This window comes from Ornithodoros turicata, chromosome 9 (assembly GCF_037126465.1).
Source record: "Ornithodoros turicata isolate Travis chromosome 9, ASM3712646v1, whole genome shotgun sequence".
Classification (NCBI taxonomy): domain Eukaryota; kingdom Metazoa; phylum Arthropoda; class Arachnida; order Ixodida; family Argasidae; genus Ornithodoros; species Ornithodoros turicata.
In genome coordinates, this window is record NC_088209.1 from 15,031,772 (window position 1) to 15,145,483 (window position 113,712).

General features: G+C 47.3%; 3 protein-coding genes and 1 long non-coding RNA gene across 4 annotated transcripts; 3 read left to right on the top strand and 1 right to left on the bottom strand.

Annotated features, from left to right (window-relative positions):
* The first annotated feature begins 6,238 nt into the window (after positions 1 to 6,238).
* Positions 6,239 to 90,271, top strand: LOC135368170 (uncharacterized). The gene is made up of 32 exons (XM_064601293.1): positions 6,239 to 6,303; positions 18,082 to 18,176; positions 28,773 to 28,898; positions 30,755 to 30,839; positions 31,308 to 31,337; positions 33,733 to 33,890; positions 38,796 to 39,128; positions 40,148 to 40,358; positions 49,446 to 49,594; positions 51,097 to 51,186; positions 53,002 to 53,121; positions 56,859 to 57,002; positions 57,426 to 57,543; positions 57,721 to 57,869; positions 57,948 to 58,136; positions 60,640 to 60,858; positions 61,743 to 62,021; positions 66,243 to 66,435; positions 68,891 to 68,950; positions 69,829 to 69,980; positions 72,797 to 72,907; positions 72,967 to 73,094; positions 74,373 to 74,519; positions 78,580 to 78,671; positions 80,407 to 80,791; positions 81,169 to 81,336; positions 85,182 to 85,306; positions 85,398 to 85,669; positions 87,296 to 87,365; positions 88,802 to 89,001; positions 89,082 to 89,200; positions 90,027 to 90,271. Exons 1-32 carry the CDS (start codon positions 6,272 to 6,274, stop codon positions 90,168 to 90,170), a joined length of 4,893 nt encoding a protein of 1,630 aa, XP_064457363.1. The 5' UTR covers positions 6,239 to 6,271; the 3' UTR covers positions 90,171 to 90,271.
* Positions 90,272 to 105,610: 15,339 nt separating this feature from the next.
* On the bottom strand, positions 105,611 to 107,627 carry LOC135369353 (large ribosomal subunit protein eL8-like). Its single transcript, XM_064602946.1, has 6 exons — positions 107,504 to 107,627; positions 107,286 to 107,406; positions 106,983 to 107,132; positions 106,581 to 106,801; positions 106,000 to 106,130; positions 105,611 to 105,820 (listed from the first exon to the last, which is right to left on the bottom strand). The coding sequence occupies exons 1-6, from the start codon at positions 107,516 to 107,518 to the stop codon at positions 105,646 to 105,648; spliced, it is 813 nt and encodes a 270-aa protein (XP_064459016.1). The 5' UTR covers positions 107,519 to 107,627; the 3' UTR covers positions 105,611 to 105,645.
* Positions 107,628 to 107,820: 193 nt separating this feature from the next.
* On the top strand, positions 107,821 to 109,111 carry LOC135369354 (mediator of RNA polymerase II transcription subunit 22-like). The gene is made up of 3 exons (XM_064602947.1): positions 107,821 to 107,908; positions 107,995 to 108,205; positions 108,413 to 109,111. Exons 2-3 carry the CDS (start codon positions 107,996 to 107,998, stop codon positions 108,629 to 108,631), a joined length of 429 nt encoding a protein of 142 aa, XP_064459017.1. The 5' UTR covers positions 107,821 to 107,908; position 107,995; the 3' UTR covers positions 108,632 to 109,111.
* Positions 109,112 to 111,323: 2,212 nt separating this feature from the next.
* On the top strand, positions 111,324 to 112,620 carry LOC135369355 (uncharacterized). The gene is made up of 3 exons (XR_010415089.1): positions 111,324 to 111,526; positions 111,596 to 111,706; positions 111,895 to 112,620. It is a non-coding gene; the product is annotated as an uncharacterized LOC135369355 (long non-coding RNA).
* The last annotated feature ends 1,092 nt before the right edge of the window (positions 112,621 to 113,712 follow it).

The following is a 113,712-nucleotide window of genomic DNA, read 5'->3' on the forward strand; positions in this document are numbered from 1 at the left end:
AGATCCGGGTCAATCTGATGAAGCAAGGATGACCGCCTGTCGACTTGTACCTTGATTTGCCGTGTCCTGCATGTTATACAGGTGCACTGCGTTGAGAATAGGAGCACGTGTAGTAAAGTCAAGTATATTCAATTCTAGGAACCCTTGCAGAAACGCATTAAAATTGACACACGTAATTCGGCCTTCGAGTTGTATCATTTCCTCTTAAATGTCATGTACAATGTGGGTCTTCACTCGATCACGCGGGTCGATTACGTGTGGTGAATACTTGACCTATATACTGGGAAATGCAGGTGCATCTCTTGGCACTGTTATTACAGAGTGCGGCGTATTTCGTCATAACTGAAGGAGCAATACAAGAATTCTTCGAACAGTTCCTTCGTCTTCTTAGACATTATAGCATCACGTTTTGACATTTCATGAAGCAGGCCCGCAATACTGATATTTACAGGGCGCGTCACCAAAACTGGCGAGAACTTTATTAAATTTTCGAACACATACGTTTGACCGGTTTCTATCGGAAATAAATTGTAAATTAACCACTAGAACCTCTACTTCTCGGAATATGTAGTGTGAGTACAATACCACACGCGGTGTGTGTGGTGGTGGGGGGGGGGGGGGGGGGGGGGGGAGAGAGAAACGATGTTTTCCCAGTGTTTCTCGTTTGTATGACAATTCGCTTTATGGCCAACATCGGGTGGAACGGACTTGGTCATATTAGAGAGTTAGACTGTGTATCTATGGGGTCCACTCAAAGGTGGTGGTGTATCAGTAATTAGTGCAGCCGTCAGTTAACTTTCAGAATTAATTAATTAATTTATACAGATATGTTGGCTCAGCTAGAATAATCACGGACACAACCGTTCTGGTTGGTAGCCAGAGCCGAACTGGCTGGGCTGCAGTTTAATATCGCGCGCTGCGATTCCGGGTGCGCTGCCGATGGAGGTAGTGGTGCGGCTACAGCTGCCCCCCTTCTAGGGAGTCGCCGTAAAGCGACGACTGGTGGCTAGGCGCTTGGACCATGTTACATGTGGACGGGAAGGGTTCGAATGGGCTGGCGACGGGCCTCCAGGCTAACTGGTGGGAAGCGGGGCGGAGGGACCAAGCGATGCGACGGCCGGCAAGGTGGAGGCGTCGATGAAGGCAGGTTTTAGACGGTGGAGGGAAACGGTGTCTTCCCTGCCGTTGACGAGAAGCGTGAAGTAGGCTGGGGTTCTCCGTATGACGGGATAGGGCCCGGAGTAAGGTGGCTGCAACGGTTTTTTTACACCGTCGCAGCGGACGAAGACGTGCGAGCAGCGGTCAAGGTCGGGGTGTTGGAAGGCATTGGAGACGCGACTGGAACGGGGAGGGGTTGGGCGGAGAGCGTCCATGGTGTGCCGGAGCCGGGACAAGTAGTCGGCGGGAGCCAGGAGCGGAAGGGTAGGCGAGGCTTCAAGGAGGTCAGCGGGAAGGCGTAGGGGGCACCATAAACAAGATCTCCAGTGGTGCAGCCGAGGTCGGGCTTGAAGGATGTTCGGATGCCCAGCAGTACGAGAGGCAGGGCTTCTGGCCAGGGAGTGTGCTGGGCGGCGCGGAGGGCGACCTTCAGCAGCCGATGGAGTCGCTCAACGAGGCTGTTGGATGCGGGAATGCTTCGTACCAAGAGTCCGCATGAGGTTGGTAAAAAGGGCTGACTCGAACTGAGGACCTCTGTCAGTGGTGATGACAGAGGGTACCCCGAAGCGTGATATCCACGCACTGATGAGCGCTTGGACGATGGTGGGGGTGGTAGCATCGGTGATGGGGACGGTTCCGGCCAGCGCGTGTATCGGTCGACGATGGTGAGAATGTACCGGAAACCGCTGGCCAATGGTAGGGGGCTAACGAGGTCTATGTATGTGGTCGAAGCGGCTCGACGGGAGTGGGAAAGCAGAAGGAGCAAGGTGAGTGTGACGATGGACCTTGTTCCGCTGGCAAGATAGGCAGGTCTGGACCCAGCGTTTGATGTCCCTCTTCATGTGGGGCCAGACATAACGCTGGGTAATGAGCCGCTGAGTAGCGAGGATGCCTGGATGGCAAAGGCCGTGGAACGAGGCGAAGACGGCACGTCGAAGGGGAACGGGCACAAAAGGACGAGGGCGGCCCTGCGACGTGTCGCAGGCGACAGCCGTCGTGGTACCAGGGAGGTGGATGTCCTCGATCTTCAAGGAAGTTGAGGTTGAAGCTCTGTAAATGAAATAGAAATTACCCCAGCATCCATGACTAACGCCCCCTTGTTCATTTATAATACTGCTGAAATGTCAGATGCAATTAGGAGAGCAGGCCGAAGCACGCTATCTGATTGTAACACAAGATGCAAGTTGGGAGCAGTGGCCGAAGCCCACTGTATGATTGTAACGCAAGATGCAAGTTGCACTGGCCGAAGCAAGTTATGGGATGTCACGGCAACTCACCTCGTGGCATTCTACATTCTTCATGGCATGGCAGCTGCCACACACCTAAACATGTTGACCACTCACTTTCGGCATATCTTTGGGCATGTGAGAATGACACAACAAAATAAGGCTAAATGTACTCCATGGAACAATTTATTGAACGCAGTGACCATGTACATGTGACTAGAAAATATATGAAAATCCCACGAACTCTCCAGGCTCAGGAGAACGTTTCACTGTGCTCCCCAGATTTATCCAGTGCCAGTCACAATCTTATATCCCTATCGTATATCCCTAGGGATCGTATATCCCTAACTGCAATAGAATAAAAGAGAGACCACACGTGCAACCAGACTGCGTTGCAACGCCAAAAAATACCACAGAAGCCGGATGAGACACGCGTTTACAACGAACGCATCAATCCTCCTAACCAGCGCTTTCCATTGGTGCTTGAACCAATCACATCTCTGATCAGGGTTACTACAATCTACTGCACTCACCTTATTTTATTTGACGGGAATAGCAGGAAACGCAGGAACTTCGCAGTCCTGGCCGTCCAGCGTTGGGCTGTGACCGAACACAAATAGCGAAATGGACATCACCCGCACGGTGTCAAGATGACAATGACAGGGAGGGTTTGGTGGGGGGAAAGGAGGAAAGAGAAAAAAAAAAGACGCGGGAAGGGTTACCAGAGAGAAAGGGAGAGCGGTTGGAGAAGAGAGGATGAGGCAATGAGCGGAGTACGGGGGGGGGGGGGGGGGTGAAGGAAGGCGGCGGCCGTCAGCTGTGATAGCGGTGTGCGCCTTCGATAGGGTGCGATCGGAAATGGTACACGACATAGAAATCATAAGGAAAGACGAAAAACTTTCATCCCTTGTCGCCTGTCCGTGGTACGAATTAACGTGTTCACCGGGGCTCAAGAAGATTCCTTCAAATGATATGTCGAAGAATCCGGTAACTGCCTATAGGCTTCACATTTCTTAGAGTTCGACAAATGTTGGATCTTTCGACAATTGCTAACAACAATCTTCAAACAAGACAGCGTCAACCGAACACATGCGAGAAAAACATCTTGAAATTTCCGTCCTTAAAACCGGTGTCCAAATACGTCTTTTAGATGCGACACGAAACAGTTTTCGAAACGTCGTAAATTAGGATAGCTCTTATAGTGGTATTACTATGCTGTTTTTTAAACGTTATATCAACACGTCTTATAAACGTACTGTTAATTACGTCTTCCAAATGTCTCGATAACGTCTCGAACGTCTTCTATCCCAGTTTAGCCAAAATAAAACGTTTTCTAGACTTTTTCTGCTACTAGGGTTGTTCGTGTTCATTTCTTGTGTGTTTTCTTCTTAGTGCAGCCTCACAATGTGAGGCCTGTAATGCGTATACCGTCGGCGGTTGAGCCGCCTGTGACTTATGGCTAGTCGGCCTTTAGCGTTCTCCATGACACTGCCTCCTGGCGTGTCACGGGTAGGTTTCCTCCTTCCACTAGTGAAGACTCTAGGAACAGTTGTGAACAGCATGTGTCACCTTTGAGGTGGGGCATGCGACTTGATAGTGAAGTCGATGGCTGACTGTAACTTGACCGGTAATTTTGTGTTCTCTTTGCTTTGTTTGGGTAAGTATTCGCTTGTTCGTGTTCATTTCTTGTGTTTTTTTCTTAGTGCAGCCTCACAATGTGAGGCCTGTAAAGTGTATACCGTCGGCGGTTGAGCCGCCTTTGACTTATGGCTAGCCGGCCTTTAGCGTTCTCCATGACACTGCCTCCTGGCGCGTCACGGGTAGGTTTCCTCCTTCCACTAGTGAAGACTCTAGGAACAGTTGTGAACAGCATGTGTCACCTTTGTGGTGGGGTATGCGACTTGATAGTGAAGTCGAGGGCTGCCTGTAACTTGACCGGTAATTTTGTGTTCTCTTTGCTTTGTTTGGGTAAGTATTCGCTTGTTCGTGTTCATTTCTTGTGTTTTTTTCTTAGTGCAGCCTCACAATGTGAGGCCTGTAAAGTGTATACCGTCGACGGTTGAGCCGCCTTTGACTTATCGCTAGCCGGCCTTTAGCGTTCTCCGTGACACTGCGTCCTGGCGTGTCACGGGTAGGTTTCCTCCTTTCACTAGTGAAGACACTAGAAACCAAAAGACACAAAGCCCGCAACACCGCGACGCCACCTAGAGAAGCAACAGCCTCATTCAGGGTCATCCCAAACAGAGATAAGTGGTGGTTTTCGTTGCTGGTCAAGCTACAGTGCAGGAGGTTTTTTGTTGCTGTTTCATCTAATGGCTTGACTAGAGAAATAGTAGAGGCCTATGCTATCAGCAAGATGGGCGGTAAGTGCGTCAGTCAGGCGTCCGTGGCCTTATCGGAGAATGAGATTTTCTTGCTTGATAGCAGCGCATGGAAACCACTTACCTGTTTGGGATGACCCTGAATCAGGCTGTTGCTTCTGTAGGTGGCGTCGCGGTGTTGCGGGCTTTGTGTCTTTTGGTTTATTAAAATGAGTTGTGAGTTGCGCTTGTGTTGTCCTCTTCTTGTTCTTCTCGTCCTTGTTTTTTTTTTTTTTTTTTTTTGTGCGCATTCAACCATGTAGTATGTACACCAACTAGCCCAACGTCGTTTGTTACTGTTTCTCTGTCTATTCTTTATAAATTGGGCATAGGCTTTTACAACGGAGTTCAGTGGTATGCTTGCTGTACGCCATTTCCCAGCACTTTTTGGTGCAGTGAAAGATTATGTGCTGTGAACTGCATGGTTCTTTACACCTATGAAGTGTAGAGGCGAGGGGGTAAGAGGAATAATGAAGGAGCAAGATAATCGCCGCAATCTGATAATGATTTTCACAAAATCGTACACTGATTAGCGCAACAGGCGTAAACCTATTCGAACCGATTAACCGCTATTTTGGTCGCGGTGAACCCGAACTTGAACGAGATCGATAACCTTGAACCGGAACTTGAACCGAACCTCTAGAAATATCGGTTTCGAGCCCTGCTTTGCATCCGTCGCTAATCTTCTTCGGCACTCATATAAGGCTGGATTTTGTGGGCTTTTGCGGGCTCCCTGCTTCTCATTGCGGTTTCCTTCGAATTTGATCATAATTTAGTTCCATATACGCCGACAGTCTGGCAAAACTTTGATATTTCGACGTTGCAAACTTATAAAGTGTGTGTTGAAATGTTGAAACCGATATCGCTTGAAGTCCTGGTAGAACCTTTCGAGTGCTTCTCCGACGACACACCGATCATGCGCTTGCGAGATGGGCTGCCGCGAGGTTGCTTACTTTTCTATTGTTGTCTCCTTCGCACGTAGCTCGGCCGTAGCACGTCGGCCGGCGCAACATCCTTGTTGGCTAGAGTCGTACTCTATAGGTTCATTACCCGTATACAGTTATCCCGTCGTGAAACTGAGCATAATTTCGTTGCACCGTAAAGTTCGATCTGGCTGCCAGACCGAACCTACGGACATTTTCACGGTCAAAAAATAATAATAATAATAATAATAATAACAATAAAGAAAAACAAACAACAGCAGTGCGTTCGGAAAGCTATTTTCGACGTACCATCTGGCTACCGTCTCGGTAAACGAAGGAAAACAGCACGGTGGTGGACGGAACTCGCTTCAATGTTAGGAGCAATTAAACCCTCTAACATCGCACTTCTCTTGTATGGCGCTACAAAGTAGGATATGAGCTTGTTGAAACTTCCCAGTCGGGCTTTCTTCACTGATGACGGATTCCGGAAGGAGAGACATCCTTTTCGGTTATCGCTTCTCGAGCGAGGAACCTGCGAAAGCTGTCATATCCGTTGCAGTTTTTGTTGGACTTCACCGTGTATATAGTGCTCTCCGGATTAGTGATGCCTTTTCTGGTTGATCCGTATCATCGGAGGTAAGTGGGATTTACAATTGCGTATTTGGGGAGTGGCGTTTTCGGGCTAGACCCCGATTCCGCCCTCCCTCCCCCCGAACGAACCGCCGATTCGGGTTAAGCCAGATTTCTCCCCGAGTTCTGGTCACTATGAAATCCACAAGTGACGTTTCCACTGAGGACGAACAAACGTGGCCACATGCAACACATGGAAGAATGGATCACTTACGGTCCCAGAAGTACACCAATGTGTGTCAGCACTGTCTATGCCTTTGGAAAGTAACGCTTGTAAGTCATCCCTCCCTCCCCTGAAAAAAGAGAGAGAAGGCAAAAAATAGAAACACCCGGTAACACCCGAACGCACAATTATTTATTTATTTATTTATTTATTATGTAAATACCTCAAATTACCCGGATGGGGCGTTACATGAGGGAGGGAGTTACAGAACAAAAAGGAAAAGAACGAGATAAACAACAAACAAGGAAAAAGAAAAACGCGCGCATATTTATAGCTAGACACACTCATTAATAACAAGCAAGATTAACGCGTATATACATCACACTGCTAGGCACACTGATAAACAAAGAACAAGATAAACGCGATATTTGCAGCTAGACACACACGTAAAAGGATGGATGAACACATACACTCTTAAAAATGAACTTCACCGCATAGCACGCTCCTAGCCAACCATTATCTCGAACGATATCGTTATCTGCCCTGATTTGTTGAAAACAGGGGGCGTACGCCTTTTCTGTGACAATTATGAACAGCATAAGTGTCACAGAAATGGCGTACGCCCCTCGTTTTCAACAAATCAGGGCAGATAACGATATCATTCGAGTTGATGGTTGGCTAGGAGCGTGCTATGCGGCGAAGTTCATTTTTAAGAGTGTAGATACCTAGAGTGAGACATAATGAATAGTTGAATACACGTAAAATAATGTGCATGAACAGTAACTTAAATCTGGAGAAAAGTGCAAAAGTTTGCAAGCACGTTTGAAAGCAGTTATATCATGAGTGATGTCTAGCGACAATGGAAGACTGTTCCATTCGGTGGTGCCATCGAGGGAAAAAAAAAAATGGCACGATTTCTCCCCGAATAAGATATTTAAATGCCGGATCGGATTAAATGCCGGATTAAATGCCGGATTAAATGCAGCCGGATTAAATGCCCCCGAATCGGAGAACGGTATCTAACCCGAAAAATTCACTCCCTATGTATTTTCCAGTTCAATGACGCATTTAAGCGGAGACTGCTGAGAGCGAGAGCGAGGTTTTAAAGGTACTATAAAGCAGTCGAAGTGCAACCTCATGTTTTGTGTGCCCCGAATTGTGTACGTCTCCGGGAGTAAAATGCCGCAAAATATTCTCACGCAGACGTTATAGCTCCCGAAAAAATGCAAATTTAAATCTACTGGCAACACTGTGGCGAAGCGGACCATGGAGGTAAGAAACTAAGGAGAGGGCTATAAGATCGGAGGGCCGTGGGACCCCTCTAGTGGTCGCTCCTGGCAATACCACGCCCATCTAGTTGCCCGGTCACGTGATCCCCACATGTTCCGGCGTTATGGCGGTCTGCTCGGAGGATTGGAAGTTTAGCAAACCTCATCTTCAACAAACGTCTTACCTTCAAGGAGTCCATTCGCACAATACTTTGAAGGTTATGGGTTGTTTCAACATTTGCCGCGTGATAAATCACAACAAAAGTTGAGCAAAACAGAAGAGAAGGCAGGCAATGTCACGATGACGTACGTACGTCTTCTAGCGATTTAGTGATCCATTGCTTCCACACTGAGATGATCTATCTTGTGTTTCAACGGGTGTAATAACTTCTAAGATGTTATGAAAGCGGAAACAAGTTATTCGGCCGCAGCTCGTCTCTGTATTCAGGTAAGATACGCCGCGGACATGGAGGACGCCATGTTTTATGACGTCTTGCCGTGACGTTTATGGGTCACGTGTGTGGGCAACTAACCACAATGCCATGCGCGGGTCACAGCACGCTCGCTTGCATTGGGAGAGGCGCTTAGGGCATCTCCTTAGTTTCTTACCTCCATGAAGCGGACCGACGAAACGCCAACTCCGCCAAGTACGGCGGCGAAAATGTCTCATGCGCACGACTCTGGGCCAAACAGAGCGACGTACGATAGCAGCGCCACGGTGCTGAAACAAGGCCCAGGTATAGCCGTTTAGCTACTGAGTGCAAGATTCGGCTTTTGTTTATTTTCTTTCGCACAAATTACATTTTCTCAAAAGGTAGTATTTGCAAATCCCAACAGGAAAGCCATATGTTTATCGGTCTCCTTGTTTACAGGGTTGCTTGACAAATTGAGGACTTCTTCCCACCAGGCGTCGCCACGACATTCTTGACTGCTTTTTTATTTACCAATTAGAAATACATAGAGTAAACTCCTGCGCATATTACTTGTTGTGCTGAACCTTTGAGTCTAGCACTCTCACGTCATGCTGATTGCATAAGTTCGACCTCGACTGCTTTATAGTACCTTTAAGCGGAGAGCGTGCTGAAAGAGTGGCAACTTGTCACTTTGCCTTTTCTTGAGTAACCAAGTTGCAGGTAACGACATGCTTCTTTTCGAAAACGGGATTTTTACAGCAACCTCCACTCTGGAGGACTGCGAGTGGAAGGTTGGAGACAAATGATAAGGGCTGGCTCATAACGTTACGTATTGTTGAGGAAATTGTCAATTGAGTAAGTAAGGCAACGGGGAAGGAGGAAAAATATTTCGGGAGGGGTTCTATGGGAACCTTACATAAGGGAGGAGGACTTTACATTTATTTCCATTTTTGTCCAAAAGCACCTGCCGCAGGTACGGTTTCGGGTGTTGGAACCCGCAACCCCCCCCCCCCCCCCTCGGCTTCGCTACTGAGGTAAGGCTATAGGGGGTATAGTGAAATCCCGCAGCCTCATAAGCACCTACCTATAAAGAAGGGTTGACAGATAACGACTCACTAATTATTATCACCGCGTGCGTAACGGAAAACGATGAAGAATACTGAGACTCTCCGCAAGCGAATACTGATAAAAACCAGGGATAATTGCTCTGAAGGCAATAGTGTGGGCAGGTTGGTACATCACGATTGGGAAAAAAAAAACAGCATCTAACAACTCGCAAGGGAATATCTCGCTAGAAAAGACTACACTTGTGCATTGTTTGGCAAGCAAATAAATCGCTTTATTTACATCAATCATCAATGTTAGGACCTGATGCAAATATAAATATAAACAAGAATCCACCTTACAAACTATTCCTATATATATAAATGCAGATAGACTCTTTTTGTACCTTATCACAGTACAGCTTCAAGATTAACGGACTGTACAGGATCAGCAATTTTAAAATATCTCAAGTGGGGACTCATATAAAGCTTCGATAATAGACCGGACAATCAGGGCTCCAAAGATAAAATAGTTCAGAAAAATCAGAATAATTTGTTGCCATTGTGATGTGTACTACTATGTACACTTCATGAATGTTACCTCATTGCATTGCCGTCATAGTGTGAGCACTAGAACAGGCAGCTTTCCAGGTCGCTCTTTTCGTGTTTTTCCGTGATGCTTATTTATTTTTTTTTATTATTTTTTTATTTTTTCATTAGCAAACATGACCACGGTGAAACACAAGCAGCAGAGCACAGGCTGAGACAGCTACAACACAACTGCTTGCTCGCAAATGATATATTTATTAGCAGACTCTGGAAAGTACACACACACACACACATGTTGCTAACAAATGGCAATTTAGCCAACAGAATCACAAACAAGAAGATAGTGTTATAGACTTTCTCCGCCTCTCCTCATTCTATTTCACAGGCAGCCGTAGTATCACGCTGAGTCGTCCTCTTTCGAAATAATGCATCTCGGACAGAAGTAAGTCCAACAGTGGACAGCTTAGACATGCACCTATCTTGGATTTCTCTGACCACTTGTTGTTTAAACGCAGCCTTGACCTCGGTGTTCTGGAAATTTAGGGAGCATCCAGAGTCCCTATACAATGTGTTGCCAAGTTTCTCAGGGCCATCAAAAGTCTGTCCTTTGCTGCCTGTGTTTCACTATGGCTCTCGGATGCAGACTACACCATTTCAGCACAGTAACAAAACACAGATTTGTAAATAGCATCTGTTGATTGCACTGTACACGCACCCCCATATAAAGAACCATGGGGGATACTACATCTTGTGTGATGTCGTCAGTAACACAAGACAGCTAGATTTGAAACCACTCTTACTTCGTTGTAGTAGCTTTTGTGTGCAGCTACGCCTGCTACCTAATTCCTGTCCATCAGATAATTTAAATCATATGTTTCATCCGAGCGTGTGTCCTTAGGGTTGCTCACCACTGCGAAAAAAATAAATTAATTTAATGACGAGAAATGGAAAGTCATGTTTACTTTACAATGAATTTGCACAACAGAGAGAAGATGGTTGAGAACATCTGAATTTTAATGAGAAGAGACTTTCAACGGGAGAAGGCCGCACTTCTTGAGGTCTAACAAGAAGTTTAAAGAAAAATATATATAACACACGTTGTAAGGTAGTGAGCAAGAAGAGCTAGGTTTGTTACAAACATACAAATAAAGATACAAACATATATGATACAATAAAAAATGGTGTACTACTCCATCAAATTCAAACAGATACGGGATGAGTTGTGTTGCATAACACATGAAGGACCACGGCGGCCAGGTCACTATTTGGCACAAAAGGCACTCACGGGAGACACATTCAGGGAAACATATGTTTGTAAATCAAACGTCGCCATTCCAGTACTGGACAACTGTTTCGGCCTTCTTGGGTCTCATCAGCAGTACGCAGGGAGGCAACATTTGAGCGGATTGCGTCAGAAGGTCACGTGACACGTGATTCCCCCTGTCAGGGTGAGGTAACTCACCACTGAAAGCCCAGTGCAAAGTCAGTGAAGCATACCAGGGAAAAAAATTGCCGAAGCTCTTTGACTGCACTAGGTTACTATAGCTGCACGTATAGCATACGAGGTAAATTTACCCAGGTAGCGAAAGCGAGGAAAAAAAAACCAAATCTGTCCCGGCAACCCTGTCATCTCCGTGACTCGAGCGATTCTGGGTGTTGGTGGCACAGGTACGGTCGTAAACAAAAAATATTTACGACGCGCGCATGGGTCTTGTGTAAAGTAATAGTTTATTCAAAATTCAAGTATAGGAAAATCTATCTGCTGCACCACTAGTACACATATACGAAATCATCTACCACCTGGGTACGTTTCCGTATCCTGCTCCACTGCGCATGTGTAGCAGTACGCTCGCTTGTCCGTGCCACGACCTACTCTATACTAGAGACCTGGACAGCTGGCGATCCCCTATGGGAGAGACGGGTCACGGGTTAGTTACGTTAGTGACCGCTGCAAGCGCCACATAGCATTATTGGGGAGAGGGAATCACCCTTGCCACCGCCTTTAGTCTGCTACGCAGGGATACACAGGCTGTTGCTAAGCACGCGCTATTATCTCTCTTATGCTGCTTCGTCGTTGTCAACACAGCCTACCATACATCGCCGCGGTTTCGACAAGTCACGTGGTAACGAATAGTGCGAGCTGGCGCCAAATCCCATAGCCAAGCGGCGATTGCCAGAACTACTACCCCGGTGCTGGGAGCATTGCGGATGTCCAGGTCTCTAGTATAGTAGTAGGTCATGGTCCGTGCATTCTTTTATCCGTGCCGTGTACCCGTGCATTCTAATGCGGAGTTCGTACACTTTTTGGATTAAACAGGAAGCGACGTTCACATTTCGAAGCTGTAGGCCAAGATTAACACGTGTGAACAGATGAGTGCTATGCATCCCGTGTTGCTGGCCCCGAGAAAAAAAAAAGTTTGTTTGTTTGTTTGTTTGTTAAGTTTCGTCATGGCAAGACCGGCCATGATAGCGTGAGTGCTAGCGAATCAGCTGTGCACCAACGATGCCATGTTTTTTGCAACGGACCCATTATGACCACTCGTTGAAGAAATACAAACAGCTAATCACTATACGTGTACGTGTAGGTCTAGGTTAGGAATGGACATTAAGTGAAACTTCCTGTTTGTTTGTGGTTATCACGTACCCTTCGTCAAAACCTGTGATAACTCTATGTATTTCGAACTGATATGTGTCATTAAACCTGATGTGATTTATTCTTCTCTGTTCTCGTCTGGTATTGCTGTCCTGGGTGACTAGCATTGTTCGGTAAGGAAAAGGGGAAGGGTATACAGCGCAAACGAAGTACGCGAATGCAAACGTGCCATGGCTAATTATGCACTACTTATTATTCATGCTGCTGACGTCATGTGTGACGTCATTTATTTACAAGAGTAGTAGTCCGCGCAACGGATGGATGGCGCTGACAGTCTCTATCATGGCGCCATCTGAAGACGCAGGGCCCTATGGGAGTTTCGCTACCTGTTTATATATACCTTGTAGCATATGCTTGTAAGTCCAACGTCGCCATGCCAGTACTGGACAGCTGTTTCGACCCTCTTGTGCCTCATCAGCAGTACGCAGGCAGGCAACCTTTGAGCAGATGGCGTCAGGAGGTCACGTAACACGTGATTCCTCCCGTCAGGGTAAGCTAACCCACCACTGAAAGCCCAGTGCAAAGCCAGTGAAATATTCTAGGCAAAAAATAGCCGGAGTTCTTTGACTGCACGTCTAGCATATGTTTGTAAGTCAAACGTCGCCACGCCAGTACAGTACAGTTGTTTGGGAAAAATGTATTCAGTGGGTGGCGTAATTACAGGTGGTACGAAGACATGGCTTTTAAAACTACTGTGGTAATGAACTTGTGTGAGCTTGCTAATGAACTTGGTAGACCGAAACTACTACTATAGCAAAAAAATCAATAAGTCGCAAGAAAGCCACGTTTAAATGTGACTTCTCATATTGGAACTTTTTTTTTGTAATTCTTTGCGTGCTACTAGCTGTATGACATTGTTCTACTCCATTCAACAGGTAGCCCTATCTTTTCGGTAGCCCTTTCTAAAGGTGGCTACGGGGCTCTTCCATCTTCTGTAGCCTGAGGGCCGGAGTTGCTGTCGGAGAGCACGTGGTGTCTCTATACAAAGCAAGTGCGAACTAATTCAGTCGTAATAACGATAAACGATGCTTTATTGCAACTTCCACACACACAATCGGGGGAAGTGCTTGACAAGGGCATACCCCTTTACCCCTTGATCGTCGCGACGGCATGCAGCAAATGAACAAGATAATCTATTTAGTACGAAATATGGAACGCTATTTGACATAAGAATAGACCTTTAAAACACAACTATGACAGAATACTACAATGGCATTGTCTACAAAATAGCGAGAAAGTGGGAGGAGAGGTCGTTGATATGCACCTTCTGGGTAAGAAAACTGTTTAAACCGTACGGAAGGGTGTAAGACAGGGACTGATGGCCGTAGTGAGTCCTAAACCTGGGTATTGTCCATTTGTCACAGTGACGAGTACGCTGCGACAAGTGTCGTAACGCAAACAAGGATAACATAACATTATTATTTTGTGTGTGGCAACTAGAAAAGACTTGAACATATGATAGTTGTAAATACTTGTTATCTTCATTACCTTGAGAGTAGTAAACAAAGGCTGTGTCTTTGTGCATCGTAAGGCACATCGGCTTTTATACGAACCGCCCGTTTCTGTAGGGTCAATAAACAAGTTATGGCTCTCAAACTTCCAGTGCCCCAGACAATAAATGGCAATTGCGCGAGACAGAGTCGAGCCACATGGCTTTTTTGCTCTGATTTCCAACACCGTGTGAAATAAATTTATCTGTCTGTCTGTCTGTCTGTCTGTCTGTCTGTCTATCTATCTATCTATCTATCTATCTATCTATCTATCTATCTATCTATCTATCTATCTATCTATCTATCTATCTATCTATCTGTCTGTCTGTCTGTCTCTCTGTCTGTCTGTCTGTCTGTCTGTCTGTCTGTCTGTCTGTCTATCTATCTATCTATCTATCTATCTATCTATCTATCTATCTATCTATCTATCTATCTATCTATCTATCTATCTATCTATCTATCTATCTATCTGTCTATCTGTCTGTCCGTCTGTCTGTCTGTCTGTCTGTCTGTCTGTCTGCCTGTCTGTCTGTCTGTCTGTCAATCAATCAATCAATCAATCAATCATCAGAAGAAATTAGTGAATTGTATACAAGTGATTTCACCCTCAAAGCCAAGACATGACGCAGACGGTTCAAAAGTCCTATCGATATTGATATATTGAGCTTTACATGGGATATGTGGCACTCCCTGGATAGGTCGGAGGGAAAATACACACCAAGCACCTTAACAAGCTTTACCATTTCAATCAGATCATGGCCCAGATTTCTACCGACTAAGTTAGTTACTACTTTGTTTCTTGTTGTTGTTGTTTTTTTGCTTATATAATACAACTTTCGTTTTGTTAGTATTTATAACTAAATGTTTAATTGTTACCCAGTGACTTATCGCCTGAAGGACGGCGCTTGCCCTACGAGTTACTCCTTCAAATGTGGCACCAGCGAAAAATATAGCAGTATCACCTGCATAAATAAAAAAAAAAACATAGCGTGGGATGCCATATTAAGAATATCGTCAATGTACAGGTTAAACAACAGGGGCCCTAGGATGCTGCCCTGCGGAACACCGGTCAGGATTTTCAGAGCGATATCCCTCTATTGAATCATATTGCTCGCATGACATAACAACCACATTCTGCGCAGTATTACGACATTGACTTTCAGACGATGCAACTCTTGGGATGAAGCCTTTTCTTTTCTTTCCGTGGTGGAGTAGGAACGCGAATGAATACAGGAAAGCGACTAAAGACGTGACCTCATTTGTGTGTACCACTAATACAAAGAAGCCACCCGTGACCTTCGTGAAAGGGGGTGGGAGAAATATGTTTATTGAGAAAAAAAAACAAGGAAAAGTTAGTCAGGCAAAGGCCGACTTGCTATTCCTTTCGTAAAGAGGAACGGAAAAGGAAAGGGGACGAAAAGATAGGAAGAAAACGACAAAGAGGAAGGAAAACGAAAAAAAAGAGAGAAAACGAAAAAAGAAAGAAACGAAAAAAAAGAAAGAAACGAAAAAAAAGGAAAGAAACGAAAAAAAGGAAAGAAACGAAAAAGAGGAAAGAAAACGAAAAAAAGAGAGAAAACGAAAGAAAGGGAAAAAACGAAAAAAGGAAAAAACAAAAAAAGAAAAAAGAAAGAAACAAAAAAAGGAAAGAGAACGAAATACACACACACATACACACAGACAGATACACAAAAGGGCCTTAGAAGCTGGTCGAGAGACCGGTTGCACGGAGGGGGGGGGGGAATATGTTTATTAAGAAAAAGAAAGGAAAGGTCAGCCAGACGAAGGTCGGCTTGCTATTCCAAACAAAAAAGGCAAAAGAAGGGGAAGGAAAGAAAAGGGGACGAAAAGAAAAATAAGAAAAGAAAAGCTCACGGAGAAAGCTCAAGAGGGCAGTCGTAACCGCCCCCTGATTCGTGAAGGCATATGGCTTTGTGAAACGGCGACGTTCTCCGCCCGCGCTGTTTCGGTTTCACTATGTCAACCAACATCATGATTACGTCACAGTGACGTTTCTTCCGTAGAAGTCTATTACGGGCCCCTGGAATGAGTCCCGCCCTGGTCCCCCTCCTCGATTCCCCTGGTGCTAGCAGCTGTCCAGCCTTGTGTCGGGCGTGCCCCTGAAGAGGCCCCGTGCTCCGTCCCCGGCCGATACCTCCTCTCGCCAGCCCTGTTGATGATACGACCATAGCCGTTCTCCATCAAAGAACGGCACGAAATGTACTCCGTCAATCCTAACAGAGTTACTCCGCAAAAGAAATAAGAAATTGGCTCTGTATATGGTGAAGACAACCACTTAGTCTGCTACCAATTTCTGCCATATTGAAGCCAACGCGCAGCTCACGATGCACTGACAAAGGGGTAGCCATACACTTAGCTACGAACTACACTTTCGAATTGAGTAAATAAACAGCAGATGAGCTCTTAAAAAGTCGATGAACTCGGAACACAGCATTCACGCACGGTGAGCGTGGGCTTCAAAATGGATGGCATTGCGGCGTTCGCTTCTGCAAATGGCGACTCCACCCTATACACAGAGTGAACTGTCAGTCACGCAGCCTTTGAGAATTTTTTATGCAGCGCCAGCAGGTACCGCTTATAGCGTTTTAATAGTTTCAGTGTCGACACAAAGTTTTGGTGTCGAACATGAAGTCGAACTAGCGCCCTGCACGAGCCCCTGCACCGTCCCGCGCTTTTATTTTTCTGTGTGTTCCTGGCAGGCCGAGCCCTGGTCGACAAAATATGCCAGCACCGCGGGCTGACATATGTTTGCGAGAGTGTGACTCGGCCGCGTCACGCAGCTCACTCCACACAATGCAGGGCTATCAATTCATGCGGTCATTATTGTGAAGGGCCTCATTGTTCCATTTCCCGTCTCACCATCAGCACCGGGGGAGAGTATCGCCGAGGACAATGAAATTCCCCATTTATCATCCTCAAAATAAAGTTGTTGTTCATCACGTGCTTGCGTCATTCCTGTGCATATATTTGCAAAAACAAGCCGATGACTTTGCATTATGCGTATGATTCGACCCTCAAGAACCGTGTCAAAACCACTTCACATTGCTCCTGACACGCCAGATATTTCACAATCACGATCGCAACGCTTGAAGAGAGGGGTGGGGATTGTGAGAAGGAGTTTGTCGACAGCATCCTCTAGCTCCACAAAAACTTGTAGCGTAAAGGACTGCTTATATATACCCCGGCGTAACTTCGATGACCGAGCACGCGCATCGAGGAACCTGGCGTTGGCTACCGGCGGAGTGTTCGTACTGGAGCAACAGAGAACGAGCACGCTGCACGAGCTAAAGCTGTCTGCCGTTCGAGTATAAGAAAGCCTTTTACGCGCTTGCTCGCGTGCGTTCTCGGAGTTAATTCGGTCTCGTGCTGTTATCGTGTCCGTTACCGTTACCGAGTATCCGCACGAGCGGCTTTATCTGGCGAGATGTCGGCAAAGGAGAGCGAGGAGAAAAGCACCCGCCAACGAGATATTGCGCGGAAGAAATGCCAAGCGCGTCGGAACGACGTCCGAAGCGACGATGGAGAAGTTCCTCAAAAACGGGACGAAGGACGGCGCTGAACGCAGCGCAGCTAGCAGACACAGTTTCTCTCCGGAGAAATTCTGTGGAACCCGCTCAAGATCTCTCGGCGGCAGGTGAATGCACGAGAAGATGTGACGTTGCTCACGTGCACCGAATGAACTATGACGCCGCTCCTGTCGCCTTCGCGCCTGCGCCGAGATCTCGCCTGAAAAAATCGCTCGTGCGGATACCCGGTTGAGCCAGTTCTTGTATGTTTGTAGCCTCGCCTTTTCTGCTGATCAATGTATTCGTAAATTTGTTTGATAAGTGCTAGAAACGCGGAAGTCACGACTAGGCCGGGATCTATTCGCTGAGTCAACGGGCCGGACTGCTATCTCCTCAGTGGACCACCGGTCCGGGCCGCGTAAAAAGAGGAAGCCCTGGGACGGGGCATGGTCTTTTTCGAATGGGCACGGGTTCGGGTCGGCCACGAAAAGCCCGGCCTGTGCAGAGCCTGTGCAGAAAGCCCGGCCTGTGCAACTTCGGCTCTAAGTTGGACACCACCACAGTGCAAATGCTCCTGAAATGTTCGTGCTAAGCAAATAAAAAATAAGCACGATTACAATGACAACGAAACGTTGCCTGCAGAAATCAAATTTCCTGTTCTATTCTCTTTCTTTTCAGCAGCATGCCAAGATTACTATCCTACTGGTGTGCCATTGCCGGGATCGCAGCCTTTTGCTTCTCTACAAGGTTCATGTCGAGGGCCCAAGAAGACGGTAAGCGATTAGGCTTCCACTTGAATACCGGTTGCTTCTGGAGCTGGTAACGCGGACAAGGAAGAGATAAACGCACAAACAAAACGAACAACACACAACGTTTCACTAACGTTATCCGTTTGTTCTTGCAACAAGTACTCTCGAAGAAGCCATGAAGGCTCCCAAAAATTTGAGTGGAGATTTAGCTGTAAATACGAGAGAAACGTGTTAGGATCCACACACACGTCAGCGGCAGGGACGGCGACCGATAACGGCAAGGCAACGTGCCGCGGTCGCTTGTCGCCGTTGTTGACACTCTCTCTTTTCCCGCCGTGGTCGCCTAAATTCCCGAACAATACCGGTTGTTTATTATCATATCTTGTTCCCTTCCTTCTCTTCCATGGCTATGCACGGCACGCGCCGGCACTTTTCATGCGCAAACACACATTGGTCGATGGTGAGTGGGCGCGGTCACGGCACGGCATAAGTTTCCCCGATGAGGGCCCAGAAGTCGGCCCAGGACGCACATTTCCCCAGGGCGTCAGTCGTGACGTTGCCCACATACGTGAGGCCGACAACGGCAAGCCCTTTCACCACCACCACCACCACCACCACCACCCTATGAGCTCGTGCACCTCGCCGCATCCCCATCCTTCGGCCTCCTCTGTCCTCCATCCGTCCGTCCTTCCTTTGTGTTTTGTTTTGCTATGCGTTTTCTTTTTTTTTCTTTGCTATAGTCGTGACGACGCCCACTTCTGTGTGGCCAACAACGGCGAGCCTATCCTGCCGTCACCCCCCCCCCCCCCCCGCACGGCATAAGTTGAGCATGTCTCAACTTTCTTTTGCCGTGCCGCGGAGGCTGCATCACAACGGCGAGGAAACGGCGTGATTTGCCGTGCCGTCCACGGTCGCCGTCCGCTGTTGCCGTATGTGTGAACCAGCTTTTAAGCGTCTTTTCCGGTGCATACTTGACTTGACGGTATGCACTTCCGGTCCAAACCCAAATTCCCGTTGTCCACTTCCGGTCTAACCTGACTTCTGGTTGTCCACCTCCTGTCTATACTTGACTTCCGGTTCGACACTTTCGATTACTCTTTGTAAGTCCATTTAATGATCCTTTAGTTAGCCCCAATTACTTTCAATTACCCTTTCATTACTGAAGGTAGGTTACATGAGGTAACCTCGAATTTCTTTTGGTTCACTTTAATTACGTTTACTTTCTTTAATTTCTCTCAATTCCCCTTTAATTGACGTTAATTACGTTTAATTTAATTTAATTACCTCCGGCAACCTTACTTTCAGTAATCTTTCATTTCATTTAATCTGTCTCTTAATTACATATATTTTACATTCATTAGCTTTATAATCAACTTTATTGCTTTAATTGCCTTTAATTACCTCTAATTAGCTTCAATTACTATTACCTCTTACTTCCCTTCGACTACTTCAACTTCAAATTATTTGCCTCCATTTACATTTACCCTCTTATACCCCCTTACGCTTGTCCACCTACACCGCTGTTGTGATTTAGGCTTCGCCATCTCATACGTATAGACGCATACACTTTTTGCATTTTGACACTCCTAATGCTAACGCATTAAAAGAATTTCATTTTTTGGCCACAGTATAGACGACCCCTGTTGTCATCATGTATTTCTCTCTCTCTCTCTTTACAAACATCTGACGTCACGACAAGACCTGGTTCGAGTTAGTGTGCTGTGGTGAGCAAGCAGCGGGAAAAACGCGTCGGCTGATAGGCTGATAAAGCTGAGAGTGCCCACTAGCATCCTTTGCACGGCGGCGTTACATAGTGAATGACGTAGAGGCACAGGTCGTCAATTGCGCGGCAGGTAACGTGTGCCCTTGCGCAAAAAAGATAATCCTGAGTGACGAGTGTGGACACACCCCGAGCGATGTTCACGTCACCATGTCACGCCGTGACGCCAAGAGTCCGCCACAACTAGTGCCACGCTGTGTCCACGGCGGACGAATTTTCAGCGGAAATTGAGACATCGCCGGTTGCTGTGGTGATCCTACGTCGCATGGACCCGATTACGTCATGACTACTCGTCACTGCTTTTTCTGGACATTTTTCTGAATTTAATTGCGCAGTGAGAACAGGAGAAGAGTGCAATGAAAAACACCGTGCATAGAGACCCATGAATATAATGGGATTTGCCTAGGATTCTCATCTGGGGGGGATGGGGTTAAGATTTCGCGAGGAAGTGTCAAAGGTGTCTACTGTTTTCTCTCGAGTACTTTTTTGTCTCTTTTATAGGTATTTTGGTCTTTTTGGCACGTATTTTGGGGGCGCTGGAAAACCTTTTTTTTAAGGGGGGGGGGGAGGCGGAGAGAGGACATTATAAGGGGACGTTTGGGGTTGCTAGCAAAACCCCTGCAATGCGCGATGAATGAAGCTCGGTTTCGATCAATACTAAGTATAATTTCATTGTTCCTTTAAAGAAGCCGTCATCCGCCGTCCCACGCAAAAGAAAGCTTTCTCTTGTGTGGCACTTCTAAGGGGCCCATTTTTTTTTTTTTTTTTTTTAATCATCATCATCATCATCTAAGGGGCCTTCTTGGAGCGAATTTTGTGAAACATTTTGTCAAACGTGATTTCCGCGGTGTACAAAGGGGACAGCAGCTACGGCGGCTGAAATCCCGGGAACTTACATATAGTTGTATAGTTAGCACGCCTTTGACCTCCATATACTACACGGAGCTCTATTAAGAAACAAGCATGCTCACTGGTCATAGCGCACGAGCTTAACCAACGTATTGCTAGCATGTTCAAGACCCGTGTTCAATATAACAACGATGTAGTCCGTCAACAGGCTGCTCCGCCGAAAAAACTACATCGCACTACTTGTATTTAAAGACTTGTTTCCCGGCACAGGTTCTTTTTTTTTAAATCGCTTTTAAAGCACTACTTGCCGAGATGTGTATAACGAAGTGGCTATAGGTATTGCAACCAATAGGAACAAGATCCGTACGGTGGGGCTTAGACATGCCGTTCTTAGGTCGTTAATTCACGACTAGAGGTGTAAAGGCGATAATAAGTGAAAGCAGTGCTGCAACTGACACCTAGATTAGAGTATTGATGTAAAAGTACCGATAGCCGACTTTCGATGGTATTATCGATAGTGTGAAAACTACGGATCGTTGAGTATCGACAGTAGTATCGATAGTTTTACGATACTTAACTATCGACTGTAATGTTCTGTTACTATTGACAGTAGATACTCCAACAAATTTTCATAAAACGAGGAGGGTTTTACTTATGTCATTGGATTACTGGACGGGGCTGCTACTAAGAAACCAATTTTTCGCTCAGTTAGGGGACTAATTAAGAGAGATATTATAATCAACTTTTTAATTGTTGACTTCAGGGAGCATTTGCAGTATTAAAGCTTGATCACCACATGAACCGCTCGAACCACTGATGAAGCACTACAGTAACCGTAGCGCGCGCTATGGACCGAAGTATTTCACCTCGGCCACCACCTGAACACAGCGTCCTTCGGCCATGGTCCAACGTGCCCAAATACTTTCGCACAGACCCTGACAGATAACCTCAACTCCACGACAAAGGAAGTCACAATAGCTGCTAGTTACAGAAAGGCCCACGTCAAGTACGAACTGCTCCGGATGGTACAGCGACAAGCTGAACGACGGTACCGACGCACTGGAGAGTACCAGCACTGGCTCGAGGCAAAAATCATCAAGGAGAAGACCAAACGGCACCTGCAAAAGCTTGCCAAGCACTCATGGCAGGAAATGTGCAGTGCGCTTTTGCCATCGACCAGCTGCAGCAAGCTCTGGACCATAGTCACGAGCCTCAAGAACCACGCAACGCAAGCAGCAGCTTTACGCACCATCGCAATGAAAAGAAATGCGCCGGAGACCGACATGGCTGCCGAGTTCTTGGCCAAACTGAACCAGCCATCAACTGCCCCCTATCCAGTCCTCTCTATCACCAGTCGCTGTGAAATGCCCTAGTAGAGGTACAGCCGAGTGCAAGCAGTAGCGCGGAGGAACTAGACATTGAATTTACACTGCAAGAACTGGATCTTGGAAGTACCTCGCCAACCTGGGCCCAACAGCAAAGCAGTCCCTCCAGGTGTCTACAGAGGGTGTCTTCTTACTGTCGCTCTCTTCCTCGAAGAAAGTGCCCTGGACCTGTCCGTGGATAAGACGGTTTACCTGCCGTTCACATGGAAAAGCCTCAGGGACTTCAAATTCTGCATTGCAGGAAGAGAGGTCAAGCGGTAACCAGACACAAGTTCCTCGGAATCACGATCACGAGAGACCTCAACTAGAAGCAACATATCAAACGCCTCGTTGGCAGGACAAACAATTATGTCAACATCATGAGAATGATAGCAGGTCATCGCTGGGGCCACGAAAAGGAACTCCAAACTGTTCACTGTGGTCTGGTCAAGCAAACCATTGCCCACAGTATACCTCACCTGCACAACCTATCTGCAACACAGGAAGCAAATCTGCAACGCGCCTTCAGCCTGAGCCTACGGGTGGTCCTTGGAGTCCCCAAAACAGCCCGAACAGGTCTTAATGGAGGCCAGAGAACCCCCGATCCAAGCGCTGCGAAAACAGGAGACGGAAAGACACCTTATCAGACTCCTTACCAAGCACACCACTCACCCTCTTGTGGAAAAGCTCAAGAAGAGACACAAGACATCATGGCATAAAGCCCTAAAGTATGTGGAGAAGACACTCCCCAAAAGGCCGGATTCAAAAGAAAGCAGACACCCCAACCGAGGCTCTTGGGACACTCTCCTTAACCGACTTGGAAGAACACTACCCAGGTTCCACACAGATCCACACCGATGGCTCCTGTGGTAACGGCAGATCGTTGAGCGCTTTTGTCGTCGGTAATACAGCCAAAGGCTATAGGCTGAGCCATGCCACATCGTCCACAACAGCATACATCCACGCCCTACTGAAGGCCTTCTGGCACATACAAAATTCCCCAGCGTACAACTGAGTCATCTGCTCTGACTCGAAGGCTGCCCTCAAGACCCTTCAAAGATAGGACCCAATTGACATTCTCGCATACAAAATCTCGAAGGCAAACACCTCTGCTACAGCCAAATGCCACATCATACGGGTGCAGTGGGTACCATCACACTGTGGATTCCCGGGAACGAAGTAGCAGACCAAACAGCCAAAGACGCCCTCACCAAAACCAGGCTCTCGGCAGTCCCCTTCGGGAAATCAGATACGACCGCTTTCCTCAGGAAAAACACCACAAGGCGGGCCCGCAGAGCATGGAAACAGTCCCTTCGACCAGAGGACTACCTCTCCTTCATCGACCCTGAAGCTATACAGCTTTCATCCCCTATGACACCAGCCGACCCATTAAGACGGCAATCCACCGAGCACGACTTGGAACCATGTTCACGGCCACTACCCCACACAAGCTGGGAGCATTCACCACAAGGTTGTGCAAGAGGTCAAAAACCTCCTTCCTCTTCCTCCTCTCCGGATGTTTTTGAATATATAGAGCTTTGGAAAATTAAAATTTTTGCTGTGTTCGAGAATTCCTTGTTGTGTCGTCCTTCTTCCCTCCCTGTCTCGGGTTCCGCCCTCTCATCATGCAACTTGTCAGCGCCCTGTCACTTCTTTTGAGCGTCATACTGAACACAAACCGCTCCCTTGATGCCGAATACAACATTCGCAATCATTTTGTGAGTAATTACAGTCGGACCTCGTTTTATGAACCCTCGATATACGAATTCCCCCAACTTACGAACGGCTCCACAGGGAACCAAACTGTTTCCGTGTATTTTGACCTCGTTTTACGAACCCTCGATATCCGAACTATGAACGGATTATTAGGGAACGGACTCAAAGTAGCTAAGCCATTCTGACCTCGATATACGAACGGGAGTTTTCAACGTACAGAGGACCAGGCCAATGGACCGGAGGATAATGAAAGTTCCTCAGTACATGCTGCGAAGGTCAAACATACAATGTCCCAACGTCGCTACGTTCCACAAACATGATTCACCATTTCGTGAAATAATAATTCGGGCGTTTACAGCCGAACGGTTGTGTGTTTGGACCAGGTCTCCGAGATGGAAACATCTTGCCGTTCCAAGAGAAGGCGTTCAGTTCTGACAGCCGGTGACAAGCGTAATATTTGCCGTTGGAAACAGTCTCATCCGCGCGCGATACGGTACTTTGAGGACCGGGTGGATCAGTCAAGTGTCAGACTTCTGTCATCTCTTCTAAACAGGATAGACCCCGCAGAAAGTATGGTGCAAAGCACAATTACGCGGTATTTTCAAAATAAAACTTATTCAAATTAATTTCCCGTGTTTTTGTGAGGTATTTGTGCACTGCACTCCTCGGACCTCGATTTACGAATACCTCGATTTACGAACGACTTTTTGAGAAACGAAGGGTGTTCGTAAAGCGAGGTTTGACTGTAATTCGTAAATGATGACAATATGAAACCGAAACCAAAATGCAAAACAGCGGTTCGCTCGGAGGAAGATGCTGTGACGTCACGCAGTATTGTCGTCTGCTACGAAGCTTGCATTCTTCCATGCCGGATGACGTCAGCAGTGTTGCTTTCAGCGCCCTCTTGCTTCACAGAGGCGAAGCCCTCACTTCGTAATCATTCATTCGAATAACATCTGCGCACTTTGGGAACGCAATATTTCGTATGTATGTTCCTGACACCCCAAGGGTTACTGCCATGCCACAATCTTTGTAGTGATTTTGCTGCGGAGTCCCACTTTAAAGCACTATGTGCTTTTCTAAACGACAGCGGCATAGCGAGCCGCTACTAACACTAGCATCACGTGAACCACGTCTCCTTTCACCCATGTGAATTGAATCTGCAGGCGTCTGAACGGGCAGCCATGCACCTGCTCCAACACAAACTCAGATACCAACCAACCACCTCGACCGCCCGCAGAAACAGAAAGTCATCGCCAAAAGAGTGACGGTGACGTCGATATCTCCACGTTCACTTGACGTCACAGAAAAACGTCATGCGCAATGTTCGCAAACCCTTATCGCGGTATGTTTCTCGATTGTGTTTTTCTATTTCCTTCCTTTCGTTCCTTCATGTGTTCGTAGTCGCGTGTCGTATCAGTAATTTCATCCTGCCGGACACAGCTCTTGCCCTTCCCCGGTACGAAAAGCGCTGATATGAAGTGGTTATGCGCAAAGGTCTTCGCAAGCAAAAAAGAAAAGCAAAACAAAGATCGTGAAACATTACGTTTTTCTGTGACGCTAAGTGAGGGCGGAGACATCGACGTCACCATCGCTCTTTTTCCGACCACCTGAGGTGCGCCGAGCTTAAATAATTGGGTCTGCGGCGTGCGCTGCGATTAATTTCGTGCTTGGTGAGTGAAGATCGGGCTGGAGGGGTGTGAAGATCATGTGAATGGCCCATAAAAGGATATTTGACAGGCCTACGATCATTTCCAGTTTGTTTTCCTCTGTACTAAACATTGGTCCTTCCCCCAGGCCGTCAGTTGTGACGTTGCCCACCTCCCTGAGGCCAACAACGATGAACCCTTTCACCACCACCACCCACCATGGGGAGCGCGTGGTGTCGATCGTGGACAAGATGGCGACGATTTGCACGCGCTTTTACGCAGTCGCTCGCAGCGCGCCAAGCGGGAAGGCACATATTTTGTGTGCCACCCACAAACGCTCTTCTGTTGCGAGCCGACCACGTGCTCTTCCGTCAACACAGAAAGCGCCGGTATGTACAGCCCATCTGCGCCAAACGTCGCGAGTGCTCGCGCGAGATCTTCTCTGTTGTTTCTTTAGTTTCCAGGTGTTTCTTTAGTTTCCAAATGCTCCTATTTGGAGCATAGGCAGCTGTCACAACAATACATTACACTATACCTAAAAGGATCTTCTGCTAGATTTCATTAGGTTGACCAAATCCTGCTCTGATGACGTTTTAACAGGCTCCTCTCCATACTTTTTTTTTTCTCATGTACACACTGCCATTTTTTGCCATGTAGATCTGTAGATCTGTAGATCAGTCACTTAGACTTTTCCCCTTTTCTAGAAACAAAAAATGACTGCACTCTTTGGCGCATTGTCAAAAGCGTATGAAATCCGATAGCGTTACTATATTATATTACAACAGACGAATGACGACGACAACATCTCGGATTCAAAGAAGCGTATTTTCGGGAGCTTTACCAGATCGGCAGCACTCTACGCTTTGGGAACGATACGATGAAGGGAGCTGTCAAATCAAACCTCGGCAACGTCAATGTGGTGTAAGCCACTTCAGAGAAATCAGGCCATTGCCTCATTTCCGAAATGAAGCTGGACGTTCAGCTTCATTTCAATGGTTGCAAACACTATTGCTTCGACTTCAATGCTACAGCATTAGACTTGTATATGTGCCAGGAAAGCAACCGACTGTGGCTGATGCACTATCAAGGGCACCAAACCCAACATCCAAGGTGGAAACAGCGGACACTGATCCAGGACTTGCAGTGTCAAGTATTGTTCAAGCATCACCAACCAAGCTGAAGCAGATACAAGAAGCAACAAGTCAGGATCCACTTCTGCAGCTACTAACCAAGCACGTTCAACAAGGATGGCCAGATCGTCTTTCTAGATGTTCATCCTGTGGCAAGACCATACTTTCACATAAGGAGTGAACTGTACGTGACATTTGCTATGGACAACTAGTCATTCCAGCGACTCAAAAAGCTGATGTTCTTCAGAAATTTCAGCAGGCACATCGTGGCATCGTGGCGTGTAAAGGGTTAGCAACCCGAAGTGTTTACTGGTCTATACGCTCAAGAAGGACGTCGCAGCTCTTATTTCCAGCTGTAACATTTGTCAATCCAACCAAAGAGCTGACCCCCAGCAGCCATTGCTTGACTAAAACCTCCCAACCCGACCATGGGGAAAATTGGCTGTTGATTTTTCCACATGGCACTTACATCCTTGTTGTTGATTACTTTTCAAAGTATGTGGAAGTGACCCAAGCAGCACAATGTACCGAAAGTCGAGTGCAATGAGGGTGGACGTGTAGGTGGAATGCTTTGAACAGACTGGTGAGACTAAAGAACATTGATAAGACACATACCGTCCACCCCTATTGCACTCGACTTTCAGTGCATTGTGCTGCTTGGGGAAACATATGGAAACAACAACAGCGGCATCTATCATACCGGTTCGAAAAGACATTTTTGCTCGTTTTGGAATCCCCAATGTGCTTGTGCCTGACCGTGCACCGCCATTTGAGTCTGAGGAAGTCTTTTTTGAGGAAGTTTGAGGAAGTCTCTGAGAGAGTCTGAGGAAGGAGGAAGTCTGGTAAGCATTTTTGCAAGAATGGGGCATTGTTCACAAACCAGCATCACCGCTGTGCCTCAGGTCCAATGATCAGGTGGAACGAACAATACAGACAATTAAAAGCATGTTGGTCAAGTCATACAGGCGATGGCAAGGACCTGTCTGTGGTCCTACTCAACTACCGTGCCACCCCAACTATTGGAGCACATTCACCTGCTGAATTGCCGATGGGCTGGAAACTCAGAACATTCATCCCGACCTTGTCACAAAACCTGAAACCTCTGTTTCCCACTGATGCTCACGAGAAATTTCTCAAACGCAGACAGAGAGCACAGCACAAGTATGGAGATGTCCACACTCGCACAGTTCCACCATTTGTGAAGCACCAACCTCCACATGCACCAGTAAATGTGACACGTTCAGAAAGTATCATCCGTCCACCCGCCAGGTGCCAGGACTGATCAGTCTTATGTACCCTCTAGATTAACCCTTAGTTACAGTCGAAAAGGGGCGTGTTATGTACAATCACTAGCGCCCTCTACTCACCCGCAATAAACATGTCAGGCTTGGTTAGCTGACATTAGTCTCCAGTGAGCGCACGGCAGCTGCATGTTTGTTGCTCGTGGCTGGGAGCCACCCGTCTTCCACCAACATAACCATGTCCAGTTGCCACCAGTCCAGCTTGAACTGGTACCACTTTATGTCCAGTTGCCACCCGCCCAGCTTGTGACTGGTACCACTTCACTTTCCAGGTGCCGCTAGCCCAGCTTGAACTGGTACCACTTGAGGTTCCAGCTGCAACCAGTTTGGTCCCACTTGGGTCCAGATCATGACCAGGCAACTGGGAACAAAGTGGTACCACTTGACTTCACAGTTCATTTTTTCTTTTTCTCTTTTCTTTCTTTTTTTTTGCCTGGGTACAGATATGATTGTCTACAACTCCTGTTGCACAATAGTAAACATTTGTGCACAAGAATATCAATTTATTTGCGAGAACGATGCCTCATATACATCACTTTTCCTCGGAATGCGAGATAATAACGCAGTATGTAAACGATAAACCGTGAACCGTGAAAAACTTTTGAGTTGCACTGCAATGCGTGCATGATGCAATGGATCACGCATATCCAAATGTCCACCACATGTTTAAATATTTGTTGGTAGCAACAGCTTTTTGTTTGTATGTCATTTCGCTGTCTCTGTGTTTTTGCCTTTACACAATGGTTAGCAAAACGTTTTGACATGTGCAATGTTGCATCAGTGTTACCTTTCTGTATCGCTCACTTGTGTTCTCTTTGTTGATGAACGCAGACGCCGTGATGATAGAGGAGCGCCCGCGTACATTCGAGGAGGCGCGACAGTTTTGCGGTCACCAGCATTACCTCATGACTTTGGCTTTCCGAAGTGACGTTGAAACGGCAGTGCGCCTGCATGAAGGTGGGCACTTTCAGTCTTCCTTTCCTACACTCTAAAGACAAAACTTCACCGCATAGCACGCTCTTACACTCTTAAAAATGAACATCACCTCATAGCATGCTCTTAGCCAACCATCATCACGAATGATATCGTTATCTGCCCTGATTGGTTGAAAACGGGAGGCGCACGCCTCTTCTGTGACAATTATGAACAGCATAAGTGTCACAAAAAAGGCGTACGCCTCCTGTTTTCAACCAATCAGGGCAGATAACGATATCATTCGCGATGATGGTTGGCCAGGAGCGTGCTATGCGGTGAAGTTCATTTTTAAGAGTGAAGCTAACGATAATCTCGGATGGTATCGTTATCTGCCCTGATTTTGTTGAAAACGGGAGGCGTACGCCTTTTTTGTGACACTTATGCTGTTCATAATTGTCACAAAAAAGGCGTACGCCCCCGTCTTCAACAAACCAAGGCAGGTAACGAAATCATTCCAGATGTTGGTTGGCTAGGAGCGTGCTATGCGGTGAAGTTCATTTTTAAAAGGGTACACTTTTGTGCCACCACATTTGCTCGCATAATTAATGCACCCCAAACTTTTACACCTAAAGGTTAACGCTCTGTGCAGGTACCACTGCCTTGGAAATTAGGTAACGGAGATAGATAGCACAAACACCCACACCAACTCAAAACTGGCCAAATGTTTTATAACTTCAGAATAATGTTTGAACATGGTGAAGAGAGAGAAGGATGGAACCATGATAGTCAGTTTGGTAACGCACTCTGGGATGCTACCCACCAGTGCTGTTTCGATCGCTATGTGCGTCCAAGTCGGCGATATTTGATAATGCACTATCGTCACGTGTACTCATTGAAACTGCACTCGTGCCTCTCCGCAATCTCTTCTTTCTTGACGATGTGTGAGCATTAGTCTCAATCATAGATTGAGAAGTTACGCGTCAAAAAGAGCTCGTTACAAGTTAATTTACCGTGTGCAAAATATAACTAAGTTAATAACGAAGTTCTTCAGCATGAGATGTAACTGGCAGTTACTGAGTTACTTAAAAAAAGAAAGAGTTACTTCCGAGTTAGCACAAAATAGCATTACGCAGGTGCAGCACGCGTGAGTAGTTGAGTTAGACCTTGAGTTGCCTGCAGAGGAGTGCAACACGCTTAGATCGTTTTCGCTTATGTCCAACGATAGACGTCCCTCTGTGTGTAAACAAATTGCGTCATAGTGTTCGACAGCGCCACAAATTTGGTAGAATTTAACTACGCTCTTAGAAATGAACTTCATCACATAGCACACTCCTAGCCAACCATCCTCCCGAATGACAACGTTCCCGCCCCTGATTTGTTGAAAACGAGAGGCGGAGCCTATCCTGTGCCGTGCATAATCAGCACATAATAGCTCCACCTCCCGTTTTCAACAAATCTAGGGCGAGAACGTTGTCATTCGAGATGATGGTTGGCTAGGAGCGTGCTATGTGGTGAAGTTCATTTTTAAGAGTGCACGGCGCCAGCATGTGGCGAGTGCCCATTTTCTTCGCGTAATTCGCGCAACCCCCTCAATACGCTCTGCAAGTAACCAAGCGTTCTGCGCATATCTCCTCTCCCGGTTACTCCACTCGGGAAGCCCCATTGGCTAAGGTGGCGCCCTCCCTCTTCCCTCTCCCTGCCTCCTCTCATGCGCAGAGACGCACTTGCACCGCGTATTTCGCTACACCTTTGGGGTTAAAGGGTGCATTAATTCTGACAGTAAATACAGTACTTCGGCGTGCGATAGGAATCCGTCGTCGCTCTTTGTGTTGTTTTAGGGTGTTCTTGAATGTTTCGTGGCTTTCTGTGTTGCCTTCAAAGCATCTTTCTATAACCAGCTTCAGATGAGCCCGTTTTCTGGTTGAATATGAAAGTGCTCGGTGGATTCTACCACTGGCTGGACCCTATGCCAGGCCTCGTCCTGTAAGCATTTCTTTCTTATCTATTCTATACCTAGTGCATAATATCTTGCAGTTATCCCAATCGGTACTTTGGGATGGGCTTAACATTGATAAGGACAAGTATGCTTCATTGTTCGATAAGCGCCCCACACGTAATGCCCATAGTTTTCACATGAAACCGTATAACTGCACATTGGACGCTTTTCAATTCTCTTTTTACCCGAGAACGATTGATGAGTGGAATAGCGTGTCAGACGATGTTGTGTCCGCACGTACCGTTGGACAATTCTTAGCGAGAGTTGAGGCTCAATTCTTATGAACGATGTGCGTTGTTCTTGTTATTTGTACCGCTCGCCCCCCCCCCAGGCCCCAGGAGGTGGCCACTAGTATCTGTAAATAAATAAAAAATAATCAACCAGGTGTTCAACCAATGTCCCCCTGCTAAAATAATTCATAAACAGGCAGTGCTATTGAAAATTTTTCGTTTCAGTGATCTTCCCTGGAAGCCAGGAACTGATTGGTGAGACGTTCATTTCTATACGCTCATTAATTAAATAAAACTCCTAACTTTAAAAGTTTTCTTCAGATGCTTTCGAAACCTCTCTTTTACTGGGGCATTCGACGAATATTTCAGAAAATTACACGTCGACACTGAGAGATTTTTTTTTTCTTTTGGAAACCTAATTGGTTTCGGTTTAAATATTGCTTGCGCGGAGCAGTGTACCAATGCGCGTTCAGCTCTCTGGCTTTCATTTACGTGTTCATCTAGTTCACACGCGGGAAGGAAGAAAAGGAGCAGGGAAGGACTAGGGAAGAGGGAAGCGTCTCTTGTGGCTGTTCCTAATGTTCCGTCACCCTCATGTGGAAACAAGGCAGAAGAAGACGTAATTGACGGTCGGATAGCTGACCGAAAGAGCGCATTGGCATGCTGCTCAGTGCAAAGAATATGTAACAACAACAACAACAATAAATGATGAATATGTAAACCGAACTCATATATACATGACATTCTCGGGTAAACATAAACGAGCTCCCGTCACAGCTTCCGGTGCCACGAAGACTTCCGCTCCTTTGGCGACTAAAGACGCTCGGAATCAGCCACCATTCAGAGAACGTTGTCATTCGGGATTATGGTTGGCTTGGAGCGTGCTATGTGCCGAAGTTCATTGTTAAGAGTGTGGTTTTTAATCAGATATACAGGATGTTTCAAAAAACGTGTCATTCGGACTTTATAAAAAAACGGGGCGACGGAAAAATACGGGGTAAACGGCATTTGTGTGGCAACTGAATTTGCCACCTTTCAGAAATATTTTCATTTCATGTTAGTTAAAAGAAATTGAATTTCTTTAATTGGACTCCAAAATTTCCAAAGTCAACCTAACTTTTTTTTTTTTTTCAGAATTAGAGAGCCCGTAGCGGACTTAGTCAGACCCACCAAGAAATCCGCTCAATATTGCTAATGGAACTGCCCAAAAAAAGTTCTGAAATCGAGGCTTCAAAGTTTCGGGTATTCAACTGCACTCTTAAAAATGAACTTCACCGCATAGCACGCTCCTAGCCAACCATCAACTCGAATAATATCGCTATGTGCTCTAATTTGTTCAAAACGGTAGGCGTACGCCTTTTTTGTGACACTGATGCTCATAAGTGTCACAAAAATGGCGTACGTCCCTTGTTTTTCAGCAAATCATAGCAGATAACGATATCATTCGAGATGATGGTTGGCTAGGGGCGTGCTATGCGGTGAAGTTCATTTCTAAGAGTGTGCGCACCAAATCAGTCGCAAGGATGCGTGGAGAGGAGGACATGCTCCTGCCCCCATGACAGATAGAAGGTCGAAAAAAAAAAGAGTGCGGGAAAAAAGAGGCGGAATCATTTTTGTGCCGCTTATCAACGTATGGTGGAATGTCACTCGCCTTGTTATCGGCGCCTCTCGTGCTACACGCCGGTCCGGCGATAAATTGTTCTAGCTTCATGGGGGCATGAGCATGTCCTCCTCTCCACGCATCTTTGGGACTGGTTTGGTGCGCTGAACATCCGAAACTTTGAAGCCTCAATTTCGGGACTTTTGGGGGGCAGTTCCGTTTGCAATATTGAGCGGATTTCTTGGTGGATCTGATTAAGTTCGCTACACTCTTAAAAATGAACTTCGCCACATAGCACGCTCCTAGCCAACCATCACCCCGAATGACAACGTTCTCGCCCTAGATTTGTTCAAAACGAGAGGAGGAGCCTATTTTGTGCCGTGCATCATGGCACAAAATAGGCTCCTCCTCCTGTTTTCAACAAATCAGGGGCGAGAACGTTGTCATTCGGGATTATGGTTGGCTAGGAGCGTGCTATGTGGCGAAGTTCATTTTTAAGAGTGTACACTCTTAAAAATGAACTTCACCGCATAGCACGCTCCTAGCCAACCATCATCTCGAATGATATCATTATCTGCCCTGATTTGTTGAAAACGACAGGCGTACGCCTTTTTGTGACACTTATGCTGTTCATAATTGTCACAGAAATGGCGTACGCCTCCCGTTTTCAACAAATAAGGGCATATAACGATATCATTCGAGATGATTGTTGGCTAGGAGCGTGCTATGCGGTGAAGTTCATTTTTAAGAGTGTACGGGCTCTCTAATTCTGTAAAAAAAAACAAAAAAAACGTTACGTTGACTTGGGAAATTTTGAAGTTGAATTAAAGAAATTTAATTTCTTTTAATCAAAATCAAATGAAAATATTTCCGCAAGATGGCAAATTCGTTGCCACACAAATGCCTTTACCCTGTATTTTTCCGTCGGCCCGTTTTTTCTTTCTTTTTTTTTATAAAGTCCGAATGACACGTTTTTTTGAACCACCCTGTATGTTAGCAGTACAGAACTGAACTACTTTCGTTACAATGTGTTCCCGTATACTATTTCAGGGGCAATGCTCTATCTGCTTCTGGCCAAGGCATAGGCAACTGGAATATCACACATAACTGTGCGGTCTTAAACGTGTCAGCAAGACAAATCAACACGATCGACTGCGAAGAAAAGTTTCCGTTTGCATGTCTACCATGGCTGCCTTACGCCGACATGAGTAAGCTCCTTCCATGAGTATTTCTCTATAGAAGAAACAGATGATTCAACTCGCAATTATTGTGAGGATTGAATGATTTCCGGTGTGGCTCCAGCATTCTCAGAAGAAGGTGAGTCTAATTGTAGGACACCGCAATGGACCACGTGCACAAAGCGTTGTCATTCTCAATGATGACTAGCCTTAAAGGGACACTAAACGGTGTTTGTGAGTCTCGTAAGTTACTACGAGCAAGGGTGTTAGACTCGTCAAACCAGAACTACACTCTAAGAAAAAATGGGTACTTGTACTCCTTTTGGGGACTAAATGCATTGTCACAAAAAAATAGTCCCTTTCGGGAGTAAATGCACGGGAGTAAATGAATGTTACAGAGTGGAGACTGCATTTCACGCGCTGTTGTAAAGGTCCCAAGTACATAATTCGTGTGCATGCATGAAATTACTTTGAAGCAAACCGTCAACCGTGATATATCGAGTGATATAAAATCTTGTGCCCTATACGTAGCGCACAACTTGGGAAGAAAGAAGCGCTAACTGTTTCTTACTCTGTGTGGCTGGAAAATTGCTACGTTGGCTGAGTTATACAGCCTTATGCCGTTCAAATAGACCAAGGGCACATAATTTACGTATAGACTGTTGCATTCGGGAGACCATTCGCGAAGTTCAGCGACAATTTGCAGTCCTGGGGAGTAAATGCCGGGACTAAATGTCGCGTTCGGGGACTAAAATGGGGAGTAATTGGGAGACTAAGGGGAGTAGAAGCTGCGATTACTCACCGTTTTACTCATTTTTTTCTTATAGAGCGTATGTTCAAAAGATGACGTCGCGTGGGGAGGAGTTTTGAACTTCCCCAGTTCAAGAAAAATGTTTCCCTTTTCCGGCAACTGAAGTTGGGTCTGCGTCAGTGCCGGTCAAGGTCGGTGTGTGCGCGACCCGCCCACTGGCACGAGCGTGATAGAACACTCTCAAAAAATGAACTTCACCGCATAGCACGCTCCTAGCCAACCATAATCTCGAATGATATCGTTATCTGCCCTGATTTGTTGAAAACGGTAGGCGTACGCCTTTTCTGTGACACTTATGCTGTTCATAATTGTCACAGAAAAGGCGTACGCCTACCGTTTTCAACAAATCAGGGCAGATAACGATATCATTCGAGATGATGGTTGGCTAAGAGCGTGCTATGCGGTGAAGTTCATTTTTAAGAGTGAATGAAGGACGAGAAGGCGCACCACTCCTCTACGCTCCGGTAAAGAGTGAAATGCAGAGCAATACATCCTTGAAGGCCTTAAAGTCAAATCATACATTGTCACATATATTTGGGCTGCGCGAACACTAGAATATTTCGGATCCCGACTAACATAACTCTGTTCCGAGTCGAATACCGAATTATATGTTCAATTTTGAATCGAATCAGTATTTCTTCCAAACTATATACATGTACAGAAACAGCATGACTCGAGGCCTGATCCCATGGCATCACAAAACACCCGCGTTACTGGATAATGGTAAAAAGGAAACTGTTGTAGGATTCACGGAAATTGCCTGCCGTGCAGTCCTCCGTCAAATTATGCAAACGCAAAAAGAAGAAGAAAAGAGAAAAAGTCGAAAAGACGAAGCACCCGATGACGCGGCTTTTCTTGTAACCTCCTAACTGTTGCTTCAGATAGCTGGGTCGTTTGAACGTTGCTGCCGCTATCAGCAGAAGCATGGGAGAGGGAATGGAAGAGGGAAGCCCGCATGGGAGAGGGAACTGAAGGAGAGACGCATCGTTTCTTTCAACAGAATTCTACATTACGTGACGGAGTAATTAACGCGGTGGGGATTTTGCGCAAAGAAAATTTTCTCTAGCTATTTTTATTGTAGTAGGGTAATGTGTTTTGTGTTGAAATTCGTTGTGAAAACGAAATGCCCTTTCTGTTTCGGACAAGAAAAAAACACAAAGAAAGACAACAACAAACAATTGAAATATAAAAAAAAAAGTTGCGCTAGCTTGGCACATTTCAGAATTCTATTCAGAATATTTCTCGCGGCTGAAAATCGATCAAGTGCGCGCAAGTCACACCAAAAGTTTGTCGATGACAAGCGCCAGTGACACTTCGAAGTGGAATTTTAAGCCTCTGTTTTGTGACACATTACATGACACATCCGCTTTATCGGCATGTATGCCGTATACGTGTATTCGGGATCAGTGAACACAATAACGCTTCGGTAAAAAAAAACTATTTGTTTCGGTATTTCCTTTTTCTATGTATCTGCTGGCTTCTTTTTCAAAATGACCCTTTATAAATTAGAGCACATGTAAATAGTCTAGTGTCCACACTGCGACGACACAACCACTTCATGGTAAAAGGGGCGGAAAAGTCGCGTGTCCGAAAAACCGTGGGTTCGTGCACTTGCAAGCGCTCATTTCGAGGTACTGCTCCGCTGCATAGAAGAGCACCAACGCTTTCCAACGCCCTACACATGCAGTGTTCATGTCTCTATTGTGTGCATTCTATATTTAGGATGCACCTCTCAATGAGAAGGAAAGCTGTTGTGCTCCTCCGCGTCTCAATGGAAAATCTTATTTTTGTACAGCAAGGAATCCACGTGAAAACAAGAGGACATCACGGTCTGCTGTCGGAGGTACAATGTCGTACGTGAAGAACACAACAATCTTGTGCGTAATTATGCCATTATCCGTGGCGAGAAGCGCATCTTGCGTGAATCCTACACTCTCAGAACAGAACTTCACCGCATAGCACGTTGTCCGCAAACCATTTACACGAATAATAGGATTACCCCTTCTGATTCGAAGATCGAGGGGGGGACGGCGTATAGCAAGTTGAATATATGATAATTGCTATGAAAATGCCTATGTCCCCCTATCTCTTCGAATCAGAAGCGATAAGCATATCATTCGTGGCTGTAGTTGGCGCACAACATACTATGCGGTGAAGTTCGGTTCTGAGAGCATAGGCTCTGCGCAGATGGTCACACAGCGAATGAACAGCGTTCTTCGACAGTCAGTAACACTGGCAAAAATCCTTGTTTGTTATTTAAAACGATACTCATGATAAATGCGGAGCCAGAGGCGCAGTAGTAAAGGACCGGCAATAAAAGCGGCCGCAATCTTTCTGGCAAACTTCAAAGTTCGCCACTATCTTTCCTTGAACTTTTCTCGGTGGAAAAAAAAAGTTGCGCAACGTCACGGAACTTCTGGCAAAAGTTGCATTTTCTCTTTCCTTGAACTTTGGTTTGATTGACAACATGGGCCGTCACGTGGGAAACTGTCCAACGGCTGTCTTTCCTCATATCTCCCGAATTGTTTACATTGGTGAAATCTGCAACGACATCACCCCCTCAACCCCCCCCCCGGGCAACCAAAACGTCATTTTGACGTCATGAAAATATTTCAAAGTGCCCGCGTCTCGGTAACCTTGACCTGAGATTTGATTGACACTCAGGAGCGCTCACGTGGGCCACGAAAAGCACCCAATGGTTGCCCTCCCTCCCATTTCTTGAACTTTCTTCGTGTTTCAAGATACGACCAGTCTAGGTTGCATCTTACCGCTCGCGCAGAATACTACGAGAAATGTAATATTCGCTGCGAGATCGACCTATAGGGGGCGGCACTGTCACCATTCTAGTGTGGATAACACGTGGGCCGATGTTCGGATATGATGGTTCCTTTCCGTAATTCCTGTGTATATTCACCGGAAGATCACCTGTGCCGCGATGGTACGATACTGGTCGGTTCTGCATACGGCACTGAACGCGGAATAAACGTGTAAAAGTAGACGACGCCTCCACATTGCGATAGTTCAGAGTTTCTCCGCAGCGCGGCGACACCGTTCGATCTCGGAGCGAATAGCCGTTGACTGTCAGCATGGTTACCGGAGCGCGTTCGAACACGTTTTCCTCTCTGAACTTCTTTTTCGTCAGAGAATGTCTCTGTCGGTGATCTTTTACGAGCTGCTGCGTACCGAACGATTGCTAGACGCTGTTTGTGTCGCATAATCTCTTCCTCCATCGCTGACAATGTGCCTTTCGCCATATTTCAAGTGATTTCGACGGCAGATATGCGATGTCTTTGTTGTCCAAACCGAAACCATGAACCCACGTGGTCCCGTGGGGTTAGTCCTCGTCGTCGTTCACAGTTTGCTGAGGGGATTGGATGGTGATGACGCAAACACGCTTCGAAGGCATGTATTCGGCTGTCACGTCCGGCTATTTTTGTCTGACAACTGCGCCCCCATTGTACTGAATACGGCTAAAAGTCGATGTGTGTACGATAGTGAGGGATCGTGAGAACTGTTTCCTGCAGAGTACAGCGGAATTCGCGAAAGTCATTTCATGGTCCCTTTTGGCGAATTGGGGTGGTCATTTCGTAGCAACTTTTTTTGCCAGATCTCGAGCAGTCATGATCGCTTGTTCAAAATGAAGCAAATCTCGCATGTTCCCGTGGCGCTTTCCGAGCGCTCAGAATTTGCCAGCTAGCACTTTTTAGGCACAGGCTAAAGGTCATCGTAGCCCAAAACGCAGTCGATGAACGCAGCGAACGACCTGTCTTCCTCCATGACACCAGCCAAACTCGGAGTCGAGGAGCGTTCTCGAGGTAGCACCGAGGCTACGTTGATTAAAATATATCTGTTAGTTAGTTCCCAAAATGAGCAAAAAAATTGGTTTCCTATAGTAGCAGGCCCGTCGAGCAATCCAACGCCAACAGTAAAACCGCCCTAAGGTAACTCCCCTTTTTGTGAAAATTTGTTGCAGGTAAAAGGGAACACCCTGTATAAATATATATAGATAAAAAACTGCATAATGAATAGAAAGCCTTGGAGTCTCCAGATCAGAGCCTCTTCAGAGCGGAGGTTCCACGCAAATTTTAACCAACGCCATGCGTGTCTTTATGATTTACTTCCAGGTGACGCACAAGTGATTGTATCGTTAACATCCAACCGACCGCCAATCTTGCTAAGTTGGCAAATGCGGGATTTCGTTCTCTACTGCAATGCCCGCTTTGACAATGGGACAGCCCTAGATCCGAGCCTCTATTCAAAATCATACATTTACGTCTGGACGAAGAACGACGTCTACCTGGACGCACGTCATTCTACCATTAAGCCCGACATAGTGAGTGAAGTAAATGTATGGGCGTTCACCAACGAGTCCAGCCAAGGTCATTACAAATGCGGGCTCAAAGTTCTACCCAGTGGGAAGACATTCTGGTCAGACGAGGTCACGGTCATCTTACGCGGTAAGTGAATGCTTCAGCAGTTCATGTCCACACTTACTTCGTTTGTCGATCTCTTTCGCAAACTGAAAACGTATAAAGATGTCAAGAAGCCATGCCGCAGATTTTTGGTGACTTTACTCCTGTCGGTTCTCCACAATGCCAACTTGCCGGTGACGGCGATTTGCTGTATCTTGAACTCGGCCCGACGGCGCTTACGAATCGCCGCGCGGTGGCGGCCTATTCCCCGTTGTTTTACGTTGATTCAACCTTATTTACAATTACTGTGGTATACCGTCAGTATAAACCGGCAGACACCAGTGGACACGATCGTATTTTTTTTACAGTGGGGCGAAAGTCCCTCCAGCTTTCAGCAGCGTCGCAACGCCAAGCGTTTTTTTCTTTTCTTTTTTCTTTTTAGGCTCTCCTTGATAGCCGATATATGGTGAAAATCTGCACGTGCGCGTCAAAACTTTGCCGCCTCAATGCCGGCGGGCGCGAAACGCGATCGAAATCGCTCCTTGTGCGTCGGACTTTACTCTTCTCCATTCTTTCCTTTTCCTTCTCAAGAAGGGCGACTTTACCGAAAGGCGCGTTATTGGTTAAGCCACATGGCTTTTTTGCCCTGATTTCCAACGCCTTCAGTGTGAAATAAAATTATCTATCTATCTATCTATCTATCATATCTATCATTGGTCCCCTCAAATGGTTTGAGGAGGCCAATAACAGGCCCTTATGTTTTGCCACCCTTTTTAAGGAGGAAAGCGAAAGTGCAAACTTGCGTCTTTGTTCCAGCATAAATCACGAATGGAGCAACGGACAAGTCCCGTACGTTTTTTTTTTTTATTAATGTCAAAGTAACGGCATCCTTCATCGATCGAGAAGAAAGTTTTGCACCTTCGCGGTCCTTAAGTTTCCGTTCGTTCTATGTTTCGTTGCCACCAGCTACTACCACGTTACGTCGTAAAGACACCCATGCAGTAGAGAAAAAAAAACTTCTCTCGCCTGCCACGTGGAGGATGTCGCAATTTATGTCCTTTCAGACTTCTACACTCGTCGTCTGACCATTTTCGCACGAGCGGAATCTTTACCTACGCAGCGGTGGAATCTTATTGGACCCTCCTTCGCTGTCAGCGGAAATATAACCCGCCTTCTCGGGGTGCTACAACAGCAGATATATCTTATACCATGGAGTTCCTACAACATCGAGGCACCAGCGTTCGACAAGCTCAGCTGGAGCTTCTTCCGTGCTGAGTAAGAACTTCAAACTTTGCTGCACTTGAAGGGGCGTATATTGTGCCAAAATTACTCATTGCGGATTGAAAGCTGCCATTTCTTTGATACCTACAGAAAAGGAATGGGACTCAGCCGCTTCGTCGTTCGTGGTTTACGCTCGAACGAAACCGCGAGTTTGCACTTTCCCTCTTCTCTCCTCCTCGAGAAGCGCGGTAATGCGGAGCGACCAAATTGTTCGAGCATATACTGACAGGAGGCCTTTCCACATTGCCACTCTTTTTGAGAAGAGGGAAGGTACACATATCGTCGTCCCGTTCGTGTGTAAACCAGGAACGACGCAACGGTTGTGCCAGGTTCCTATTATATTTATGTCACGGTAACGGCATTTTTTTCATTCCGCGATGAAAATTTCTGGTACCCTACGGACCGGCCCTTTAATATAGTATGTGCGTCATTGCGCCATGCATACATTGTATTGTATAATATTGAGGAAGATATCATTCTCGTACATGTCGTATCAGCGACCTATGAAGCCCCGAAAAAGGCTTGGCGTCGAAATCTAACGTCAGAGAAGAGAGAGCATTCGCATTGGATATCGTAAGCATACGCCAACCTGACAGGCGGAGAAATTTTCCGTGATGTCACAGACGGGTGGGTCTCGATATTTGCGATGATTATTTTCTATGCGTCTATTATAGGTACCCCCATGTCCTGCAAAATATTTTTGATTCGTTTGGTCAACTGAAGCCAGTCCTTGGTAGAATGGGCTGAATCCTGAGTCCCAACCTGGAAAATATTTTCGCTAAATAGTGTGTCACAATTGTGCATTTTCAATTTAGGCCCATTTCAGACTACCGTATTTGTCACCCGTTTGCATAAAAAGTCAAACCTAAGGGCAATCGAGCCGCGTGGGTTCCAGTGGGGTCCGTTTTGGCTACGTGAAAAGCACGGACGAGTAAAACGTCAGTGTGGAACCGGCCTTAGAGAAACGTCTCAGAAAATTAGCAACACACGGAAGGTCCTGACCTTCGCAGCCCTGCCCCACCTGCTGCGGTAACAGCGGGGACCGTGAGCTCCCACCTCCCCTCCCCTCCTCCACCGCCCTCCTCTGTGTCACGGAGTGACTTGGACCGCACTCATTCCCATGCGGACTCTCTAGAGAAGTCGAAGGGTTTCTAGAGCGCGTGGAAGATCAGAATCCTGTCTCTCGTGCAAGAGCGACAGTAGTAAGTACTGACCACGTTTATCCGGAAACGCACATCTTTGTCTGGACGCCATTAATTAGCAATTAGAGCTAATTGGGACCCCCTCATTAATCAGCACCCTCCAGGGAGCCATCACACTAATTGGGGAACGTCTATCTCGCGTCCAGACCAGTTGTGCGTTTCCGGATAATCGTGGTCATAAAAATAAAAAATAGGCAGAAAATAAAATAAAAAGATAGAAATAGAGTGGAGAGAAACAATTTATTCGAAAATCAACGATGGCGCGGCGAAGAAGCCGCTCCGCAACACCCGAGTGACCAGCGCCCGCCATGTTGGTAGTTGGCACCCAGCAGTTGCAGAGATCGATGACAGGTGGCCACTGAGTTGCAAGGCATCACACCAGATGGCGCCACTATCATAGCTCTAGACGAGAAAGACAGAGAAAAAGATACTAGCGGCAGGTAAAAATGACAGCACTGCTAAACAAGTCTATGCATGCGAGAGGAAAGGTCTAACCGCTACTGCTAAACAGAAAACAGTACACATCGGGGGAAAAGGCTTACGGGGGGCGATCGCTTAGGCCTAACCACAACGTCACAACACTATGCAGCTAACACAAGGCGGGAACCACTGGGCACACATCGCTAAACATGCGTCAACACGAACAAAAGGCTTGCTCACCGCAAAACAAGTCTAAACATGCGAGAAAAGGCTGAGCGAGCGCGGGGAGCGCACGTCTGCTTTCCACGACAGCCAGAGAGAAACTGACTGAGGCGACGTGCAGTGGCAGCTATGGATGCGCGCGCGCCCTCTGCTCCACCCGTCCGCGCATGCGCGCGCGCGCTCCTAGCGCCCTCTGCGCCGCCCGCGGGTGTTTTCGGTTTCGACTCTCCGCTGCGCGCGCGCGCGCTCCTAGCGGCGACGGGTGGCTTCTAAGTTTCGGTTTCACTCTCGTTTCTTTGCGCGCGCGTTTATCTGTATAAAGGCAGCGCGCACTGCGCTCGCGTCATCACTACGTGAAGATGTTCAGCTACCACTCTTTACAAAATTGTTCCCGCACCCACGCTTCTTGGGAAGAAGTGGAGAAGGAATGTTTCGACAGCGAAAGTCCCCGCAACGAGCTCGTCATCACTGCTTTTCGCTACGTGATAGACATGGTAGGCTTTGGCAATATAGGAGAGATCTCGCCGATGCTGCTGCAGGAGATGGTGCGTCGAATTTACGCCCGTTACAAGAACGTCTGCATAACGGTTCCTGACGGACCCCTGGGACTGATGAGCGAATTTGTGAGCTTGTCCAACGCAGAATTCAACTACATCGCTGCAGACATCGTGGACCTTCTCGCTCGTGCCATCGCTCATATTAAGCACGCCCTACGGAAGCAGCGACATTTGCAAGCAGTCTACATCGCCAACTTTGTCACTGATTTATTGAAATACCGATTGGTTATTGACATGCAACGCATTAAACAGTCCGAATAACTTTGATGAGACTCTGTGTTTTCTTTCAGTGAAACATGTTTATTGAATACATACAAAAGAGTTGGTCGATAGATGCCTGCTCTTTGTTCCACGGTCACTCGATTCACAAGGGCGCTCACGGTCTTTCTTGCCCAATGCTGTACAAGGAGGGGACCTACTGCTATACAGGAAGGTAGTTTGGGCTATCAGGGAGCTTGCTGGACGGCTTTTCCTGTGCTGCATGATATGCGATGACAGCGGCTATTGGTTCCTGAAAAACAATGTCACACATAGAATACACTCTCACAGCAGAGACGGCCAACTTACATTTTGCTCCACGAAACGCCTCGCGTCGTGGATGGATGCCCCTCGTGGGCTTTCGATCAACCGTCGTAGAACCAGGGCGTCTCCTCCCCCTCTCATTGCGCTGATGGCGTCTGTACTTTGGACACCGCGCCATGTCTTATTCGATGCCATTGCAATAACACATGATGACAGCGGCTATTGGTTCCTGAAAAACAATGTCACACATAGAATACACTCTCACAGCAGAGACGGCCAACTTACATTTTGCTCCACGAAACGCCTCGCGTCGTGGATGAATGCCCCTCGTGGGCTTTCGATCAACCGTCGTAGAACCAGGGCGTCTCCTCCCCCTCTCATTGCGCTGATGGCGTCTGTACTTTGGACACCGCGCCATATCTTATTCGATGCCATTGCAATATCGCATATGATGTCAACGATGACAACCAAACGAAAAATGAAAGAAGGTTTTAATTTAACCCCAATTTGAAATAATTCTCCCTTTAAGAACTCCTTCATTTTGCATAATCAACATGGTCTCTAATGAAATTCGTGTTATGCACGAATTCTCCCCCTCGTTTCGGAATAATCTAACGAAAAATGAAAGAAGGAGTTCAATTTTGAATAAGGCCAGATTAAAATGTACCCCCCAAATCTTCCCCATTACGCCTAATCAGAATTCATGTTTGCCATGAATTCTCTTACCCCTTCTCAATTTTGACTGGTGCGGGGATGCCCGCCAATTCCCCATTAAGCCTAATCAGAATTCATGTTAGCCATGAACTCTCGTCCCTCCCCAATTTTGAATAATGTGGGCGATGCTCCCCCTAATTTTGAACTTAGCGGAGCCTAATCGGACCTCATGTTAGGCATGGAGTCCCTCCCCCCAATTTGAAATAATTCTCCCGAGTGTACCTAGCAAATAGAGACAAGGAGGCATTAATCAAACAACGATCTAAACACATACAAATGCACTTACCTCCTGCGCAAGCAGATCCAACGTTGTGTTGTCATCGTCGACATCATCTTTAACTGCGGTCTATCCCACGCTCGCTTTTATACGCAGGATCTGTGGTTTCCTATTCTTCTATTGTATTGGGGGCAGAGAGAGAGAGAGTCGCGTGATGCAAAAGACGATACGCTATTTATTGTCTATCGTTTTTACATGGGTTGTTCGTGGTCTTCCATAAGAACCCAGGGATCCAATCTAGTAATAAAGGACCAGAATAAGGATTCTACGAACAAAAACCTCAATCGGGAAACACTCACAGTATTTGACTCGTCATCCAGCGTTCAGCGAGTTCTCTCCAACCCGCTGCACTCGCTGTGTTCCACTGGTGCACCAGGGAGTAGAGGAGGTGCTCCGCTTTCCCGAAGCTTAAAGGGGCAGTACCTTCTAGCGGTAAAGCTTTCTGAGAATGACGAGAGCTTTCTTTTTGCTCAAGTGACGTGCTTTTCTATAGCGTTCCACACACCCCAAACCACACGCTGGCTTTTCATATCCCTCCATAAGTCGTCCACGCAATGGAGGCCTGCTGCTGCTGCTGCTGTTGAGGCTCGCGAGATTTGGGTAGAGAAATCAGGCGCAATAGTTTCGAGACTTTGGGGAACCAGGAAGGTTTCTTTCCCGTCTTACGTTGCAACAAATAATTGACGAGTTCGTAAACGGAGGAGTGTCTGATGGGCTTGCCCGACACGGAGACACAACCCTCGCGATCCCAGGAAAGAACCTTCTTTAATTCCGAGGCGACCCTTTCCGCTTCCTCTTCGTCCACCTCTAGAGAGAGGAGCGAATAGTCAAAGTGATTTGTAGCGTCGGACGCCTTGTTTTTATTGTCGTAGGGGTCAAATTCGTACTGCTTTAGTATGCGATACAGTGCTTGTAGTATGAGTTTCACTTTGACGTCGTCACTCTCCTTCGAGGAAAGAATGTTTCCGATGGAGGAGGAGGAGGTGGTCACTTCAATTCTCTTGGCCATTGGCGAAAAGGTTCAACACGGCGGAAAGTAGGAGAGGAACCACCGACGAAAGAACGCCCTGTCCTTGCTGCTGAGACAGATAACGCTTCAAACGTTGCGGATTCTTGTGAATCTTTTTGTAGGTGAGCCGATGTAAAAAGCGTTTGTGCTTCTTCAAACGCGCGAAGGTATCTGGAGCTAGAGCCACCTTTCCGTTCAATACATTGAGGCAAATTTCGGAGAGGTGTTTTATGTCGGACGAGGACGAACGTCTCAAGACGGCGCGACGGCGCGGAGGGGGTAGAGTGGAGAGTACTTTGAATAAAGTGAGGTGAGGGCGGAGATTCATTTCGGAGCACAGATATATTGACGTTCGCCCGGAAAGATATTGCTACACAACCTGTGATCCTCGTGCGTATAGTTGTGAAGATCCACGAGTAAATATGTGTTTGGCGACGACATCGCTTGTTTATATGCGTCTAGAAAATACTCCAATCTTTTTCTGCCAAATAGCTGCTGGCCGAAATGTTCCATCTGGTGCACGCTGCGCACGGTGCGCTACAGGACGACGTAACTGGCGTTGTAGGATATTGTTCTAAAATGGCTACTGTCGAAAAAGATGTTTTGAACGCGTAAGAAGATCGACGCGTTGGCGTGGTGAGAACCCCGAATGAAAGGATCGGTCACCCCCTTCAAGGAACCGGCGTTGGTCATGTGATCGTCAACGACGATCAGCGTGGCGCGCGACGTGTCCCACTCTCGCGGTAGCTCCTTGGTAAATTTTACGGAGTCCCCGAATTCGTCCTGCATGCTCGGCAAAGCATATTTCTGCATGTAGAATATTTGTGACGGAGGCTTGTCCACCATGTCATTCAGGTTCCTCAGCACGTTAGCAACAAAGTAGATTTGCCGCACAGGGAGGGGCCGCTTAAGATACAGCGAAAGGGATGACGGAAACGAAAAGGTTCGGGGGAAGACATGTTGCGAGCGTACACGTTGCACGAAGAGAAAGAAGAGACTGAGACTCGAAGAGAAATGCATCACTTTTATTTACACGTCGTCGTCGTCGTCCTCCACATCGGAACTGCGTTCCCAATACAGATTATCCAGGCTAAAGTTGGACTTCTTTTTCGCCAGTCTGTCCGCCGCTAAGATGCAGTCGAGCGTCTTCATCTTGTCGTGACACATTTCTTGACGCGCTTGCAGCCATTCCAGGCGGTGGACTTGAAAGGCTTCCTCCACGATGCCGCGAATAAATTCGCGAGGTTCTTCGTTTTTTGTCTTTTCCTTGCGACGACGAGAAATGCAGGAGAATAAACCACACATGGCGTTTTCCACGTATCGGTCAGAATGATGACCAAAGATGACCTAAAGATGAGACAAAGATGACCAAAAGACCTATGATGAATAAAGGCAGCGCGGTGCGCGCTGCCTTTATGCAGATAAATGCGCGCGCCAAGAAACGAGAGTGCAAGCGAAACTCAGAAGCCACCCGTCGCCGCTAGGAGCGCGCGCAGCAGAGAGTCGAAACCGAAAACACCCGCGGGCGGCGCAGAGGGCGCTAGGAGTGCGCGCGCGCATGCACGGACGGGTGGAGCAGAGGGCGCGCGTGCTTCGATAGCTGCCGCTGCGCGTCGCCTCAGTCAGTTTCTCTCTGGCTGTCGTGGAAAGCAGACGTGCGTACTGTCAGCAGTTTAGCAGTACTGTCATTTTTACCTGCCGCTAGTATCTTTTTCTCTGTCTTTCTCGTCTAGAGCTATGATGGTGGCGCCATCTGGTGTGATGCCTTGCAACTTCGATCTCTGCAACTGCTGGGTGCCAACTACCAACATGGCGGGCGCTGGTGGTCACTCGGGTGTTGCGGAGCGGCTTCTTCGTCGCGCCATCGTTGATTTTCGAATAAATTGTTTCTCTCCACTCTATTTCTATCTTTTTATTTTATTTTCTGCCTATTTTTTATTTTTTATGACCACGATTATCCGAAAACGCACAACTGGTCTGGACGCGAGATAGACGTTCCCCAATTAGTGTGATGGCTCCCTGGAGGGTGCTGATTAATGTTGGGGGTCCCAATTAGCTCTAATTGCTAATTAATGGCGTCCAGACGAAGATGTGCGTTTCCGGATAAACGTGGTCAGTACTTACTACTAGCGACACCACCTAGATAACACAGAAGGTCCCGGCACTCTTCCAAAAACGTCACGCATCTGGCCCAGCTGCCGTACATTTTCAATTAGTCAGCTTTTCTCTTCTGCGCTCTTTCGGTGACGCCACATCAATGTATCACCAACAGCCACACCAGGGCCAGGTGCGTCTTGTAAATTGAAAGAGTGTGGAGGCCTTCTTCGTTATCTAGAAGGTGTTGGCTAGAGACCTGCTGCGACTATTGTAGTGCAAGAAAGCATGCTAGTTGTCGTACAACGCTGGCCACAGGGAAAAAAAAAAGAAAGGAAAAAAACGAAAAAGAATGAAAAAAGGATATGACTTTTGGGGTTCCTCTAAAGCGAAAGCATGGGATTGTTGAGTGATTTTGAGATTGGAGTTGCATTCCACTGTAAGTCACACGATGACGCCAAATGTAAAATTGTATCCAGCAGTGCGCCGTAGCTATCGAGATTAACGAACGTCATGTTGACATTGGATTCGGTTTCAGGGTGATGTAAGCAAAAGCTTGGGTGACGTCACAAAGGTGTACGATTCTATCATCGAGGTAAATGTGATTGAGCTATGGTAGGACTTTTGTCTTGGTATATGGTAGGTATAGTCTCGACATGCGGTAGTAGGTAGTGGTATGGTCTCGAGATATGGTAGGGTAGGTAGTTTTGTCTCGAATTTGTGGCTACTCTGCTCGGCATAAAAAAAACCGGAAGTTATCGACAGTGACGCCGCGTCTGCTAAAGTACTCTGTAAAACATGTAATGATAAAGAATTGATTGCGAATTTAATTCAAATATTTTGCACGGTGACTCTAAACGCCATAAAAAGGTGTGTAAAAGTGTCTGTGTAGCTTTGCTTTGGTTGTCGACAGTCGCTTTGAAGGGATAGTTCGCTCTCAAAACATCGAGTCGTTGATTTCTGTTGCAGACGGGAGTGTTGTTGTTGATTTTAAGTGTTGAGAGAGGTCAACTTTATCAGGCCCGTGCATTAGTTTCCTGAAGCTCGAGCGGTATGACTTATTGTAGGCATCTGAAAGCAACGGGATCCACGCAATGTAGGCGTTCGCTGACGTATGCGCGAGAACAATGTGACGTCAAGAGGGCGTGCCGTTTCCCTGGCATCGAGATACGGCTTCCTATCGCCACTCCTGAAGCAACGTCACGAAACGTCACGCGAGCCTACCGCCTCGTCCCGAAATAATGCTCTTCCCCCGGCGAGCGCCCCCCCCCCCCCCCCCGCCGTTGCCCACACTCTAAAGACAGAACTCCACCGCATAGCACGCTGTGAGCCAACCATTGTCACGAATGATGAGGTTGTCACTTCTGATTCGAATAGAGAGGCGGGCGTACGCCTTTTTGTGGCAATTTGGATATATGAAAATTGCCACAAAAAAGGCATACGCCCCTGTCTCTCTTCGAATCGAGGAGGAGGAGGAGGAGGAGGAGTGTCGTTGGGAGGAACCCGAGAGGTCTGCCTGCCTGAGTAGGCGGCATGTTTCTCGGGAAGGGAAAGGTGGTGGAGAGGAAGAGAGGATGGGGTGAAGTAGAAGACCGAGCGGAATCCGCTCGGGGGGAGGATAGCTGCGTCCATGGGCCGACTTCAGGGGAACTGTGCCGGCATACGCCTATTACACATCTGAGGGAAACCCAGGAAAAACCCCAGACGGCACAGCCGGCCCGCGGATTCGAACCGCGGACCTCCCAGTCTCCAAGCGCACGCGTTACCGCTGCGCCACCGGAGCTGGTCTCTTCGAATCAGAAGCGATAACTCCAGCATTCTTGGCAATGGTTGGCGCACAGCGTGCTATGCGGTGAAGTTCTGTTTTTAGAGTGCACAGAAAAATACTGAATACTCCGAAAATACATTGATTTCGAGCGAAACGAATTGACGGAGAGTTGTTCATTGCCTATTGCACACATCCTTGACTTGTTTTTCTTTTTTTTTTTTAATTTAGTTAGGGAGCTAATTATCCGTTTAAATTCTGATTCTTGGTTTTTCAATATTTCTTCATTTTTTCAACAGCCCAGGGTCTGCGGATGGCAGTTTGGTAAATATTAGCGGCTTTGTGTACGTGAAGCAGAATGCGAATGCGGAGACTGGACTGGAGCTTCGCTTCCCTCCTCTACCCAACAATCCGACTGGATCATGGAAGGTCACGCTACATGATGTTGGTAAGCTATATCAGTATGCGACGAAGCAAGGTCACGTACACTCTGAAAACAGAACTTCACCGCATAGCACGTAGTGCGCCAATCATTGCCGCGAACGATAGGGTTATCGCTTTTGATTCGAGGAGCGAGGGAGGCGTACGCCTTTTTGTGACAATTACCATATACCCAAATTGCCACAAAAAGGCGTAAGCCCCCTTCTCTCCTCGAATCGGAAGTGATAACCCTATCATTCGTGGCAAAGGTTGGCACACAGCGTACTATGCGATGACTGTTTTTAGAGTGTAGAAACGAGTAGCAGTGAGCAGAGCAGCGAGTATTTTGAATCAAAGCCCATTTCTTACTCGAAAAGGACGTCGGAAACAAACTGATGGCTTGTCACTTTACTGTTTAATAGAGGATATTTTAGGGCTACAATAAATGTCTGTCGAACTACTTTGAGTATGAAAAAAAAAGATAAAGAGAGGAAAGCAAGGAAATAAAACAATCCCGCAACAAGGGATTGCGCTCCACAGAACTTTGGAACTGCAGCGGTATGCAGAAAATAGCAGCATAACAAAGTTTACATATTTGTTCTACAAGACAACCTGTGTGCTGTAATATACGCTGATGATTTGGATGATACTAACTATACCGAATCTGAATGATATTAACTATACCGTCGTTGGCCGCGCAAGACAATGAAATGTCTTCTGTGCGCCAAAGGGATAGAGTGTTTATTTAGACCCCACACTGACAGCAGAACACCAGTAAAATGTTTAACGTTTCGAAGCTCGTTCGACCTTCGTCCTCTTTAATGACATTTAGAAGAACCCTGATAGGCCTACCGACCTGTGTGAGCATGTGGAAAGAACAGGACACATGGTTGCCTTAAATTCCTCAGACATCTTAGCACGTGAGAGTCGTTGGAATGTTAGAAAAAACATTGAGTCATGGTATATCGTACAACATCTGATTGTACGAATAAACATCCGGGACCACTTCCTGATACGCCCCCCCCCCCCCCCCCTGCTTAAAAGGAGCTGACGACGACCTGACAGATTTCATTCTGAGGATGAAGCTCGAGTGATTTTCGAAACCTTAAACATTCTACGGGTATTTTGTCTCGTTTTTAACCTGTTGTGTTGCCAGTGTGGAGTCCAGATAAGCATGCGTAATCCTTGCACTTGGAGAATCTTCAGAGGGATAAGGTACCCCAACAACACTGAATATCCTCAGAATGTACGGATAACGTCCCAACGGATTCGTACGTCCGATGGATGTTCTGAGGGATATCCATCGGACGTACGAATTCGTTAGGACATTATTCGTACATCCAGAGGATATTCAGTGTTGTTGAGGTATATGGCTGAAATATTGCGCTACTTTTAATTGGTATTGCGCTACTTGGCGCTGCTACTGCGCTACCTATGTGGCGGGTACGACACTGCTTGGAGACTCTTGCGAGAGCCACAGTACCAACATAATAACACCTACGCTGAGTCAATGTCGAACTTCTATTACAGTGAACTGCCCACCTGAAAACGGGACTCGACTGCAGTGGACAAATTATAATCATATTTCTGCTGAGTCGTCAGTACCAATGTGCCTCACAGGTAACCCTTTCTCTACTTTTTCCTTGTTCTACTACGAAGGCCACCTGTACCTTTCGAATGGCTTTTCTGCTCCTCGACTGCGCGTCGACAGGAGCGCTGTTGGGACTTTGTTAATTGATTGTGTGAACTTTGTAGCATACACTCTTAAAAATGAACTTCACCGCATAGCATGCTCCTAGCCAACCATCAACTCGAATGATATCGCTATGTGCCCTGATTTGTTCAAAACGGTAGGCATACGCCTTTTTTGTGACACTTATGCTGTTCATAATTGTCACAAAAATGGCGTACGCCCCCGTTTTCAGCAAATCAGGGCAGATAACGTTATCATTCGAGATAATGGTTGGCTAGGAGCGTGCTATGCGGTGAAGTTCATTTTTAAGAGTGTAGTCGCGAAAACGACGAAAATGAAGGTGGTGGCTTGCGGGCATTGTGTGACGTATAGTGCTTGGTTGGGCTCTTTTGGTTGGATGGATACGAGCACGTTCAGTTTTGGAATAAAACGCATTCAGGAACGGTTGGACGGGATCTGCTCCTTTGACGCCGCTTACGAAAAATTACCGATACGTAGTTATTACAAGCGCCTTCTCTAGGCATAAGTATAAGCGTGCACCAACGAGATAGAGAAACGTAGAGCGCGCAACCGTCCCGCGTTTCCCCTTTGAACTTTGAAGCTTCAAGAAGACTTCCCGCACTCCTTCTTTCAAGGCAAAAACGAACGAAGAGCGAACCGGAGGACCAATGAAGTGCGAGTGCGCGACGCACATTGGGGTTGAAGCGGCCGTGGGACATGCACACTCTACACTCTTAAAAATTACCTTCACCGCATAGCACGCTCCTAGCCAACCATAATCTCGAATGATATCGTTATCTGCCCGTATTTGTTGAAAAGGGGAGGCGTACGCCTTTTTGTGACACTTATGCTGTTCATAATTGTCATAAAAAAGGCGTACGCTTCCCGTTTTCAGCAAATCAGGGCAGATAACGATATCATTCGAGATTATGGTTGGCTAGGAGCGTGCTATGCGGTGAAGTTCAGTTTTAAGAGTGTAGGCAGTGCGATATTTTCTGCACGAAAACAATCAGCTGAATTCGCTATAAGCCGGTCCCCTTAAACTGTTGGAGGCATTACGGAACCAATAAATGCCACGGAATTTCGAAGCATACGCGCGCGAAGACTCTCACCACACGAGTCTCTAATGTCCGCCATTTGCAAACAAGGCAAGGTGAGGGCAACGTGGCTTCAAATATGGCTGCCGATTTATCTCTCTATTTGCCTCTCCACCTCGTTGGTGCACACCCCGACGGTGCATATAATGTTTCTTCATCATTTCGCGAAAGGGAACCAGCTCCCGTGGCATAGTGGTTAGGATGAACGCTTTCAACGCCGAGACTGGGAGGTGTCGCGGGTTCGAATCCTGTCACCGGTCGTGCTGTCTGAGGTTTCCCCTGGGTTTCCCTAAGACCTTCCAGACGAATGTCGGCACAGTTCCACCTGAAGGCAGCCCAGGACGCATACTAACCCCACTGTCCCCCACTCCTTCCTGCTGTCCTCTCTCCACCTGTCCACGTCTGTACGCCGCTTATAGCCACAGTTGCTTCGCGGCGCTAACACGGAAATAAAAAAAAACTTCGCAAAAAAGAGTCGGGACTAACGGTTCGGGGGACTTCGCACAAGACCCAACTCCCTGCCGCAGCATACATACGTACGTCTACCATAACACAACCGAACGCCGTAGATACCACATACGGCACGCATAGTAAATCTGACCATGAATTGCAACCTTTCTAACCATATTCTGAATACATTTTCAGAGTCTGGGCAACTGGTACCCCGCAGGTGTCTGGTAAACTTCACTTCCGAGGCCTCATGGGCACCGTTCGACGAGTCTCGCTGCGTCCACTTACAACAGGATCCAGTGGCCGGAAAGCAGGGTCAGTTGACTTCATTCTTGCGTGACGGGGCGTTTACGGGGTGAACGCGGGGCGCGCCTCTTTATTAAAGCGACCAGATTCCCCCAGCCCCAAAATGGGACATCCAGTGTGAAGGTCGGAGAGGTGTCATGTAACGAAACAAGCTCTTTATTTCGCCTGCAGCCTGCACTGTTACTCTGTTTTACTTTTTATTTTGTCTACACTTTGATCTTTGATTTTATCTGATCGTTATACTTTTAAGGTATTACAATCATAAGTTCATAACTGCTTTGGCACACTATGGCCCTAGTTGCTAGTGCGCCAGTAATATTCCAATAATCAATCAATCAATCTTTTTATTTTACCTAGCACGCGTGATACGAGCGGAGAGAGGGCCACATGGAAGTCGAATGTGCTTCATTTTCGACCCAGCAGCATTCGGACCCCGCAGGTCACCTCTGCCCTGTTTCAAAACGAAACTTGACCGCATATCACGCTGAGCCCCCATCCCGAATGGCGTCGTTCCTGGATTGTGTCGCTTTTCGGTTACATTAAAGGCTGGTCCACACTTTTGCATTTACGGTTCCGCTTGCGCTTACGACAGCTCGTCGTCATGGCAACGGAGCCCCGCTCTACGCAAACGCAGTACGTAATCGTAAGCTATGTGCCCAGTAGGAGGAGAGGATATACCGCATGCGTACTGTCTGCGCGGAACGCACACTGTGGCTGCGGAATGTAGCTGCGTGGCTGCTCTCCCCTTGATCCCTAGGAGGTGCGCTGTAAACGGCGCTCGTTCATTGGTTCATTGTAATGTGATGAGATATTATTATTATTATTATGGTCCAGCATCACCCTTATTATTACGTCAACGGGGACTAGGAAAGCGGCCAGGTGAAATAGTTCCGCCATGAAAAGCACGTAAACGCAAGCTTTGGGCCTGTGCTACCGGTACATGAGCGGTTAGCTCCGAGAATTATCCCCCGTGAATTGCCGGAGAGGAGCGTCGTGAAGCACGGGAGACCGGGAGTATAGGACTCACTGTTGCCTCCGTGCGTGCCCCCGGTGGAACGGTGGTCCCGGTGCCCTTCGCCTGCCATACGATGGTTGGCTACTGGGTTGTCGAAGATCAGAATCGATGTGGAAGGCCAGGCCGGAAGACAGAGCGGGCTGGGTTCCTGGACCGCTGGCGTACATGCGGTGGTGCGGTCGACAGCGGCGTACCACGACCGGTGCAGGAGCGTTGCGCTCGGGAACATGCCACTGGTGTATGTCCGTGGAGGACCGTCGCAATGCGTGAGGCGGCGTGGCGCAGTGAGAGTGGCCATGCCGTGTTGAGAGTATAGTGCGGTGCGGGAGCGTCGTCGTCATATGTCAGGTCGTTGAATGTGCGTGGAGCGTCACCGCCTAGCGAGTCCTTGGAGGAACGAGGCACCGTACCTTCATTGATGGCTTCCGGAGTGATTCGCTGGCCGATAAGAAAATTAGGGATGGTACTGGGCCGAATTACGCCGAACGTGGTGTTCCTTGTTCGGGTCACCGAATGTAGAGGACGATGGCATTCCTCTATACACGAGTCCTGACCGGCGATGATGGAATGTCCCAGCGGGCAGATGGTCGTGGCCTCACGGTAGGACGCTGTCGGTAGAACTGGCTAGCTGGCTGGCAGGAGCAGTAGCACGCGGCAGTGTGAACCATACTGAAGAACCCCGAGACGAGGGACACGGAAGAAACCAGGACACAGATACAACAAAATCACCAGCTCGCTTGCTTCCTAACTATTCTATCAGTGTGAACCAGCCTTAATAGTCACTAAAGGGCGTACGCCCAGCGCTTTCCACGAATCACGAGTGATAACAGTATTATTCTGCGAAATGGTTTGGCTTTGGCCTCAGATTATCATGTGGTAGAGTTCCGTTTAAAGAGTGTACTCAATGTACCAGAAGTATGTTCGCGTGGATGCATCAACATCACTTGGAGGTGGTGAGCGAAGATACGTACATCTCCACCGCAAGCCATGAGTGACGCACGTGCTTCAGTTATCCCACCCAACTATAGTATGAGCAGATAATGCTGGTGGGGGAACACGACGATGTACTGCTTGCGACACGGTTGTCTGAAATCTCCAGCCTGCGATGTAGCTGTCCCCTGTCGGCGGTAGTGCGCTCGAAGGAACCATTCCAATACCGACTCCGAGGGAAGGCCGCGCTCAGCCGCCACCTGTCGTGCGAAATAATCGAGATTATTGTCGGATACCGGGACGTCGTCTGCTAGCGAGTGTGTAGGAGAGAGGGATAGCGACCTCCCCTCTAGGTATTGGTATAGTTCCTTCGTGTGCGACACTGCCGATAGGGCACCGCTCAGCCACAGGCTGGAGATTTCAGACAACTCTGTCGCGAGCAGTGCACTGAACCCTTCAAGACTGACGACGGTGCGAGCACTAAGTCGCGAGTGACGCAGCGGGTGGCTCCCGTTTTCTTTTGCGTTGCTGTCTAGGCGGTGGCGTCTTTCACTTCGCGAGCATCTAGTACATTTTTGTAGTCTAGTGTCCCTTTAACGTGAACGCAGCAACGTGCAGCCTAACCTGTATCCACGTGACGTCCTTAGGATGCACAGTAACTGCACAGCGATGGTATAGGAAACTCACGATGAGTTTGGTCGCCCAGATAAAAGGATGTCCTGGAAATGTCTTGCGCTGCATTAAACGAGCACTGAGGTGACATTTTTTTTTTTTTAGCTTTTCGGTGCGGAGTGTTTTCCCACGAATAAAATGAGTTCCTGCGAAAGAACGATGAGCGTATAGGCGACCTACGGAGTGAGCGCGAGGGTTCTGTTCCGCACACCTTTGAAAAATCCTTCTCCTCGTGAAAAGAGTTCATCGCAGAACGAGAGGACGTCGTGACGTATGCTATTCCCCTCACGTGATCGGTGACGTACATCGGCACAGCTCAGGTCCCCCAAACTCACCTCGGAAAAGCGTGCAACGAAGAAGGCCGCCACTAGATACCCCACTGTTGCCGTTCCGGATCACTTCAACGCGCTAAGTTTAGCGACAAAACGTTTTTGTTGTTTCTGCGAATGAATCTAGTCTTTATATGTCCAAATAAAACGCGTATAACAACTTTCTCTGTCGTGTTTCACTTTTTGGTCCCGTTTTTGAACGTGTTGAGCGATCGGAAGGATCTAGTGCACGGCTGCGTGCATCACATAGCGTACCTGTCGTACCAGGCGCCGCAGGCGCTGCAGTCGTCCATTTCTCCTTCGGTGACTTGGCCTGGCTTGGATTGTGCTTCAACTGGATCTTTAGCGCGCTACAATCCACGCAAGCCAACGTCTGGCAACAATGGGGTATCTAAGGGCGGCCTCCGGCATTGCACGCATCAGGATACGAACAAATACATGGGAAAATGGCGACCTTGGGGGACCTGGCACAGCTCAAGCGAAGCCGCGTGAGCTGCGAAAAAAAGCATCGAGAAACAAGGCACGGACGCACTACGTCGGGAGATCATCATGTCTCCTGTCCGCGGCTGTTTCTCAGCCGTTTCTTTATTATTACTACTACTACTACTACTACTACTACTACTACTACTACTACTACTACTACTACTACTACTACCACTACCACTACCACTACGACTACTACTACTACTACTACTACTACTACTACTACTACTACTATTATTATTATTATTATTATTACTTCCAGCGACGTTGCATGTCGCCCCATTGCTCCTTTCACAGTTTTCGTTCCTTCGTTCCAGTGCTTAGAGCAATATGCCATGAAGGCCCTTGCCTGGCCGACCTTTCATCTATTAAGGCGACTTGGAAAAACGCCAGAGATAAATGCAGAAGTTGGAACGGCTATTTAGCGAGTCCATCGATATTAAAACAGCTGCGTAGAAAAGGTAAAAACTCACTAATTTTTCTCCTTAATTAGTTGCTAATATTCATCGGATCTGGCTACGTATGTTTGTCACACCTCCGGGTCGACTTGCACGGGGGGGGGGGGTGATGTAGGGGGAAGGCGCGGTCGGCCTGCTCTGAAATGGCGGCTCGGTGCACCCAGGGGAGGGAGAAGGGGAGGGTGAAAGAGGGAGGGGAGAGATGATGGTGGCACAGGAGAGGGAGGGGCGTGCTAACCCTCTTGCTCTGGGATTTGGGTAGTCCAAGAGAACTACCCACCACAGAAAACTGCTTTTCTGTGACGCAGAGTATAGTGGGCATCATATAGCATATCAGGACATCATTTGCTGTTGCTTGAATTCAAGATCCATTGAATTGCGTCGTGACAGGACATCGATACACCACGTTACTTTTCACTCTCACAGAGTATGGGGCACGAGTGTCTCCACGTGCTCTTGGAGGCTGGATTGATATAACCAGAAAACATGGCTACATACAGTCTGAAAGTGTTGCAGATGACGACGCTCTGGCTGCCCTCTCACGGTATGTCACATATACTTTTTGACAGCACCGTACGTCAACTCGTTCGTCCACATGCGCTGTCAGCATTTCAGCAGTCATGTCAGCAATCACAAAGTCTACTGGGAGGCTGTGACGCAGCCGTGTGAATAGGAAACTGACGCTTCTAAATGATTAGTGTTTGACCGTAACATTTTGCAGATCGGAAGTCTGGGCTTCCCACATTGTCTCCTCTGCCAGCAGCGACCCCTGTTTCACAGTATTGCAGCCGCAGGATCGAGTGGTACACCACGCATGCCATATGCATCTGAAAATTCCGTGTGTCCTGCCATACAGGAACGGCCTGCTAAGTGCGTACACAATACAAAGCCCAATTTAAGTATGCACGTGTCACTATTCTACTAATTACTTGCATCCCATCCCTGAAGGCCTCGCGTCATGTCCGAAGGGAGGGTGGCTAGATTTTGATTCGAGATCGAGATGTCTTTGGCTGAACTACACGAAGCTTACCCAGGAGGACGCTAACAGCGCATGCGAGAGCCATGGCGGGCGGCTGGCTGCTTTCAAGGGGAAGCACACATACGACACCATTACTGCCATTCTGGCGGGACCAGACGGTGAGTGCTATACAGTGTCAAAGTGCGTTTACTTTGTGGCCTTGAAGGGGCCCTAAAGAACAGAAATTTCTGACTGAATCAAACATGTCGTTACCTTGACAGCAATACAAAGGGAACGGGATGCACCCGCTGTGTCGTTCATGATCTCGCATGCAATGCTGTACTCTACTGCACCCGAACGCTGAAGCACCCCATACTAGAGCCCTGTACGGGCCCGACCCGACCAGGTCCACGGGCCGAGCCGGGCTTGTTATTGGCTGTGTGCTCCGGGCCGGGCCGACAAAATACGCTAGCACTGCGGACCGGGACCGGCCTGGGCCGTTAAAATACGCCACCACCGCGGGCCGGGCCGGGCCGACAAATATGTTTCCGAGAGTCAGGCCCGGCCGTGCCACGCAACTAATTCCACACAATGGAGATGCATTAGTTCATATCATATTGCGCGTCAGTCCTGTGCATATTTTGCAAAGATAAGCAAGGTATACTGCATTAGGCATATGATTCGACCCTCTAGAACATTCTGAAAGCCACTTTACATTGCTCCTCACTTCTCACGTATTTCACAATCACTTGGCAAAGCTTGGTGAGAGGGGTATGGACTGGGAGAAGGAGTTTGTCGACAGCATCCTCTACCTCCGCAAAATCTTGACAGTGTAACGATAACGCCCATGCCCACGTACGTTCTGGATTTAATTTGGTCTGGTGTGGTTATGGTGTTAAACCGCCAACACTTGTATGTTTGTCTTCTCTCCTTATAAATTTACTGATAAATTTGTTTGATAATCGCCAGAAACGCGTACGGCGCCGCTGGAAATACTATGCCGGGATCTACTCGCCGGGTCACCGCGCCGGGCCGGGCCGGGCTCTAGTCACTGGGTCACCGGGTCGGGACGCATAAAAATATGAAGGTCTGGGCCCGGGTCGGGCCATTTTTTCGATGCGCCCGGGCCGGGTCGGGCCCGCAAAAGTCGGCCCGTGCAGGGCTCTACCCCATACCATGTTCATGATTTATTTACTGTTGTTGCTACATCGGCCACCATTCAATGACTACTTCGTAGAAATTGAAGAAATACATTCACCACACGACCTACTAGATTATAACGACCATGTCATAATCGGCAACCCCCTTTGAGGAGCCCGTCCGCACAATCCGCCAGGGGCGCTACTCATCGGCATGCGAGATCTGCATCACGATTGGACGATGGAAACTCTGAACGCGCAGAAGCGTACGTACGACTACCGTAGCGTAGCACATTCTCCCAGGGCATCAGTCGTGACGTTGCCCACATACGTGAGGCCGACAACGGCAAGCCCTATCGCCATCACCACCACCACTACCGTAGCAGACGGCAGAGATAGCTCCCATGAAAACGCTAGAACGATGATAGTAATACTTCAGAATGAAACACCTTTCGTAGAACATCCACCGTTTGTACAGAAATACTAAAGTAAGCTGAAATACAAAGTATTGTAACAACAATTGTATACAACAACAATATTGTATGCAACTTGAAGAAGCTATGACAGGGACGACGAGTAGCGTCACCGCTAGGTTCCAAATGTGGCGCTGGGAAGGGGTGCCTACCAGAGCCGTGTATGCCAAAGGGAGTCTGGCCATTAATGGAACATGCCTATACCTGGAGCTCCACCCACTTTTTGAGCTCTCTGGCCAATCACTAGCCAAAATACAGTTCGCTATTAACCCCAGGCTATCCAAGCTATATATTACCTGTATTAACTGGGTGCCGACATTTTCGGGAAACTGGATTGGATTAGATTGAATAGGATATTCCCTGACGGCCTAGCAACATAATGGATTTTGCGTCCACTTTTAACGGCGCCATCTGGATGGCGAGGGGCACGCCGGGAAGACGCAGAATAGCAGAAGTAGCAGAAGCAGAAGTGCTTGCTAGCAGAACTGATTGGCCGGCAGAACCGCTAGTTGGAACAGACTGCCGGTATTATACGTATTTTAACTATGAAACATAACAAGACTGAACCAAGAACGGGCAAAGGTGTGTATATGAATAAAAGTATGTCATAAAATGAAAATTTTTGGCCATTTGTAGCGTTTTTCTCGCTATTTGCCTGTGATCGCTGTCGTTACTAGGCCTAACAAGGACGACGAAACATATTATTTTCAGGTAAACATCGACACTGGAGCGTAATTTAAAGGTGATTTGCAAGATAATCGCAACAGAATGTACACTTACGGATAAAATTGACGTAATTTGTGGAAAAAAAAAATTGTCATGAAATCCTCGCTTCGCCGTTCCAAGCTACGCCGCCATTTTCGGGAAAATTTTGGTGTCATGGCGGCCCTCATAGAAAACAGCAGCCAATGAAAAACGCTCAATTTGATTGACAGGTCGAGCCCCATTTTTAGGCTCCTCCTAATGGCCAGACTCCCTTTGGCATACACGGCACTGGTGCCTAGGACATGGTCGTTATAATCAAGTAGGTCGTGATTCACGGCTAACTGTGTCGCACCTTTCCTCTCAAGTTCCCATCGAGATGGACACCTTCTGGATAAGTCTGACGAAGCTAAACAAGACTTTCAGGTCGAAACATACGAACTGGGACCCGTCGTCTGACTACAGCAAAACAGGAGGAACGCTTCGAGTGAACCGATACGTGGCGGAGAGGCCATTAGAAGTGAAATGGTCAACGGCGCAGCCTTGGATGCAGTACCCATTCATATGTGAAGCTCCCCTGGTAGCCGGTAAGTAGAGTGCACTGCTTGTCTTGCATCCTAAAAACACAGCTTCGCCTCATTAAGCACTGAAGGCGAACCAGCGTTGATAGTGATACGATTGTGTCTCCAGATTAGCTGAAGACAAGTGGTGCAGGACATTTTTGTAGCACGTTTCGCACATGTAAAGCATTACAGGAAAAATATACGGGAAAATATAGGGGAACGTAAACATCTGCATTAAGCACGTGCTGCTAGAGAAGGTTTCTCAACCTCTCCAAGTGATTCTTGGGCAACGGTTAACCTTGGCCCGGCTCCATGACTATAGACATGTGTGGCGCCGCTGCGCTGTTCACACCGTGGGAAAGGAATATAGAAGGGGCCCGGTATTCGAGGGAACAGAAGACGGTGAGGAAAGGTGCCGTATGAACAGGAGACGATGTTTACCGTCTTTGGAGCCTCGTAAGGGTCACGTGACCTGATAAAGACAACCAGAAGACTTTGCATCTGTCACTTTTGGGGGCCAATGTAACACGCTACGAAATGGTTCTTCTTCGCGCCACATGGCTGTCTATACTTCCTCAATTCTCAACTTTACCTAAAGGGCCCTCCCTTTCCGTGGTTCACAAGCCTCGCCACATCACACGCTTCCATGTGTGATGTGTATAGAGTAAGCAACAAGCATCTCGCGAGCTCGTGATCGAATTGGTACTGCGCATTCTGGAGGCCCACCAAAATCGAATTTCTGCTTCGATTGGGTTGCGTTATCATATTATCAGAACAACTATCGCTTTTCGGGAGCCATGCGCGATTAGGTACTGTATGAACAGCTGAACGGTATTCGACCTCGTTTCTGCAGGAGGCTATGGCTGTGGCAAATTCCTCTAATGCGCTCCAATTGTTCTCCCTTCCAGGAACTCCTTGGCTTCGGGTTGCAATGGACCAAACTGGGGATGCAGTGACACTCACATGTCACGCGTCTCCTGAAATTATAGAAGGATCGATCATGTGGTTCAAGGACGGTCTTGCCGTGCGGGGGAACCGGATCGAACTGAATCCCGATTCAATCACACTCGCCATACGGGGCGCTACAAAGAGCAGCCCTTACCTGCAGGGTTATTACTGGTGTGAAGGAATATCAGTCGATGGATTCAGAGAAGTCGAGTCAAGAAAAAGGCTCCTCCGTCTCTCTGGTAGGTGGCAGTTCTGCAATTGAATACGGCTTCCGTGCGCTTGCTGTACGCAGTGGCGTATCTATGGTGTGGCAGGTGTGGACAGGTGCCACGGGCGCCAGGTGAACAGGGGCGCCATTATGTGGTCGGGTGTGAATGTGCCAGGTCGTGCGCTCAACCTGGCACATTCATAAATGATCTAAAGCAGTGTTTCCCAAAGTGTGGTCCGCGGACCCCTGGGGGTCCGCGAGAGTGTCCGTTGGGGTCCGCGACCGTCGCTCACATTTCAGTGAGGATTTTCGTCCCCACAAACACGCGCTCGTACATGCTGCCCGATTTCCAAACACCCAGACTTCCAAAATTGCTACAAGCATGCTTCAACGGCTAGCTTCTAATTTCTGATAGAAAAGTCCTCCAATGCACGTTTGTCCGCGTCATACACATACAAACAAGCAGAAGAAACCAGTCCGGAATCGTTTCTCAAGCTGTATCGAAAGCACGCAGCAGCTGACGAGGTTGCTGGTTATCCACTGGCTGTGACGGTGTGTGTGTGTGTGGGGGGGGGGGGGTCCGTGAATTGGTTCTCATCGCTTCCGGGGGTCCGTCACCGCCAGAAGTTTGGGAAACACTGATCTAAAGCACCCTCCATTGGAGAGGTTGTAGTGTGAAACCTAGTGCGGACCACACGAAAACGCATCCCCAAGGACATCATGTTAACCACGAGGTAGCTAAACTGGGCGCGTGACGTATTTGACGAGAACGGGGCACCGTGAGCAAACCGAACCAGCTCAGTGAGCGACTGTCACGGCCGAGACCAAAGCAGCCTAAACAAAAGGGAGATCCCAGTACCCTGTACGGTTACTCGAGACGCGACAGCAGCATTTGAGGATGTTTAGGTAGCAAGCCGATCGCAGCAGTGGGACTTTGAGAGAGATATCTGAGCAAGAAAATCAGCCCGACGAAAAGAGTTCGTATCGGGCGGACCAACAAGAGGGTCGACCTGAACCCGTGTGTCGGGCTGGGGCAGGTGTAAAGCTGTAGGGGCGATTTCGGCAAATATTACACTTCCGATGTTGACGGCAACGAGCTGTACGAAGAAATTTTGGACTCCAGAATGTTGCTCGCGAGGCGCACAGAAAACAAAATATCGAGACCCGAAGAGCTTCTTGAATTTATTGTTCACTATAGAGATGACAATGTCTTCACGAACCTTCGGGTTGCGGTCCAGACAATGCTTACGATCGCGGTTTCAATTGCCAGCTGTGGGCGGTCATTTAGCAAGCTAAAGCTGATACTATCGTATTTAAGAGCATCAATGGGCCAGGACAGGCTTTCCGAGCTTGCTGTCCTAAGTGTTGAACGAGAAGAAACAGAAAAAATTGATTTCAGTGACATATCGACAAATTTGCAGCAGCAAAAGCCAGAAAGGCTATCATGTGACGTTAGTGGGCCATCTGCATGTGTAGTAGTTCTGTGGATTTCATTAAAGTATTTACAAAACATGACCAACTGTGTCCTCGATATGTGCCTGAACAGGGGCGCAGACTCACTGGTTGCCATGGGCGCAGGTAGCTCTAGATACGACGTGCAAGGTTTTGTAACGTTGGATAAAATGGGAATAATATGTGCCTCACGAAAGGGGTTACAACCCCTTTCGTGAGGCACATGCAAACATGTGTCGACATGCAAACATAAGTCGACATGCAAACATGTGCGTCATAATCCAAAGTATCACTATAGTAATTGTATTTTTCTCGTTTCGTATTATAATATAGCTCGAATTTGTGTTATGTATTTAATCTTGTATATTTCCAACAAAAATTCAGTTCAAATTCGAATTCAATGGGAGGAGCCTCCTCGTTGTCGCACTTGTTAAGATGGGGAGAGGAGAACCCGAGCGAAGAATGAAAGGGAGAAGAAGCCGCAATTTGCACCTTCCCTCTTGTCCGCTGCTTCACACTTATTTCTTGATCTCAAAAAGGCGCACAACGTGGAGCGGGCTGTCCTTGATGTCCTGATACAATTTGTCCAATCATGGCTGGAGACCGGTTGAGGAGAGGTGAGGAGACCGGTGAAGTTCAGTTTCTAAGGAAGCCAGACAATCCGAGGTCTCCGCATTGTCTGGCTTCCTTAGAAGGAGAGTGAAAGGGAAAACGCGCATTGCTGTTCCTTTCACTCATGAGTCACGAAGGAGGCAGCGGTTGTATCCCGTTCCTTTTGTGTTAGCGTCGAGTTGCCGACATCTTTCATTCCGGTATGAGAAATTTTTGCTCTTTTTGTATTGGCATCGGAGCGGAAGACCAGCCACACAGACTGGCTCCCTCTAACGTTTCACACGGACTAAACTAAGGCTACGTAGATGCCAACTCTAGAGCAATATGATCTCTAGATTAATATGTATGCTGGACGTCACCATGCAACGAACGAATACTCGCGGAAAGCTGCGAACGTGACAACGGCACACTGTACTTGGCCACCTAAAAGTGAAGCACATACGTACCTCTATCATCTTCAAAGAGGACCGAAGATGTCTGCCACCGTCTTGCAAAGTGCACAGCTCCCAGCACAGCTCTCTCTCTACGAAGAGCGCGACGAACCCCTGCTCGAACAAGATTTAGCACTTCTGCTACACTACGGATGCGGCCACCCTGTGCTGCAATGCAGCGAGAAATCCACACCTGGTAGTTAATCTCAACTGCCAGAAGGAGGAACTGTTTCCTATCGCGATGCGGGACGGGAGGCTGAAAGAGCGTTTGAATGACAGCCCACCGAATGTGTGACACACCGAACAGGACTTCAACTTTGTGCCATAGAGTATCGGGCACAAGGCACTGATGAAACGCGTGTTCCGCAGTTTCGTGACAAGCACAGAATGGACAGAAAGGAGTGGTGACCCTGGTGCTCTTTAGTGACCCTGCAAAGTGCACCCGTATAATCCGAGCGAACTCCGCCCATAACTAGAGGTACCTCTAGTCTATGCTACCCGATATAGTGTTATTTTGAGGGTGTGCATTTCCTAGGTCTACGTGGTCTACTGCCTGGCGCTTTCACCCTCACCTTTACTCATCCTTACCTTCCTTGCCAAAGCGTACAAAAGAGTACAGGAGACATACAAATTAGCTTCCTGACCAGACAGCTAGTTGTTGCAACCAGACAGAAAGAAAGGAAGCGAAAGCGTCCTTGGGACTATGTCGAGGAATGTCCGGATTTCGACGTGTTCACAGCGATAGATGGTCGTGACACAAATGTCGTTGTCGGCGAGTTATGCCGCATAATATATTCTAAGAACAGAGTTTCACCGCATAGCACGCTATAAAGCCAACCATCATCCCGAATGACAACGTTCCTTTTCTTGAGTTGATGAAAACGGGGGACGTGCGCCATTTTGGGGCAATTATGGACTGCATAATGCCACAAAAAAAGGCGTACGCCCCCCGTTTTCAGCAAATCAGGGGAAAGAGCGATGTCACTCGGGATGATGGTTCGCTAGGAGCGTGCTATGCGGTGAAGCTCTGTTTTTGAGTGTAGTAAGCGCCTCTGCAAGGCAGCTTCTCCTTCTTTCAGCAGGTATGCGGTTCCGCGACCATCTTTTTTCTCCTAATTTCGGATATGAATTCACTCGTGAAAATAAACTATGGCAAACTTTGACTTCTCGGATCATAACAGACTCCGAGAACACCATTCCCAACATGGCAAAAATAAGCTTCCAAAACATGGAGCCTCACACAATGTGAACATGTAATCCTCAGCTATTGGCACAAGTGGCTTACGCTTCGACTTCCCTCCACACATGAGCTCCCATTCCCCAGTGTCTCTTCCAGTCGCGTTCGCTTGCACGCGGGCGGTAATGACATTGGCCAGATGTTCGGTGACGTCACAGCACATGGGACGTCGGGGAGTGTCGGCACAGTTCCCTTAGAAGTTGGCCCAGGATACACATTCCCCCAGAGCGCTAGCACCTGTTGTTGACGTTGCCCACCTGTGTGAGGCTGATAACGGCTCCTCTTCTTTTGAACATCGTACCACCACCACCACAACGGCAAGCTCTTTCACTCGCACAACCGCCATCACCGTCACACGGGATGCACGTCTGCGGAGAGCTCATTTGGTGCGCGTTTGTTGTGTTTCACTGCGAAAGTTCTTCGATTGCTTTTGCCAGCATTGTCGTACGCATATACTCGTATGATGGCGGCGTTAGCTCTTATGCGTTCTCAAATGGTCGTGTTCTCTCCTTTTCTGCAGGTCTGGAAACATTTATAGGCTCCATGGAGGTTACCAATACTGCAATCAACCCTGACCTAACAGACCTGTCCTCCGAGTCGTTTATAAACTTTGCGAGGAACTTTCTCCCGCTCATATTGGGTTCACAAAGGATGCGGAGGGTGCAATCGTATTTCCTGAGTGATGCCATGGTTATTAGCCTGAAGAAACTCCGGTAGGTAATGTCCATACAGCCTTTACGTTTTCTGAGTTTTTTTAGCGGTGAGTGAGCGTCGCGCAGTCTACAAACTATAGGATGGAGAGACGGGATAGTTGGTAGCTATCAATCAGTGAACAAAGCAGTCAAAGACACACAGAACACAGCAAGTGACATATGGCACCTGTGCTCTCTTGCAGACAGTGGTTTATCTAGAATCCCAAGTATGGAAGGGCTTTGCAAAATATGGGGGGGGGGGTCATTATTGTAGTTATGTCATAACGGCTTCACATATCGTGACGTATGTCTACAGCTGAAATAGCAAGGGGACCCCTGTGGAAGTTGGGGGATGTCGCCAACTATTTAGTGGTGTTAAGCGGTGTAGGGGTTCTGGATAAATCGCTGTTTGCAGTGTTATGTTGCCTTGTTCACGATGGAGTCTACTAAGGCCTGTTGTAAAAATACATAAAGTACAACATGAAAAATGTACAAGAACACATAACACGCGAGGTTCTAACTACAAGGCGTGGTACAAATATTTTAAAAGCTAACAAGAGGGCATGGTGAACGTTACGGCATCTATACTGTCTACTGCTGTCACAGCACTTTTTAGTAAAAATTCGAGCCGATTAGAAACGACACCCATAATAATTATACTGAAACAAATGTACAGATATTTTTATTACGTAGCCATAACCTTTTTATTTCATTCCCATAATTTCATTTTATTGCCCTCAATCTCAAGCGCATTACAGAGGGGAGTGGGCCAAGAGGAGGCACAAAACTGCACAAAATATAGTATTTGCACGTCTAAAAAGAGCGTGAAATACAACCAAATCGTCATGACAGCAAGTGCTGGGACTGCTATTCGAAACGAATCTGGTTTTAGTTATCTGAACTATGGGGAATGTGGTTCCACTCTGCTGCTATACGTGACAACAAAATTGGAGTAAGAATTAGCGTTATATGAAGGGATGCGAACTTTACGGTAATGACCAGCGCGGTATCGACTGTAAGAAGGGCGAGTGATGTATTCTGCACTCCGTGGGGCGGACTGAGACTTTATGAAAAAAACAAAGTCGAGATACAAGGGTCCTTCAACGTTCACCGATACTTTGAAAGATTTGGGAACCACAAAAAAAAAAAAAGAAAGGTCAGTTTACCAAATTGTTCACCGTGCTTCCCTAGACACCGCTGCAGTCACCATGGCAACGTAGAAAGAAGCGGGCTGGTATCGTAGCCATTGCAGGACATCTCCCTCGAGGGCTTGTGGAACGTCTTTCCTCAAAGTTTCCGTTTATGGGGCCCAAATATACGGTAATCGCTTGGAGATCAATCAAAGGTCGCTCGGAGATTGGTCAAGGGGCGAAACCTCCCACCGCATTTCGACCGGGGTTGCTACCGCCAAATTTGTGTGAGGTCCGGCATTATCATAAAGAAAAATTACCTTTCCGGACGACATCCCGGGTCTTTTCTTGCGAATTGGGTTTCGTACGACTCCCTTTATCAACTTGAAGTGGTACTGCCCCCTTTCCTCCAGGAAGTCCACGTGGATGAGTCCCCGCATGTCCCAGAAGACAGTTCCTATGGGTTTCCCAACAGATGTCTGGATCTTGGTTTTCTTTGCAGACAGGGAGGTCTTGTGTTGCCATTCCATGCTGCTTATTTTTGTCTCTAGCGTAAAATGGTGTATTTAGCTTTTACCACAAATGAGGCGCACGGACTTTGCGGAAGAGTAAGTGCTCGTGACTGATTTGATCGTCGGCACACTGCCGACACAAATATTAAGATGGGCTTCAGTGTCCCCAACTGTTACTCGCCTCTTCTCGAGGATGACTTCCTACTTCCTCAACGCTTGCGATGGTCACGGGCGTGACTGCAGCCGGACGAACATGTACGTGTGGTACATTCGTCACCATATCCCGCCCAAGCTGCCTGCACCGCTCTTAAGCTATCCCTATAGTGTGCTTGTAATCCTTGCAAAATCTCAACTCGTTTGACGTCATACTTCACAACGAAATTGATTATGCATTCCTGTTCCACAGCACGGGACACACTGGCCGCCATGGTAACTGCCTCTGCTGCACGTGCACTGCTGCATGTGCTGCACGTGAAGTATTGCACTTCGTCCTCCGAAGGTTTTGCTCAATTAAATTTACTCAGTTATTTTTCTCGAGCAAGAGCCTCGCCCGCCCCTGAACGACCCTTCCTTGTTTTTTCTTTGGTACATGAAATGGTGGTAGACATGAGGTTTCTTTCATTGCCGCTGGTGCGATATGATAATTCGATAGAACAAAAGGCGTAGAACGGGTTTGCACCATTTCGATGACAGTAGTTAGTGTCAAGGAACTAGGATCGAACTTTTACGCAGCGCTTGATAGGTGGTGACCAAGTTTCAGTTTTTTTTTTTTTTTTTTACGTTATTGATTAGTAAATTAGCAATGTCTTGATTCGTGTCTCTTTCTTTCTTCAGATACAACACTCACCGGGTTCACTTTGCCATGTACCTGAACAAGCCTAGGTTTCAAGTCAGGTACGTGTACGAAATGAATGGAATACTATCCTCAAAAACCCTATCCAGTTTGCGCCTAGACCGTTAAAGAAGCACGGAAGTGCAAAAATTTCTCCTCGCTGCATGAAAGATGACGCTACCTTGACACAAACACAAAAGGAACGGCGTTCATTTCTTGTGTCCTTCGTGACGTATGACCTATAGAAAGAGAGAAGAAGAAAAAAACGCAATTTATGCTTTCTCTTTTGCTCTCCTGCTCATGAAGTCCTACAATGTGGAGCGAACTCTCATTGGCTTGCTCAACCGATTTTGTCCAATCATCGAAGTGTATCGTTCCAAGAGTCCAATCCGATGCCTCTTCATATTTGCGCGCCCGAGAAGGGCACAGAGAGGGAAAGCATGAATTGCGGTTTCTTTCACTCATGAATCACGCTTCCGGTCGCCGCGGTTTCGGCCCGCGTGCAGATCAATATTCGGAGATGTATATTTCAACGCACGTGAGCGTTTCCATGTCTTTTAAACATACTAATGGCTTTGAACGAGGATTGTGCTACCTGGCCTTTCAGCTCGAAAACTTCTGTTGCTCGAAAACTCCTAGCTAAAGGGTTCATTAATTAATTTTAGGCAGTTATTGAGGTACTTATTCACGTTCTAGTTACTGTTTAATTTTACTGAATGTTTAGTTAATGTCAGCCTGGTCGTATAATTCAACTGCAAAAACGACACCTATGCTTCTGTCACAGCTGTTTTATAAAAATCATTAAAGATTAAACGAACGAATTGTACAAACTGACAATGCAAAAGGGGATTAAACTACACAGGAGTGTGGTTTCAGCAAGAGAAAGTAGTCCAGAAATGTGCTTACTTAGCACGGTGACCATGTCTTTCTGTTCCCGTAGGAAGCAAAGGATTACCGCGAGAGACTTGGGAGAAGAAGCCGTTGCGGACAGGGACCTCGGCGTTCACCTAAGAGATGCCTTGAATACACTCAATGAAACCTCCGTCATGGAATTCAGTCTCATTCCGGGAACTGCTCAGGTCTTCAGCACACGTAGGGATATTTAGAGAGTTAGTTTAGAGAGTGGTGCACGAGAATAAGGGTTCCTTTAGCGCAATCGCTATAATGCACGTGGCGGCCTCTATCCGCACGCAGCTTGTAGAATAGGGTTCCTCGCTTGCAGCATCGCTACGGCCCGGACTTACAAAAGAAAAAGAAATCAAGAAATCGGAAAGAAAAAGACGTAATTAGAAGATGTAGCGGGCGCACCCAAACCTGAAGAGCTCAGTTTGAGTTCTGAGATGGCGAAGCGCTATTCCTTTGGGCCTCCAAAGCGCAACTTTAACCTTGCCCATGTGCCCTGCTCAATCGCCGGCCTTTCTCCTAGCAATTTAGCACTAAGTGTCACGAAAGGACAAGTCGTTTGTAAGTTTGAATGGCTGCCATTGCAGGTCCCTGTGAACAATATCAGGGTCCTCGCTTATTTATAGAGTTTCTGAGGACTACCCGGGGAGTGGCAGCAACGTCACAAGGCACGGTCGCTCAAACGGCGTGACGTGACGACTAAGGGTCCGCCAACTGGGGTAGTGTTCGGCGGCCGTAAGTGTACAGAGTGTTTCACGAAAATCCCCCGGCTGAATAATTCGAATACGGCGCCACCTGTCGGAAAACCCCTTTTTTTTCCCCTTTAGCATCCTTAATGTACAGGCCACAAACTGGTCGCTCAGTTTCTCGTTTGCGTGCGCTCGTTAATTAATTAAACATCGTGACTTTTGTTGTTTTACTTCGCCAGGCTTTCGTACCTGTGCCGCAGCAATGGTCACTCTGAGACAGTGCCACAGTGAGACAGTGCCAGACCAGTAAAAAAATAGCTTCGACTTTTAGTGATTTTTTCGAGTAATTAACTGCTTTCCGTTTACAAATTCGGGTTACGAGTTTACTAGAAAACGAGAAGCCGTATCAAACCCTCGCTCGCTGCAGTTCCTTATCTTGCGGCTCCCCCACCACCAATGCTAGCGGATGAACACGAATTTGAGCGCAGTATAGTTGAATGAAAGAGCGCATTCCTGCACTGCTCCGCGCAAGACATTTGTAAACCGAAACCAGTGAATTACTCGAAAAAAAATCACTAAAAGTCGAAGCTATTTTTTTACTGGTGTGACACTGTCTCAGAGTGACCATTACTGCGGCACAGGTACCAAAGCCCGGCGAAGTAAAACAAAAAAGTTAGGATATTTATTTAAATAACGATCGCATGCAAATCAGAAACTGAGCGGCCAGTTTGTGGCCGGCGCATCAAGGATGCTAACCGAAAAAAAGTTCCCCGATAGGTGGCGCCGTTTTCGATTTATTCAGCAGGGGGATTTGCGTGGAACATCCTATAGACAGCCGCATGGGCAACCACTATACTTGTGGCAGGAGGCCTGTGTTTTGAAGTGTTTGCGGCGATTGGCTGGCATCCCGACATTACATGTCCACGTGCGAAGAACTGGAGGAGGTATTCACGTGATCTTCTGCATTCACGCGGCGTTCCGTTTACATTCCCGACAGACCCGTTTATAGAGAGAGTTTGGCCATTAGGAGGAGCCTAACTTCAACCACGTCATGCGACTTCACGGCTGAACGACCTCCATCGATGCGCTCCATTGTTGTCCAGTCGTCAACTGGTCGCCGACGCCATGTTGATGCAAAGCGTTGTACACTAGGCATGGGGGATGACATGTGCGTATCGCGTCCTTCGAGAACCCTTCGTCCTTGAATCCTTTCAATTTGGTTAAAAAGGATCGAAAGACGGCAGTTGTGGTAGATTGCATTGACCGCGACAAAAGCACCTGTCGACTAGCTGATGAACTGTATCAAAATGGCTCATGTCTGCTGGCTGGTAAGCGGATTTCGCTTGGATTGGGGCTTTTTGGGCGGTGCAACTGCGGATCTGAGGTTAAAACAGGCTTCTCCCGTGAAGCGGCAACAGATCAAAATATGGCCAAACTCTCTCTATATACGGCTCTGATTCCCGAGTTCTGTTGCTTCGTTTGAAGCAAAATGTGAGTTCAGCTTACAGAACGGCAGGTAACCAACCTCGTAATGAAAAACACGCTCACTGTAACGCCTACCCTAAAATGATTACATCAACACTCTAGAGGGCACTAGGTTCGAAAAGGAGAGCCCGCCGTCATGATGCAGCTCCGGCGAAGTTTGGACTCGGTTTTTTCGCTCGCTCTCGTATACTACTTAGGAGGCTATAAACGCTTAGAAAAAATGAAAGTCAAAAAATGAAATTACTCGCATCTGGTGTAAGCTATATTTACATCCTACACTACTATTTAGAAACACGGAGTGTACCACTGAACGCTCACGACATCAGGACTCACGGCGGCAGATCCACTAGCGATTGTGGCGCTCCGCTGGGAATGATGTCACGCGAGCAAGCTGAAAAGCTAGTGTAGTAGTATAAATATTAGGTAGTGGTGACTGCAAGTCGTCGCTACACATGATCACTCCGTATAACATTTGTGGAAAAGGGTAATAACCGCCAACACGTTCAAGAGACTGTTTTCTGTTGTAGAGGAGAGATTAACTGAAAATAAAGCGCCTCTCATGTGGCAGGGTGCGTTATGGTGCGGGACGGGTCGAGATGCACACTTGGAGGGTGTGGTTTCTTTCTCGAAGCACGTTGTGAGGGAGTAGAAATCCATTGTTTTCGGGAAAATATTTTGAGGGGCGTTCGCCTAGCCGCCGCCCCCCCTGGCTCCGCCCACCGTCAAGGTGTAGATATCACGAGCCTCCAGAGAAAAACTCATTCTGTATTTGAATAAGCAGTAAGCATAAGAAGTATCACTGCCGTGATTTCATCATCCTGTGGCTTACAGGGCTATGCTCTGCCGCCACCACTAACCATTCCACTGGCTTACACCCTACGTTACACTGGCCCACTACAATAGTCGGCGACGTAGCCACATCAGATGAGGCCTGCATCAATGGTGAGTCAGAAAAAAGCGTAGATGGTATGGAGGCGTTTGTGCTCCTCATATCGATCTAGGTGACAATAAGCCGGTAGTTCGGCGCTGCCAAGGGAACTTCAGTGTTGGTGCCTACTGGGGTGACGTGCAAGGGTCCTGCAGTCTACCTCCTTCACAAAGGACACTGGACCTCAAGGATCTTTCTCAGGTGCGCAATGTAACCCACAAACGGGTTATTGTACTCGTTGCCTTGCTTTGTATCAGTTTGCCGGTCTCTGTATCCCGGCATAATAATAATAATGTAAAGTGCTTAGCGTTTATATAGGGCCTGTCAGGATGCTTGTACGACTGTTGTACACTGCTGGACAAAATGTTACGGAACACGCTCGATTGTGTTCCGTAAGCTTTGGCCCAGCGCTGTACCACATCTGTTGAAGTCAGAAATAAACAAAAGAGAATAAAAATGCTGTAGTTCGGTCGGCCGCGTGCCTGCCTCTTCAGGTCAGGGTCGCTGTTTGGATCCTGGCCTAGGACAGTAGCAATGTTGGGGAGCAAAGTGTGACGTCACTAGGGGGCTCCTGGGGGTGCGCTCAGCGTCGGGTGAGGCGACGGAAGGGGGTGACGCGTAGCACCAGTACCACCGCTTCCTGTCTTTCTCTGCGGCGCGATGACGCTAAAAACGACACGGGGGTCCCTCTAAAAGCACTTGGTTTTTTGCTGCATATCTGGTATGGTATTGTAGGCCCGTTTATCGCGTATCGCATAGAATGGAAAGGGTTACATTAAACGGTGGTTTACGCAGAAGGCTTCTGCAACGGGTGACGCATACCCCGGTGACACCACAAGAGAGGGAAGACCCGCAGGAGGCGTCGTCGCATGCACATCTGTAGACGTCACGAGAAGCAAGACACCCCTGTGTCACGTGCCCGTTTTAACGGGCGAACCGAAACGAGTGTCGTATAGTTCGTTTGCCCTGCAGGCGACTAAAGCCTTTCTCACAGCCTCTCTTTCTCAGTGGGGTAGGGCTATGATTGGCCTCCTCAAACAATTTCTCCAATCGATTTTTTTCTTCCATCATTGTGCGTAGCTTCTCAACGGGACTTTAGGTTTGTAGTACCCATACGTACCTCAACGTTAGAAATAGTTTTGTAGCGTTAATTCTAGCGATGTAGCCGAAAAAAATGCTAAACGCACCCACGTATACTCGTCGCGTGTGGGGGTAAAGTGAGATCGTCACTACTCGATGCGCTGTAGACGTCTTTGACCCAGTCTTACGTGATATACTTCTGCAAGGCAATTAGAAGTTGGTGTCTACTTCGGCACAGCGTTGCCCGCAATTTCCAATCTTGATTTTCTAAAAAGAACAGGAAAAGTAACTATTAATATGATCGGGACGAAATTTGTGACGTGTCAGTCCTGGGCTATGAGATTCTGTCCCAACTGCCTTACAGTATCTTTAAAATTGTGCTTGATGTTTCTTGTTCAGGTTATCGTCACCAACGACAATGCCCTATCTACAGTAGTGCAGCTAAATAACTTGACGTCCGATTCGGAGAGACTGATGCCACAAGATGTCAGCTACGCGGCAAAGACATTAGAGAACGCTGCATCCATACAGAAGATCAGCAAACAGGTACGGTCCTGTGCAAGGCTGTTGCTGACCAACGTCGCGTCACGTCCAGGTCGCTCGTGACAAGATGAAATTGCAGAGAGTTTGCGTATACCGCTACCTGTGGCCCGGTAGGCTACCGCGTCTATAGCGCACCCAATCAACACATAAGATTCTGAGAGCACGCTATCATTGGTTCCGGTAGGTACTGTAGCTTGACGGTGACGTTACCAACGCTATACTCAAACTCCCTAATATGAGGAACAGAATGACGCTAACGATGTATTGGCCAATACGTTTCTTAACGAATCATACTTGTGTTCTCTCCGTTTATTTGTTGAATTTGTCGAGGTCGCGGTGCAAACCAGAATATCAAATCCAGCAAAGACTTCCAGAAAATGGCTTGCGCTGAGGCATCCACTCATTGTGACGCCGTGGAACTATCTGTGCCGACTTAATGTCGTGCTACTTCCCTGCACACTTCAAAGTGAACTTCGCAACACATAACAGGGTCCTACCAGCCATCATGCCGAATGACGTAGTTTACACCTGTTGAAAACGGGAGGTTATTCCTTTTCGTGACATATGTCCAGTTACGTTAATTGCCACGAAAGGCATATGTATTCTCATCAAGCAAGAGAACTACCCCCTTTGCACAGACACTAACTTCATGCTACAATCCTACAAGCTATAGATAATTGAACACTCTCTAGGAGAGTTCGCTTTTCGTACTGGCCATACCAAGCGAACAATCCAAACACGGGAGAGTCGCTGTGGACGGCAGTACAGTCCTGGCGAGCTGGCTAGAATATGATTTGCCACTCGCCCTGAACGTGGCGGAAAAGTCGAATAGACGTCATTCAGCGGCCAGAGCACTCCACAAGGCCAGTAGTACGCAATGACCACGACTATCCGGAAACACTACAAGGCTTCTGGACACGTCTAATTAGCGATTAGAGCTAATTAGGACCCCCACAGTAATTGGGACCATCTAGTGAGTCACCACACTAATTGGGGACCATCTGACTCGTGTCCGGACCACCGGATGTTTCCGGATACTCGTGGTCATAAAAAATAGATAGAAATAGAGTGGAGAGAAACAATTTATTCGAAAATCAACGATGCTGTGTCGAATAAATCGGTCTGGAACGGCCGAGTGACCAGCGACCACCATGTTGCTTGTTGACGGCCGGTAGTTGCAGAGATCGACGACAGATGGCCACCTAGTTGCAAGGCATCACACCAGAGGGCGCCACCATCATGACTGTATGCAAGAAAGACAGAACAACAAAATACTAGCAGCAGGTAAAAATTGCAACAAGAAAGACACTGCTAAACAAGTCTAAACATGCTTCTACCAAACACCTACGAAAAAGGTGTAACCGCTGCAGCTAAACGTGCGACAGCGCGGAGAAAAGGCTTAAAGGCATCGATTAGGCCTAACCGCACAACAGATAACACAAGATGACACAAAGACACAAGAACCACAAAATGCTAGGGGCACAACGCTAAACATGCGACAACACGGAAAAAAGGCTTAAGACGCACAACGCTATGAAACTCAACAGCATGGAAGTCACTGGTCCAGTCATGCAGGGAAAAGGCCTAACTGCTAAGGCAAATGTTAAACATGTGACAGCCCGGAAAAAAGGCTTAACACCGTCACAGTAAAAAATGCGCAAACATGGGGAAAAACCGCTACGGCAAATCACTCAACTTTCCCCCGCGGAGACAAAGAGTCTGCTCCCGTCAGCATCGAAGCCTCAACTGACGCGGCGCTGCGACAGCGGAGCGACCGACCGCACGTCCTCTCTCCACGAGAGCCAGCGGGCGAGTGACGCAAGCGCTGCTCTCGAGCGCTACACATGCGCGCGCCCGTTCTCCTAGCGCCCTCTGCGCTGCCGCGGGGCGAGCATCGAGCGGGCGAATTCTAGCGAGGCGTCCAGCTTGTGCGACTGGAAATACTTGTCGAGTTAGTTACGCAGGGACGTGGCTTCCGAATTCAGAGTGACGTTGCAGTGGGGCATGCTTCAATAAGACGGAGGTGGCTTCACGTTGGCTCAATTTAAGAGGCTACACCGCACGACCTGCTTTGCACAATGCCAGTGACGTGTCGAGCACCTGTGCCACCCGAGGGCCCAATTCCACGGCTTTCACGTCTTCGCGTAAGAGGAAGTCGTACTGCGATTTATTGTACATGAAGGAAATTTTGAATTCCGAAAGGGCTTTTCTCAAGTCTCTCTTGAGATCCGAGGTGACGCGAAAAGTTATCTTTGCTTTGACCATGTCCTCAAAAGAAACCTCAATTTTCGCATTTTGCCTTTCGTAGCTGATATTTAAAAATTATTGCTTATGCTGGGGTTCATCAGGCGATTCAAGAGCTGATGCGAACTGTCGAAAGCTACCGTGAAGGCATTGAGTTTATACACGAACGCTTTCACACACGCACACACACACACACACACGGCTTTTACACGAACGCCAGCTACAATCTCTAACCACTCACTTACTCAGCCGCACGATCTTTGGCACCACCTACCCAGCGCGAGAAAAAATATTTCTCAGTTCACATTCACCAATCATGCCCTTCTACCATGCGCCTGTGGACCTTCGCCACTTTCTCTCAACAACGTAAATAGTACGCTTGAAACTACAATTTACTCCATCAATGTTCATCTACTCGAGCCACGTCTTGGCCTTCGTGGCGCACCTTCACTTTAGAAATCGGCTCCTGAACGTTGCCTTATTGTGAACGTAGCACAATGACAACAACAACGAGATAAGCCAGTCATTAGGAACGTGGGCGAATCCATGGACAGACGCGCACTATTGTTCGGGTTTTACTTGTCCAGCAAAGAGAGTTCTTTCCTGATGAGCATGCTGCTGCTGACCACACCGTTACTGCTAGTAGTGCATCACCACAATCAAGTTGTGTGGGCCCTGAACAGCAGTATGGACTTAACAACTTCCATGGAGGCAGCCATGCTCGTTTGCCTACACCACGTGTACGCAGAGGTGGTAGGAAGGAGGCGGAGATATCCAGCTGGAACGTTCGACTGACACGGTTTACATGGCACTGTTCAGTCGATAAATATCGACTGAACTACCTCGGCTTACCACCTTATTCCGTGCCGACTTCCCTTTTAATTCGACATACAGCGGTGTACATGTACAGAGGAAATCGACTTCCTGAGTTCAGTCGCCTTCATGTGGACGCACCTATTTGCCGGGCACTTCGCTTCGATCATTGGATTCCTTCGAGCTAGCAGCCTCCTCCAAGAACTCTAAACGTCCCACCTTTATGTTCCCTCTCATATAAACTTCTTTGAAGTGGGGTTGCTCCTATGACTACATCCCATGTCAGCATCACTATTCATTAATTTATCGCTCCAAAAACAGTACGTTACCACATATCGCTACAAAGGTGAACCGCAGCACACAATGATATCATTATCACTGCTGCTTTGTGGAAAGCGCAGGACGTACGCCATTTTGTGACAATAACACGAACGCATAAGTGTCACAAAAGGGCGTACTCCTCCCGTTTGCAACAAATCAGGGCATGAAACGACGTCATTCCTGATTATGGCACTGAGAACGTGTCATGCAGTGAAGATCCGTCCTAAGAACGTTCGCTCACGTGTTGCACGCGGGTCAGTTTGTCCGGTCAGTCCGTTCTTCGGGGACGGAGTGGAAAGAATGCCTCCGGAAAAAATGTCCCCGAAAAAAATGACCCGGACTGAAGGCACCGTTACAGGCGCTCGTAGGATTTAAGATGCGTTCTTTTACTTGTTCTAATACGGACGTAGCTATACCTAACATCTGAAAGCCCGAAGAAACTCTTGGCAGGCGTTATCAAAGTATCCAGGGAACATTTTAGTCGGGAACGTTTTTTCTAGGGACATTCTTTCGGGAATGCTCTATCCCAATGCTCTATACGTATAGCTCTTCAATGAGGGTAGGACAAAGTCATCTCAGCGAGATAAGAGAGTTCATTTCTATCCAATTTGATTTGAATAGTGAGAGGAACTACTGCGTTCTTACCCATGCCTTCGCAATTACAATCACAGTAAAATCTTTGCAGGTCGCACAAAACATGATTACCTCGATCAATAAGATCGTCAACGCCAGCATGACTTCTCTGCTCCTCTCCCGCGCTGCAAACTCCACAAACAAGTGAGTTACAAGAACAGGAGGTCATGAGAAAAGTAGCTCAGCTACAGATCCACGCACACATAGTTAATTTCCAGTTACAAGAAACTTGCTCACTGTACAGTTATGCATTTATTTTGGAATATCACCGGATTTTACACGGGTCCAATTAGTACAGGAGTCGGAACATAAGGCGAAAAAAAGATAAGACAAGAACATGTGAATAAAAACAGAAAGTGTACCTAGGTGAATTTCATACGTCTTATATTCTGGTCTGTACGAAACAAGGTAATTTACAGAGGAGTAACACCTACTGCTGAAACGTCCGTCTTTAGAAGTGCCCACAGAGTACAGTACTAACATGTTATAGAATCCATACGCGGAGTTATATGGGAGCTCAAAAAAGCATGAGCTCAAAGCGAAAAAGTTTAATTTCGATTTCTATGCTAATGCAAAGTGAACATGTACATGTTGCACACAAATTGTGTTGTTTGTCCCATTTTAAGTACAAGATTGCTACAGTCGAAAGTTAACCTACGAAGAAGATCACTAGGTTGCATTCCTACTTGATTTCTCAGTAGTTTGTTAGTGTGCTAGTTATTAGTAAAATAGAGTAGACCTCATTTCTCACTAAGTGGTCTATGCAACGGTTACTTCTAAACTCTGAAAACGAAGCTGCACCGCGTAGCACGCTGCTAGTCAACCACCATCCCGAATGAAACGTTCTCTCCCTTGATTTCATGGAAATGGGGGCGTTCGCCATATTTCTGGCAATTATGAACTGGATATTGACAAAAAATAGCGTACACCCCCCCCCCCCTCGAAAACGGGGGAAAAGAACGATTTCACTCGGGATGATGGCCGGCTATAGGATTTTGCTACGTGGTGAAGTTCATTTTTAAGAGCGCACTTCTAACTAAGTCACTTTCCAAGACTGGTATCAGACGTCGTTTTAGGACAACGAGTCTTAAAACAGACGTTCTCCACAGAACAGCCTTCGTACCAACCACAGCAGAGCGATGTTGCTACCACTGTTCATTTGACGAACGAGCAGAGCGTGCACCCTTTAGTGGCAGTAGACATAAACTTAAAGCGTCACGAGAAGCGATACTCCTCCTATATATGCAATAAACACGAAAAGAGATGATTCGGTGATTGCGTTACGCGTTAGGGTTTCCGTTTCATGGTACATAATTTTTCATGCATTCCCTGCGGAAATTAGGTGCTTATATCGGTCGCTTCGATTCGGCGGTTTTCGCTGGCAATATTTTAAATGCGAGGATACTCGGCGAAAATCGGCAAGAAGCGAAACTTTCATTTTCTTATGCACACAATAAACGCTACAATTCAATCGCATTACTTTCGTCACAGCGCCAGCTGCAAACTTGCACCTAATGTGATTAATTGCCAAGTAATCAGTTTACTTGGTACAATAAATTCAGATGAGATTGCGCACCGCTCATTTTGTAGGGGCGCGCTTTATAAGGGTAACAGAAATAGGTTCAGAGCTGCAGCAGCAGGAGATTTATTAATCAACACTTACCTAAACACAGCAGATGATTTCAAGCGCTCACTAATTGTGTTCACTAACCGCGTAAAAACTAGCAACGTACGCTCATCGGTGCATTTCGGTAAATATAACATACAGGAAACTTATATTATTATTCCACGAGTTACCAGCAAACGTCGTCGGCAACGGTGTCTTGTCTTTATCGCAGCAGTTAGCACTTCATAACGAAAACTTATATCGATTTTTCAGAATCATTAGCTCAATGGAGCAGATGGCGGCCAATCTACAGGATCACATCGTCGTTTTCAACGGCTCGACCGCCATGGGGAAAATTCCTGCCCAGGAATATTGGACTGGTATTTATTTGGATACCGTCGAGCAACAATGGCGTAACTTTTCCAAAAAGCCCACCGATAATGCGGATGTCGCCATTATGTTTCCGGAGAATAATCCATGTACTATTGGCGTGGAAAACGCAAACGTGACTTTGGGACTTCTTTCCCATAATGCTTTGTTTGGAAACTCCTCCAACAGTACTGATGAGATGTGTACTGCTGTGCTTCTGGTACAGTACGAACAATGCAAAGTGGAAAATTGGGACGAAAATTTCAGCTTTTATTTTAAAGACAAATGTGTAAGTCCGCGTTTCTTTTTCTCTCTATTTCCTAATATGCCTATGTCACACGGCCATTTGAATAGTGGTTGAAACCAATGGACATTGAACAGCTCGAACACCATTGATAGTGCGCGGCTACTTTTACTACACTTAACTGTTCGCTGAGCACGATGTTGCCAGCCGCGACTTCGAAGACCATTGACTGCTTCAGTAGCATTTCACGAACCTCCACAGATTCATGGAGTGTCAGAGTCAACGATAATTGAAAGTGGCCGTGCAGCAGCTGCCAGTGGCTATTCAGTTCAGTCGTCCTTTATCGCAAACACCACTAATATTCTCGAGGAGCAGCATTTTCCTGCTGCAGATTGACTGACTAAATCCTTTGTCTTTGTCAGAGCAACAGAACTAACCAAACTCAGCTGAGCGTGGAGTGTGTGTTTTGGGACATGGAAGCAGACAACAGAATGGGTGCTTGGTCATCCGCTGGCTGCAGTTATATTGGAATGACAGGAAAGCATCACGTCTGCAGCTGCAGTCACCTGACTAGTTTCGGAGTACTCTTCGTAAGTGTTGCTCAATATAAGGGTCCAGCTGATTCGTTTTATACATTCGCAATCGAAGTGTAATAATAATAAGTTCGAGCTGATTTACACGTGGTATAAGTAAAGCTATACCTATTTGCATGGTGACGTGCTACACATGGCGCAGTGTATAGGACTGCGGATAATTTCGATGTTCCTTAACCTCGAACCGGAAATAGCCGACGCACGGAGCTGTGGAGCAATGTTCGCATCACATTGCTATTGTCATCAGCCAGGATCTGACTCATGATCTTGACATGACCTACTATTATACTAGAGACCTGGACAGCCGCAATGCTCCCAGCACCGGGGTAGTACTTCTGGCAATCGCCGCTTGGCTATGGGATTTGGCGCTAGCTCGCACTATTCGTTTCCACGTGACTTGTCGAAACCGCGGCGATGTATGGTAGGCTGTGTTGACAACGACGAAGCAGTATAAGAGAGATAATAGCGAGTGCTTAGCAACAGCCTGTGTATCCCTGCGTAGCAGAATGAAGGCGGTGGCAAGGATGATTCCCTCTCCCCAATAATGCTATGTGGCGCTTGCAGCGGTCACTAACGGAACTAACCCGTGACCCGTCTCTCCCATAGGGGATCGCCAGCTGTCCAGGTCTCTAGTATAGAGTAGGTCGTGGATCTTGAGCACTGTAAGCCAGTGCTCTACCGACTCAGTGGATACTATATGTTCTGGGGGAGGTAAACATTGCTTCCAGCACCATGTGTCGGAGATTTCCTGCGCACGTCAAAAGAACCCCAGGTTGTCCAAATTATCCGCAGTGCTACCCACGGGCACGAGCAACGTGTAGCCACACTGGGCAGACACACCCTACGTGTAACATCCTGCCAGCATTATGTTTCTTTTTCTTTTCTTTTTTTTTCTTTTTTTTTCACTTTAGTAGATGTGGGACAACACTGGTGCAAACATCCTAACGCATCCCGTTACTTCACGCATCCCAAACCGTTACTTCACGGAATTGCATCAAATATTGTCGAAGATACGCCACTGTTCATTCTACGGTGTTACGCGTTCTATACATTACACCATTCTACATACACGCAGCGAAATCTGCTTACGTCTTCACTTCAAATGTTCCAGGAACAACGGCGCAGTTCGCCCTGACGAAACTTCATGCGCGACTTCCACATACAATGCACGCCTGCTAACATAAATATGCCCAGGGGCATTTGCGCAGTAGAAGGCACAGGCGAACACTATACGGAATAAAGCTTTGAGGGCTCTTTGGAACATATTCCAAAAGAACACGCCATTGTGATTTGATTCGAAACGATTATCAACGGTTTCCGAGCCATTGCACCAAAGGCACTTCGCAGATCACAGTACAAAACTGCCACGTTCGTTGAGCCACGCTTTGACATGGATACGGATGATATACGGGATGTTTCATTTTCTTCTAGCTCCCACAGACTCAAAGAGAAAAGAACCTTCGAATGCGGCGTAGATAGTTCTTGCAGTTGAGTTGTAGGGGCCGGGCAGACACGGTGTCGAAGAGGATATATACCCTCTTCGACACCATGTCTTTGTATAGTTACACCTTGTAGTTACACCACCTTGTATAGTTACATGTGTAACTATACGAGATGACTAGATAGACCTCTTCCTGTTTACAAACAAATGACGTCAGATAGTACAACAGCGCAGCCAGCTTGGTAGACTGGAACTACTATAGCAAAAAAATCAATAAGTCACAAGGAAGCCACATTTCAATATAGGTTTTCATACTGTAAGGTTCTTATGCGACTCCTTATATTATTAGTTGTATGGCCTTGTTCTGCTCCATTCTACCGGTACCTCATCTTTTCGGTAGCCCTTTCTAAAGATGGCTACCGGGGCCTTCCATCTCCAGGAGCCTGAAGGGCACGAGTTTCTGTCGGAGAGCATGTGGTGCCTCAATACAGAGCAAGCATGAATTAAGTCGCAACAACAAACCGCATTCCACACAGGATTACGACAATTACTTTGGATACGATGCAGCTGACCCTTGGGTGGAGTCTTCTTTTCTTTCCGTGGTGGACCTGGAAAGCGAGTGAAGACACCAAAGCCACTAAAAACCTTACCTCATTTTTGTCCTATACAAGTACAGAGGAACGACCCTTGATCTTCCTGGAGGAATACGGCTTTATGGAACGGGGGTGTTCTCCGTCCGCGCTGTCACGGTGGCGTTTCTTCGGTTGAGGTCTATTACGGAAGTGTGGCAAACATCGGAGCACTCGGCCTATCGGAGCACAAGGCGAACAGCGTTCGTTCCACGTCAAAGGGCCATGTGATTGGGAGCGATGGAGATGATTGGAGTAGGTGCTGATCCGCAGGCCAGATCAACCGCGCGACATATGTCTGACGTTAGAAGTCGGCCCAGGACACACATTCCCCAAGTGGTGACGTTGCCCACCTCTGTGAGACCGACAAAGGCGAGCCCTTTTACCACTACCAACACCACCGCTGTGCGGCACCAGCTCACGTACCAGCTCACGTGGCTCAGTGGCTAGCGTGCCGGCGCCATGTCACGTCGAGACTGAAAAGTGCACGGGTACGAATCCCAGTGCCTCATGCTGTCTGGTGTTTTTCCTGGCTTTTCCTCAGACATATGTGGGCACACTTCCCTTAGAAGTCGGCCCAGGACGCACATTCCGCCATAGTGTTGGTCGTGAAGTTGCCAACCTCTGTGAGGCCGACAACGGCAAGCTCTTTCAGCCACCACCCGCCACGCATCTTTGTGGTTACGATGATGGTATGGGAACCGATGATGGTCTGGGAAGGTGAACCGGGTTTTAATCCGGGCGGTCGCCTGTCTGGGTGGTGGTTCAGCGTTCTCTTTAGACGCTTTAATACAGATGTCGGCACAGACTTCCCTCGCGGAAGACGGCGTGTCTGGGCAAGTTATACCCTTCCACCAAGTTGCCACCGTCGTCGGGTGGTTTTGAACCCACGATCGTGAGATCAGCAGGTGGAGACGCTACCGACTGAAGCACCGAGGCTGGCACTGAATTAATTAATTTTAGTAAATTAGTTTTCTAGTAGTCTCGCAGTGTCTTCGAGAGGATGTCCGCCGTACCGTATACCTCAACTACAAAAACGATATCTATGCAACTTTCTTTTTTTTTTTCATAGTTCTTCTTTTACACCACCCCTAACGTTCGTCATCTCAAGGAAAACCTGCTGCTGTTCTTTTACACGGGAATATGTAGCAGATAAAAATGAACACAATATATGCGGAAGACTCACGCTGGGGGCCTATTAAGCCTTGTGCTTTGCTGATGACATCTTTTTGTGAAAAGGAAAGCATACTAGTTGAACTTTATTCCATGTATTTCAGCTGCCTATCGACACACAAGGATGTCGTGAACAATGGCATTCCAGGTGAATACAACGCGTTCTCGATAGGTCAGGTCATTCATCATTGTCCTCCCAGTTCTGGCCGCGCTTGCGCTGTGGCGCTTGGGGCTGCTCCAGTCGTGTAACTCATTTCATCCGATAATTTCGCGTCCGCTACCGGTTTTAAAGTGTAGACAGCTAGTGAGACAGCTTGTGCAGTTACATCACGTTTGGTCACGTGACATGGGAAAACACATTGCCGTACCGGAGTCACAGTAGGAGGGCATAACGTGCGTTACGAGAGGAAAGTGTAAAATCTCTCGCGACTACCCTATTGGGCCTGCACGTCTAACACCTGTGTCAGATCCCCCATTGTTTTCCCATGTCATGCGACTCAAAGGCGCGGTCAAATGCTGCGCGTGACGTCGTGTTGACGAGCCTCATAGACACGCAACCTGTGAGTACAATGGTAGTTATTCCAGAAAGGCATTTTCAGAAATACAAGAACAGGCCAGAACAAAATGTGTACCATGAGAGGATCCTAAGCTTCCTGACCCTAATTGGAATCACGCTTTCTGTAGTTGGTCTTCTTCTGGTCGTCGCAACTTACATCTTATCCGAGTAAGTGGAGTAGGTGCTGATAACTGTGATTAAGAGGATCGCTGAACTATCCATGCATTTTTTCTTTCGTTCTTTTTTTTTTCAATTTTAGGACATGGAGAAAGGGAGCAGGACACAAATGCCTCCTGCATCTCTCGATATCCTTATTAGGTTCATTGGTGCTCTTTGGAGTCCTAGTCGTTTCCCACAATGCCTTGAGAAGCTCTGCCGCTTGTGCAGTCATGGGAGCTCTCCTGCACTACCTGCTCTTAGTGACGTTTGGCTGGACCTTCGTGGAAGCCATGCTGCAGTACTTGCGCTTCGTCAAAGTTCTGGGAACTTACATTCCTCGTTTTGTGCTCAAGTGCGCCCTCCCGGCCTGGGGTGAGTTCCCATAACCGTCGTTCCCGTCGACGGCGTTGGTTAGTAACCGCGTAAGCCAAAATGGGAAACGAATTAGTTGATTTAATGAGGCTTGTGCAGTGACGTCACGTTTAGTCATGTGACTCGGGAAAACATATTGCCGCACAGGAGCTACAGTAGGAGGGCATGTCGTGAGTTGTTGCGGTATGCGTGATATTGGAAAAACACATGCTGTTACCTCACTCGGCCCGCACTAGGACGCATCCACATGTTTTCCCGAGTCACGTGGCTCAAAAGCGCTCAAAGGCTGCGCGTGACGTCATGTGCACGAGCCTCATTAGGTAGCAAGTCCTCGGCCTGTAGTGCACGCCAACAAAAACAAACTAAGATATTATATTCTTCGTTCGAGGCACTATTCTTTCTTGTCGCGTCCTCCTCTTTCCCTTCCTCTTACATCTCATATCACTGGGTATCCGCACGACCGACTTTATCTGGCGAGAGGTCGGCAAAGGACATCGAGGAGGAAAGCGCGCGCCAACAAGATAACGCGGAAGAAATGCCGAGCGCATCCGAACCACGTCTGAAGTGCTCTGAAGTAACGATGAAGAAGTTACTCAAACGAGAAGACGCGACGTTGCTCACGCGCACCCAAGAAACTATGGCGCCGCTCCTGTTGCCCTCGCGCCTCCGCCGAGATCTCGCCCGGAAAAGTCGCTCGTGGGTATACATGGTCACCATTTGCACCCTAAAAACTCAACTTCACCGCATAACACGCTGTTAGATCAGTCACCATCCCGAATGACCTCGCTCTCCCTACTACTGATTCGTTGAAAACGGTGCTCGTATACATTTTTTTTTTTGTGACACTTGTGCAATTTTATAAACCGTCACAAAAGAAAAAGCGTACGACCCGTGCGAGAAAGTCGCAGTAGTTTTTCGCTGCGGCGTCATGTACAACGAATAAAATGACACCCTGCGAAAGAACAAGCGGGCATGTGACCTACAGAGCACGCGGCAAAGCGCTGTTCCGTACACCATTAAAAAATCCTCCCTTCGTGTAAGGAGCGCATTGCAGAACGAGCGGACGGTGTCACGCATCATGCGCTCCAGCACGTGACCAGTGACGTGCGGCGTCACAGTTCAAGCACGTATAAGCGGCGCGTCAGCTGTTAAAGAAGAAGGTTGGCATAGCAACGACGGCTATACGTCACGCGAGGCTCGTGTCGGTCGGCCGCGGCTGCTTTCTCCCATTGTTATACGCTCTGCAAGTAACCAAGCGTTCTGCGCATATCTCCTCTCCCGGTTACTCCACTCGGGAAGCCCCATTGGCTACGGCGGCGCCCTCCCTCTTCCCTCTCACTGCCTCCACTCATGCGCAGAGACGCACTTGCACAGCGTATTGGAACTTCGATAGCGCAGCGACGATACACCGCAGAGCGAAAATATTTTGCGTGCAAGACGTTTTCATGGTGTAGAAAATTTGGGCGGAAAAATTACTCTGGTACGCCCATGCGAGCACGCGGGTCCATTTTGCACAAAAATATACAAGCATCACGCGAGCAAGAATCTCTCAGCAAAAAAAAAAAATTATATATATATAACGCGTGTGTAAGCTGTTACTAATAGGCTCTCACATTCTTTCTCCAGGTGTTCCGCTCATAGTGGTTGCCACAATGCTTTCACTGGACCCGCATCACTACAGCAACAGGCGTGAGCTGTGAGTCTCCAGTTTTCCTTCCGTCGTGCGGTCTTTACAGAACTTTACCTTATAAGTACTGAAATAAAGTTAAAATCCGGGCGGGTTGGTGATCCATATTAAAAAAAACAGTTGCCCCTCACAGTGGGGTTTTTTATCGCTCTTATTCCCCCATAACACGCTCAAGGTCTAAGTAGGATCCAGAAAAATATCGTTCTTCCGTGTGATCGGTTGAGAAGGGGAAACATACGTATTTTTCCCGTAAAGGCGTAGGCCTCGCTTTCTGCTTAGACGTAAGTGTACGCAGAACATTCCAGAATGATACAACGGGCGTCCGAGGAGTTATCGGCCCAGCCATCAACGAGATGCATGCCGAATACAACTAACGTTACTTTTCGACGGAGTCCCTGCCTCTTAGGGCCAGTTCTCGCTTCGCGACGCCCGATGCGGCGTCGTGAGCGGGCGGCGGAAATAGACGCGCATTTCCGGAGTCGGGACAGGAGAGACGTCGAGCCAAAAAAAATGCTATGCCGACCTTCTTTCACGACATCGGCGAAAGCTGCCGAGAACGACAGCTGGTGACCAATTAGGTGACACAGAAAGGCCACGCCTCCTGATCTTTCGTCTGCTTTGGAGGACGGAGTGCCCAGGTCCCCCAAGGTCGCCATTTTCCCATGTATTTGTTCCTATCCCGATGCGTGCAGTGCCGGAGGCCGCCCTTAGATACCCCATTGTTACCAGACGTTGGCTTGCGTTTGATTGTAGCGCGCTAAAGATCCAGTTGAAGCACAATCCAAGCCAGGCCAAGTCACCGAAGGAGAAATGGACGACTGCGCCTGCGGCGCCTGGTACGACAGGTACGCTATGTGATGCACGCAGCCGTGTACTAGATCCTTCCCGATCGCTCAACACGTTTAAAAACGGGACCCAAAAGTGAAACACGACACAGAAAGTTGTTATACGCGTTTTATTTGGACATATAAAAACGAGATTCATTCGCAGAAACAACAAAAACATTTTGCCGCTAAACTTAGCGCGCTGAAGTGATCCGGAACGGCAACAGTGGGGTATCTAGTGGCGGCCTTCTTCGTTGCACGCTTTTCCGAGGTGAGTTTGGGGGACCTGGGAGTGCCACTGTGGTGGGAACATGAAAATCGTACGCGCTGACGGGGCGGCGGAAATGCGCCTCTACTTTCACCGCCCGCTCATGAGGGCGCTTCGGGCGTCGCCCTCAGCGTCTCTGATCCCGACGACCCTTGGATCACCACAAGAAAAAAAAAAGGAGATGGATTGCAAGTCTTATCATCCAAAAGAACGTGTCACAGACATAGCTCGGCATTTCGGGTCGGGAAACTCACGATCACAATCATCTGATAAGACATGAGCTCAGCCGCGTGCTACGCGAAGGTCGACATGGCGTATTGCTGAGCTCGACCATGCACGCGACTATTTTGCAGGTGCTGGCCCCATGGACGCCCGCTGGTCTATGGCTTCATCCTACCAGTCGGGTTGACGCTGGGGGCTAACGTTGCTGTCTTCAGTGTAGTCATCTATAACATTTACTGCAGACGACACAAAGCCTTACGAAGCAATCAAAGCCAGGTGAAATTAGCCAAAGCTCAGCTTCGTGCCACGATCCTCATCGTTTTTCTCCTGGGCAAGCATGCAACCTTATCTAAATCAAGTCCGCATTCTGTGTCGTACGCTCGAACGTAACTCGACTGCTTTGCCTTTCAGGCTTGACGTGGATCTTCGCCTACTTGAGCATCATCGACGCTTACGGTGTTAGTCGCGTTTTTGAGTACCTCTTCGTGGTTTCCGCCAGTCTACAGGGGTTTGTCATCTTCCTTTTTCACGTAAGTGACGTTGACCGTGCGACATATTTGACTTAGATATAATAAATGGGGGTAATATATCGTACTTGCCGTACAAGTAACGTACTATAATATATAGTATCCGTAAAATAAGGTACCGTAATAATAGATTAATTTACTGTCATGAATAACGCAATTTTTAAACCCATGAACGCAAAGTGTGCGCGGATTACGCTAGGCGTTGAAAATGCGAGGCATACGTCTTTCTATGATACTTATGTAGATATGTTAGTTTCCAAAAAAAATACATCATCCGCAACGCTCACTTTTAGGGGACCCAAAGTCAACTGTTAGGGGGAAGTACACTCTTAAAAATGAACTTCACCGCATAGCACGCTCCTAGCCAACCATAATCCCGAATGATATAGTTATCTGCCCTGATTTGTTGAAAACGGGAGGCGTACGCCTTTTTGTGACAATTATGAACAGCATAAGTGTCACAAAAAAGGCGTACGCCTCCCGTTTTCAGAAAATCAGGGCAGTTAACTATATCATTCGAGATTATGGTTGGCTAGGAGCGTGCCATGCGGTGAAGTTCATTTTTAAGAGTGCAGTGTGTTACGTAGTGAAGTTCTGTTTCAGGAGTGTAGCGCGTATATGCTCTTGCGGAATTTCGATATACGAGAGTTTCCGAGAACCGGCGGGATACCTGCTGTCGATAGGTCGGTTCGTGCTCCTGTGCCTCTGTCGTACCGGGCGTGCACAACCGGTTCCCGAAAACTTTCTGTCTCAAGTACGGCTGCCGTGTGGAAGCCGACGCTGTCAATGTTATAGCCGCGCTCACTCTTGTCATAATCATCGTTTCCAGGTAGCGTACGAACAAACAGCGAGAAGGCTATGGAGAAGCAAGTTCGTTTACTGGATTCCGCGAATGCCTGGAGAGATTAGAGGGCGTAGGCTTCATTCGGACGAAGGCTCTTCCTCAACTGCTCAGAAGACAACGTCAACATGAAGATGACAGATGGGCATCGTTGCCGAACCTGTCCCAGCCCATGAGGAAGAATTGCTCAAATACATTTCTTATTTATGGCAACAAGATCTGAAAAGCCGTTCTGTCCGAACAGTGTTGCATTTTCTTACTGCGAAGATGAAGTTTGTAACGACATCTACGAATGAGGGTTGACGAAGCAACGGGAATCATCGAGTATAGCCGAAGTTGGCTCCCCATACTTTCTTCTACCAGGTCAGACCAACTGAAGTTCACCTTTAAAAAGTGTCATGAGAAGCTACAAGGCATGAAAACGGTACGCAGGCCTGTCTAAAAATGAAGCTCAGTGACTGTATAGCACTTGCCGCCATAAAGACACTGAACATCCCTTAGACATTAGTCCTTGGTATATTGTCAGGCAGGTGGAACAGGCAACAAACCAACGCAAACTGTCTGGTTCAAGATAAGTTTGAATGAAAATTGAATGACTTGTGGTGCGCACATTGTCGATCACGTAACCTTCTTACTGATATGAGCACCACAACGTCAAGATCATATTAATTCAATGAGGCAAATTGGCCACATATGACGCGTAGTGAAGCACAAGAAGGACGCTCTTCCACTCCCTTATCCACCATTGAGTTATGTCCTTGCATCAGTGAATTACGTCCTTTTGCGCTTCACCGCGACCAGACGCGACAAAATATGTAAACCGAAACCAATGAATTCTCCTCCCATCTTTTGATGGAATAAAGATATGTATGTAACTACAGCAATAAATGACCCGCTTCGGTGGCAGATTTTTCTCGAAGAGGTGTCCACTGAAGGTCCCAAAAAGGGTAGTACCCACACTCTTAAAAATGAACTTCACCGCATTGCTCGTTCATAGCCAACCGCCATCTCGAATGATATCGTTATCAGTCCTGATTTTTTTATAACGGGAGGCGTACGCCTTTTTTGTGACACTTATGCTGTTCATAATTGTCACAAAAAGGCGTCCGCCACCCGTTTTCAACAAATCAGGGCAGATAACGATATCATTCGAGATGATGGTTGGTTAGGAGGGTGCTATGCAGTGAAGTTCATTTCTAAGAGTGCATTTTAATGCCGACAGCGCACTGCTTTAGACTGTTTCATTTTTACGAAACTCGTTTGAATTTTTATTTAAATAATGAACGCCTCCCACTCGTTCACACGGTGCGCAGCTTGTAGGTGGTATCGGACAGACACTTGTAAAAAAGAAAGTTCTTTGATTTGTGCACCCGTTCGCGAATTATACAGCCCGGGGATTTAACTGAAACACCCGGCATATGCCTTCCGCATATGAAACGATGCTACGCGAACATATTGGCGCTGCACAGATTCGCGATACAGTCATACTTGGCCCTACCTCCTATAGTTTGTCCGTTCGACGCGACTGACCCTGAGAGGCAAAAACCGACGACAACGACGAGTGAACAACCTCCGAGCGTCGTAGAATCATACAACCAGCCCGCTCAGACATCCGAGCTGTGTGGAGCTAGAGACGTAGAGACAGGGCGAAAAACGAAATATTCAAGAAAAATATATTTTTTTTAATCCATTCTAAATGTAGAAAAACTCAAAATTTCCAGACGGCGTTTTTCGTGCCCCAGCACAACGTGAGTGACTTTCGGTTTCACATTCAGTCTGCAATGTACAGGGTTCGCCACGATAAACTTCGGGGTTTGTAACGAAGATAAAACAAATAAGAACAGTGTCGGAAAGTTAAAGTAGACGTTAGAGGACGTATTATTTTCGGCTCCTTTCCGTAGATGGCGAAGCAGTCGAGCGCGATGTTGCAGACGACATCGAACATGTGGAACTGAATGCAGACTAGTTCTCTGCGACCCCGCTTTCGACCGTGTCGCTAGCTGAGGAGAGTAGCTGGAACACAGGTATAGCCGATTAGGCAGCGGCGGTTTTTTAATTTTCACGATTTATCCGCAGAGTAACAGACCAGGCCGCATTATGGACATAAAATTTGGGGGCATAATACGTCCTCTAACGTCTACTTTAACTTTCCGACACTGTTCGTATTTGTTTTATCTTCGTTACAAACCCCGAAGTTTATCTTGGCGAACCCTGTACTTCGATGAGCACCTGCGAAAGATCGCCATCGCCATTCGCGGAACAGCATCAAGGTCAGGGGGGTCGCATTCGCTCGGGAAACCTTGATCACAAGGGAGCTGCCATCAGTCGGTCGTGGAAGGTGTTGACTTGCGTTGGTTGGTTCATTCCGCTAGACTTGACGCGTTCGTTTTCCTAAATTCATCACTTGCTGACTCATTTCGGCGTACTATGTGCGTATCTCGTACGTATTTGTTAAACAAGTAGCCAATGATTTCCCACCACAACAGTTGCTTGCGTGCTGTTGTTCGTTCGTCACTTTATTCCCACCAAACTCGACAGACTAGACCAATAAGTGGCGGTTGGTCTGGTTTTTCTCATTTCCGATTCTCGTTGCTTCGCAGGGTGGCACGAAGATCTCGGTTAATTCTGTGTATTCTTCTTTGGATTACTGTTGTCTTCGGAAATACATGCCTATACATTCGTCACGATTTATTTATTTCACTCGCAAAGCATACAAACGCCGCTTCAGCACGTCATAGGCGGTAAACATGTTCATCCGTGTCGGTGAAAAGCAAAGGGTTGACGCATCCGCATTAAGATATCCATCCCCGAATTTTGATACGCAAATGCGCCGAAATTGAAAAAGCGCGCCTGAAAAGTGCATCATCTTCGCCGGCGGAGGCGTGTCTAGGCGTGAAGGCGGCTCATGTGGCCCGCAGGGCGGCACCTGTACCCAAACTTGTACGTATCTTGAGTACGTACTCAAAATACAATATTTCAAGTACTTATTCCGGTATTTTGGTACTCTACTCAATACTTTTTCCACCAAGTATTTTCAATGTATTTAATTTTTTTTTTTTTTGTATTTGCTATTCAGTACTCAAAATACTTTCCTTCCTCGTCAAGCCAACTCCAGCACACTGCCCGCCGTGCCGAAATTTTCAGCTCACTGGAATTTAACCCCCTATCTTTGTTTCTTTTTTTTTTTTTTCGGGAATTCGGGAATCTGTCATTTATCCTCCTGTACAATAGGCTGGTCCCACGCTTGGGCTTGCTTGTCAATAGCCAACTTCGTCAGAAAACCGTTCCTATTCATATTGCAAGGTGAATCACCAGGGGAACAGGTTCAAAAGCCCGGCATTTATTTCCTTAGTCACGAAAGCAATAAACGCGTGAGAGATGTTGAAAGAGCATACAGGAAGGATTTCGAAGTTTTGGGTCAGAACATATCAACAAAGATTACTTGGGTTCACCGAAGTGCACCAAACATGACTTGACATCAAGACCTTGCACATGAAAGATATGCTTAAGCATGGTTGATGAAGTTTATTCCTCTGCTTTGTAAGGCAACGTTCAGAATACGCGTTTCACTTACTGCTAATACGAAGTCACGTTAAAGGGTATCTTAAATAATTCTCAGAGTATTTAGTACTCTACTCAAATTACTTTCAGTTTTGAGTATTTTGTACTCTATTTTAAATACTTTTTACGTAGAGTATTTAGTATCTTATTTTAAATACTTTTGCACAGTATTTTGTACAAGTCTGCCTATACCCCAATCATCTTCATCGCTCCAAATCACGTGGCTAAAATCACGTGATATGAGGGCTATACCATCTGCGCTCGAGGTCGCCGCGGTTTCGGCTCATTTGCGTATCAAAATTCCGGGGTCCATACCTTTACGCACGGGCGTGTTTTAGGATTTTTAAAACGTGAAATAGGTTTCGACTATAGGTTGGTCCATCATTCCAATTTCCCGCTTTTGCAAGAAATCTCCTAATTAAAGAGTTCACTAATGAATTTTAGGTAATTAGTCATCTTGTAGATGCGTACTTTCTTCGAGAGGATGTCAGCCTGTATGTAGACAAGGCAATGTTACGCGTGCATTGAGCAATCGGAGAATGAGGGCACACTGTGCGGCAGACGGCGCGGATGTGCTTTTCTTTTTTTTTTTTTTTTTCTTGTTGCTGGTAACATCCTGTATATATACATGTCAATAAACGATTTCAAGCTATAGTAACAGTCCCTTCATCTTCTTCTCTTCTTCTACGCAAGACGTCATTTCTGCTCGCCAGTTGCCCTGCTGCCGATCTCAGCTTCAATCTCACATAAGTGTGAGATGAGAATGGTCTCAAAATGGCTTATGCAGTCGTCTCTCCCTCAAAACCTGACACTTTACTCATTTGAGTACGAACCCACCGTTGTCATCAACGAACTCACCGAGATTGAGGGCGAGACCCTCACTAGGGCCGCCACTGTGCTGCCTCTCGGTGGGGATCCTCGTTCCGGTTTCGTTTCTGTTACTTACAGTAAAAGCTGCCATATTAGTATTAGAATGAGATTTACATATGTCGTTTTCGTCATGCATTGCCAGGAAATGTCAACGCGGAACAGTAGTTCCCTGCACGTGCAATGCCTTCATCAGGGGCGGATCCAGACCCTCGGGGGCGGTTTCTTTGTCGGAGCGCGTAGTGTGGGTTTGGGGAGAGGGAAATCCAACGTATAAACTGACGTGTTTTTTTTAGGGGGGCGATTGCCCCCCCCCCCTTGGATTCGCCACGACACGGTTCGTTCAGTGAAGCACCAGGGGGCGACTCCCAATCTTCTCGGCGCCAATACAGAGATAGTGAAGACCTTAGGGGAGATCTTCTTGGGAACAGCAACGGGGGGAGGGGGGCATTTTATGACCGACTCCCCTTTGCCTCTCTCCACCGCTTACGCAAAGTTGGAGGGAGACCACAGCATAGATTGAGAAAAACTAGACACCAGATGTGCACCAACTCCTCTTGCAACTGTAAGACGGGACAACACATCACATTTCAAAAACAGTACTGCCGATGCCCTAAAAACGAAGAGCAGGATCAACTAACAGCATAAAACAGTGTGTACTGTCATCGAGCAACATAACTACCTATGGAGGTAGACTCTTTTACACGAACTCTAACACTAACAGCCAAAGTGTGCAAAAGTGTATTGGCATCAAATGCAAGGCCGGCCACAGGGGCCGGCTTCCTGTAGCATCTCAAACAGACTCGAACAACATTCTGAATACCAACTCTCGCCTAGCGACTAAGGCTGTTTAGAGATTGCTATACGTGTCCATTTCGCCATGCAACAGTCCAAGACACTGGAAAGCTGCAAGTGGGAGAACAACACGAGGATGTGGACACCTCATAGGTTAACATGGAACTTGCCATTGTCCACCCTGAAGAGGATGTCAGAGGTCATCCAGCGACGGTGAAACTCAACTGCTCCAAGCACCGCACGCTCCCTGCAAAGAACTTTGCGAATACCGGCGTTAACTAGCCGAATCACCTCCTGCACACTGCGGCTCTCCTGCGCGTGCACTCGTCGACAGCGTGAAATCCACACTTGGTAGTTGATTTCGACCACCAAGAGCACAAAATGCCGCCTATCCCGCTGCGAGACAGGGAGGGGGTACAGACCACGAACTGTGCTCCACTCAACATCCGTCAGGCTATAGAGGCCTGCTGCACGATGCCACAGGGCACCCGGCAAAAAACATAAACTGAAAGCATGTTCTTCTGACTCCCTGTACTCGCAGAAGGGACAGCCGGGTGACGTTATACCAAAACGGGGAAAACGCTCACGCAGCGGCAAGACGTCATGCGCTAAGCGCCACTGAAGACTGGCCCGACGGGCGTCCAGCCAGCCAGCAGTGGTCGTACGCCACGCTATGTGGCGCTGAATATGCGTCGAGTTCGGGGGTGGCCGATTAAGCGCAAGAAGTGCCATGTAAAGGCGCCGCACAGGCCATGATGTTATGTCGTCATCAGGGAAAGAAGCTCGCAGGCTGCGCATTGCCACAACGTATGCCTCCAGGTGGGGAGCCACGCACTCTGAGCGCGAGCGAGTGTGTGTCAGCTCAGAAAAAAAAAAAAAATGTCGGGTCCTAACAGAAAAGTCGGTAGACCCTGAGCAGGATGCCGCTGCTCTAGGAGACCCTGAAAGATCGCGCGCAGACCTAAGGCAAGGCACTTCACTTTGAAATCGGGCACCAATAGGCCGCCATCTACGCGAGGCTGATACATACGACCTCTTGATACCCATTCAACAGAACTGCCCCAGATAAACTGAAACGCCGCACGTGTAGCGGCCTGAAGAGTAGTCCGCGGAGGGATGGAGATATTGGCTAAATACCAATATTTACTCAGAAACCAAGACGCAGCAAGGCGCGCTCTGCAGGTAATGGGGAGTACGAGCTCTTTCAAGTCACGGAGGACAGGAGTACTGGGAGGACAGGAGTACATATGGATACGTGCCCAGGTACTGGGAGATATTCCTGAAGGCAGGAAATCATACCCAAGAACGCGCACGGCATTCTTCACAGGAATACCAAAGGGCGCGGAGCACGACGTGATGAGGTTGACGAAAAGTAGTGCGCTTTTATCTCTATTGATCTGTGCATTAGAAACCCTACCGTAGCCTTCAATTACCTGGAGAACATTCCCGATAGCTTCCTCGTCGGTCAGGATGAGAGACAGGTCGTCTGCATACGCAAAAAGCGGTAACGCAGATGTGCCCGGAAGGGCAAGCATCCGGGATGCAACCGAGGATGCAAGGGACTCTAAAAGCGGGCTAAACACTAGGGCATACAGTGCCGGTGACGTACAGGGGGCAGCCCTGGCGGACAGACATAAAGGTGGCCCTGGCGGACAGCCACCTTTATGGGGAAGTTAGCGGAGGTACCCCCATTGACACCAATGGAAGCTGACGCACCAGCATACAGTGCTCGGAACCACGATATGATCTCGCGATCAAACTCACTCGCCTCCAACACACGGTACATGTATTCATGAAGCACACGATCAAAGGCCTTCCTTTGGTCAAACGACACTAAAACACAAGGTCGCCGCCGACTACGTGCCCAGTACAAGGCATCTCTTAAAGCCTGCGTATGAAGCGTGATGGACCGCTCAGGGACAGCACAGGCCTGGAAAGGAGGAATGACTGTACCAAGAACTGGAGAGATGCGTTGCAAAATCGCTTTTGATAAAATTTTGTAGTCAGTATTAAGCAGCGAAACAGGACGATAGGAATTTGGGTCTTGTTTTTTGGAAGCATCCTTGCACAACAAGGTGACAATGCTCTCACGCATGGACGAACAGAGGAGACGTCGTGCCAAGCACTGATTCAACAAAACTGTCAAAGGTCTCCGAAGAGTGGACCAGAAGCATTTATAAAATTCAGCTGGGAGGCCATCGGAACCGGGAGACTTTCCTGTGTGAAGAGCTTTGACGGCAGCAGTATATTCGTCCTCGGAGAACGGAGCTGCACTGAGCTCGATACGTCGTGCGTCCGGCAAAAACGCTCGACCCTCGACGTCGGCAGGCTGCACGGAGTCAAAAAGCGCCATAAAATGATCACGCAGCAGTGATCGAACTCCATCAGGGTGCTCCTGAACCGAACCGTCGGTTGCAACAAGTTGCTCGATGACACTGGGAGGCCGACGGAGGTAACGGCCAAGCAAAAGGCGAGAGCAATATGCTTCTCGCGACCAGCGCTCGACAGTCTGTGCTGCCGCAAACTGGTCCCAGAAACGTAACCTAAGAGAGGCTAGCCTCCCTAGCACGTCCTGTATGGCTTGATCATTGCCTGGGCCTCACGACCCAGGATGGCGCAAAATAGACAGCACTTGCCGGAGGTGCACAAATTCCTCCCAACTCTCCCTGGCACGCCTAGCTCTCCACTGACGAAAAAGTCTCGCGGCTCCTAGTTTGGTCTCTTCCCACCATTCCGGTGAGACTAAAGTGTCAGCGCAGCGATCAACAAGGAACGCTTTGACGTCATTACCAATTTCTGTGTCTCGCAGTAGCTCGGCACAAAGCCTCCAACAGCCGGATCCGGAGCGAGAACCTCGCAACCCAGTGAGCGAGGGACGCACACCCTCATGGTCAGAAAGGTCTCCAGAGGGAAGCACATCATATTTCAAAACATGGCTACCCAAACAAGGAGAAACGTACAAACGGTCAAGTCGGCTATGTACACCCTGAGCATTACACCACGTGTACTGGTAAACTCCAGGATTTATGTGCGAAAATGCATCTATGATTCCTAGGCCGCCAACTAATTGCAACAGGCCCTGGTTTACAGGCCTGCTTCCACTCCCATTACCGTCAATAGTGCAATTAAAGTCCCTCGCAAGCAGAAGGTTTGGGTTACCCACCATGAAATAATCGAGTCCCCTAAAAAATTCCGTACGGTCACCCCGGCGGACCGGAGCGTACAAGTTCACAATTCTGAGAACTGTGCCCGCTAGGTCCAACTCAACCGAAATAACGCGACCATCCCAATCGTGATCAAACCACTTTACCACGCCACGATAAGATGGAAAAATTATAATGCCAACTCCTGACCGACGAGGTGAGCCATGCCTAAAAAATACCCTAACATGATGGTTCGCCTCTAAATTCCTGACAGCCTTCGCTGAAAGAAAATGAGTGTCTTGCAGCAAAAGAATATCAATGGAATGACTAGAAGCCCACTGTAATACTGAAAGTTGCAGGTCCCCCAAGGTCGCCATTTTCCGATGTATTTCTTCCTATCCCGATGCGTGCAATGCCGGAGGCCGCCCTTAGATACCCCATTGTTACCAGACGTTGGCTTGCGTTTGATTGTAGCGCGCTAAAGATCCCGTTGAAGCACAATTCAAGCCAGGCCAAGTCACCGAAGGAGAAATGGACGACTGCGCCTGCGGCGCCTGGTACGACAGGTACGCTATGTGATGCACGCAGCCGTGCACTAGATCCTTCCGATCGCTCAACACGTTTAAAAACGGGACCAAAAAGTGAAACACGACACATAGAAAGTTGTTATACCGTTTTATTTGGACATATCAAGACTAGATTCATTCGCAGAAACAACAAAAACATTTTGCCGCTAAACTTAGCGCGCTGAAGTGATCCGGAACGGCAACAGTGGGGTATCTAGTGGCGGCCTTCTTCGTTGCACGCTTTTCCGAGGTAAGTTTGGGGGACCTGGAAAGTTGCTTTGTATACAGCGAGAAAAACCCCTACAATTCAGCGTAGCCACAGAAAGTGCCATAATTTGAAATAATGCCCTCACAAAAACTACCATTACACGAATGTTGCTTCCTCTGAGACAACAGCTGACGCCTCTGCCTCCATATCAATGTCACCATCATTTTGACCCCACGCTTCGTCGTCACCCGAATGGGATACGTCGCTCGGGAACCAGCGACCATCATCTACAGCAGGCTCTCCCCGAGGCACCTTCTCGCCCCCAATATGACGACTGCATTACAGTTGTCATGGTCACCCTCATCCTCACTTGAGTCGCTCGGAAGCGGCACGGAAACTACGGAGGACATCCCCGCCTCCACCCCATCCACTGTGTTAGGAGCGACAACAGCTGCAGGCTCCAATGCCACAGAATCCGCGACCTCCGACAGTACATCCGCAGAAGGCGCACTCTCTGCTGGTGCAGACCCAGCGCCACCGGTCGCCGAGACATTTGGAATGCCCACCACACGGGACTCCCAGGTTTTCACCGAGCATGACTTAGCAGCATGATCTCCCCCACACCTACTGCAGGGTTTCTCACAGGTGGCATGACCTACCTCCCCGCACCTAGAGCACACAGGCGCCGAGCAGGACTTTTTAAAATGTCCTGACTGCCCGCACCTAAAACAAGTTCTCCGCATACCTGGGTAGCGAAATATAAGTCGCCTACCCCTAACGCGGATGAAGTTTGGCACCGGAGACTTCATTTCCATAATCACACGGCCGGTCTCTATGAAACTGAGTTCCGGATGGTCGTATGTCTCGCGGACAATGTCCTTTACTGTGCCATACTGGCCCAGCACTGAAACAACGTGCGCGTTATCCATACTAACCGGTGCCTTATAGACACCGTAACTACGGTGAGGTTGGTTTCCAAAGAAACCAAAGGAATGGCAACACCATTTACATCTACAGAGGCCAAACGTTTGAGAGTTGCAGCCCCTTGGAGAGACATAGCTTCGAGCTCAAAATCTGACTCATCCTGGTGCTGAAAAGATCGAATACAGCCACCAGGAGCCTTCTTCACCAGATCGAGAAGGAATTCCACGCGTGACACTGCCGACGGCAGTGTTCAAAATCAGAACAGGGACAGGATCACTCACCGCAGCTCAGCTTCGTCGTGGTCGTCGTGGAGCAGAGAGTATATTGACACCAGAACGGAGGGTTAGACAAGGAGAGAAATAGAGAAATATATGTATATATATGTATTGGCATCATCGTGAAGACCAGTCAGAGAAATAGAGAAAGGAAGAGAATTAGTGCGGCGATCGCCGCAAACGCGCAGTTCAAGTCCAGCCACTCTCACATATCATCAGTGCCAGTTATTCAAGTTCGCCGGTGTGAGGGAAGCTCAACAATGAACGTGCCCGCTTCCCTGTCCCCTCTTGCGGTACGCAATGACGACGACGTTTCAGTTTTCAGAACTGGAATAAATGTTGATGACGGTGATATGGGAGGACAAGAGCCGTCGCGAGGCGAGTTTGCGCCCGAGGCAGGGCAACTCTGAAGCGCCCTCTCCCTCACTGCCGTCAGAAGCCTCGTAAACAAAGAAAATAAAACGCCTATTTACACTGCCGAGTCCGTAAATTCAAATTCTCTTGATCCCTGCTTCATACTGTCCAACAAACTTGCCAGGGCTTGCCGTCCGGCGACGGCTACCGCTCTCGCACCCCTGCGCCACGGCTCTGATGAGAACAGCTAAGCTTCAGTGCGCAGAAGGTGAAGAAACTATATTTAAAAACTAAAACGACTATTTTGACGCAGCTTCTACGTAAAGTGACGTGAAAGTCGGCATATGCTGAATGAATAAAGACATGATGGTGAAAGTCAGGGCCGGTGCTAGGGGTGTGCGGGGCCTGAGGCAAAGGCATATCGCGGGGCCTGCTACACACCAGCAGTAATGAAAAGATAAGAAATGATAATATTTTCACAGTGGGAGATTTTAGCAGTACGGGAAATGGCAGCAGGAGACATGGGTAAATGAATGCGACAGAGGAGGAAAAGGTAACTGAACTAAAAATATTAATAAATGTGCTGAAATGAGGAAACAATTTTTCAAGCAAATCAGATATAGATGTGGCAAAAACGAAATACAAATAAATATGAATCCTTACAGCGTTCAATATTTCGTACAGTACATTTGGTAGGCTCTGTGCCTAATATTTTTATTGAATAACTTATTCGTTTGCCACATTAAAAGCTTTTTAACCTTCTCTGAAATACTGCTATGACGCACAATGAGTACCGCTTTTTCTGCGAAGGTAACCAAGCCGGGCACGGCAGTAGCGTAGCCAGAAAAAATATTTCTGGAGGGGTTCAGGAGGAAATTTGCATAGGAGAGAAGGGTTTACTCCTCGTTTCCCTATCCCAAACGAGCTACCAAATGTACGATTTCGGGAGGGGTTTGAACGTAGCAAACCATGCCTACGCAAGAGACCGTTTTTTTTTTCGCTCTAACCCCTCGGGAACCATTTTTTCCGAGATCGTTTCTTCCGTCACCAAATTTTCCGGGGCCATTGTTTCGGGGTCGTTCGACCAAATTGGCGGACACCTTGGAATTGATTCTGTAACTGAACTCTTTGGAGACTACATTTCACACGGCGGAAGAAACGCATTGTTTGTGTTCACGCCGGATGCGCGATGCAGAAGGAGCATATTCCGAGGATTCAACGAGTGCAATTGTCCAAAATGGGCGCAAATTGATTAACATAATAAATCTCAGCCCCGAGCAAAATACTAAGCCGTAGGGCTTATCGGAAAAGTGTGGAATTCCTGTGCTGTCCCACCTGAAAGGCGATTTTACAGATGAATATTTGTTGCATATAACTCGCACTGATAAAAGTACTGTACGTTTCTGTATATAAGCGCCGTTATATATTTAAAAAAAGTTATCTGAAGAAGTCCTGCGCAGGATGATGACGCGCAGGACTTCTTCAGAGATTTTTTTTTAATGTATAACGGCGCTTATACACAGAAAAATACTGTACTTTTATCAGTGCAAGTTTTGGGACCCTGAGGCAACAGAAGCCTTTCTTTCAGGTGAGGGAAGGTTGGGGCTGGCCTAGTTGAAAGGTGAAATACGCTTCTGTTGTTTGCGGTTCCATGACCTCACAGGTCAATCTGATGCCTTCCTGGTTTTCGGGCCATATGACCATTTGGGCCTTCTGGGCATTAGGGCCTTCTGGACACCTTATGCTGCCCTGCTCATTTGACCCAAATGCTCAAAAGGCGCAATTTCTTTTCGGGTCTTATGAACATTTGGGCGTTCTGGTCACTTGGGCCTTATGCACACTCGGGCCATATGAGATATAACCTGCTATACCTGGAAAACGTTTTGTCTGTTCAGGCGTCATTCATAAGACCACGAATAATCCCTTTGAAGGTTTTTGTTGGCCTCGGAACGACCCGTTCATAAATTGAGGGCAAAAACGCTGGGCAACTCCTAGTTGGTTCCCAGAAATTTCATTCATTATTCGAATATCGAGGTTCATAAAACGAGGGAAAAATGCATGTAAAAAGTTTGGTTCTTCGTGCTAGTGTTCATAAAACGAGGGAATTCCTAAATCGAAGGTTCATAAATCGAGGGTTGACTGTATATTTTTTTTAATACTTTCGCATTTGGCTGGGTCACCCTGTGTAATGCAAAATCCTACGTATAAGGATCGTCCTTCTTGCTATTTTCTTGGGATCACGGTCTTAACTAGGCCTCACGTTGCAACGCCCGGAAGCCACGGTCCTGATGGGTTTAGATGGTCCCTGAAAGGGACGCGACCTTCGGTACTACTTTTCTTTCAATGGGAGGCAGTGAACAAATGCCCGTTCGTGGAATCCAGCCCTCTCCTTCCGATTTGTTTCGGTTTTAGTCTGTCCACTAACGTCATGATAGCGTTTCTCTGGTAGAGGTCTACTCGAACGCTTTGCATCTTACTCCCTGTGGGCGCACAGTGGTTCAGCTTCATTTCAATGGCAGCGGTTCTTACTTCCTCAATAAAATACTGTCATTGATTGAATATTACCTTTTATGGCAAAAAATGTCATTAAGGAACCGGAGAGAAAGCAAGAAAATATGTGGACGTGAGTCAAAAGAGAACTAAAAGTAACTTGGAACTTAAGTTAATTTGGCAAAGTTACCTGAAAAAGAAACGAGTTCCTCTGAAAGTTACCACGGCCAAGTTACCAAAAAAAGGAACTTAGTTACACTAACGCGTTACCTCGAACTCTGCCATATACTCACTCCATATACTCACAGTATATGGAATTAAAGTAGTTTGTGCAGTGGCGTATCTAGGGTGTGGCAGGTGTGGACAGGTGCCATGGGCGCCAGGTGAACAGGGGCGCCATTATGTGGTCGCGTGTAAATGTGCCAGGTAGGGCACTCAACCTGGCACATTCATAAATGATCTAAAGCACCCGCCATTAAAGAGGTTGTAGTGTGAAACATAGTGCGGACCACACGAAAATGCATCTCCAAGGAGATCATGTTAACCATGTTGCCATGGGCGCAGGTAGCTCTAGATACGCCACTGAGTTTGTGAGTACTTTTGTCACGAAATCTCCGCTTCGCCGTTCCAAGCACCAGCCTCTATTTTGGAGATGGTGGTGGTGGTGGGTGGTGATAGAGCTTGCCGTTGTCGGCCTCACGTATGTGGGCAACGTCACGACTGACGCCCTGGGGGAATGTGCGTCCTGGGCCGACTTCTAAGGGAACTGTGCCGACATATGTCTGAAAGCGTCTGAGGAAAACCCAGGAAAAACCCCAGACAGCACTATTTTGGAGAAAATTTGCTGTCACGGTAGCCCCCACGAAAAATGGTAACCAATGAAATGCGCCTAAGTTTGATTGACATGTCGAGCCTTTCTTTAGGCTGCTCCTAATGGCCAGACTCCCTTTTAATCAGGGTGTCGAACCGAACCCGAACTGAAAACCGTAGCCGAACTGAACATGAACACTGTCCTGTACTGTGAACTGAACCTGTCTGGAACCGAAATTTTCATGACACTGTTGAACCCGAACCGGCGGAGCAGAACCGGAAAAAATAATAGCCGTAACCGCGGTTCGCAACAAAACGCTTCGGACATAAAAGAAGTCCGAAGCCTCAAGCACCTCCCAATACCCGAACGGGGACGCATTGGTATCCATATCATGGATTTTGCAAATTTTCACCTAGCGGTCAAACGAGGACTCAGCGCCCTTTTTAACATGTTGAAGTGCATTGTCCTTGTGAGCGCGGCGATCTGCTCTTCAGAGAGGAATCGCCACGCGGACGAATGAAGCAGGAACAGAGGAGGCCAGTTGTGTAGCTTAGTGACTCTAGTGTAGCTCTATAGGACGAACAACCTCCCTAAATTTCCCTTTAGACGCGAGAAACATGGGAAGTGGAGAAGGAGCGTGCGCAGAACAGTGCCTGTTTGATTGGTCGTGGTTTGAAAACTAAAAGTAGTTCTGATTACTGGTAGTGCAATTGTGACGTGACACGTTGCCTTTGTGTTGTGGATTAACTGGTACACTGCTGTGAGCTCGGACGGAGCAAGGCTGGAAGACTTATTTTCGACATTATTCGGTACGATTGCAGAGCGACTCACGCTGCGAATTGAGTGTGCCGGCAAGTACCGCAGTCTATGTGAGATGCTGTCCATCTTGTTGGGCTTCCTTTTAGCGTATCTTGCTGGCACTGTGCGTGTGAAAAAAAAAGAAAAAAAGATTTTGGGAGATTTGGGAAGTATCAAGACTACACAGTCCATCAGCATGGATGCTATTTGCAAGTGTTCGTCCATTTCTCCTTGCCCTCGCTAAAGGGAGTACCTGACCACTAAAAACGTCAATGCAGACAACAGCAGTAACGTATTAGCCACGCATAACCTGATCAAAAGCAGTTCTATGGGAGATATAAAATGGAAGCGTTGAACCGGTTCGATTTTTGGCTTGGCTGAACCGGAACGAAATCAAGCAAACCCCTATTGACATTGGAGGGCACACAGAAAGCCCGTGGGTTCTATCCTGCAGCTGGGTAACCTGTTGAGAGACTTCCCTCTTAATTAGATAAGATTTATTTACGTGTCTTTCCTACTTTTTGTACCTGTGACTGCCATTTGGGAGTCAGTGCTGCATCAAAAGGAACTAGGTGAAAGTACTCTGTTGGAAAGAATAAAGTGGATTACTTTCGCTGCAATCAATTCTCCTTGCATCATGTGGAACAGTTACTCTTATGCTCTGGAGCTGAACAGTTTTCTTTGAACCAGAACACCTTTTCGTCAGACACCCTTTGTTCAGAGCGAGTTATGCGCTAACCAGGAAGGACCACCTAGATATGTCAAACAAAGCACGATATGTCAAAGAGAGGGTCTTTATTGAGTGCTCCACATGCTTAGACAACCTTCTGAGCCAGCTCCTTCGCCTTGGCACGCTCCAACTTTGCAATACGAGCTGCTGACTTGTTGCCCAGAAGACCACCACCCCAGTGCTTGCGGATCTCCTCGTAACGATCGTTGAAGTTTGTCCTGATCGCTTCCACCAACTTGGAAAGTTGAGAGCGGTCCTCCCTGTCGAAGGGGCAGAAAAAGTTTAGCTAAGACACTTACCCGCAACGAAGCCACTTATGCGCCCCGTTCAGAGTTAAAAAGCTCGTATAGTTGTGGTTTGATTGAACATCACTTCTTTTCAGGATTAAACAACTCATCACGATCGATACGCTAAAGAAGCAACCTCATAGAATACTCACGAGTTGGTCTGGGCAAGGGCGAGACACGTGCAGGTCTTCCTGCGCACAACGCGGCCCAAACGGGACTTGTTCTTGACTATGCAGTACGGGACACCCATCTTACGGCATAGGGCAGGCAGGAAGAGCACAAGCTGCAGAAAGAAAGCAGGTCCACCGATCAATGCAAGGACAATGCAATACTGTATCAAGGCAGTTGCTGTATACATAGGGCCTGACTTTTTAGGGTTAAACCCGTATCCGCCCGATATTTACCCCCCGAACGAAATCTGCAAAATTCGGGTTTAACCCAAATCTACCCGAAAATATCCGGGTTGCGTAGCACACGCATAAGCATTCATTAATATAAAGTTTGATAACATTGCTAAACATTAGCTTCATGTTAAGACAAATTTTTATTAAACAAAAAAAAATCACCCGAATTCCTGACGACAGAATGTGCCGTAACAGGATTTAACCCGAATACACCCGAATTTTCAAATGAAAAATATCACCCAGTATCGACCCGAAATCCTTGCGGTCATTCATTGTCGCTTGCCATTCTAGGTAAGCCGTCCGAAAAGTGAATCACAATGTTGCCATACCTCAAGGGGATCAACATCGTTGGCAATGACAACCAGCTGAGCCTTTTTCTGCTCCACCAGGGAAGTGACCGTGTTCACACCCTGCCGCACGACAGGCAGACGACGGGTTGGGACATCCTCCTTGCCCTTTGACTTTTCCTCAGCGCGCTGCATCAACCTCTGCTTCTTAGCAGCCTTTGTCTCTGGACGGTACTTGTCGAGTAACTTGAACAGATTGGTTGCTGCAAGAATGTTAAATCAGTTAGAGAAACAGTTCCGTAAATGCTCTGCATTCTCATACACTACAGAATTAAATGACTCAGAGAAAGAGAATGTCAACACTTAAGATTCAGGTGAAGAAATTCAAATGTTTAAAGACATCATGGTGAGCAGTTGTAAGGTGCTTCAATAAAAGTGACTGACCTGTTTGGCGATCAAGACACTGGGTGAACTGGTTGATCGGTGGGGGAACCTTGATGCGCTGGTAGAGTATGGCCCTTTGACGCTGGATGCGAACGTACTTAGGCCATTTTACGAAGCGAGTGAGGTCGCGTTTCGGCTGGATATCCTGGCCTGAATTATAAATTCACTTGCTGAGTTAAAGCACACATGCACACAGCTGTGCCCGACGAATATAGAAAACGAGCCGTACCTGTAGAGTTTGCTAGGGCCTAGCCAACTAAGGCATCATAGGCCACATGCCACAGGCATTCTAGCCTTACTCACCGATGCTGAAGTTACGAGGGCGCTTTTCAAACAACGGGTTAACCACCTTCTTCTGCTCTGGTTTTTTGGAAGACAGCGGAGCTGCTGCGATCTTCTTCTTCCCCTTCTTTCCCTTGACATTCTAGCGATCAAGAGTATGGAGATGAGCAAGACTGTCGATGCTTGAATGGATCCGCGACGTAATTTATCCTGATGACAAGAAATAATGAGTGCCTTACCTTCTTCTGAACCATCTTTACACGTTGGAGATCAAAGAAAAGACTTTACAGGTCACACTATCAATGATCACCGCAGATTACCACAGTAATCCAACGTGATGGAAAAGAAAATGGCCGCGCCGTACTGTGCTTTTATAGTGCGTTTACCGGAAACGGAAGTTCAAAATCAGTGCGCGACAACTGCTTGCAACGTTGATCAATCATTTTTAGCGTTTAATCTTCAGATATTTTTAGGTTGACGTAATTTTTGTTGTAAAACAAAAATTATGCAGTCCCTCGCACGCTAGTAAACTTGGCCCTGGTGGCATTTCGATGTACTAACGTCTACTGTTCGCTGTGGTTGTGGTGCCGGCAGTGCCGGTTTGTTCTAACTACAGTGCACTAAAACTAGGATAGTTCACCAAGGTTTGACGACTCTACTTTTTAGTAAAAATTTCGCGTTACGGAGCATCCAAGTGACATCGTTATAACGTGAAAACACCTAATTGCAGTATGGCTCAGCAGAAAGGGCTCACTCAGAGCAAAGAAGCCCTCCTGAAGTCATACAACAAACGGCTCAAAGATGATATCAAATCCATGGTTGACAATTTCTCAGAAATGATCAAGTCTACGAGGGTCCCACTTGAGGAGGAGGGCCAGGTTCTGCGTCCATTGCAAGTGACTGAAGATCAGTACGAAATGCACGTTCGTGCTGCTAACATTGTGAGTGATTGTACTATGAAAATCTACGTACCGTCTAATTCGTAGGAAACACCTCTTCTATAGCACATTATACAAAACATATTCTGTGCTTTTTTTTTTTCCCCTTGTATATGCATATTCTGTACTAATGGTATAGGTCCAGATGGAGGCAACTGTCTGAGCGCTTTCGCAGAAATACCGCATTCTCTGTTGTTCTGTCTGTTCTAGGTCCGAGCCGGAGAATCACTGATGAAGCTCATATCTGACATCAAACAGTACTTGATCCTCAACGACTTTCCATTCATCAACGACTCTATCGCGCAGAATAGTCAGCGGTACTGCGCAGTACAGATGGACTGCGATCAACGACTGATGGCCTTGCGGGACGACATGGCTGCAGAACTCTATGAACTTGAGGAAGAATACTACTCATCGTGTTATAAGTAGCCAATACAGCTGTTAACGTGTATTCCGAAGTTGTAAATGACCTACGGAACCATCACAATATTCACGTGTCTACGGGTACACTGACTGCCATTGTGAAGTAGCCGATTTAAGTCCGGTACTGAACGAAATCGGAGTACCCACCGACTACGAGCAATGTACCAGACGTGGGCCAAGATGTGGTGCACTGTGGGAAGCTACAAGGTCTGAACCCATCCTTGCCCAAAGTGTACCCGACCAAATATTTTTGTCTGTGACTGAGCCTCAACAAAGCGCGTATTATTGCAAGAATGTGAGCCAGACCAATACAGGACCCGATGAATTATGCTATCGCAAGAAGTGGAATGTAACCTATTACAGGAGCAATTGCACGTCATATTCCTTGGATTTGCAAGGAATCACTTCTCACAGCTGTTGTGCCCACACACTTTGAAGTAGCGGAAAAATAAATGTATCAGCCATTTGCAGCATTCCACAACAGTATTGACACCCCTATCTAGTCTTTATTTTGGAAGTACTTAGACAAAGCTTAGCCCTAGCAGCAGTGTTTTAGATTTAATTTTAAAATTTGTTACGTGCCTGTTTATTTCTAGACTGGCAAACAGAAAGATACACAATCTAAAAAATATATATATCTTGTAGAGCTGCATCCACCATGAAAGTGAAGTGATGAAAGTGTGTACGTCAATTTACCGAATAGCACAAAAGGTTTTGATGTGTGCAATTTGTTTCCCGGAAACAAACTCGTAAACAGAGCTTTCTGCGTTCACCCTTAACTCCCCAGTTCCCCTGGAGCTGCCGGATCACGACCGAGCCAGGAGCTATACGTTACTTTTGCTGTTGCTTTGTTTGTTTGTTGCTTTCTGTGGCGTACTTTAATGTCAATTTCTACAATGATTATGACTCTATGGTGTGAATTACTTGTTATGGTGCATCTTACTGGCCTACTTAACAATTTTATAGGAAGAAAAGAGGGTGTTAAAAATGACTTCTGTGCTACTTTAAGTCACATATTCGCGGACACTACCAACTACTCCCGTGGCATAGTGGTTAGGACCATAGGCGCCGACTGCGGGGGGTGCGGGGGCCCTTCCCCCCCCCCAGAACATGAACTAGGGGGGGCGCCGCCTCCTCCGGGAAGTCCCGCTAAGAGACTGACACCAACCTTTGGGGCTCGGAGCGCCCGGGTCAAAAGAGCGAAGAGGCACCAACCCCAAAAATGCATCTTGCAATTTGTAAAATATGTATCCGCCCACCATACTCATTATCACAGTAGAAGGTGAGGCGAAGAAACACAGAGGATGACATAACACATTGACTGAATTTCGCCCAAAGCAGTCAGATCAATGAAACGAAAGCAGTCGAAAAGGTACCTGCAGCTGCCAGTGAGGTGCAACGGTAGAATCTTCGGAACGCATATCCGTTGGGAGCTGGTTCAACTCCCGCTGGTCCATTTCATTGACCATATTCATTATATTGCGCGCATTCCGGGTCAAACACCGAGGATTCAATGGATTTTGTTCCTTTCACTCAGTTTTCAAAGGCGTAATGCCTTCAGTTGTGCACATGTTCACTGTTTACGTTCTCTCTGTTTTTCTTTTTTTCTGTTCTTCCTTCCTCTTATTTCTGTACCAGTTCTGCATACATCATAAGATCCCGCCACAGTGTGTGATCAGTTTTGTGTTCTTCATTTTTCTTTCCTTTCCTTCTTTTTGTTTTCTTTTGCTTTTTTTTCTTTTCCTTTTTTGTCTTCCCCTTTCACATTTTTTGGAATAACACGCCGACGTCCATCTGGCTTACCATTCTTTTTTTTTTTCTTAATAAACATATCGCCCCCCCCGCCCCTGCCAGAGTACTTATTTCGCGGTGCGCCCTTGCCCCCCCTGGGAAAATGAAAACTCTCCGCCTCTGGTTAGGACGATCGTTTTCCACGCCGAGACCTGGAGGTGACATAGATTCAAATCCTGGCACCGGCTTTGCTGTCTGAGGTTTCCCCTGGGTTTTCCGAAGACTTTACAGCACAGTTCCGCCTGAAGTCGGCCCAGGACGCATTCTAATCCCCCTGTTCCCCACTCCTTCCCTGCTGTCCTCTCTCCACTTCTGTACGTCGCGCATAGCCACAGTTGCATCGCGGCGCTAACACGGAAGTAGAAAAAAAAAATTCGCGGCCACTAAATTTCGCTAAATCTAGACGACAGAGCTCGTGGTCCGCGTAAAGCATGCTTGCATATGCTTGTTAGCAACCACAAGTGAGAATAAAGTTTGCAATTGTAGCGTTTTCGAAGTGACCTTCCCCGACGAAGTTTATATGAGAATAATAAGGGTTTTACAGAAAATGCGCGGACCACTACAGTGCAACGCGTTGCTCCTGTGTGTTTGAATAAAGTTTTTTAAAAACTTAATTTGACGAAGAGTGTCAACTTGAGGGAACTTGAGGTCACTAAATAAGCCTATTTAGTGAGTCTAAGGTAATTGAAATATGCACTGGTAGTCGTCCTGAACGTTCGGCGCTAGCAGACGACGCCTACCTCACACTGTCGCAGACTCAGTCTATTTGGCCATATAATTCCATGCTAAATTGCATCGCTATATTGGAATGCTAAAATTGAGTACTTAACAATCCGCGCGTCGTAAACTTCTATGCGATCGTACTTAGACCTGCTATCACATTTTACGTTATCCAACGACATCGCCATTCTGCTCTGCTTTGCGCGGGAGAAATAATTGGCACAAATCGCCCGAAAAACAACTAGACTTGTGTGCAGCCGTGCACAAACGATGCCTCAGATATTCCACGTGGTTCGCTGTCATCAGTGCGAAACGTTTCAGGTGCATCAGGTGAAAAAAGTAAACAAATGGGTGTGCAAATTATGCGGTGAAAAGCAGTCCGTAACGCGGGTAAGTGCATGTTACGTCCTACCAGCTGGCCCAGGTTCCTGTTGTTGATCAGATGTTAGGTCTCCTCAGGAGTACGGAAGAGGATCTGGCAAGGAGTGCAGGATACACGTTCAGAACCTAAATTCGATGAGAGGCGCACTATCATCGTCTAGTCTGAATGAACAGGAACAAACTGAAACGGTATAAAACAATTTCTCTACTTCTGCGCTTTGGAGTTGGAGTCGAGTACAATATTTAAAATGCACTGACATGCTGCTGTTTGTATTATTGATGCATTGCATTATTTCCCGCAAGTTTTGAGTTTTCATTTGCTTTATTACCCATGTTATATTACCTGTTTTTTAAACCTCGGAACTTTAATATTGCAGAGTTATCAAGAAGAGTTGGTCCCTGCCGATGATGAGCAGGATGCCATTAATAGATGCGAGCAAACATCTACAAATACCCCAGTGAGCAAGTGGAAGAAGTTCGTTGATAGCAGCTTTGAGCAATGCTCAACACTGAACCGAGCCAACGAGGACCCATCTCTAGAATTTGTCGAATCATGCAGTGAACCAAAACACCAGTCATTGTTACACTGTGAAGACGTTGCTTCTGCAGATGTGCAGGAAACTGAAAGCATTCAAGAAGAAAACTATGACCTAAATGCAGGTGTGGGTTTGAGAGCATGCAGCACTTTGAAAAATCTGCTGTCACGTTCCAAGTTTTCCAGTCTCCAGCTCTGTGATGAAGACTTTGAGTTGTGAAATTTTCACAGTTCCTTAGGTGTTGTTGCTGTCTGCATTCATGTATCTGCTTAATACAGTGGCAGCTGCTGTGCATGTGGGGTTCGACTAGCATGAACACCATAGGCATTGTTTCTGTATGTCAAAATCTTATTTGTGAACAAACGCACAGCCTCAGGGCAAAGACAAAGGAAGTGTGAAAGCTCAGAGCCGAGGCAGTGTCTGCAACGTGTGTTCATGGGCGCTCTGAAACTGCAGTAATGTGGATATCAGACAAGTTAAAAGTTCATAATATGACCCGAGCTGCTCCTTAAGTTTCCTTGGCAGCGCGGAACCTTGTAATGAATAAAAATTTAGCTTCATGAACAATCAAAACAGTTGGTATCCCTTTGTTTGTATGCCTACCTCATCTTGCATAAAAATCGCGCTAGAATCCTACCCTGAAAGAACTTCCTTTAGCACCTTTAAGCACGTGCTGTAACCTTAAGCTCAGTTATCTACCATATCACGATGCACCATCCCCAAGCCACGTTATTTCGTAATGTTGCAGGTGTTGCAAATAGATAAGCATTTCGTGTTACCCCACTCTTGGGGCATCGGTCCGTCCGCTCAGCAACGTGGGAAAAAGCAGCACAGCCAAATGAGCAAACAAAGAAGGCTTATTACCAAAAGAACAAGCACGTGCAACGTCCAGCCGGGACAACAGCCGGGAACAGCAACCACCTTTTCGGGAACACTGTTCCCTTTTAGAGCATTAACAGGAACACCCTCACGGCGTTGTTCAAACACGTGCCTGCAAGACCGTTATCTGGCCCCTCATCTCTCGGCCTCAAACACTGTTGGCGCTATTCATGTAACAAAACCCACAACACAGTATACATAGAGCCACATAATTTTTTGGGTTAAGCCCACGTGAAAAAATTTTTTTGCCAACAATTTGCATCGTCATCATTTCAGGTGAGCCCTGGAAAAATGAACTCAGCCATGTGCAAATTCAGTCGCCCACACAGGATCTCAAGTGCCACTAAATACTTCGCACTCGGTGTTGCTGCTTGACGTCTTGTGTTTGTTTCAAATGTGAAAGCGTTTTTTTTTAGGTTTCCAAAAAATGTTCAGAAGATTTGTTTCCTGATGACCTCCCGAAAGTAAAACCAAATTTCAACGCATAGTACTATGGGGGTTGTGCAAAATAACTCAACACCCCTATTTTTACATAGTTCAATTGAACTCTACCTCACAGAGCTGCCATCACCGATAACAACCCCTTTTTTTTATCAGTCACCGAGATCGTTCAGTCGTTGATCAACGTTGGTAGTTTAGGTGGTCGAAAGATCTGCTCCTTCGGTTTAGCAAAAGGATATGTCAGACTTCACAGAGTTCCAGATGTGGATGACAAACGTGAAAGAACTGATGTTCTGAAGCTGGAACAACATAGAAGGGACAAATACATACAAAGCCTCA

Excerpts from the sequence above, each read along its gene's own strand:
- LOC135368170 (XM_064601293.1), top strand. The coding sequence starts at position 6,272 with ATGCCTTTTCTGGTTGATCCGTATCATCGGAG. Across the intron at positions 81,337-85,181 it reads CTAGTTTCGGAGTACTCTTC|AAATACAAGAACAGGCCAGA; the intron begins GTAAGTGTTGCT and ends AGGCATTTTCAG. Across the intron at positions 85,307-85,397 it reads GCAACTTACATCTTATCCGA|GACATGGAGAAAGGGAGCAG; the intron begins GTAAGTGGAGTA and ends TTTCAATTTTAG.
- LOC135369353 (XM_064602946.1), bottom strand. Across the intron at positions 107,133-107,285 it reads CCCTCGTAACTTCAGCATCG|GCCAGGATATCCAGCCGAAA; the intron begins GTGAGTAAGGCT and ends TTTATAATTCAG. Across the intron at positions 106,802-106,982 it reads GTGTCTTGATCGCCAAACAG|CAACCAATCTGTTCAAGTTA; the intron begins GTCAGTCACTTT and ends ACATTCTTGCAG.
- LOC135369354 (XM_064602947.1), top strand. The coding sequence starts at position 107,996 with ATGGCTCAGCAGAAAGGGCTCACTCAGAGCAAAGAAGCCCTCCTGAAG. Across the intron at positions 108,206-108,412 it reads ACGTTCGTGCTGCTAACATT|GTCCGAGCCGGAGAATCACT; the intron begins GTGAGTGATTGT and ends TGTCTGTTCTAG.